Genomic DNA, 143,566 nt, shown 5'->3' with positions numbered 1-143,566 from the left:
GAAAATGTGATTCAATAGAAATCATTTTGGAAAATTTAAAGCAAATGTTCTGGTTTAGTTTTAATCAGGCATCAAATATACCTTCATCACATGGGAACTGAGAGTATTTAGATACTGAAGAAGACACATTTAATACAGATAGGGAGGGGAACTGGATGGCTCAGCCTGGCTGAACGTCCAACTCTTGACTTCAGCTTGGGTCATGATCTCATGGTTCGTGAGATTGCATTCCATGCTGGGCTCTGCACTGACAGTAAGGAGCCTGCTGGGGGTTCTCTTTCTTCCCCCGCCTCTCTGATATCTCAGACTTTCTTTCTCTTTCAAAATAAATAAACAAACATTAAAATAAAATAGAGAGATTAAAAAGTAAGTCATAAATACTTTGTAACATAATGTAATGGGTTTTTCCAATATATTTGGTTGTATTAATAATTGGGTGGCAGAACAATGATTTATATGTATAAATATGATTCAAGTATAAATGAGATTTCTGGTAGCAATTGCAATATAAACTTTTCTGAAATGTCAGCTTGGACCCTAGAATTCAAACATGTATCATGGACAAAAATGGTGACTGGAATTTTTGACTGAAAAATTTTCCATTTATCAGGAGAGTCTTCTATGGTTTCACCTCCCTGTTTTCATGCTTTATGTATTTTATAAGAAAAAAAAAACTTTTAACCTAAGTTTTGTCCACCTAATTCTCTTATATATCTTCTGTAAAAGGAATCCTAGTCTGCTATTGTCACTCTATAAAAATGACATATTCCAATATAAATATTTAATATGCCATTTCAGAATCATCGACTAAAAATTTTCCTTCCACCAGTGCCATTCGGCTGCCTTTCTCTCTGCTCTTGATGGGACACTAAAGAGAGGACAAACCCTTTCCTGAATGTCATGGGTGTCACTTCAGACTATCTGGGGTTTCCATAATGTCCTATCAGTTGACCTCCCCTCACTATACATAGATATTTCTATTAGCCCCTGAATTTGAACCGGGGTGAGGAGCCTAGCATTTAGTCCTGATCTCACATCTTTCCTCTCTCCCTTGAACCAAAGTAATTATTCCCTTTGTCTTCTTTTCATGTAAGAACTTGTCTTTGTTATATTCTTTTCTTCCTCCCATGACTTTCCTTGAAATTACCCTCACTTTCTGGGGGTAATAACCTCATAGCTTAGTGTTAGTAGCAGAAAGTGCATTTATTTGATGTTTTCAGAATTTTATTTCTAGAATATTATAATTATGTCAGGCACTGAGGAAGGCACATTCCCCTGCCTTCAAAGAGCTTCCCGTTTACTGAACAGACAAGACTGACTTGGAACATAAGATAACCCCTGGGGTAAGGGCCAGTGAAAGGGAAAGATTCTTAGGACTATCATTTGAACTAAGACTTGAAGTTCTAAATTGCATTCTAGATAGAGGGAACAACATGTTCAGACACTCAGGAGAGCATTTGGTATGGCTGGAGCTTAAAGCATGAGGGGGAAATGATTAGAAGTGAGTTTGGAGAGTTGGGGCAGGGCGCCTTCAGGGCATTGTTAGTACCTTGAAGAGCCTGTTGTCATTGGAAGCTACTGAAGCATTTGGGGCCGATCAGATTTGCATATTGAGAAGATCACCCTAACAATAGAGTGAAAAATAAATTGAAGGTGAAAGTTGGAGCAGAGTAAGAAGAATTAGATTTTGGGAGGCCGAGAAGGAGGCTACTGAGTAGTCCCGTTGTATGCTATTGACTGTCAAGGATCCAGTAGATGTGAACATTTTTGGAAGTGAAGTCAATAGATTTGGGGGGTTGATTACATATGGAATTTAGTCATGGGTGAGAAATGAGTTTGACTTCTGGGTTTCTGGGTCGGACGACTGAGTAATTGCCTCCCCCCCCACCCCCCGCCCCGCATGATTCAAAATAAGAGAAGAGTTTTGGGGTGGACTTGGTGAGAGAGGGGAAAGAGGTCACATGAGTTTGAATTTGTGGAAGTCAAAGTGCATGTGGTAGGACCCAGTGGATGTGTCTTAAGGAGTCAGTTAAATATATAAAGCTGGAGCTTTATACATTTAAAGTGTTTATGAGTTGTATACATTGGCACACCAAAGAATGAACTGTGATGAACCCATCCTGGGTAAAGGCAATAAAAAGGGCATTGGTTTTAAAATTAAAAATGGAAACAAAACTAAAAGTCAGTCTGCACTGATGATGTAGAAGAAAACCAATGAAAAAATTCTCCCTGAAAACATCTTTTGTTTGTCTATGCTCTAAGCAGTTGTGGTTGTGGTCCCCTTTATAAAATCATGGTGGACATACACCAAGAAAACTACAACATTACATACAGTTTTGTCGTGGAAATCCAAAATTGAACAAACTTTCCAAAATTGGCAATTGAAATAATCAGTGATGTTATTAGGCAGTCCAACAGCATTAGAACATGAATCTGGGTGATAAACGCTGAACTGGGTTATAATGGAAATATATAAAAGACATATCTATAGATAAGGTATATTTAAATTTATTAAATACATTTCAGTACTTCTTAAAGGTCTGCCTGATGGTCTGATACTGGGTCATCCCTCTAAATTCACTGTCCCCACTGGTCACTTCACTCACATTGGTTTTTTTCAGGGTTCGTCATTCCCTGCTGCCTCAGGGTTTCTACAATTGCTCTTCCCTTTGCCGGGAATGCTTTCCCCCTCATGTAGTCATGGCTTATTCCTCATTTTTTCTGCAACTCTTGTATCAAATACCTTCTTCATAGGGAGCTCCTTCTTGCTTACCCCATCTAAAACTGTACCTCCCCCCTCCACCACCCATTTGAAATAGTCTGCCTGGTCTTTTGCTTTTCCTAACCACTTCGCACTATCTGATGTCAATAGATGAGACTTGCTTTTTATTTATTCTTTTGTTATAAAATTCCCCTGGAATGTAGGAGTGACTAAGGATTTTGTTCTTTCATTTGCTGCTGTATTCCAGTTTCTAGAGGCTCGCAGGCATACAGTAGTTACATAAAAAACATTTGTTGAGTGAAGAGACAAAAGATATTACATGACTTGAGAAAGTAGTTTTACAATAAAGAAAATATATATTCATAGAAATAACAGAACTTTTTCTGTAGAAGGACCCATGCCTTAATGACTTTCAGAGTGCCTGCCTCAGTTTCTGCACCAAAAATGCTCAATAAATAGGGTGACCATATGTCCTGGTTTACTCCTGTGGTCTCGACACATTAATTATTAACGATACCTCCTTTAATTTTCACAAGTGTCTCAGGATAATAATATGATATTCCAATCAATAAATGTCTGATGAATGAAATATTGAAGACTACTGTGGACAAGTAGAGCTGTTTGAACTATACCATACTTTACAAACTCCACCCCCACACTCCCCCCCTCACCCCCGCCATGCCCGCTGATTATGCATTTAATTGGGTGAAGTATCCAAAGAAAATAGCTTAACATTATGTCCCCCCCTCCCACCAATTTTATCTCCTGTAGGTGTCTTTTATATTTCCATTGAGTTCTGTAATGGTTCAATTCATTTATTAAGTATTTGCTGAGCACCTATAATGTATTTGGTCCTTTAAGGACCTCCCTGTCTGGTAGGGATATTAATGGAATTTTAGGGCCTATGTCACAAATGTAAGTAGTTAATATTTTTAGAAACCTTCTGAGAAAAGGAAAACATTCTTTTAATGCCAATAAGTAAAATAAAAATAAAATTAACTGAAACTGGATTCTTCTAAAACAACAATGATGCTCTTAAAAGTTTTCTCATTTCTACTGATTATACTCCCCCCAATTCTAACACCCTAAAAATAACACTAGCAGATTTTGGCATTGATTTAGTCTTTTTTTAAATAAATATTTGAAAGTTTTACATTTATGTAAAAATTTTATATCCTAGTTTTACTCATTATATCAAAGGTACTTTCAGAGCACTACAAAGTCACAGTATATCATAAGCACATGTCATAATTATAAGTATGACTATAATTTATGTAAACTGCTTAATCCTCTTCATGGACACTTGATTTTTAAGTACATTGTTTAAGTTACAACAATTTTGTAACAAATGTCCCTGTGCTTCTCGATTACTTTATATTTTGATTTCCTTTAAGTAAAAAGTAGAATTACTCAGTCACAGGGTTTGAGCTAAACTTTTTATAGCTCCTGATATGATCTTCTACAATATGTTTACAAATTTATAGCTTTGATGTCAATTTAAGTGCTATCCTTTTTTTTTCTCCTCTAAGTCTAACCTTCATCTTTACTAACTTAGATATTACTATTATTTTCTTTTCTGTTACTAGAAGGGAGATGGAAAAATTGCTGAGCAGACAGCCAATAGCTGTTGTGATGCACAGACATATTTTTAGTATCTATGGGCCTGCTAATATAATTCAGTGATTAAAAGCCTAGATTTCAGATAAAATTTGAGCCAAATCTCACCTCTATTTAGTAGCTGCTAAAATTGTAGTTTTATACAAATTGTATAATTTCTTTGACCTTCAGTGTCCTAAAATGAATATGATTCTTGCTTCATAGAATTGCCACAGGCCAATTATTATAAAACCTCTAGCAGAATGTCTGTACATGGTAGGTACACACAATATTGGAGTTATTAGTATTAATAAAAAGGAAATTAGGCTAAGAGGGGAAAAGGTACACCTTTGTTGTTTTTACCTGATGGTTTTAATATTTAATTTACATTTTTTCTTTTGTTGATGGACTATTATTATACATTCCTCTGATACTATTCACGACTCTTCATTTGTGTGTGGCAGAAACCATTGCAAAATAGTTTTAGGAAAAATACAATCCATCGGCTCATGTGACCAGTGAATTCATGAGTGGATCTGGATTTGGGTCTCTTGAGTTCAGAGACTCTAACAATACTGTCAGGTCTCTCATGGCCTCTGGCTCTGCCTTTCACTCTCACTGGTCTACCCTGCTCCTCGTAAAGTGGTCTCATTCCCTCCTATGCAGACAGACACCTTCATATAGCTAAGGAACATACTCACCATTGGTTCCAGGCTTCCTCATTGCCACCTGGAAAGAGAGTTTCTGTCTCTCAACATCCATCATTTGCCTTCTGGGATCTCCCCTCTCAGACCCAACCACAATCCAGCCAGCTTTTCTCAGGAGGGGCACTCATGCCCTAAAGCATCCTCTGTATATAATAAATGAACTTGCCTCCTGCTTTCAGAAAGATGCTAATTTTGTCCCTTGGATTACTTTCTGAGTTCTGTGGCTCAGATGAGGAATCTGGGCTGAGAAAGTCTGGTTGCAATTGTTGTGAATGCCCAGGCCAAGGTCAGAGGTGAGCAGAAATAAGGTTTTGGGGGAATCTTTTGTTGGATATCTGAAAAACTATAGCTATCACGTATGCTTAGCCGATGACATTAGAGAGAACACTCTGTGCATAGAAGAACTATGATGTGCTGGTTTTTCCTGGTGAAAATTCCCTGTTTCCCAAGGCATTCCCCCAAGGCGCGGAAGGGAAGCTGTTATTGCCACCTTCTGGGGCCCAGAGAAAGAGGGCTACGCCGAGCACATTCTTCTGGCTGGCTTCCCAGGTTCCTCTTCTTGAGCTCTTTATTGAAATGCCTTAAAAAGTGGGGGGAGAACTTGTTTGAGGTAAAAAAAGTAATAATATTCTTTTGGTTGCTAGAGTAACATTCACGCTCTGCCACAAAGCGTCCCTTGGTGCCACTGTCAGAGCCATAAGAAGGCTCGTTTGTCAGTTCCAATGTGACATTTCTTATGTTTCCATATAATGCTTCTTAGATTACAATCCGTAGACAGTAATCATTGTCAGCGGGATCATCTTGGAAAACAAAGAGAAACATGAGCCTCCAACACCCCAGATCTGAACTGTTGTGTTTGCTCTGAGCAGTGTGCACCTGCTGAGGTGTGAGTAGGTGCCATCAGTGTCATTTCAGTGAGTAACGTGACTGACTTTGCTCCTGCTATGAACAAGGCCCAAATTTCCCTTCCGCTTCTAGGGCTGTTTGCCTGGCCTTCATTTTCTTTTGCATGTGTGCACGTGTGTGTGGTGTTTTTGCTTGGAAAGCTATTACCCCTTTGATTTGGTTTTAAAGGTTACAAGGCGCATTAGGCCAGAAATGTGAGGATTTTGCTGAATCCTTAGTGAAAAGCAATCATTGCTGCTCAGTTGCCTTCATTGATACTTACACACATTTTGACAAATAGTATGTGTTAGCCCCAATTATGTTGTCTGGTTTAGTCCTTCATCTCATTCTAGAAGTCCGATATTTAGGGATATGGTAATCCAAGTAGATGATGAAGTCCTTGATGTCATTTAGCAGGTAGTGAGTTTTAGCTTGTTTTACTTTATTTTTTTTTTTATTTTTTAAATGTTTATTTTTGAGAGAGAGAGAGGGAGAGAGCATACGTGTAGGGGAGGGGCAGAGATAGAAAGGGAGACAGAAAATCCCAAGCAAGCTCTGTGCTATCAGCGAAGAACCCCATGTGGGGCTCAATGCCAGGCTCCATGCCAGGCTGGATGTGGGGCTCACCACAGGGCTCGAAATCATGAGCCATGGAGTTGAAGTCAGTCCCTTAACCCATTGAGCCACCCAGGTGCCCTACTTGTTTTGTTTTTATTTTTTAATTGTTTTTAAATGTTTATTTTTTGAGAGAGAGAGAGAGAGAAAGGGGGGGGAGGGGCAGAGAGCGAGGGAGACACAGAATCTGAAGCAGGCTCCCGGCTCTGAGCTGTCAGCCCAGAGCTGGACACCACACTTGAAGTCACAAACTGTGATATCATGACCTGAGCCCAAGTTAGACCCTCAACTAACTGAGTCGCCTAAGCGCCCCCTGCCACTTGTTTCATTTTTAAACAATATTCCTTACAGAATGTAAATCACCTGTAACCTCTCTATGTAGACTGAGCAAAGCAGAAAAAAGTGAATCCAATAATAGACTTTCTCATATATAATAGAGACTGTTTTTATGTTAAATATCTAGCTAATTTGGACTAAAGCTTTTGTGTCAGTATTTAATTATTCAGATAATTGCCTTAATTTGCCACTGGAAATACATCTACACCTAAATGGAGTTAAAGTTGGGAAAGTAGCCCAGTGCTTTTGACTTTGTTTTATTACTTTACTCAGAATATTGGTATCTTCAATTCTCTATTGTTCTCTATATAGTTTTATTCCAGGCAAATGCATTTTTATAGCCCCAAATGCACTTATGTGTGAAAAAAATTTAAACTATGGATAATTTCAATTCTGTTTCCTCAGACTATATTTATCCCTACATTTCTAGATGCCAACTGGACATTTCCATTTGGCTCACCACAATCTCAGACTCCATGCACCTAAAATTGAGCTGTTAATCTAAAATCACATTTCATTTTTTGACCTGGATCATCCAGACTTCCTTCCCTCTCCATGGTACCAACCTCTACTTTCCTTTCCAGCTGCCTCTTGCATTGCTTATAGCAAAATTCTTCAGAGTTGTTTATACTTATAGATGACAAGTCCTCTCCTCTCTTACTCTCTTGAATACAACCTACTCAGGCTTTTTTTTGCCTCCACCTCTCCATGTCACTGATGACTTCCATGTTGTTCATTAAAGTCACTGCTCGTATCCCAACTCTCTTTTTACTTGAACTACCATCAGCTTTTTCTGGATATATTTTCTTTCTTTGGTTTCCAGTATAATACAATCATCTGACTGTTCTGATATCTTTATGACTAATCATGCCTAGTCACCTATGCTGGTGCCTCATCACCTGCCATTTCTAGGTTGGATTGCTTTCTAGCTCAGCACTTAGACTTTTCTTCCATATTTCTCCTCCTTACACAGATGTTCTCTTTCAGGTTAATGACTTCCAAATGCTATTGATCACTTCAGACTTACATCTTCTGCCTGAAACACCTCTTTTAACCCCAGATATATGTACTTGGATGCTTAATAAACATCTAAAACCTTATGTATGTCCAATACTAAGCTGCTGATCCTTCCTCAATAATTCTATGCTTTCTGCGGTCTTTTCCATCTCACAAAATCCATTCTTCCAAATATTCAGGCCAAACACCTCAGAGTAATCATTGATTTCTTTCTTTCTCATATACTCCCAACTCCAATACATCAGTAAATCCTCTTATCTTTAAACTCATAATCAGGACTATCTACATACTTTGTAGCACCTGGTACAAATGAACATATAGGGCCATTTGTTAAAAACTTATTAAGAATTTCAAGACTATGGCAGTAGAGCATTGAATCAGAGATAGAGTCCTTCATGACAGCCTAGGATACATGCCTATGGAACCTGTTCACAATATAATGATTGTAACTACTCACCTCTTCCACTTATACGAGATCCAAGCCACCAGGATTTTTTCCCCCTGAACTATTTAAATGGGGTCCAATCAGGTGTTCCTGTTCCCCCTCTTGACCCTTCCAATGTATTCTAAACTGAACAGTCAGAGAGATTTACTAAAAGATAAATCATATAATTTCACTCCTTTGCTCAAAGCCCTCTAGTGACTGCCATTTCACTCGCAGTAAAACCTCCATTTCTCTCTGTCCAACCTGAGTCGGTGTGGCATCGGGTCGCACCTAGATAACTGCACTATCATCTGAGCCTTCTTACACCTGTCTCTCCTGATTTTGATCTGCCTGCATACCTTAACAAGACCCGTCTTTATGAAACACTGTTTTTATCACTTCGCTTTACAACATTCAATCCTTATCTTCTACTATCTCAAGTGAAAATTCCTCTTGCTCTTCAAGCCCTCCATGGTCTACCCCAACTCTATAAAATAACCCATCGCCCCTTTTTTTCTCCATTCAGAAATCTCCATTCATTTAGTCCAGCCAGTCTCCAGTATACCGTTGACACTTGAACAACGTGGGTTTGAACTACCTGAGTTACTTATACGTGGGTCTTTTTGATAAATACAGTACATACCATAAATGTATTTTCTCTTCCTTATGATTTTCTTAATAATATTTTCTTTTTCTCTAGCTGACTTTATTAAAAAAACAGCATATAATACATATAACATACAAACTCTGTGTTAATTGACTCTTTATGTTATTGGAAAGACTTCTGGTCAACAGTAGGCAATTCGTAGCATACTGGGTATGAAATATTATATCAAAATATTGGGGGTATCAAATATTGTATGCGGATTTTCAACTCTGCAATGAGTCAGTCCCCCTACCTCCACATCCTTCAAGGGTTAACTGTATTCCATAATCACTCATAATACTGCTAATATTATTTTTCTTAGTAGGAAGCACATTTTTTGCTTTGTGTCTGTCTTGATCATGCGCATCCTCTGAAGCTTACTTTGTCTCTACTTTCTCCCCAGAGCCTTCTCCAACTACCCTGGTTCCCACTGATTTACCCTGCATTCTAATATCTATCCAACTTAGATTTTTGTACTACCTACCACAATGCTAAGATGTACTCTGTGAATAGGTCACTTAATAAGCAAATTTGGGCAGGGTCCATACTTTTTCTATTTGATTATCCACTGCACTGTGAGCTTAGCAAAAGTGCTCAACACACATTTATTTATTAACTCATTGCAGGCATATTAGGCTGTTTAATAGTTACTGATTTTTATATTTTATGTGTTAAAAACAAAGCACTAAATATAAAACAAACCAAAGCAGGGGTACCTGGGTGGCTCAGTCAATTGAGCATCCGACTTTGGCTCAGGTCATGATCTCGTGGTTTGTGAGTTGGACCCCCACCTTGGGCTCTGTGCTGACAGCCCAGAGTCTGGAGTCTGATTTGGATTCTGGGTCTTCCTCTTTCTGCCCTCCCCCACTCATGCGCATGCTGTCTCTCTTTCTCTCTTTCTCTCTCAAAAATAAATAAACATTTAAGAAAAAAACAGCAACAACAAAGCAGACCTTTTTGGAGTATACCAAGACGGCATGCAGAATACACAAAATAATGAGAGTTATCATTTATTGGGAGTCTGGCAAACACAGTACTAATGATTAGCTCATGTAATCTTCAACATAAACCTGTCATTTAGGCATCAGTATTATTCCCATTTTAGCTGCAAGGATCCTGAAGCTGAAAAGGGTTAAGGAACTTTGTAAGGATGCAAAACTAGGAAGTAGGTAGAACAGGTTTCAAATAGGGGCGCCTGGGTGGCGCAGTCGGCTAAGCATCCGACTTCAGCCAGGTCACGATCTCGCGGTCCGTGAGTTCGAGCCCCGCGTCGGGCTCTGGGCTGATGGCTCAGAGCCTGGAGCCTGTTTCTGATTCTGTGTCTCCCTCTCTCTCTGCCCCTCCCCCATTCATGCTCTGTCTCTCTCTCTGTCCCAAAAATAAATAAACGTTGAAAGAACAGGTTTCAAATATAGGTAGTCTGCTTGCTGAGCCCATCCATTGTGCTGAGTCGCCCCTCTTAGTCTACATTTGTTTACTATAAAATTGTAAGACTCTGGACCATTACCATAATTTCTATATGGAGTTGTATTTTCCTTTCTCGTATATCAGAGAACTATGGATTCTTTGGATTTTGTTTCAGTCAGATAACCAGAGAAACACATCCAAACATTCACCCATTTTCTCAGTTACAGGCACTTCATAGATAGCCCTTGTGTACCCAGGGCCCACATGGTTTGTGCATGGGGCCATCTTTCGGTTATTCTACAGTGGGACAAGAATTCCAAGTATTTGCCAGTCTTACAAATTAGTTTCCAGAAAGACTTATTTTCAGTAGTTGAGTTTAAAAACATTCTAAATTACATTTACTACAGTTTGTTTAAAGCCTTTTTTCTGGCCTATCTTTCTGAGTTGCAGCTTAATTTTTCACTGTCTCATTTTAATTTCTCTCTTTCTTTCTAGATTTCATCCTCTCATTCATTATTCTTTGTCTCCTCTCTGTTTCTGGCTTTTCTTCCTGCAGCTGGGCTTTTGTTAGAAGGGGTGGACACAGCTGCCCAACCATTTTCACATTCTTCACTGGGATGATTTTCTTGAGGTAAAACATCATTTAAGTATTACTCTACAATTAAATATTTCTGTCATCCTCAAATTCTATGTCTGACAATCTGCCAGTAAGACCCTTTGCGGTTGTTTACATTGGTTTGGATCCCTCCCTGTTACACATTATTTTCTCTCTTCTGTGCTGGTTTGCCTTTTATGTAATATTGTGTTATAGTCCTCATTTTCTCTTTCTGTTTTATTTCAAGCCCCAACTTGGTTCCACGGTTATCTTTCTTTTTTACAGGGGGAGATATTCATTGGCTACTTTCCCCTACAGATTTTTGAATACTTTTTAAAATAAATGTTTCATCAGTTTGATGGTCTAAGTTTTCAAAGGATTTAGGGGCAATCCTGGAGGTAGGAATTAGACTTTTCCTCTACCTTTGAAGACTCTTAACTTGTCCACAATGCTATTGGATTGAAGCAGGAACAATGTACGTTGATAGCACTGGTTCAGGGCACAGTGTCATACCACAAGAAAATAATTTGTGGTGGAAGTCTTAGACTATCTGCTTTGAGTCTTATTTCTCAATGTAAGTGTCTTTTAATCTTTCAACAGTTATCCTAGACTTTTTCAGAGTAACACATTAGCAGACTTTTCAATGGAACATTAGACATTGAAACATCTGATTCTTACTAATGCGTTGAATAGCACTTATTTATTAAGCCTAGTTTATCTTCAGGTAAATAGGGACGTATTGGGATACCTGAATTGAAGGCTGCCATTTTACACATACAGAAGGGAGAGGGAGGAGGTGGATCAGGGGTAATACTAACATATTTAACAACTGTGAACACAATGAACGAATGGAAGCCAGTTTCAGAGTTGGGTCTTAGAGATTCCTATCATGCTAGTACTTAATACCTTGGTTGCTGAATTATTGGGAGGCTGAGGTCCCAGTGGAGGGCATCAGGGTGTGCACATGAGGGACTTAAGTTAGTATGGAATTATTCTCATACTTTAATAGGTGGATTCATGTTAGTCTTGGGTGAGAGCGTGCTCACAGTTGATTTATTTTTATTCAGGTATTGCCATCCCCTTCCATTTTATACAGTGTGACTCACAGAGGGGAGTATTGGGATGGCATATGATTTCCCATGGTGGTTCCTAGTGAAATGTGTTCACGTCAAGGTTAGATCTTTTTAAATTGAAGTTCTCAACTCTATGGTAATCAAAGCTTACCTTTGTCTGCAGAAGAAAGTTTTATATTTCAAAGGCACTGAACTTGGGATTGAGGTTTTTTGTACCAGTTATTAACTGTAATTTTGGGGAAATCTATTAATAACTGATTTCATCCCCCCTTCCTTTTCAGTAAAAAGAAGGGAATTGAATTGATGAGCTATAGGATCCCTTTAAGATCTAGCATTCTCTACTTTTATGTAAATAACAATATGAAAACTTATTTTGCCTGACCCTTTAATAGAAGATTGAGTAAAATTCAATTCATCTTTTAGGGTGTGTAGGTAAAGAAAAAGTATGACCAACTTCTGGGCATATAAACCATCCTTGATAATTCTGTACTCATTTTTTTTCCACACACACAACCATGTTTAAAGACTATCTGACTAAAATCTTTTTTTTTTGTCCTTTAATTTGAATACAAAATCAAGCAATGATTACATAAAATACATTGTCTTTCTCTGTATATTTAGCATTTAATTGCATGCTGAAATATCACTATAGCCGTTCTGCAATGAGCGTACAGTTATCCTAAATTCTTCTCCCTGCTTATATGGAAGATGTAATTTTCAATGTTTATTTCAATTGAAAGCGGTTGAACTTTATGAAAGTTCATTATTGAGATTGCATTTGTCACCTTCAGAATCATGCAGAAGGAGCTGTTTTTCACATTAATGACACCTGTATAGTAAGTCAGAACTATTAATCGGTGGTATAAACAGTCCATAGCTTGATTAAAAGGAGGAAACAAGAAAAGGTAATTTCTTCATAAACTTTAAAAACCGCTCTGAAATTAATCTGGATCACATATGAGAATTCCCTTAGCCTTTGGCATTTCCACAGGTCTCAGAAGCACAACAGCTAAATTGTTTAGGTCATGTGCTTCCACCTTCGCACTGATAACCTGTTTTACAGACAGCGGCTTTCGTCCCTAGTGATCACATTTTGATAATGCTCTTACTTAGACACTAAATCATGATCCTTCACACAAAACTAAATATATTCCCCTTAAGGTTAAGACCAATATTCTGCCTGTCCTAATTATAGCATCAGTTTCCATGCTTTAGGACTTCTGTGACAAACATGTCATTAATGAGGAAACTGCCCTGAAATAATAAGAGCCTTGTTTATGATTGGGTTTCAATATATTTTTTGTTGACCTGAGGTATAATCTTCGTTGGTTCTAATTTAACTCGAGTGTATATACTTCTTAAAGACATTACAACTAATTAAAGAATGAAGCTAGGAGCCAGAAAGAGGAACTATAATAGGAAATATCCAACCTGATGTTTTGGCCACAAATGTATTCATTTGTTTTTCCATTTGCTTCCCTACCCACCATTAAAGAAATATTTATTCAGGGCCTAATATTTTCCAGACAAAGTATTAATTTTGGTGGCATAAAAATGAAGGAAAACAGACCTCCATCTCAAGGAATTTACCTTTTGGGAATACATCAAATATATATATTATTTTAATATACTTGGGTTTGTAAAATTAGACAAACATATTACAAAGTACAGAGGTGGGGTGCTTGGGTGCCTCAGTGGGTAAGCGTCCAACTCTTAATTTCAGCTCTGGTCATGATCTCACATTTTGTGATCTCAAACCCTGCTTTGGGCTCTGTGCTGATAGTGTGGAGCCTGCTTGAGATTCTCTCTCCCTCTCTCTCTCTCTGCTTCTATTCTATTTATGTGAGTGCACTCACTCTCTTTCTCTCTCAAAATAAATAAATGCACTTAAAAAAACAAAAGAAAAAACCACAAAGTACAATGAGAAAGAACAGTACAAAGTACAGTAATGGTAAGAAAAAATTACAAGGTCCTATCTGTGCCAGACAATCATCTAAGTATTTTATATTTAATCTTTATGATAACAAGTATGAAGTGAGTCCTACAATTATCATTCTCATCTTACAGATTGAAAACTGAAGTACAGGAGGTTATTTGCCCAGTGCCACTCAGTGATTTTGGGTCCACTGAGAGGAATCATGTCTCACAGAGGGATGATTGAGCTCTCTCAGAGCAGGGATAGATGAGCTCCTGAGAACAGTTATAAAGGACCCAGTGCATGGCAACTACTGAGCCAAGTAGGTCTTTCCAAAATCATATCCTATAAAAGGATGTTTCTATCTAGAATATCTAGAATGTTTTATTCTATGTTTCTTGCACTCTGAATAAAGCTGCAATGCCTGCTAGTGTTAGCATTACATTTGTCTTCCCAGACTTATGTATGTCACAATCAGTCCTTGATTTTAAAAGTCTATTTATTGAAAAGGGTTTAACAGCTCACAAACTCCCCCACTTTCCCAATTTAATCAATACTGTATTGGCCAGGTATCCAATAGGATTTCTATCATTGTCCATCTGCAGGGACAGAGATGGATAGATTTATTTAGCATGAGCAATTGACTACATGACTGTGGAGACTGAGAAGTCCCACAGTCTGCCACCTGTAAGCTGCAAGCCAATAGTATAGTTCCAGTCCAAGCCTGAAGGTCTAGTCCAAGGACAGGAGAAGACTGATGTTCCAGCTCAACAGTCAGGCACAAAGAATGAATTCTCCCTTCCTCTTCCTTTTTGTTCTAGTCTGGCTTTTGGTGGATTGGCTGATAACCACCCACACTGGGGAAGACAAGCTGCTTTACTCAGTCTATTGAGTCAAATGCTAGTCTCTTTGGGCCACACCCTCACAAACACACCCAGACATAATGTTTAATTAAATATCTGGGCACCCAGTGACCCAGTCAAACTGACACATGAAATTAACCATCCCAAGTGCCAATGCATGAAGCATCGTTTATCACCAGGTATCAGAGACCCAAAAAGGGAGAGGCCCTTTGCTGCTGGCAGGTGTCCAAGTACTTTAGCTGTGAGGCCACAGACATCTTTCTGGTTGGTTCCCATTGCCTTGTGTTAGTTTTTTTGTGACTCTGTGGAGCTCTGGATAAATTTATTGTTCCAGTTAATCACGAGAAAAAACATTAAGGAAAATAGTAATTCAGCTGGTATATCTGAAATTAAGACTTCTTTTATAAGTTTTAGAATATTATGTGATCTATATTCTGCCTAAAATAGATTATACCCAATTTTGATGAGGAGGGGAAATGAATTCACTTATCATAGTTGTAGGATTGTAAATTGGTACAACCTTTGGGAGGGAAATATGCATATATTTTGACATGATATGATATAATAGATACACACAAAGTTAAGGGAACAGTTGTTAATTAGAGATACTTTATTGTAAAGAAAAAATCAGAAAATTTACCGTGTAATAGGGGGTAAGCCAAGTAAGTTATGTTATATCCAGACAATGTAGCCAGTTAAATATCACACTGTGGAAGATTATTTATCAAAACAGGGAAAAGTCAATACTATATTTAGTATTACATGAAAAAACAGACTGATAACATATTAGTATGTTGTTAGTATGTAGCAAATAATATAGTCAATATGTAATTTTTATAAAGAGAGGCAAATATGTATGTAAGGCAGAAATACATGTATATAAAATCTGTACACATATGAATATGTATATGTGTATATATAGACAATTTCCGGAAGGTTTAAACTAATATTTTACTAGTGATAGAATTGTAAGAATTAAAAAAAAAACCTCTTTTTTCTGCTTGAGCTTTCATTGACATGAATTGTACAATTAGAAAAAAAAATTATTACACATATTAGTACTAGGTAATGAGAAAGAGATCCAGATAAAACAGAATAAAATCAAATTTCTCACTCTGTCTTCATTAAATTACTTTTTATTATTATTTTTAGTAAACCTTGTCCTTCTCATCCAGATTTGAGCTACTTTTTGCCCACACCACTTATTGGTTCTTTGGCTAATTGTCCTTCCTAAGGTCTTTAATAAAGATAATTATAGGGTTCTTTCTTGCTTGAATTAACTAGTCTACATTGTTATTATCACTTTCACATATGAGAAAAGAGTTCATAATTAATAAAGGGCAGTGCTTTGCAAAATGCATTGCATTTCATTTCAGTTTATTCTACATCAGAAGACATTATATGGCAATACTCACGCTGTGGCTGGGCCACAGGTGTGGGGGTTAGTTCCCATTGTATCCTGTAACATTTAAAAACACATAAAAATCCAGATATGGGGATTCTCTTGAAAAACAGATAACTCTCATAATGCAGTTCAAGTTCCCACCAGACAGTGACTGGTTGGAGATGAGTGGCCACTGTCCTTTGGAAATGGACACACTTGCTCCAGTTTGCGACAGTCCACACCACTCCTTCCTTATCTTATACCTAGCTCAAATTCCTTGCCTAAAGTTACAGGCATTTTAGTCTGCTATCCTATTTTGAATCATCTCTATTTTCATCATGTTCAAGGATAAGGATGATAGAATTGAGAAATAAGTATTCTGTTTACTATCTTACATGACATCCTCTAGGTGACAACTGACCTTCTAATTTCAGAGTATGTTTCTTTTTTATTTCCCCAGAAAGGCTGAAGAGAGAAAAAAATGGAGGGAGGGAGGGAAGGAAGGAGGGAGGGAGAGAGAGAGAGAGAGAGAGAGAGAGAGAGAGAGAGAGAGAGAGTCAGAGAGAGGGAGAGAGAAATTACACACGAAAGGCATTTATCGGAGGAACATGTGTCATGTCAAGAACACTGATAATTGGACGATTTTGTTTTTTCTGGTTTACAACCTTATCAATGCCCATGCAAAATCACTTTATTTGTATTTAAACAGCTCAATATTTACTCAGTTTGCACTTTAAACAATTGAGTCTTTTTTCCCATTGCCTCAAGGTATAGAGGCAGAAAAATAATGAAATATTAAAAGGAGACTAGCTTTGCAAATTTATGGAAATCAAGAACAGAAAAGCAGAGTAGCTTAAAGTCCTACAAGGGGACAGTGATGCTCTGGCCCTTTGGGACATTGAGGCATCAACCAATGTGCCATTAAAAAATAAAACCTGTGAGGAGGCAGTGCGGGAGAATAAAAGCCTATTAAAGTGCTCCTAAGAGTTAAGGCTCTTGCCAGCACAGCCATCTGTCAAGAGATTATGGAGAAGGAAATTTCTGCAGGAATTTTCCCTTGGGACCAGATGAAGTGCCAAGAAAAGGTGTGTGGCATCAGGAGTGAAGACAAACTCGGAGAGTCTTCCGCAGCGCTTATCACAGACAGAGAGGGACCCTTCAACCCACTGAGTCTCAGGGAAGAGGAAGAGAAGAGAGGAAGTCTCTGCATTGCCTTCAGCTGGAGAACCGAGGTCAGGGGAAAAAGAGTTTATGAAAACAAATCTCTTTAAGGTAAGTTAAACTTTGTTGCATTGAATTCTGAGAATTTTCCATAATTCAAAGACAATGACGTAATTTACGTGTTTTGGAAAGTTTTTTTGAAAACTTTAATATTTGGAGTTGGTGAAAATACCCAAGATATTTATTTATAGGAAATCTATTAATGCACTGTTTTTACTCATTTCTTCCAAATAAATGCTGGGTAAAAAGTGGTCAAGATGGACTCATGAGTATTTGCCTGTAGAGAATTAAGTTCACGCTATGCTGTGAACTAATTAACAACCACACAACCATGAAAGTTGCAAGAGTTAGTGACAGGGACAAATATTTCATGAAGTTCCTGGAATCATGTCAGGAAAAGATACTTTAATTTTTAAGATTCTAAGTAGATATTAGTTTATTCCTTGACCTATGTTCCTATATAGTACCACTTTGTGTTTATTAACAGTAATTATTCCTCATTTCCTTTGTGACTGGCTTATTTTTTTCCCTTCTTAAGAGAAAAATGTTGATTATAAAGGTAGAATAAAAATATCACAGATTAAAAATGATCACAGATTAATTACCTAGACTACAAGATAAACATTATACATTTTTTCTTTCAGATTTTTAAGTCAGAAAGAGAGTTGTCTCTTTAAATGTCAGGAAAATAAACATGTAAGAAGGTATGTTTCATCCCAAGTTAGCAAATGTTTTTAAACCTATGACAGTGATAAGAAATTGTTGATCAGAAATTGGATTAAACATAGTTTAATTCAATTTTATTTTGTCTTGATCAAAATAAAGACATTTTGTTTAACCCATTGATTGCTTGGAGAATCGGAGATGAGGAGTCATACATATCAATTCTAAACAAGAAATAATTTTATCTGCTGGGAAAGAATAGGAAATCAAATAAAACAGAGCTAGTTCTGAGTGATCACAGTGATCCAGTGTTCATGCTGGCACTGTGCCCATATCAGATGATTGTGTCTGTAATTGGAAAGAAATTATCTTGTGAATTTAAGTCAAGTTATTCTATGAATTCAATTATAATGGACAATTAAGTTCAATAACCCAGGCTTTTGAATCTTCCTTCCTGCCCTGCAACGAAACAAAATGAAACAAAACAAAAAACCAATTTTGTCTGAATTAGCAAGATATTGTTTAAATTCTTTTTATTTCATTATTTCATTAATTTTTCCACTCACTTGTTCATTCAACCAATATTTAGCAAGCACTGTTTAGTTGGAGGGCCTTATTGGGCTAGCCATGAAATAATCAATGTACATGGTCCCTGTTCTCAAAGGGCTTACAGTCCATTACATGGCATCTAACTTATCCCTTCGGCTTCAAAATAATTTGAAAAACAAAACTTAAATATTATTTCACAAATATGAATTTAAGTTTAACAAAGTCAAGTAATAGCGATAGGGAGTATCATGTTAATATTATAATTAAGGACTCTTAGTACATTGATTTTATTTGTGCTTTAGTATCTGAAAATTTTGTTTAATTTAGCAAGGGCTGAAATGAGCATTATTTACTCTACTCCGGTGTTTTCATTAAATAGGTTTGTGGTTCTTTAAAAAACACGGAATAGATTAATTTTAGGTGTAGAAAAGGACAAAGAATTTCTATGCCGTAAAATGTAGACTTAAATTCTATTGGAGATCTACAAATACTGTGTTTTGTTTGTGATCAAAGTCTTATTCCTGAGTATAAGGATATATCTCTAAACAGAGTGTATTTGAAATAAGAAATTAGATTCTTACCTGCTGTATCCATTGTTGTTCCTAAGATTGATTTGGGAGTATGTGTATTTCTAGCACTTTTGGCACTATTACAATGGTTGGTCCCCAACAAAAGTGATATTCAAGTTTTTGAGTTATGGAGATTCTCTCTGGGATCTTTGCCAGAAATAATGAAGTTCTTGCTTGGATGAATGGGTCTGGAAACTGTCACTTCAAATAAAATGTGCTTATTATAGAGCACTATCATCATATCTTTTCAAAATAATAAAATACTAAGTTCAATAGTCAATATTTTGATAAGGTAACATATGCACAAGAGTATGAATATAACATTCTTTTCATAGGGAATGGGTTAGTCAGAGGGAACAAGTTGGAATTAAAGAAACATACAACTATTAGGAATAAAATCTGGGTCATTAAAATAGTAGTTCAGAGGTCTGTGAGGAAAGAGAGCAACTGATTATTCTTGCCTTTTTTTTGTTTTCCTTTCAGATAAAATCTTTATTAGGTTTCTAGTTGGGAGTCCGATGTGTTTAACCTTCATATATTGGTCACAAAACATGTTCTTGTACTACATGGTTTTGAATATTTTTTTCCTTTTTTTTTTTGTCTCTTGAGTATATAGGGATGGAGGACACATGATTTTTGAGGTTCTCTGATTATTAAGAGTGGACACAACCCCCTCCCTGCCTACCTAGAACCTGAGTGCTTTATATCCCAAAAAAGTGATACATCTCTACCCAGAACTTGGTAACTCAACTACTGTTCAGATTCAGTAAATCACGGGCAGCAATGTGGGGTTGTAGTTAAGCATGGGACGCTAATATCAAACCTCCTTGGTTTCAGTCATAACTTTGCCAATTACTGCTTTGTGAGGGCAAGTCTCTTACCCACTTTTCTTAGGGCATAAATGGACATAATAATGGCACTATTATTATTGTGTGAATCAAGTAAGATAATGTATATATGGTACTTATCATATTGCAACCCCTCACAAATGTTAGTGATGGTGATGGCGATGATGACGGTGATGATAAATGTCTGCAGAAATTCAGACTTTTCCAGGGCTTTATCTGGATTCTTGCTTGTCCAGTTTGGGGCATCTTTATTGCATCCCATGCAGGCCACCAGAGGCACCTTTTAGAAAGTGGAAATCTGATCTTGTTACTTTCCCAAAGTGACACTCCATTACCTTTGGCTGAAGACCCACATTTCCTACCAGGGACCACAAGTCTCCTCTCTCACCCTCCTCACAGTTTTTCACACCTCTGAATCTTGGCACAAGTTTGTTCCTCTGCCTAAAACCCTTCCTCTTTTTTCCCACCTGGCTAATTCCAACTTAACCTTCAACACTTAGCTCAAGCTGTCAGGAAGACTTTTCTGATCCCACCTTCACCCCCTCTGCAGACTCAGGACTGTGCATAGGTCTGCCTTGGCTCTAGTTTTCCAGTCTGTCAGCTTGTCATTTCCTTCAAAAGACTGTGAACTATTTGAAAACAGGGGCTATATCTTTTTTTCATTAACTCAGAATTTAGTATAATTTCTGTCACCTAGAAGGCGCATAAAAAATGTTAATAGGTTGAATGAATGTTCTGGGGAGCAGGCAGGGAGCAGTGATTCTTCTCCTTTTGTGAATGTGTTTGTCTTCTGGGTACTGATGCCACGCAGAGGTACTGACATAAACACAAGAACCCAGGAAAGGTAAGGTAAGCATGGCCACTCTTATTTTATCTTTTATGCCGCTGAGCTGCAGTAAGCGAACCAGCTGTGGTGTTTTTAATTTTAAACATCATTTTTAAAAAGCACACATTGGCAGTGAAGAAATGGATTATTTTTGTTGAAGTTTTTTATCATACTAGTTGGCCTGAGGAATTACTGAGGTGGTGATAAGAAACTTCTGGATCTTCGCCATTTGCTCTTCTCTTAGAGGTTATATTGGAACTTGTGCTTAGAAGTCAAGATTATAATGGTCTTTAGAATGATTATATCAGTCCGAATGTGAAGATGCGGTCTTAGGATATCAGATTACTACACAAAATATTTTATTAGACAATTAGTGTTGTTATGAAGGAATTGAAAATGTTTATGGAAATAATTAAGCTGCCTTACAAGACTCTCCTTAAAAGTCTCACATTACTCTGACATTTTGAATATGAATTGGGATGTAATGTGGTTTGCATAATTTTGAATAAGCAAATGCGGAGGACAGTAAGATCCCTTTTGCACCATTGGTGCTTCTAGAAGCTCCAGTTTTGAATTTTCTTTACCTTGGGGGGGGGAAAAAAAAAGAAAACTGTTTGCCGACTACAGCAAGGGCCTCTGTCTCCAGGTTCTTTCCTGCCCTCTCCTCTCTCTGGCACTCGTCAGGGGCTCTGCTCCTGCTCTCACAACTAGAACCGCAGAAGAGGAAAAACAGCTCATTACAGGCCTGCACTCACGGCCGCTTTGCTCATTCTGGGCTAGCTGCTGTTCATCGGCCCCTGCTTTCTCTTGCCAGCCATGTAGATGTGAGGCTGCTCAGAGCCTCACTTTTCAGGTTCTGTATCCTCAGCACGGCACAGCGAACCAAGATTCTGCGCTGTTAGTTTCCTAAGTCTTGTTTTAGCCCTCAACTTGTCAGGCAGCTGTGTTACTGCCAGTGGTTTTCCTTGCTGGTCCTATACTTACTATGAAAAACAGTTGTGTCACAAGCCGGTTGGGGATGAAAATATCACAACCCCGAAGTAAACTGCTATGGCTGTGAGTTATACCAGAATAAGAATAAATTAGAATAAAACTATACCACCTTTTTAAAAAAATTTAATGTTTATTTATTTTTGAGAGAGAGAAAGAGACAGAGCGTGAGTGGGGGAAGGGCAGAGAGAGAGCAAGACACTGAATCCTTAGTAGGTTCCGGGCTCTGAGCTGTCAGCACAGAGCCCTATCCGGGGCTCGAACACGGACCACAAGATCATGACCTGAGCTGAAGTTGGACGCTTAACCAACTGAGTCACCCAGGTGCCCCAAAACTACACAACCTTCCGATAAAAGTATTAGTTTTCCTTCTCTCCTTTATTCTTTATGATCTACTCACATAGGTACTAAGGATTGTTTATTTTTATTTTTAACAAAATTGACTGAAGGTCTACTATATACCAATATTTTGAATTCAAAGTGTACTCTTTGGGGAAATGAAGCTACGTAGTGAATTACTGCTTTACGACTTCAGGAACTGGGATAATCCTTGAGACATAGTAGAGGCTTAATCTTTGTGAATACTTGAATATACTAAACAAATTAGACCACGTGGTATATGTAGGCAACTTGGAGGAGCTTGTATAGATTCTATTTCATTTTTAGGAAGAAAAATGAACTGGCTTCAGAAAATAATGGAGAGACCATCCTCTGGTCATTTGCTTTCTCTGACACATTTCAGTGGGAGGATCCTCACAGGAAAGAGCCTTTAGGCCCCACTGTGGGATCTCCCAAACTGTCACTTTTGAAAGACTGTCTCTAAGTCATATTGAAGTTAACTTATTGGTTTTTTTTTTTCCAGAGAAAAAATTAACTAAAATTGTCATTCAAAGTTATGTTTTCTATTATATGAAAAGTGGTTGTCAATGAGGCACTCAAGGTCAGGGTTGGTAGCTGGCTTTATCTTCCTTTAAAAATGAATTTAATGACTTCATTAAAATCTAGGGATATATAAAAGGCAGCAATACTATCACTAAGTTAACAGAGATTTACTTATCAGACTTTCAAACAAGGAATTCATCAAGCTACAAATTCTTTCCAAGGAACAGAACTGTATTCAAAGAACATGTGGCTCATATCTCCTGTCATGCCCTTGATGACAATTCTGATGTTGTAAATGTATTCTAGTGTACCCCTAAGTGAAGGCTGCTTCTTGTCTCAGCTAGCTCAAGCTACAGAAATCGACCAGGAAAAGACAGACTTAAGGATTTCCTCTTTTTTTAGGGAGCCAGTATGCCCAGAGCATCCTGGCTTGTCTATTCTGAATCAGGTTTCTATATTCCCAAGTTAACCTATCTAGATGTCCTTACGGCTGTTTATCCTTCTAGGTGTCCTTAAGGCTGAGAACTGGCCTTTGAGTAGAGTCAGCTCCCAACGTGGCTCAAGACTCAAGGCGATTCAAGAGGAAAAAAAACAGAGACAAGTATAAGAGACAGTGACTAAGACTTTGACAGATAGCCGCTGAAGGAAAAGCAACACACACACACACACACACACACACACACACACACACCATTTATGAAGAGATTGAGACATACTGTGGCAGTGACTTATTCATCTTTGATAAAGAGCTAAGTTCTTTAAAGAAAAATGGCATAATTAGAGTAAAACTATTTTGACTCCAAGAATCGATGGTTCTGTCAAATTGGCCTTCTTTTTGACATACTTGTCTTTACCTCAAGACCTTTGCACCAACTATTCTGCTACTTGAAATGCTCTCCCTCTATTTTCACATGACTGACTTCTTGTCATCATTTGTAATTTTCAACTTAAATATCAACTTCCTCAGAGAGGCTTTTCCCGACCACAGTAAAGAAGGCAACTCATTACTCACCTGACATGACTCTATTTTAATTCTTTGCATTGCATTGTACTCACCAATAGCTAATATTTTTTATTGTTTACGTTAAAATTTTTTTTTTCTCTTCTCCATTACCTTGGCATAGCATAAGATCCTATGAGTATAGGTTCTTGCTTGTTCTCTTTCTATCCCTCGGTTGCCGCATAATAGATATCCAATGAATGAATATTCACACAGTGGATGATGACTTTTTTTATCGTTAAAAAGTTGCTTGGATTTTAACTTATGTTTAATAAAGACTTGTTTAACTGCATTTGAAGATTAGTAATAGTGGGAGGAATTCCAATAAAACTCTTTAACTCTCACAATTTTCTTTCGCACTTCCCTTCCATTTGCCATTTTGGCGTGAAAAGGCCTTGATTTTTTGTCTTAGCTATTTAAAAAAAATCAAAATTATTCACACAAGTTTTAGTGAGTTTTAGCATTGTATTGAAGTTTGATTTAAAGGCTGACATGATTTCTGCATATTTCACAATTGATTAAGCCACCAACCAGAGATACATGGAAGGGTCAGGTTTCTAAGATTCCTTTTTGATGTGTCTAGGCTTTTAGATGAGGGATATCATGTTCAGATTAAAAATGTCATGGCATTACTTTTATTTTGTCATGTTGTATATTGCTTTTCTCATTAGTGTTGTCACTGGTGGTGTTTACCTTTGTTGAATAACCAATGACAGAGACGTGCTGCTAAAATGTAATACAGAGCTTAGTTATCGTGGTTTTGTGATGATAAACAGGATCAATAATAACCAACCAAGTTATCCTCATATTAAGCTGAATTATAATTGTTAAATATTTTTTAATTTGTTTTGCAAATCTAGCAATCTTCTAAAATAACCTCAGTTGGACAATCTTCTATTCACATCAGGAGTATGTTGTGACACCTGATTCCAAAAAGTATTGAGTAATTTACTTAAATATGCTGACAACAAATCTGCACCAATTGATGAAAACATTTGGTGCAGATGAAAGCCCAGGAAATGAAAGGAGCATATTTGGGTAACTATAACACATTCCACGATCAGACCTGAAATTGAGATTGGCACCTACAAAAATATCGCCATCTCCTTCATCCACCACACCAGTATGTTTGAAAAAATTCTATCGTCAACCACTAGCTCTCAAGAAACATACCTCTAAGTCCACTCCCTTTCTGCCTGTAACACACGGTGTGTCTGTGACTCAGTCCTCGTGCTGTGGTTCTTGCTTGAGCGTGATGGAAAACCATGTGAGGAGCTCTGTTCCCCACTGCACGCTGGACACCACTGTCCTGCTGGATTCTGCTGACATTAAACAAAATCTTTAGGGTTCAGGAAGGTTGGGCAGACACATCAGAGGCAAATGTGTAACACCGTGGAGCATTTCTGCTTGGCCCGTTGAGTTTGACATGCCAAAATAGCCCACAAGGAATAGCAGTGCCTTTTGAAGTAGCTGAGATGCTTCCCTGATGTCACTGCTCTGAGTTTTAGATCAATGCCTGGGAGATGAATCAGAACATGTGAAGAGAGTCACTGAGGGGAAATGTGCTGGAAAGGTTGCAGGAGTGAAGCACCCAAGCCCGGAGAGAAGGTGGGGTGGGGTGAGATGTGCAAGCAGGAAAAAACAAAGGGCTGAGTCATTGGAGGCCTAATTGACAATGGCACAGCTGTGACAACAATTTGCCGGCGGCCTGACCTATTTGATGAAAGGGTCTCTGCTTTCCTTGGAACCTCAGAGTTGCAGTGCATGGTAGGAATGCACCACTCGTGTTTCCAGCTGGCTCAGCCTCATAAATACCTAAACTCACAAGATGACATTTTTAATGCTCTACAATTGCTGTTCTGCGTTTATATTTATTGCAATTCAACATATCCATTAGTGCATCTATCATTGATAAGTTTGTCACTGCTTCAGGAATACAGTCCATCATGCTGCATCAATTTTACTTTACATGCTATTAATGTACTATAATGCAGCTTATAATATCATGTGGATATATTTGATTAGAGAGGTGCCAGAGTCAGTCAGATTGCCCTGAGAATTGCAAGAGGACCCAAAACCTTTATTTGTTTGTGGTAAAGATGAGCAGCCTTGGTGCACAGTGAATGTGTTAATATAACAGGTGTATCTTCTTCACTTTCTCAAACAGGCACGGCAAGGAACCAATTTAAGCAATCTATTTTGACTCACAACAGACTTATAATATTTTGTTGACACTTGACATGTTTATTCTTTTAGCAAAATCATAATCATGTTTTAATATTTCCTGCATGCAATTAGCAGCTTTATTCAAGAGGCAACGATGGCATATGAGTCCAGGAGAGAGGACCAACTATGGCTTTCCAAAACGAGGTAAATCAAAATATTAAAATCTCAGCAAATAAAACACAGCTTTTAAATACACGACTTGAGATATTTCTGGATGCAGTAACAATTTCTGTTAAAAAGAAACAAAACAAAAGGCACCTGTAACAAATATTTGAAATTGTAGAGAAATTAACAATGCTCATGAATATGGACTCTTATCATTTCATTTCTACAGTTAAAATCTGACAAATCACCGTTAGTGTCCGTGAACTGGAGGATGAAGTAGGTCAGGACAGTCTGAACTATTTTAACATTTCTGGCCATAATGAAATGCTTCAGCCGCATTTTAAATCTTCTTGTACCAACTGCAAATTATAAAAGAAAACCTGTTAGGCACTTAAAAAATCTGTTTGTGAAGTATTATCAAACCAACCTGTGAAGATTGTTTTTTAGAGGGTCAAACCCAGTAGTCAGGCAGATAGACGTTTGAACCCTTACTGGGTTACTTTTCCAATGTGTAGCATCAGGCAAGGTAGCTGATTCTTCCAGCCTCGGTTTTCTGTATGTTTATGGAAGATAGTGAGACTCAATGCATCGATTGTTCTTAGAATTAAATGAGATGCCAGGTCTGCTACTTCCACACAATGTAATACACGTAGCTATTGGAAAGATTTAGATGGCCCTGTATGTGATTTTACAAAATGGTTACCCAGAACTCTTCAAATTTAAAACATTTAAGCTCAGAGTATTATACCAATTATGTAAAAACATGATATAAAATATATATGCGCAGAAAACTTTGGGTAGGGTATACAAAGCATGGAAATCTGTAGTAAGGTAAGATACCAGCAAAAGATTTCCTTTTCATATTATGTCCTTTTAGAGTGTTTGAAGTCTTGCTGTCTGTTCATATTATTTTTACGATAAAACCCATAGTTTAATTTTTTTAAGGATATAATTCATTAGAAATATTAACACATTATCTGGCACATAATGATAGCTCAATAGATGCCAGCTGTTTTCATAAAGGCAATAATAAATGCTCCTTTTCCCCACGAAATGTGATAGACATCTCTGTTGCTACTGTATTGAGGAATGTAAAGTTTGACCCCGGGTTTAAATAGGAGGAAGTTGTATGGGAACCGATAGATTTACAAAGTCTGTGCGATAAAATAAAATCTCCAAGTGTGGGTACATCAGAAGGCACCAGCAGTAGGAGGGGTTGCTTAAAAAGGCTGATAGCAATTTGGGGGTGTCTTCATAAACATCGAGTGCACAGGAGGAGTAGGGCCACGGGCCCTGTGTACTCTTAGCTGTGACAGCTCTGGAAACGGGTCATGCTCAGGTTTCCTATCCTGCAAGGAATGCCGCGGATTTGAGTATGTGCACAGGAAGGTGATCAGGATGGCATCGGGAGCAGAGTCCCTATCACTGTTAATGGCTGAAGCTGCTTAGGACCTGGGCAAGTGAAGAAAAGGAGACCCTGCTGATGACAGTTCCAGGGCTGCCACACAAGAGAGGGATTCAACTTAATCTGTGTTAGTTCCTGAGGGCAGAACTGGGACCACTGAGTAGAAGTTAAAAAAAGACATAATTCAGCTTACAGCCGCAGCTAAAACCCAGCGTGTCATGATTTATAGCAGCAAATGCTACCCTAGGCAAGGATAGACTTTTCTGTTAAATTCTGAAGATAAAACATACCAAAGCATCTGGATTCTCACAAGGATAATGTCCCAAACCTAAACTAAATAAATAATCCCTGCAGATACAGCTTTACAAAGGTTAGATACATCTAGCGGATGAACTTTGTGTCTGCTGCAGAGCCTCATGCCATCCGGGCTCTATCTCATTGCTGCCCCCACCTGTGTGCACACGTCATGTGTGATTCTGTCTCTTCAGTGCTTTTACTCCATCCTTTCATTCTGGTATCACAACTTACAGAGTTCAGTACTGGGCATCCCTGCCTACCGATGCTGGGCTTATCTCTCTGCTTTCAAATCCCACGCCCCCAGTTTTTATCCTCTGTGCCCTCCTAATATGTGTTTCTTCTCATTGAAATGTGAACTCCTTGAGCGTCTAAGTGCAATATATATTTGCATCCCCAGAGTAGAGTAAACCTCAGTAGATTGAATCCCATCCCTTTGTGAAGAGTAAAGGGGGCAATTACAGACTTAAATATAGATTTAAATATTTATTAGGAAACCATTCACCATCTCTTTCTGGCCCTTACTTTTTCCAGAGATCATCTATCTCTGAAGGTCGTAAGCAACAAGAAAGTGAAATACACACAACCAGAAGAGGACTTTTACATAACAATGCATGTGTAAACCTGAGTCACTCATGAAGGAAAACGTCTAATAAAAATGTGTATTATTCTTCAATGTTTCTAGGACTGCATTAAGATATTTCAGATTTATCCATGGGTACAATATTTCAAATATTTCACAATCATAGTTGCATATGGACTGCATATTGTCTTTAGTGCTGGAACAGAGTTCAGGGTCCCCTACTATGCTAGACATTAACTCTTTTTTTTTTTAATTTTTTTTTCAACATTTATTTATTTTTGGGACAGAGAGAGACAGAGCATGAATGGGGGAGGGGCAGAGAGAGAGGGAGACACAGAATCGGAAACAGGCTCCAGGCTCCGAGCCATCAGCCCAGAGCCTGACGCGGGGCTTGAACTCACGGACCGCGAGATCGTGACCTGGCTGAAGTCGGACGCTTAACCGACTGCGCCACCCAGGCGCCCCTAGACATTAACTCTTTAACAATGAGCAGAGGCTAACTTCAAGAAAGCCTAGAGATACAGTACTTAGCTTATGTTGGAGGGCCAATTTCCCTATGAGTGAGTCTTGTGCTATGTCACTCACCCGTTCAGGCCAGTAGAATCTTACGGATGTCAGGGCTGGTCAACAGGGATCCTCATTTTTCACTCTCATTTTCACTCTCATTTTCTCCCATACCCTATTCAAAAGTATATTTGAAAGTTTTAAATAGCTAATGCAGGTTTCATAAGCACTCACCTAAAATGAGGGAAGTAGGGTAGGATTTTAGCCTATGCATCAAAAAGGGTGAAACCTCTGAATCAGGTTCAAATGTTAGAGTAAACTACACCAAATGTTTGCTCTCAATTTCCAAAAATATAGCTCAAATCTGAAAATCTAGCACATTAAAAATAGCCTGTATCAGAAATGCTTTTTAAAAACTTTCCATTACTATTTGTTTAGGGAATGAAAAGCAAATATGCTGATGCGAAAGAAAAGATATTACTTCTAAAATTTCACAGATCAAATTGTTCTTACAACCTTACCAGAAATTGTTCTTATACTCATTAGCTCAGTGTAATGAACTATTGTTATTTGCATTTGCTCTGTGCCAGGCATGGTCCTGATCACTCCTGGACATACATAGACTAGAAAAGCCCGTCTAGACAGGGGGACTAAAACCTAGGCAACTGACATCTCTTCCTAACACTTACCTGAATTGTGATTTTCACAATAATTTGTTTAATTTTTAAAATATCTATCATCATGAGCTGTGACTCCATAAAGGCAAGGACTTTTTCTGTCTTGTTTATTAACAAGATAACACCTAGCACAGTGACTGCCACATTATAGCTGTTCAGAAAATGCTTGCTGAATGGTTGAATAAGTAGATGACCAAAATACAGTAAAACCTTGGTTTGCAAGCATAATTCGTTCTGGAAACATGCTTGTCATCCAAAGCACTTGTATATCAAAGCAGATTTCCCTGTAAGAAATAATGGAAATTCAGATGATTCATTCTACAACCCCAAAATATTCATGTAAGAATGATTATAATACTGTAATATAATACAAAATACTAAAGATACTACAGAAAATACAAAATATAAAGAAAAATAAACAACCTGCAGTTACCTTTCAAAACCTTCATGGCTGGTGTGAGGGAGACAAGAGAGAGGAGGGTTATTGTGTAAGACGACTTTGTCTCTCACTAATGGAATCACTGCTCTCTGTTGGCTTAATGGAATCTTTTTCTGCATGGGGGCCATTATATTCACTCGGACGGATGTTGACTACAGTACAATATTAATAAACTCTTGTCAAATACTGTATTTAATGTAACTGGAAGCAGAGGAAAGGGTCTAGATCTGCAGGCAGCCTGACCTAGAATGAAGCAAAGCATTCCTAAGCTTACTCTTCTATGGAAAAGCAACGGACTGCCCAGAGGTGCTTTGAAGTGACAAAAAATATACTAGTGCCAGTTGTGGGCACCTTCCCACGTTCTGAAAGATCACTGACTGCTGCCAAACACCACAGCCTGAGACTGAGCATCCAAGCATGGGAGACAATCACACACAATGGTGCAGTGAGAGAGAGAGAGAGAGAGAGAGAGAGAGAGAGAGAGAAGAACCATTGTCTCAGTTGTGATCATGTGACGGTCAGTGTCACATACTACTTGTATTGCAAGATATCGCTTGTTTATCCAGTTAAAATTTATTAGAAATGTTTGCTCATCTTGCAGAACATTCACAGAACAAGTTCCTCAAATTTGAGGTTTTACTCCATTATATATCAAAGTGGAGTAAGGTAATTATTATGAAAGAAACACCTATAAAGCACAAGGAAGGATTCAAAGATAGGCATCTTATATTTTAGGGTGGGCATTAGTGAATGGGTCATTCAAGATAGCCACTAAAAATCTATATCACATGTACAGAGACTTGATCAGATTGAAATATCCCCTCTTTATCCTGATGCATTCTAAAATTATGGTTTCACGTTTCCATCCCTGAAATATCTCATAGGGTGGAAGAGAGATAAGCAAAAGACAATGTTTAATTACTGCCCCAACTTGCACCTACCTATTGCACCTATGCAGTCATTGTCACCAGCCTTCTTAAAACAGAGAGAGGGAGTGATCTTTGCTTGTGTTTATAGATGACAGAGCTCAAGGTATTTCAAGCCATGTGCATGAGTGCAGACCATAAGATCAATGGAGCCCTGCAGACAGTTCCATAGGCACAGTATGAATGACTTAGTCCTTTTCCTAGCCTAGGAGCTGCTGGCGGGCAATCCTTTTGCTGTTAGCATCCCACTTGTGCATTTACTCTTGGCCAGTGTGACATTATTCCTCTAGTGCGAGCCACCCCATCTGAATGCTACATGCCAGCATGCACTCCTGTTGCTACCCAGAAAATGACAGCTTTTCCACATTACCTCTGGTGGTGACTCACAGCATCCCTCTCACTTGTGATCAATGGCTTTAGCTCCCCTTTCCTCTGTTGCTTTAACATCTGTCTCTGTTGGTTCTCCTCACACTCTCAGCTCAGCAGTCCTTGGTGGCAGTAGGCTTGGCTTTGATGCCAGTTGGCTTGCAGAGTAGGAACTCAGTGCTGGTGACCCCTTCTTGTCATTTGATGTTACACAGCCATTACTGACAAAATAAACACAAGAGATCCTGAACTAAGATCCTGAACTAAGTGACTTGGAAGTGCCATTCTCGGCAGGGCTGGTTCAGTCAAGAAATTTGGGGTGATTCCATTTGTGAGGAGTTAGTAGTTTGCTACCCTGTGTGTCAATACATCTTTTGAAAGGATCTCATTAGCTCTGAATTGTGTATAGGTATTCTGAATATGTGTTTCTCCTCTGCTGCATATGCATGATATATTATCTCCTTTGGATTTATGATGAACAGCCCCATGTAAACTTCACAAATAATCCATAATTGCTGATCTTCTGTTTCCGGGGATTAACTAATATATAGATGGCCATAGAATTTTAGAAAAATCACAACCTAATTCTATGAAAGATCATCTGATAAATTTTCAAGGGGCATTTCCACCTGCTTCATCACATCTTCTACAACAGCCAAGTAATTGCATACTTCACTTTCTAGTGTCATTTCGACATCAAACTTAGGGGTCACACTAAATCTAAGTCAGCAACACGAAACCACTAATAGCCAGAGTGTCTAGTAACATTGGCTATATATATGTGTGTGTGTGTATATATATATATAAATTTCAGCCAATACTATAATACTTATTATTTAGAAAATATCAATATATGTTTAATATAATGTATCAATATATTAGATATTTATATATTATACATAATTTCTTTTCCATTGTATATAATATATATGTTTATATATATTTACACATATATATACTTTCTTTAAATTAAAATCTCATTCTGTAATTCCCAGTGACCACTTACTGATTAAAGCTATTTTCAGTCATAATGAGAAGCAGATAAGGATTATTGCTAGCAAGTGTAGTCTTCAATTTTAAAGGTTAGCACTATACAATTTTCCAGAGAATCTACCTCAACTTTTTTCTACCTCAACTCAATGAAGTGGATGAAGTAAGTAGTTGTTTGGTGCCTGACATGAATTTGTTTTGTCTGTTAAGATATGTTCGCCCCAAATGCCAACTTTTGATTTATTTCAATGAGCCATGCCATGTCTTTAGTATCAAACTATTGACATAAGTAAGATTGTGAAGAAGGCTAAACATGCAGTATTCTCATCTACTTGAAGTTTTTTCTTTCACCTGTTATTAAATGCCTTACTTACATGAGTCAGGACTCTTGGTTTTAAGTCCAGTGGCTACTCATTTAACCAAGTTACCTTCACTTAACTAATTCTCTAGGTTGATAGATGCCTTCTCTTTCCCCTATAAAATGCACCAAAGCCCACAGCCTCTCAAATGCAGATATAACTTATTCTCTATCATTTTTATGCCCCTTTTTTCTACAAGTAAGCTGAATGCTTTTAGGACTAAACTACGTTTGGGGTGCCTGGGTGGTGCAGTCGGTTAAGCATCCGACTTCAGCCAGGTCACGATCTCGAGGTCCGTGAGTTCGAGCCCCGCGTCAGGCTCTGGGCTGATGGCTCAGAGCCTGGAGCCTGTTTCCGATTCTGTGTCTCCCTCTCTCTCTGCCCCTCCCCCGTTCATGCTCTGTCTCTGTCCCAAAAATAAATAAACGTTAAAAAAAAATTAAAAAAAAAGTTTAAAAAAAAATTAAAAAAAGGACTAAACTATGTTTGCTTCCAAACTTGTTTATGTTTATTGTAGTATTATAATTATGCAATTTAATTTATTACCTGTGTTCTGATGAATTAGTGTGGAAAGGAGAGAGTAGTTGTCAGTTGAAATCAAAAGCAATACTTAGGAAAATTTGGTAAGGGCAAATCATTAAAACACTATTGCTCAGACAGGGTAATGTATGGAAGTGTTCAATTACTGAACTAATATAACACTATATGTTAGCAAACTGGAATTAAAGTAAACATTTTTAAAAATATTGTTCAAGAATCAGGTATGAGTAAGACAACTATGAATCCAGAAAAAAATATCTTTAAAATTTGGAAGATTTCTTTACCTGGATTGCTTTATGTTTGGCTTAAAAATCCATTTCACTTTGAAGAAGATTCAATTAGAAATCATGGTTATTATTTTTCAGCTGTGGTTTATACAAGAATAATAGTAGAGACTCCAAGTAAAGGTATAAAATAATTAGGAGAAGGTATATACATTTTTTATATATTTCAAGTTAAATCATCCATCACATTTGTGATTTCTCACTTGAACAGCTTTTTCAATTAACCAACTATTTCTTGGTTTAACTTCTTTTGGAAAACAGATTTCTCCCGTAACAAAAGCTGACTATGCCTAGCAGATATACTAGAATAATACGGGGTATATCATTGAATCCAACGATGAGTTGAATCATGATGCTGGAAAAGAAGGAAGCAGGAAAGCTCAGAAGCAGAAGTTTGGTATGTGATTATTCCCACTTCATCCTTGCTCATGTGAGCACTAGCACATTTAAGTCTGTGTCTCTAGATTTTATTTTATTTTAGTATTTTTGTTAATTACTGAAATGTAGTTGACATACCATGATCTATTAGTTTCAAGTATACACCATGGTGATTTGACAATTCTATACATTACTCAGTGCTCATCATGATAAGAGTAGTCACAATCTGTCTCTAGAGTTTATGTTTCAAGTTTCTGGAAAGGAGAAGCTGAATCAGCTACCCTTGAATCAATCACCTCTCCTGAACCAATAATTTATATTCTAAAGGAAGAGATTGATTTATAACCATGAATCAAGAAACTCTTTTTGGAAAGGGAGAACCATCATGAATCATGCACCTGCCCCCCCCCCCAAAAGAATGTACTACACCCTTAAGATTGATTAGGGATTAAAAAAATAGAAAGAAGTTTCATAGTATATATAATGAGGAGGGGAATTTTATCCACCAGAGTTCTGGGGACATTTTCCCAAAGCTGAAAGAGGTTAGAGTGCAGAATGAGGGTATAATTTCTGAAGACATGAAAAGCAGAGAGGATAGCCTATAGGAAAAGCGGGGTCATAGGAGGGTAGGGTATGAGCAACAAGGGTCTAGAAGGAGGAAGTCAAGGGAGGAGCAATATGGTGCTGAAGGGTAGAAATGAGAGAGAGACAGAGAGATAGAGAGATCTTGGCAATATTTTTAGGGTGAAGCAACACCTACATATGTGCACCCCCTTTGTTATTAAAAAAAACAAAATACATGTCAACATTATTTTTTAAGGATTTTTGATTGTTGTATTGGATGAGCAAAAGCAGGTCACTACACGGCAGCCATAATTGTTTATGCTAAAATATCCATAATGTAATACATATTGACTATAATATTTCAGATTTGGCATTGGTTTTGGAAATCAATTCTGTTCTCTATTCAGAAGAAAAGAGTTAAATGCAAACACACTTATACCATTCAAAGTAAAATAGAGAATTAGAAACTCGGTTTCTAGTCTTTGTTTCTACGATGCATGTCTATAAACTAGTATGTCTAAGACCCATTTTTATTACTCATAAAATGTGGTTGATGAATATGAATATCAAATAAGCTGACATGTACAAAAGTGTGCAGTACAAAAGCAAAATACTATTTCAGCATGAAATTATTAATTGCTTATTGTCCATATAGTCTAAGAATTCATTATGAACGCTAGAATCCTAGAAAGGTAGAGATAGAATAAAACAGATGTTAATAAATATTATAGATAAAGGAAGAGTATCCACTCTGTGCTTTTTACTCTCTTCCCCTTTATTACTTCTTCTGGAAGATCACAAAGATCATTCATCTTTATTTTCCCTAGCTTCCCCAACACATTTAGATCTCTAGCTTCTCCCCCCCATACCTCCAGCTATGATATAGCCTCCCTAGTTCTCTTCTTACATAGTCCTGAAACAAATACCCATAACCCCTTTCTTTTTAGGGTTTTATTGCTAAGAGCTACCTGGAAATAAACACCAAGAACAAAAATAGCACGTTAGAGAAGTTCCTAATTCTCGAGATACATCAGTGTATTTTTGACATATCTGGCCCTGGAGTATACTGAAGAGTATGTGTGTCTAGCCTTTCACAATTTTTCATTGTGTCTAACCCTTCACAATATCTCATTCTCTTTTAACTTTACAAGGTACTGGGAGTGTTTTAATACCCTTGGTATTTTATATCTTTATCTCTGGGTAGGACTTTCTAAGATTTTGGTAAAAGTTTTCCAGTTCTTGAAGAACTCGGTTTGAGTAACTTCCTGTTTCCTCTCCAATCCCTGTCCTCTTACCCTTTTTGTCTGTGGTATGAAACCTTCTCATTTTGGATGATGATCTGAGAATCCTGTTAGGACAAAACTAAGACAACCAGTGTGTTCAGCATCGAGCAGATCCTTTGTCAATTGGGGAAACTTCTTACAAATACCTGCAATTTTAATATCCCTTCATTTCGTACAGAAAAAAAATCACCTTAGGTCATTTTCAACAGATATAATTTGGGTCTCCTGTATATACTGGATGAAAAGGGATATGTGTGAATTAGTTTTAACTATACTCTATATTGCAAAAAGATTATAGCTTTCCATAAACTTAACTCATAAAATGACATTCAATATAAGTTATTTCTTTCCAGAGAGATTCCCATGGAATGCCTCTAGTTTTAAAATAGTACTCATTGTTTATTGAACCAACTTAAAAGAAATCAAAAGTGATTATGCTTATGTTTTCTTAAAGAAGAAAAAAAGTGAGATTTTAATCTATTCATGTTCCCTCTGTGAGAGTATGTTCCAACTGAGAAATGGGACAGAACAGGAAATACTTTATGATTTTTTATGTGAAAGGGGGACTATAATCATCACTTCTGTTTAGTTTATAATTTTTCAAGTGTTGCCAGCCTTTCATCCCCTCCTGATGGGGCACTTCTTAACTTTCATCATATACAGTTATACAAATGGGTATTAACAGAGGAAAAATTACACGAATTATTTAGGAAAGTCACATGCTTTAAGCATTCCTATGAAAAGAAATAATTCAGCATTATCCTTAGCCTCCTTTGTGTATAAAAAGCCACTATTTACCTACTCTGGGAAAAATGAAATATATCCTTATGCCAAGGTTATTGTAAAAAGCTTTTATACATATGTAATATATTCTGTTTGTATATTACATATATATTATATACTGCATATTGTGAATAAGGTGAATATTTTTCTAAAAGTATTGTGTCTCTGAATGTTGTATGTGTGAGTGGTATTTAAACACCATTTATTTAATTCTTCCATGTAGCTCCTTTCATATAATATAAATCATTCCAACCACAGTCATTAAAGTGCTTTTAAACAGTAAAGTTCTATATCAGTAGGCTGTATTATTATTATTATTTCTATGGTTTATTTATACCCCCATACACTGCTTTCTGCATTTTATGTATTCTTTTATTTGTGAAAATCATTGAAAATCATACCACAAGCTATGCTGTTCACAAGCAATCTGAGGGAATCATTTAGAATTTCTGAATAATAAAAAATGAAATCAATCTCTATTTGTGCAAGTTCCTAGTGTGTTATGAATGCAATGTGATCTTGGTATTTGCTTATCAAAGGAATGCACTAAAATATTGCAGAAAAGGCCATGGGACATAGTGAATTCTATTTTATTATTTCACTGTCCTTTGACTATTAACTCCAAATTCCTCTTTCTTCTGTTGGTCTTATTAATGAACTTTAACAATGAGATAAAAGTCTTCAGTCTAGTGTTTAACACAAAGTGGTAGAATTTCAACATGAATGAGACTTCACTTTATAGAAGATTTTGTGGTTAATGAATAGTCTACGTTTTGATGTCTTCAGATTTTATTAAGAGAGCCTAACTCAATGAATAGTTTTCTTATTCAATGATTATTTTCTTATGTACTCTGTTCATTCAATTTAATTCGGTAGATATTGATTGAATTCCTATATACGCTTCTGAGGTGGTCTTTTAAAATGACTTCATCTAGTCTTCCATTCTTGTGTTCTGTTCTTGTATTACTCTGCTCAAGACTGAAAGTCCTGGAAGAGAGAATCCAGTTGGCAAGACTTAAGTGGAGAGCTGCAGTATGGTGGTGAGAGCAAAGTTTTGACAGAAGGAGCCAAAACTCCTTCTACCTCTTAGAGGTAAGATAAGCACCTGATTTTATCACCCTAAGACTGCACTCATTTGGGGAAAATTTCTGCCCAAGAATAATATGGAATGTGGTCAACAGAAGGGGATAGATAATGATATCTATAGTGTAGAAGCCTGCATGGAATAGGTGGATATTTAGCATAGCCTTAAATAAAGTGTGGGTTTCAGATAGATATAAAAGGAGCCAAGAGCATTTCAAGGACAGATCGGTTTGCATTACTAATATCCAATCATTCATTTTCTTATAATTTGCTGAAAGAGCCACACATCAAACAATCAATCACAGAGACAGTAGCATTACAAGCTATGAAGAATGTTTGGGTCCGAGGAGTTAGCCACTTTGTAACATGAGTCTTGATAAAGGTTTCCAGTTTACTTTATCTTTGCTTGAATTTAACTCGGTTATTACTAGAATTATTGTGAAAAACTAACATATGCACAACTTTTCAGATTCCTCATAGGGGAATTAAGACTATCGTGCATTTTATTAATGACTCTGATGCCCTCAGAGGGAGGTTCAAAGTATTGCAAAGAAGAGATGTGAGAAAATGATTTTCCCTAGTTGTTTCTCAATTCAGGTTTCGGTTGTACCTTTTACTTGTTATGTGACCTTGAGAAAATATTTTAGATGCTCTGGTTCTTCAAATCCACATGTGACTATGTCATATTTATACCATTGATTATTTGATATATATATTGGATATAATAGATTACAAATTGTTTATAGAATTAAGTATACTCCCAATTACCTCCCTTACACTAAGAGAAATAAATGTATTCTGGAATTAGAAACCACAACAATTTGAGAATTCTTTGCCATTTTCTAGGGAAAAAAATAACCAAACAGTTCAATATGAAATATGCATGCACACTACAAGAATGAGGTCCCCCATAATAGCTTTCAATAATCTTCTTTTGAAACTAAAATTATATTTGTAGAAACTTGTATAAAAGCCATTTCTACTTTTCCTGGTATTTTTCAAGGTAAAATAAGGTAACTCATTTTCCATCATGAACAATATCAGAGTTCCTAGTTAAAAAATAGAACAAATAAATATAACATTCTTTCTCAATTTCTGCATCAACGAAGCAATGATGTGGATACTTTAAAATAGTAGGTAATGTAAGCAATGCTTATGTCACTAGCCTGGCAAACCTCCTTTTAAGTACATTTTAATTCAGGTATTTCTGATTCAAGGGGAAATTATTCATCCTAACCAGCCTTGCATAATTTAGATCAGTAGCTGGTTTCTTAGTTATGTGATACAACTTCAGGGGACAAATCCAAAAGTATTTGTTTTCGAAGTACCTGAAAATATCACCAAACTTATCAAAAGACCTGGTTAAGGATTCAAATCTTATCTTGGAAGAGCAGAAAATTAATTCACTAATGCCCAGAAACATGTACATTCTCTTCATTCCTGTATCCAGTCCCATCTCCCTCTGCTCCTCTCAAAATGCCTCCTTCATTCCTTCCTAAATATTCCTGTAACTACTTGACTTCCATTCCTTCCTATTCTAGAACTGATACCTCTTTTCTCTCTATTTGTTCTAATTCTATATTAGCCTTTAATAGCTGTATTAAACCTTTACAGCTTAAGCCCTGTCTTCCATAACACCTTCATTAGTAACTCAAGTTGAAAGGCACTGTCCTTTTTCTGAACACATATGAGCTTTGGAGTCTGTATGACTTCGTTTTTAATCATTTGGTTTTGCTGTGTGACATCTAATCTATTGTATGTTTAGTTTCTTTTTTTTAATTGTTCTTTTTACTTTTTTTCTTTATTTCCACCTTCCCCCCTCCATTTTTCTTGTTCAATTTATTCTTCACACGCCATCCAGAAGGATCCTTCTAAATGTCACTCTCCTGTTTAAAATCCATTGCACAGCCAATTAGGTCTAAATTCCTAACCTTGACTTATGAAGCCACAAGGGTTTTTCAAATCACATAATACATTGAGCTTTTTCCTGCCTTAGGGCTATTGCCAATACTATTTTTTCTGCCAAGAATTCTCTCTGCCTATCTTTTTTTATATGGTTAGCTACTTCTCATTCTTTAGAGTTCCATCTATGTGTTATCTTCTTTACAGTCTTGCTCTGACTATCTCATCAAAATATGATTCTTTCTGAGTTCTCTTTTATTTTAAGGCCATATTCTTTTCTTTCATATCCATACTGATATTTCCATTTATCTCTCATAATTTACTTTTCACCATTGTCGACCATTCTCCGCCCTGGAGACTTGCATTGTGAACTGAATCATTGGGCTTCCTGCTCTCTGGGTTTGGGTTGGGTTTGGCCAATGAGAGGTGAGACTCAGATAGTAGGGAGATGTCTCCCCTGTCTGCCTCTCTTCCAGGTCATCCAGTGTTGGCTGTTTCTTGTAAAATGGATACTGTATATTTCCATTTTACAGATGAAGAAACAACTCAGAATGGTTAAGAGATTTGCACAATTACGCAGCTACAAGTGGTTGTGTCAAGATTTAAATCTGAGCAAATCTGAGCATTTTCTCTATATCACTCTGCCTCATTTAACAATTGAAACAATCACTTCATCCAGCTTTTATTTCTCAGGCCAGCTGAAAGCATTAGTCTGAGCTTCATTTTTCCATGTCTTTGCCTCTAAAATTACTGTCTCTTTGACTTATGCTTACAACAGAAGATTGGGGAAAGTCATCATAGTATTTATACTCATCTGTATTGACCTGTAGAATCCCTGCAGAACTTATCAACTTTGTTAAAAATCATCTAGACCTATGACAAATAACAAATAATAAAGAATGACTAAACTTAAAAAAAAGACTATCTTGAAATATATCTTTAAGATAATATATATCTACCAAGATATTATAATAGTAATAACTTACCTTTAAGAATTGTTTGAACTTAATTTTCAGGTTAAGTAAGAAAAGTGCTTAAGATTTTACAATACTGAGTTACATATATATTGCCTACCACAACAATATCAAGCAAACTTTCAATGAGAGAAGATTTTTGAAATCATCATGTAACAAACCTTTTATCGGTAGAATTTCTATATTAGATTTTATTAACTGGAAAAAGTTTGCTACTTGGACTTTACTAATTGAGAGAACAAATGCAAGGGCTAGAATGTAAATTTAGGCAGAATGCAAAATTCCTACAGGTTTTAAATATTTCAAATAGTCTTATGGGAAATAATTATTTAAGCCTTGGAAGTTTGAACTTTTTGCATATTTTGCTAAAGCATTCTATGTCTAATACCTCACTCTTCCCTTAAATGTGAAGAGCTATATGAAAAGGTTTTTATTCTCTTAAGGAAATCCATTAATCTCCATAACCATAGAAAAGGCAAAAAACATGAAGGATGAGAATGAACCTTAATGTAAATACAGATAAATATGGCGACAGCTGTAGCTGAATAGTTACAGAATTGGCTTGAGAAATGAAACCTCTGTAGTAGACACAAACACACACACACACACACACACACACACACACACACACTTTGGATTTATTTATGAAACAGCGTCTTCTAAACACAGAACCTTGCATTGCAGAAAAGGCAATTAAATAGAACAGCATGAGGTTGTCAATCACTTCAACAACTAACAAAAGCATCTACTATCAAAGCAAATAATGTAAATGTGCAAAAAGGTACCTTGCTATCAAAGCAAATAATGTAAACATGCAAAAGCTAAGAATTCTCTATATCAAATGTCACCATTTTAATGTTGACTATTTTTGTGAATATTTTTATATATGCTTGTTACTGTGTCAGTTATTCTGAAATCTTATACAGAATTCGCCATTATAACTTAGAGGATTTGGTCATCATGTGAAGCTTTTGAAAGAGGTTGGGACTTTCTTTCTCCTTCTTTTTTTTTTTTTTTGTTGCTGGTGTTGTACAAATAAATGGACAGTCACAGCTTATCATCACTTAAAGATGCATGTGCATGCTGCAGTTTACTGAAACATGATTGGCTGCTACATAAATCAATCTGATAGAGATCGGTTCCATGAAGAAGAGATAAATCATTAGCCAGAGCTTTTGGAATGTAATTCATTTTAGATAGTGATTATTGATGATTTAATTTTAGCAGTACATGTACATGTCTAGATCATGATTTTATATAAAATGTTAATGCGGAAGAATATATTCATTTTAAAAGTGAATATAAAGAAGCCAATTGGAAGTTTACATGCAAAACATGTTAATGAAATGGCAAGGTTGAGAAGTCCAAAGTTCTATTTCCTGTATAAGCTACGATGGACCATGTTTCTCAGGAAAATTTCTTAAATGTTTTCTTATGACAAAGAAGTGGCTCCAAACTTCATTTGACATATCACACCCAGATTACTGACGCTGAGCATTTTGTATTTATATTTTCTACATTTTGGCCTCCATTTCTACTGTTCTTTGTGCCCTGATACCCACCACTTCCATTCATTTCAATTTAACAGTGTCTAGTGGGAATCCTCATGAAGAAAGATCTCGTGCTCTGAAATGCACTGTCAGTTTTCTGTCATGTGGATAAGCAGGGAGTGAGTCATGTGTTCAGTGGTGCTGACGTCAGTAGCTCCAGGTGGCAGTGCCATGACAATTTATATTGAGAGGTGGACCAGCTAGATGGTACCCAGGGCCCCTATCTCTAAAGGACACTGAGAAATTAACAAGATGGAAGAATTCAATTTATTAGAAAAGTTCCCAGAAAAGTTACGTACTGTTGGGAGAAGTACTTTGAAAGGCGACTTGGAGTGGGGATGAGCTAGTCAAATAGCAATAGGTAGTCACCAGAATATCTTCTCAGAAATGTCTTTGATTTACTGAGTGAAGTATTCAAATTAGGGTCAGAGGTGAAAGCTGCCACCAGTAGGAATCCTCCTTATTAATCTTTCCCTCGTGAGATCCTCCTTTGAATAAATGTGAACAAATATTTTAGGTATATTGGTTTGCAGGGGCACCAAATGATCTCCCTGCCCACACGCCTGATTCAAGTCCCTGGAGAAGAGGGCAGGTGAAAGCACAGTGGCAGACCTCAGAGGAATTTTTATTTCATGTCTCTGGTCTTTGCCCATGGCTAGCCCAGAGTTAGTCATCCTGGGTTTTCTAATCACTCTCTAGCCTAAATTTAACAAGGATGTCCATTTCACTGAGGAGATACAGTACATTCAAAATCCTAGTTTGAGGTTAATTTTACAGTTTTCTTTTCTATCCCTGGCCTCTCAGTACACAATCCCTGTAGTCTTCACTTTCTCCCCAGAACTGTCACCGTCTTTCTAATTCCTAACAGTTCCTCAGTCTATACAGTCTAAGGTCTTGACTGATTAATCTGTCAGCCTACAGAATCCAGTTGTTGCTTATCCCCTTATACTTGTGACTCTTCTTTTGATTCTGGGTGATCTCAAGACACCAGGACTTCTCCTTAAATCACACTGGGTGCTTCATTTTAGTTGCTAACCCCCTGGTGGAACAGGTATAACAGGGTCTCCCGGTGGGTGCCAATATTTGATTGAAAATGAATGCGTAGAATCCAGAAACATCCTGCCTTTTAAACATACAACTCTCTGCCCCCCACTTCTTGACTGAAATAAATAAAATAAGATAAAGCAAAGATTTTATTCTGAGAAAGTATGAGCCATTGGAAAGTATGAGAATGTTCAGAGAGAAGCTGGCATATATGATAATATAAAGGATTATATGCTTTGAAGATCACATCAAGTTTCCTTTTAGGAAAATAAATATTCCTCTCTGTGGCAATCACAGAGGATTTGAGGGTCTCAATTCCAGATGAGAGAGAAGTAAGCTAGCCATAGCAACATGAAGTAAGAAGGGTGTGTGTGTGTGTGTGTGTGTGTGTGTGTGTGTATGTATGTATGTTAAAAAAGAGCCTTTGGTAGGGAATCCCTGTGGAGGTATGCACATTCTGGGGAAAGTCATACAAATCTAGTATCCTATATTTCTTCTTTTTCTTTTTCTTTTTTCCTTGTAATTTCTTTCCTTCTGTTATCCCTAAGCCTTCAGCGAAGTTTTGCTAAATATCTCAGCTTGCTATTGACTGTGCTCTGGGGAAAAACGAGATAAGCCCATGTCTACACTTGGCACAAAATGGCATGAGGGGAGCAGAAATGGCAGAAGTCAGATTCAGGCAGCAAGAGGTTGCAGGCAGAAGGGTGTGGCAGCAGACAGAGACAGATGGCTGGCTGAGGGCGAAAGTGACAACCAGCACACATTCTTGAACATAAAAGCAATCTCTGGGATTCTCAGAGTTACTAGGGCACAAGAAATTGCTAAAAGACCAAAGTCCCTCAGGGTGGGGTCTCAGACTATTGTTGTATAGTCATTAAAGGGAAGGGTGACCCCTGGAGGCCAGAGCAGCCTACAGCGCGAACTTGCTTTATTCACCAGTTCCTTCAAGATGCATTCCTTGGTAAATAATAAAAATTGCCCACCCCGCCCGAAATGCCAGCTAAGCATTTTGAAAACTGCATTATTTTATTAGACCATCTTATTGAATTAATGTACAGTTAGGGCTAAAGGAATAAATGCAGACTTAGCACTGTTTATCCTCCCAGGCACCACCTGCTCCTTGATTATCCTGAGCCAGAGATTCAAGCATCCTTACTCTTCCTGAAGAAACCACAAAACATTCCCAATGGCATGAGTGCCCTCTCACCCCCTTCCAACGCTCATCTACCACCAAAAAGAGGTCTTTTTGCTAGCGCAGTGCATTGTAACTAGCAGTATATTTGCTAGAGTTTAATGTTTCTTCTCACAGTCTAGTGAATAAACTTCTGAATGAGATCTGAATGTATTACGTACTTTGGTTTTACCATCAAGCCTTTTGGTGGGGAGGTCCGTGTGCAGCAGAGATGTGTTCTTTACTGAAACTTCATAGCTAAGAAGTTGTATTTGCAGCTTGATCCTGAGAGCTGTTGGGATCTGGTGGGCTCATGGTGAAGCAAAGGGATCTGCTGTAGCTCTAGTGAATAAAAAACTGTATCCAGGCCTGATGGATTATCTTTGAACCTTGGACAAATATGCTAGTCTCTTTTCAAATAACATTTTCAATTTCCCCAGTTCAGAAATAGCTTTTGTCTCCTTAAGCACAAGTTATGATCCCCAACTGCTTCACAATTTACCTTCGGATCAAAAGTAGATTTGTTCTATAGCTTGTCTACTGAAAAAGTCTTCTTCCTCTCTTTATCCTAATTTATAACTTAAAATAAATAATATAATGTATCATTGATTCCTAATGGAAAATATTTTTCTAAAGAGCAAAACACAAGAATTGTTTGAGTAGTTTTTGATTCAAGGTGGCAAGTGCCTCAAGTGAAATAAATTATACTGAGATTATTTTAAATCCATCATTTTGTTTTTAAAAATTTGGTTAGTGAAGCTACTTAGGCACCAAATAGATAGTGATGATTGCCCCAGAGTTCAAAAATCAGAGCAAGAAGTTGTCATTTATGGTCATCTGACTTTATGGAAGTCTCTATGAATGCTACAAACTTTTTCCAAGTGATGTTTTACAGAATTGCTTTTAAAAACCCCAGAGGGTAAATACTATTCTCAGAATAAACAGAAAAATGCTGACCTTGTCAGATTTAGCTGCTGAAAGCCAAGCTGTTTTAAGACTTAGAGGATCAAGGGTCATGGTTATAAACAACGCAGATTAAAAAAAAAAAAAAAAGGAAGAAAGTAAGAAAGCTAAACGGAAAAAAAAGTATGGTGGACTACACCATGAATATAAATAATAAATGTGTTGACCTTGACAAGAAGGATACGAGATATATTTATGTAAAAATAAGACAAAAAAACAACCTCCCTCCCCCCCACCCCAAAAAAACCCCAAACCCTGAGGCCAAAAACTACTTGAAAAAATGTTTTTTAGAGCATATTTAAAGCCGGAAATGAGTCACTTTAACTTCATCTGTTTTTGGTTTCAGAAGGGGAGAAAGGTCAAAGCTTCTTTGTTTTAAGTAAGCTGGTCACTACTTCTGAAGTGTAACATGATAGGGTTCAGGAGCCTTAATGAAACAGGCATTTCCCAGACACCCAGAGCTGTGGGGCAGTTCTCTGCAGTGGCCAGCAAGAACTGGGCTTCAAGAAGTTGTCTTAAACAAAGGCAAGGCGGAGCATGACCCTTTCTTGACTTTCATATCTGGGTGGGTGTCTGTAGCCACCTCCATGGAGAGTAGGATGCAGAAGTCAGCCACTCCTGTCTGCATTTTCATGCTTTGTGGCACATCATAGCCCCACAACCAAAACGATTCCAGTTCTATTCAGAGTAGGCACTAGACACAGAGCTTTGCGTTTTAGATGCTGCCCTGGTACAAGTGATGCTTTTTTTGTTAAGCCTAGGCAAAGAAACAAGTTAGGAAACAATTGTCATTGCTGAGAACACAAACACTAACTTCTAAAACTTCAATAGTCCTTAGAACTACTAGATTCAGCATCCTTCTAAAGGGAATGTTAAAGTGCAATCTGTCTAAACAGTAGTGAGGCTGAGGCTGATTGAGGAGATAGATTTTGAGAAACCCAGGCCCTGCTTTGAGGCTTGGAGGCCCAAACAAACTGCAGTCTGCAACAGGAAAGATAGTAAGCACCTCTCTCCTTGTCTTCACCAGATTTGTCAAAGTGAGATCTAAATGGGGGGGAGAGGGAGATTTGAAGCTCAGAAACAAAACTTGTAAATGTAGTTAGATGTTGAAGACGTCCTAGCCTGTCCTGTTGGTGGCTGGCCTACCCTTTGCTGCCCTCCGGTACTCCAGCTGGAACATGCTGTGTCCCATGTACCTCTGGACCGTAGGCTGGTTGTTCCTGACTTTGACTCGGCAACCTTTTTCAGGCCTGCTGTATTCCTGACCTCGCTTCCTCTGGGCAATATATTCACTCTGGGTCATCACTACCATGCCTGTCACCATTTTGCTTAATGGTTGGAGTTTGATGTTTTTGACCTTGGATTGAACCCAGTAATGAATAACTTCTCTATACTGGCTCAGCGGCTGAATTATCAGTGCCTTTCCCTTGGCAATATGCATGTTTTCAATGATTAGAAATGCAGCCTCCCAAGTAAGAAAAGGGGGTGCCTATTTACATGGGCTGCACTTAGTTGCAGATTCTGGAGCTGGAGATATTCCAGTATAGCTGCCTGTTCATAGACATGCTCCAAACTGTTTAGTGTAAGGACAGAACCTATCCAAAACCTGGTAAGACCTGCTCCTTTCACTCTATCCACTTAGGAAGGCTGAGAAATGTTTCCCAACCCTGCAACGCTTGACAGTTTCTCGAGATTTTTCATTACATGGTCCTACCAAATTCACCATGACCTTGAAAACTTATTAGAGAAACTATTATCCTCCAAGTTTACACCAGTAGCAGATGGCAGGTCTATGTCCTATTGTCTCCATACCAGCCATCTTTCTACCACTCTCTGCCTCTCTTCTGTTATTGTTATAAAAATAGCAAACCAACAGTTGCAGGGTTCTAGAGGTATAAGAAATCTTAAATACTGTCTACTTTAATGTTATTGTTGTCATCGTCATTACTCTTACAAAAGAGAAAATATGGCTCTGAAGAAAAGAAGTGGCTTACACAGAGTTGTTAGTGAAAACATCGCATCTTTTGACTTTAAATCATTTCATGGTGGTAAAATATAGTAAATTTGAGTAATATTTAGCTTCTGGTATGAAAAACTTCAAAATAATTACTTTGATTTTTCTTAACTATAGAAAATATGAGCAAAGGCTAAGTTTTCAATCATTTTTTTAAAGTTTATTTCCTGTAGTTGCTTTTCTTAAAAAAAATTTTTTTTAATGTTTACTTATTTTTTGAGAGAGAGATTGACAGAGTGTGAGCAGGAGAAGGGCAGAGAGAGAGAGGAAGACACAGAATCTGAAGCAGACTCCAGGCTCCGAGCTGTCAGCACAGAGCCCAACGCGGGGCTCAAACCCACGAATCGTGAGATCATGACCTGAGCTGAAGTCAGATGCTCAACCGACTGAGCCACCCAGGCGCCCTGTTCCTTTTCTTTACTGAATATATCCTGACCTATAAGACATCACTGATGATATAAATATGACCAGAACATAGAATGTATTCTTAGAGAACTCTTGTGTCAGAGGAGATTGTGGCAGTTTTAAACCATGGCTGCAAATTCTTTAACACCCTTCTCTTCAAAATTTGGGATCTGTGACCCCTTCCCAGTAATCTGGGTAGGCTTGTGACTGTTTCAGCCAATAATGGTGATGCCACAAGACTTTTTATCCCTATATGTTCATGCACTTGGTGACCTCGGCTGACATATGAGAAGCCCAACAATTACCATGAGACAAACATGTAAAAGACAACGTGCATACTCCACATGTATTGACATTCCTTTTAACAGTCCTGCTGGGCCCAATCTTCCCATTAGCCCTGCCAAAGCACCAAAATAGGAGCAAAGTCATCTTTGATCCTACATACCAATCCTTACCAGCTAAATACCACAGAGTGACTGTCAACATGCCATGAAGTAGAAGAAACACATGGCCAAACACCATCCAAATATTTGACCCAGAAAAATCACAAGACATCATAAGATTGTTGTTTTAATTCACTTAGCTTTGGCGTTTATTATACAGCAATAAATAACCAGAACAAGGATACAATAAATAAAATTTAAGCAATTCAGAAATAATAGAAGACATTGTCCTGATCTCTATGAGTTTGAAATTCATCTGGGTTAATGGGTAAGAGTCACTCATGAAGCAATTAGATCAATGAAAGCCAGAAAAGTCAAGGAAGACTTAGGAAAAAGTTAGAATTGAATGGATCTTGGAGAGAAGACATAACTTAGTGAGGGAGCAGCTCAGGAGAAGAGACCACTGTGATATTTAGCGAGTGTTAAAATTGGTATTAGAAACTAATACTAACTGGTATTAGTAATAGAAACAATAATCACCATGAACTTAGTGCTTCATATAAGCCAAGAACTCTACAGAGGCTTTTCTATTTTATTTCATTTATCTTTTAATTAACTTTCAGGATATGTATCATTATACCTTTGTACATGGGAAGAAACAGAACAGTTTGCCTGATGTAACACAGATAGTGTGTGGTAAAACCATGGCTCCAATGCTCGTTCTATACTTCTCCTCTAAAATCACTTTTCGCTAAAGTGAAAAATATAACTGTATTATACCTATAGCATATTAACAAAATTCAAAATAATTTCTTTAATTTTCTAGAGCTTTAGTAAGTAAATCAAGCGTGCATGTATTTTAACTCCTCTTGAGTCCACAATATAAATATAGTTATTAAAATTATTTTATCTTTGAAAACAATCATTTTATCAGTATTTTTGAAAAATCATTTAAAATGTGTTTTTTTTAAATAGAACTTAAAAAAATCCCCAATATTTCAGTATCATCCCTTTTTCAGTAGCCTCTTTTTAGCTTAAAAAATCCATGTTTTTCCCAAATGAGACATACCAACATTTCTAAAAGGTACTCTCTGGGGGATTTTCTTCTCAAGAACTCAGAAAATACCCTCTGTTATGTAGCTGAATCCAGGATTAGTTATTTCACTGAAGATATTTTAATCTCTATAAGCTATTTAACAAGCCCGAAATATGATGAAGGAGCTTGAGCTTTAACATACAAAAATAAATGAATAATCAAAATCATATTCTTAGATTTAACTAAAAGAAAACACATGTGAAAAGGTGCAAAGATCTGTAGAAAGACAGGGTTTAAGTGGTCATCTGGTATAGAAAAGGTATGAGTAGATTCGGTGGTGTTGTCTATGATTTAAATTGTCATTAAAAACACTCAATCCTGAAGTGATAAACCCAAGCTTTAAATCACACACTGTGAGTGTCTCAGAAAGCAAAAACCCCATCTCTTAAAAGGAAGAAGTGAAACAACACAATGTGCCCATGAAAGAGAGTAGATCTGTGTGAGCAGCAAACAATGTTCTTATGCATCTTTGTTCCAACATGGCATAAAGTGTATGGCATAGCTGGTAAGAAAAACTCCATGAACAGAGATGACATTTTCCCCAGAAATGAAGAGCTTACAAAATAGCCAGCATAGGAGTGTTTCAAAATCAGAAATCTGTGATACACACACACACACAGAGCCAATGGTCTGTTCCTCATTAAATGATTGAATTAAGATTATTGGAAAATAGAGTAAATGTCTGTCTAAAGAAGTAAAATGGCTATCGATGTGTCATTGTTTGACAACCTGTATGTTATAAACATTTTCTTGTCATTTTTGTTCTATTATACAGAAATACCCAAATTTACTAATTTAATCTTCTTTTAAGTAGATATCAGATTATTTTCTTCTCTTTCACTAGTACAGAGAACTTACATGGATATAAATTTTGTGCAGATTTATAACAATTTTCTTAAGATAAATTCTTACAAATTAACTTATTAGGTCAAAGAGTATACTTGTTTTTCAGGCATTTTTTACGTATGACCAATTTTCCCTACAGCAAAGTTGTGCCACTCTGTGCTCCCAAAGCCTGGGAGAGTGCTTCTCTCTTTTCAGTTAGTATAGCAATGTAAGTTTTTTTTTTTTTTTCTAATGTGAAGAAAGAACCCATTTTCTAAAAGTGTGAATTTGCTAAGTGTCTTTATTCCATTTCCATTTGTTGTCTTTTTACACTATTTTTTGAATGTATTAGTTTTTCTTTTTTCTTTTTTTTTAATGTATTAGTTTTTCAACCATCAATTATATCAATATATTCCTTATAGGTTCATACTTTGTTACTATGATGTCGGCTGATCACCTATAATTTCTCCTAGATTTTTATGGTTTAATTTAAAAAGCACATTTTTAATTCACCTAGAATTCATTTTGATGTTTCCTGTGAGGAAAAATGTCTTTCTACTTTTAAAAAACACATATATTAAAAGCTATACATCCTAATCACATATTCTAATGATACTCTAAACATATTTGTAACTTTTATCTAAAATTATTTTCAATGCCAGTAGACACTTATAAAGCCACATAAACACACTGCTCTGAGATTTATAAGCATACTTTGATTTTGATTAGAAGTGGAACAACTCAGCTTGATCACTTATTTCATACAGCAGACTTGGCTTTGATTGACTTTTTGCTCTCTCTAAAAATAAAATCTGACCTCAATTGGTGAAAATTCACCATCACTAAGGATATTTCAAAGGATTTGTACCAAAGGTACCCAAAAATTCCCAAAAGAGGATTTCCAAAAATATTCTCAGCGGTGGATTAAATGTCCTCCTAAATTGATTAATTTGAAATTGGCAGCACTAATTTTGTATTGTTGGGATTTTAAATTTTGGTTTTATTATTTAATGATTGTGTTTCTTATATTTTCTCTAAGAACCAACTTGCTAAGTGACTAATCTTATATATTAAATGTATCTGGTGTGATTTCAAAATACCCATCTACTTGTGGGGAAAACCATTTATATCAAAGCAAGGAGGTGTGTGTGTGTGTGTGTGTGCGTGTGTGTGTGTGTGTGTGTGTGTGTGTGTCTATGTTTTATCCAGACTAATTCTAGGACATATAGAACATAGTATCTCATGAATAGATATAGGATTGGGAACATTTTTGTTAAACATATATTCTTTTTCTGGTAGCTTTAGTAATGAGAAGCGCAGTAAACTAGGAACACATATCATACATTATGCTAATTAATAGAAATAAATGTTCTAATAACACTGTTTTTTTGGACAGAAAGTTTATTTCTAGAAGTACCAAAGAAAGCATAGAACTATATTTTAGGAAGTCCAGAAAGGGAAATTTTATCTAGAGGTGGCAAACTAGTCGGCCTAAATTCTTCCTATTCACTGAAAAAAAATTTTTTTTTCTGTCTTCAAATTGTCTTTTATTTTTGTCTTCAAAATGTAAATGCCATGGGGTAATTCCCATACCTTGAAGCTACCACAGGCTCATCCCACTCCTGAGCCCTAAGGTATTTGAATTTGCAAACTCCAAACTGGAATTTTTCAAACACATCCAGCACTAATTAAATAAAACCCTACACATTTGAGAATTACGGCTATTTGTTTAAGAAAGGGCTATGATTAGAAAAAAAGTAGAAAAAAAAGGCTATGATTAGAAAAGGGCTATGATTAGAAAAAAAAGTAGAGTAGAGGATTTATTCTTCAGCTCTGATAGGAAGAGTAATGGAATGATTTATTGAATGTTTTACCTTTGGAGTCCACTCACCTTGTGAACTATAACCTCTTAATTCTTAACTGGAAGTTCAAAGAGAACTCATGCTTTGGGGTCAATTCTTTCTTTGGTCAGGGTGGTTCAAGGAGCACCAAGATCCTTGTACAAATGGAAGTCCCCTGGCCATTTCCCTTCTCTTTTCACTTCCAGCTTCATTCTGTACCTGCAGGGGGTCTTGTGCACACCTATGCAGGTGTTATAGCCACACGTTCAAATACCAGTTATGTCCATCTTTCCCCGGAGCTACCTTGTAGTCTCATAGTTGGTGCTGTTAGTTACCAAGAAATGAATACGGAAAGGGCCTCTTCAGGTCTTAGAAGCAAGCTCAGGGTCATTTGAGCAGAGTTTAGCAGGTTGGGCGCCGCCTTTAGATGGGCATGTCTTCTTAGCATTGTGTACTGTTCCATAGGAAGTAGCATGGCTGGAGAAAGGCCCCAGAAGTGTTCTCCAAAGTACAGGAGTCAGAGTGGGGGAACTTTTCTTGTTAGTCCAAGGGTAATAACTATTTCTTGGAACTAGAATCTTGGTGATTCATCTAGTCTTGGTTCCCAAACCAGCAGTTTCATTTGTCCTGTTCTTCCCAAAGACCACAGTTTTGCCTGGCACTCTGATCTTTAAGATAATACCTTCACTTCCTTCTGCTGATGACTTGGATTTCTGCCTGATGTTTGCTCCAAGCTTCTTGAGCATCTTATGAATCCAGAGAGTTGAAATCTCCACTCAGCATCCTTTTAAAAATGTATTATTAAAGTATGGTTGACATACAGTGTTACATTAGTTTTAGGTATACAATATAGCAATTTGACAATTGCTCAGTGCTCACCATGATAAGTGTCACCATCTGTTACCATACAATGTTATTACAATATTATTCACTACATTCCCTGTGCTGTACTTTTAATCCCTGGGCCTTATTTATTTTATAATTGGAAGATTGTTTTGGGTACGATCATGGGGCTGACTGCTGGCCTTAACTCACATCATAGGCTACCTCTGGCTCCTTTTTTCTGATTACCTGTTGTGCTCTAGTAGGCTTACCTTCTAGCCTCATTGTCTTACCTGATTTGGAATCAAGCGAAGCTCCTATAGAAGAAATGCCAACATACACACTTGTCCTGGGCAGGATGGCTGCAGGCTTGTAGAGACGTCAGAAGACAGTTGCTACCAGTCACCCAGGAACAAACATCTTACAGCCATTCTTGTTAAGTGATTAAGAGACCATTTCAAGGTGGGCCTCAGGTCCTTTTTGAATGCATGTACAATTATCTTAAAGGGAGTCAAGCAGATTTACCTTTAGTGTAGGCCCTACCTTGCAGAAGCATCCTAGCCTTTCTTCTTGCAAATGCCTGAAATTGCTTTAATGGGAATACAGTCTCTCATTCCATAATTAGCGACAAAAGGCTTAAAATACACAAGGCTGACTATGGTTAGGCATTTACAGAAACGCATTCACACTCAAGTGTCATCAATCAATCAGTTAACATCTATAAATGGCAGATATTAGATCTCTTCCTTTTTGATGAGTGTATGTGGTGGGAAAGATAGTAGAAAGAAACTTAGAAAACTCAGTGCTTCTGCAATGTGGATGGACTTCCCATTGAGATGGGGAAAGAGGAAATGAGCAGAAGGTTGGGAACCTAGAAGGCAGCATTGAAAATTTCGGGGATTCAATTACCTTCCCATTGCCAGATGGAATGTAGAATTCAGTCTTGATTCAATTCCACTGGAATTGGATTCAAAGAGTATAATCTACAAATGATTAATCAGTGATGTGATTATGTTCGAAGAACAAAGTATTACACTACAGATTCTGCAGAGAAGAGATAATAGCTATCTTCAATTTACATTTTGACACCTGAATGCACAGATACGAAGCAGCTTCTCATGTTGTGTGGAGTCCAGGGTAAATCTCAAATCAAAGCACAGGATTGGGACTGTCGTACAAAGCTATCCTCAAAGATAGTTAGCAATAAATTAATATAGTAAGAAACAGAATATGACTTTCCCATAGGAAAAGCAGAGCCACCCACTTGAAATGCCTACTTTGGAACTTGCAAACAAGTTTGATGTCAATCTGTTTTTCAGGATTTCTTGGCTTAAAGGATTTAGTTCTTCCTAAAGTAAACAAGCTAGAAGGCTCTGATTAGAAGTAGGCTGGAGTGCTTGGGTGGCTCAGTTGGTTGAGCGTCTGACTCGATTTTGGCTCAGGTCATGATCTCACATTTATGAGATGAATCCCTGAGTCAGGCCCTGTGCTGACAGCACTTGAAAGCATGGAGCCTGCCTGGGATTCTCTTTCTCCCTCTGCCCCTCCACGCCATGTGAGCGCACTCTCTCTCAAAAAAGAAAAAAATAAAAAAGGAGGCCAGACACCTGATAGGATGCTGGGGGAAGCAATATTTTTGTCAAAGGATGCCTTGCTCCTTCCTCCTAGAAGCTAACACTAGAGTTATGGTGGCATTAGGGAGTTCTTAAAAATAGATAGCAATTAATTAATTAATTCAGTAACTAATTGCACATTTATTGAGGATCAATGAGAGATGTAGTATAAGATACCATGATTTGTTCTGATGACGAAACAAATATTAGCCATATAAACGCTTATGGGTTTCTGTTGATAGAAACCAGCTAAAGTTAACATTGAATCCAGAGGAGATTTATTATAAGGAGATATGGCATTCTAAGCCACCGAGGATACCAAACCTCAGGGAAAGATGCTTCAGGAGGCCATGGAACGTATTCCTTTATTCCTGGGGCCATGACTGCCATCTCAGTACCTGGCACATGACTAATAGTGCTTGATTAACAATTGTAGAAGATACTTGATTGAAGACCAATTAAAAAAGTAGAAGATACTGTAGCAGGAAACCCAGAAAATGGTCAATTTCCATGTGTTATGTCTTTGCCTTTGCACTTGTGTTCTCTCCGCTCACTTGACAGAGAATGTTGAGGGTCCACCATCCTGGAATGTAGATATTACAATCCAATTACACTTATTAACTGTATGTGATTCTAACTGGATCAAAATAGATGCTTCGTCCCAAGAAGTGGCTTTGTCCTCATGACCAGGACTGAAATAATGTGGTAAAACATGTTCAGGGGGCGCACCTAAAGAGAACAGTTCTGAGTGATTTTTATTGCAGAATTGGTAACTAACGAAGCCAAAACTGGATCCTGCAGTAATAGGGCCCTTCAATATGTATATAAATGTATATTGTTTCTCAGTGTTCTACATTGAGCCATCTCCATTCAGTCTCCCTGGAAACAGGCTACTTACACCTGTGTTTTCAAATAACCTCCTATAAGTTTGATTCCAAAATCTATATTTTTAGCATACAGCTCTTTCCTGAGCTCCAGATCCATATATCTGTCTTCTTACTTAATTTTCCATGGTTGTCTCTCAGACACTTCACTTTGGTATGCTCAAAACTGAAATCGTCTTCCCTCCAAAATCTGTACCTCTTCCAGTATTCTTTAACATGTAAAGGTGGATGTTTTTTTTTTTTTTTCAAATACACAGTAAAGGCTATGGTGAATATTGGCAAATTAGCATCATTAGAGTCAAAAACATGGATACAAAAAGGACATCTTGGAATTTGGAATAGAAAATTAAAATCCGAAAGCTGCCAGCAATATCACACATTAATAAAATGTTTGCCCACACATAGTCTGAAAACAAGATGTAATTTGGGAATTCAAATCAGTTTATTTGGCTATTGGAGGAAGGCTTAGTATTAGGGTGACTCTATATCCCAGTTTTCCTGGAACAGTTACAATTTTTTCCTCTTCACCCAGCATCCTGTCTTGTTTTACATTTGTTTCCATTGTTTTATTTTTTATATTATTATATATTGTAATAATTATATTTGATATTCATATTATTAACAGTTGAATTAAACTAGTCTTACATGAACTTAGTAGAACTCCACTAGCTTCTGTCATGTTCTCATCCAGTAATGTGTGAGTCATATGTAAGGTGAACAGAATTTATATTCTATCACTATTCCTAGTTTTGTCCAGGCACAGTGTGTCTAAGCTCTCATTTCATCCAAAGAAGCTAACTCCACGTGGTACCCATGGGGTAACGGGAGGGGTATTCTCCTCTGATGCCCATGATGGTACTTGGTATACTAACCAGTTGTGCCAGGGTCCATAGAGTGGTCTGTGAGATGCACAGAGTTGTCAATCAGTGAATTCGATGAGAAAATGAGAAATGACAGGTTGTGTATACATGAAACATAAGCAGTTAGTAAAGGTTGAGCATAGCCTGCCATGGGAAACACAAAGAATAATTTAAACAGTCTTGCTAGAATGATTTTGGTATTTATTATATGGTGCAAATCTCTATTCAATAGTTTTATTTTTGGTAATACCTTTATGTTTCCTAATATATTTCCTTTTAAGCAAAAAAATAAACTGAAAAAAGAAAAGTGCATGCTTATTGAACAATTAAATATTGGTTTACCATACCTCAAATATATTTTGACATTGACTATATAACCTGCACAAGAGGTTAGGTGACATTTACTATCCCCTATCCTCAGGGGACATAGCTGTACGTGTAAATAGAAGGTGACAATTTGCTAAGCACCATCAATATATACTACAAAAGAAATGTCTTTTGGAGGCTGAGTCCAAAGTAAACTATTTAACACGCGTATATAGTCAGTGTGTTTATATATCACTCTTTGAGACATGAGTTTTCATTTAGATCAGATGACAGCTCATCTCAGTTAATTTCACTTATTTTGATTCCAAGATTTCTTTTACATACAAAAACTGAGGTTATTGCTTTTATTTTTGACCCATTAGTAGGAAAAAAGAAACTCTATGAAGTGTTAGATGATGTCAATGTTACATCAATGTCATCAGATATTTCAAGTAGAAAATTAATTCCAAAAGTGGTTTAATTTTTTTCCCATCTAATTTACAGAATCCAAGTAAAACTTTTGAAAGTGTATTTTGTCATAGATGAAATGCATGACATTCCTGGAAATGGAATTGTAAATTCTTTACAAAGTTCAACACTGAGGATAAAATTGTTTTTTCTTACATTGATCATAAGAAATTTTGGAGTAGTGTGGAACCATACTAAAAACAATGTTTTTAACAAACTAAGAAAGTTATGAAGCAGATATATATGCAGATTTGGTCGTGGCACACATATAGCTCATACCTATTTCCAAACAAACTGATGTATTCTACGCATCAAAATAGAAGTGTTATTGTTTTAGAAATCATTTATTTCGGAAATTTATTTTTTTTGAGTAGATCTACTACATAGTACCACCAATAAAACAAGAACAGTTAGTTGGCCAAAGCAAAATAATTTTAAAATTCTACAACTTCCATTATTTTCAGCATCCTCTTCAGCTCTTAAATCTATCCTGGTGTGGATGATCAATTATATGATTATCCTACCTTTTAAATAAAAGAGATCCCTGCCTATCCATTGAACAAAGACATAAACCGGGAGGTCATTTGACTCTTCCTTCTCACTCAAACATCCAGTCATTAAATAATCATATTTTAAACTAAGTTCCCACTTCTCTGTCACTATCTGAATTCAGTGCTTTCATGTTTCTCTCCCAAATTTCTTCAAAAGACTTCTGTCTGGTCTTCCCTTCCCCATCTTTCATCATTTCAATCCATCCTCCATACTGCTGTCAAAGTGGTAGTTACTTAAAATCATTTGAAACTTCTCAATTTCCTACAGAATGAAGTTCAAGCTTGTTGTCATAGAAGGTTTATGCCTAGCTTTCCTATTTCACTTCTTGCCTCTTACCTCCATGTACTCTTTATTCCTTCCACATCTGTGCATCAAATATACTGTATTCCTTCAGGACATGAGACAGACAAAATTTGTTGAGCCTCTTACAATCTTTTTCCCTTTTTTCTGCTTGGCTCTTAGCCTAAGGTACATTCCTTTACCACAGCAGCACACATCATCTATTGTAATTGTGGGTTTTCTTTTTTTTTTTAATTTTTTTAACGTTTATTTATTTTTGAGACACAGACAGAGCATGAACGGGGGAGGGGCAGAGAGAGAGGGAGACACAGAATCGGAAACAGGCTCCAGACTCTGAGCCATCAGCCCAGAGCCTGACGCGGGGCTCGAACTCGCTGACCGCAAGATCGTGACCTGAGCTGAAGTCGGACGCTTAACTGACTGAGCCACCCAGGCACCCTTAATTGTGGATTTTCTATCTTCCTTTGTAAACTGAGTTTCATTAAAACAGAGAGACTGTATTTCCTTTAATATTCCCAGTAATGAAAACACTCCCTTACACATAAAAAATGCAGTAAAGGGGAATACAAGGTAGAAAAATGAGTGTTGTAATGAGAGGACAAAGGGATAAGTTATTTCCAGATAGAAAGAGGGGAAAATGCACACAGAATCTGAAGTTTTAATTGATCTTGTGGTACGTATAGGATTTGCACATGCAAAGATGGAGAGAAAACAATTGCAGGCAAAAAGTACGGCTGAAAAATATAAAAAGAATCTTGGACACAGTGAGAATTTAGTGTGGGTAGAGTGAATTAGAACAGGAAGTTGAGTGGTGAGGGATATTTGCAAGGTCTGGATCTAGATTCCCGATGTCAGTCTAAAGTTCAGGATTTATTCTCTTAAGAATGGGAAATACTCTGAGTGTTTGAATAGGAATCATGCATCTATAGCTACACGTCGTCTGAAAACTATATGTGAGAAGACTTCATAGAAGGAAAAGAAAACTAGTTAGGAAATCATTGCATAGGCTAGATGAACCATAAGTAGTGCTATTCTGGAGCCAGCTTGTACCTGCTAGTGAGAGCCAGTTGCTGTTTTCAGGAATTTTGTGAGGCAGTTTTTATATACAATCATTATATTAAAGGTTAAATTATGTAAACTTACAATTAAAATAATTTGTATTAAAAGTAAAGTACTAAATACTCAAAATTATTCAGTTCATACTTAGTTTACTATTATCTATGCATTTGAGGTTTACACATATCTACATTGTGCACATGAGATAAAATTATGTACTATTGCATATCTCTTCCCAACTCAATTTTAGTGACATTACGGTAGTAGCTTGAAATTAGTCATGACAGAGCATTTACACTACAGTGATTGGCAAATGCTGCAATCATGACTTGAGTGTTTGGCGTGTTTATTGTCTAGATTTAAGAAAGTAATGAAGACGATTATAATAATGCAGATTAAACTTAAAATTATGTCTATAGTAGTTCCATTGTGAATACCACAAAAATTCATAGAACATTTTTTTCTTTTTTTTAAAGATTTATTTATTTTGAGAGAGAGAAAGCACAAGTGGGTGAGGGGCAGAGAGAGAGGGAGAGAGAGAGAATCCCAAGTAGGCTCCGCACTGTCAGTGCAGAACCCAATGGAGGGCCTCATTCCATGAACCATGAGATCATGACCTGAGCCAAAATCAAGAGTCAGACACCTAAACAACCCAGGCACCCCCGTGGAATATTTTTTCCAATAAAATAGAATTATCCAAAGGTGCCCATGTGATTACTGAATGAGTAAAGTTTCAACTTGCGCCTTTATTTTTTTTAGGATCTTTACATCAGAACTTCATGTGTTCGTCAATTGCAACCATGGGTTGATTGACTGTCGGTATGAGAGTTTGGTGAAGATCAACAAATGCATCGTGTGAGAATGAATTGGATCTGTGAAATTTACAGCAAATAATATAGATTTTACTATAATTTTTAAATTGTGTGCTACATACCTTTTATATTAATAACATTTATATTAAATTTATGTATTTTGTCTTGCATCTATCTAACTATATCTGTATCTATATTTATATCTATCTATAGATACACACATTTTTCGGAGGGGGTGAATGACATATTGTACACTGCTGGCAATATGACCTTAGCGGTAAAAATGAGGAGAAAAGAATGCTTTCAAAAAGTATTTGGAGGATACGTTACACAATGTGAAAACTATAGGGAAGGGAATGAGCAGTGGTAAAGAGATGTATGATGTTTTGAGGCTTGTTGAAATATATACTTTGGAAAAATATGAAGCACAAGTAGAAAAGATTTATGAGGAAGAACAGTTGAGATTTTGACTGTTGTATAGATTTGAGAGTCATCTGCATTGAGGTGTCCCCAAAGTCACTGTAAAAACTATAAAAGGGAGAAAATAGCCTAGAGAGATCTATGAGAGGAAACCTAATCTTAGAGAAAAGGGAAAAAAAAGGAAATGCAGAGAAAGAATCAAGAGTAATCAAAGAAGTGGGAAGAGATCAGGAGACTACGGATGGGGTGATAGGAACCTGGGAAAGAGAAAATGTCAAATAGGACATTGTCAATAGAGATGGAGAATTTGCAATCAAAATCTGTATTGTGTTTGAAACAAGTAACCTAAAGGGGAAAAATTAGTATTTAGATTAGAACAAATCGCCACAGAACACAGTAAAAGATAGAGCATATGACGTACATGTTCTCAGAAGAATCGGGAACACACAAGTAATTTATCTTCCAGAATATCTGTAGGTTTGTTTAGAACCCCAATTAAACTCTAGGGGATTGCATTTAGACTGTCTTGACAAAAACCACAAATATAGGCTGTAGATTCTGAGTCCTTGAAAGAATTTTCCCAATACCTCAAAATCAAGTCCAGGAATGGTGATTGTAGTTGGCAAGTTCTGGTATTAGGAGTTCTCAATTACTCACATGAGAGCAAAATCCAAGAGTTAATCCGAGTGATTACAAAGTGAAAGACATGTGGGCGACATACCTAACACAGACACATACTCATAACTGAAGTGTGAGCTTTATTTGATAAGGGTTGTGACAGAAAATGGATTTGGAAGGAAACTGGACGGCAGGCTTCGTCAGCTTTGTCATCATTCAGGGGGTTATGCCATGCTGAGCAGCTAGAATCCACACTGCAGCAGCGGCATTAATAGGACAACTCTGGCCTTTCTGTTTCCCACTAGGTGCAATGAAAAATTGACAAGACAAAGTTATATCGAGAAGGTTGCTATGTCCCTTAATTACACATGAAAAACCAGAATTTTCTAGAAACTGGAGAATTGGGCCAGGTGATTCTCCTGAGATTTGGGAACTTGTGTTTTACATATTCTGGATATATTACCTTGATAATCTACTTTGAAGAGATTTCCCCTACAAAATTGGGAGATCCCTAGAAGTGACTTGCATTTTATTAGTATTGTTGTCAATATTACAGTTTTATGATTTCTCTCTTACATATAGCAAGGTCACTTGACATTTAATATACTTCTTTGGCCAAAGTTAAAGTGGAATTACTATCAGAGTATGAACACACTGCATAGTAGTATTTTTTTTTTAATTCATAAAAATATTTCTCTGCGTGAGCTTAAAGGCAAGAAGAATGTTATGTAAGGGGGTAGGGAAAAACCAGGTATATATATGCCCCCTTTCCAAAGAAGGTCACATTCTGAGGCTCTGAATGGATATGAATTTGGGGGGTGGGTACTAGTCAACCCACAGCAGCTCATAATTGAGTTAAAAATTTTAGAGAATATTAAAATAACTATAAAATTACAGATTGAAGTTTTCTAAGTAATGAAGATTTTATTTGGATTTATTTTGTATCATATTCTCACTCATTTTTCATTTAGTTTAATTTCTCCTTCTCTAGTTGCTCCTGTCTCAGAAGGCTATGTCTTAACCAATGAGAAAGGATAAATTCGCCCCTGTGGTTGATATTTATGGGAATGCAAGGTGACAGGTAAGCTGATGCACTCTTTCTAAATATCTGACCCACAAATGTAGCCAGACGCTTAAAAATAAAATCTGTGTTTCCTAGCTGTGTGGTTATATTAATATCAGACTAAGTGACTTCAAGAGAAGGAGTATTGCCAGAAATAAAGAGGGCATTTCATAATGATAAAAGGGTCAGTTTATCAAGAAGACATCTTAAATGTGTATTCGTCTAATAAAAGAGTCTCAAAATCTGTGAAGCAAAGAAGATGCACTTAAATCCACAATCACAGCTAGACATTTTTAATACTCCACTCTCAGTAACTGATAGAACATATAGACAAAATATATCAGTAAAGATATAGAAAATTTGGACAGTTCTGTCAAAACTCTTGGCCCAAACAGTATTTTATAGAACATTCCACCCAACACGGCAGAATACACATTCTTTTCAAGTACATATGGGAAGTTGACCAAGAGAGACAATAGCACAGGTGAAAAAAATAAATGATTTATTTTTACAAAAAGGGAAATTGCACAGAGTATATTCTCTAACCACAACAGATTTATATTAGAAGTCAATAATATAGAGAAAAATCTCCAAATATTTGGAAATTTAAAAAAGGGTATGCTTTATGAATATGATCTCAACCCTTAAAAAGAGTGCCGGGAAAACAACTTATCCAACTCTTTGAATTCCAGGTAGGTACAGAAAAGTATCCACTAAATTGATCAAGAAAATGACCACTCAGAAGCAAATAATCCTTTTAAAATGTGTAGGTAATAGGGCTCCGTAAGGTTGTCTTTGCCATTAACCCTAGGCTGGCTGCATCAAGAAAGATGTATTCAGCATTATGAACGAGCCTTTTAGCTATCTTAAGATTATTGAGATAGATGCTGTAACTTTCCATGGTTCCATCTTCTTTTAAAACCTCTAGAATCTCAAAGACTTCCTGGAGCTGCAGAGGGTGTTGCCAATCATCGTGGAAATTTAAAGTAAATGCTTTTTCTACAGATGTTAATGTCATTGTTTATTGACTGTTTACTCAGCTCAGATGTAATTGGGGTCATTAGGGATCCAGTCAATACCTGACCTTTTCCGATAAAGGGTGCACGCTGTGTTACTGGGCCTCACACCAGCCAGCCCTTACGTGGCGCGCAGCTGTTCCCACAGCGCAAAGCAGAAGCAGAGGCGCCATCCATCGCTGAAACTTTTTTGGGAAAAAAAAATCTTCTGCAGTAGACATGGTGTTTCAAAAATCAGACAAAATATATTTCATGGAAAATCTATTTTGAGATCGACATTCATTTGAAAAGCTAAAACTAGCATCCGGATAAAAAAAGGAAGGGATGAAACATCAAACTGAAAATATCTTTCTATATTGTGACATTTTCGCAAATGTAAATGAGACCACCTTTAAGGCTGTCACAAGCAAAGAAATTCAACTGGGGTCTTGATGACTGAAGGGATGTTAAAGAATCTCTCATCAACGGACCACAAAGAATAAAGCGAAAACTATCCGTAATGTGCAGATGTTATCAGGATGTGACTTCAGCACAACCCCACATCCTGATAAGGAGACAAAACTGCAGATGTTTAATATATTACAGGAACTAACCACAAATTCTGTTTTGCTTCTCCAACTTTATAATGTTTAATTTTTTTACGACGTGAATTGCACTTTGGAAGATCTTCCTCTCAACTTAATTACTTTGTAAGTCTAAATGCCCACTGCTAGGATGAGGCGAGTTCTGGGTGGAGTGGTCCAGAGATTCCCCCTCCCTGGGTGCGGGGCAGTGTGAAGGATGCCTGGAGGGATTTGTGTAAGTCCTCATATGCAGGCATGAGGAGAGAGTTCTCATTGTTGTGTGATAGTGGAACCCTAGGTGTGAGATAGAGACCTCGCATTGATTTCACAACAAACCTGCTTTAAATCTGCTGGAGTCCTGGCAAACCAAAAGAATTCATAGAAACTCACATTTGTTAAACAGAGCAGAAAATATTTGGAGATGCGTAGCAAATAGTTCTGCCCAGATGACTTCTTCTTCTGAAGTTAAAAATGATAAATGATTTAATAGATTATTTTACACTATTTCGAAAGAAATTATTTGCCTCGGTGTGAATTCTGTTTGGGGGAATGCTGGGTATTCTTTTTTTATATTCTCAAAACCAGCCAAATGTCAAGTCATGAAAAAGTTGTACCAAGACCTATATTTCTTTCATTTTGATTAGTTTAGATATAGTCATTTTCCAGGAAAGTTAAAAAAAAAAAAAACAGTCCATTTATTCTGTTCAGATGCTGTTTTTGACCCCATCTCTAAGTGAGTGTGGGCGGTTGGGGTGGAGTAGGGCAGGTTGGTACCCTGTTCTGCCACCCACTGGCAGTTTTTCTTCTCTTCCTCAGGGAGCCAACCTTGCCCTTCAGGGCCTTTATGCCAAACAAGCCTACATTGTCTGGATCAAAAGGACGGAAGATTACAGAATAAAAACACAGAAAAAGGAGAAAAAGGTAATTTTTTGAAAAAATAGGATGACATCTTTGAGATTAAAAACATAAACCGTGCTTATTAGTTTTTTGGGGATGGGCTTGCACTTTAAAAAAAAAAAGATAACTTATAATCAAAAGAGTAAATGTAAGACGCACACCCAAGATTTTATTTTTACTTTTAGTGGGAGCGATTAAGTCTGGTGTTTATAAAGATGAAAAATCAGGGACAGCTATCACCCAGAATCAGAACTGGCTTAAGAAATATTCTTGAAAAGAATTTTCTTTGAGATTCAGGAAGGAATAAAGGGGGTTAACATATATACCGTACTTGATTCCAGAGGGTAGTGATAGAGGAGGAAAATAAAAGGTAGAGCCCTGCTTCATCTTAGAAGTTTCAAGTAAGCAAAATAATGGCATTCTGGTGATTAGAAACAAACCAAACCAAAGACAAAGCCATTCCTGGTTTTAAACCAAAGACAAAGCCACCCCTGGGTTTACAGCACATTTACATATTTATGTCCACATGGAATGGATGCAGCAGAAAGTGAACACGGTTCATCTGTAAAGGTTGGCTTATTGTCGGTCTGTGTTCTCTGTATGTTTCTAGTCCCAGTGCTCGGCCCAGTGTTGGGCACATTAACACTGGCCAATGATGTGAGTTGAATTAAATCATTGAACAAGAGAAAAGAACCCCATTCTGGATATCAGACAAAGTAAAGGATTCAAATACGTGAAGACTTCCACACTCTCTGTCTAAAGGACCATCTCAACTTGTAAGAAAATTTCATGGAATTTTTATGCCAGGGTAGGCGACTACAGAGGGAATGAAAGAAATTCTTCAGTGTGAGGTGGTTCCACCTTCTGCTAAGATGTGACCGCCAAAAAAACTCAAAAATATTTTGAGGAGATGCTATCTGCCAAAGGGATTACCACAATACATGTAGGATCAAAGAAAATTCCACATTTTACCCTGGTGATTAGCTGTAATTAAATAAAGTAAGTCTTTTTAAACTTCATTAGCAGCAAGACGTTTGCTACAGCAGAGTGGGCACAAATCATCCATTCTTAATTAAAAGATAATCCACAGGATGGCCATAATCTTCTTCTAAAAATACACCATTTCCCCCTGAAAGACTTTCTCATCAAATAAGGATAAATAACAGTTTCTATGAGTTTAAGCCATGAAGGAATGGATGCTCCTCCCGTTTGCTTGAGTGAGTGCTGAATGTGGCTGATAACATCACTTTGGCATGCTATTATCTAAAATGGTAGAATACCTCACTTCAGCAAAGTCTGACATAAATCTTTGAAAACAAAGACATTGCATATGTATGAGCTGAAATAGATATGACAGTGTTGGCACATTAATATTCCTGTCACTAGGGGGTTTCAAACTTTTAAGGAGAGAATGGGAATGAATTCAGTCTGTAGCTGGTAAAATAAGGCAGCATACAGTAGGACAATTAGGCATCACTAACCATAGTAAAATATGTCCAGAAAAAGGGTTCCCCTGCTCCCTGACTTTGGTAAAAAATGACCGTGGGATTATCTCTTGGGAATGCCAAGAATAATTAATTTGGGTTAGAGATTTGCATGGTTGTTCTAAGCATACTAATAAGAATGTTCCGTGAAGACCAGTCCCAATCAATAGAAAAGAGAACTGTTTTTCTCTTGTGTAGCCACTGTGGTGGTTCATGGTAACAGATGTTTCCACTTATTCCACAACAACCCTCATTAAAAGTAACCGTGAGGCCTAATTGAATAGTTCTCCTCCTAGTTGGATTTGTGCAGAAAATAGTCCTATTATTGTATATTCCACAATTATTTCGTTTCCTGTTTTTGCTTGCTGATATGAAAAGCTTTACCATAGCGTTTTTTTTTTTTTTTTTTTTTTTGCTGAACTCCCCAGGATGAAGTAAATGGGTGAAAAAGAAACTTCTTTTTACTCCATCTGACTCTGTATGGACTTACTATGTGTTGGGAAGTATCTACTTACAAATGCGAAGTATTTTTAGAAAAGCCTTATAAATCATCAAATTCTCGAAAATCACCACTTACCAGGGAAGATGACATAACAGTTGCATTCGATTGCGATCCTTCGGTAGGGGGGTGAGCAAGTTATTATTCAACACTAGGTCTTAATGAAAATTCGACACTACGTTACACTTACGGTGTTTGAAGCCGATGTGGAAATGTTAGAAGTTTTCTTTTGGTAAAACATATGCATTGGCCTGGTGAGTGGAAATGAGGGGCTGCTTAAAAGATTTTTTTACCCAAAGCTTTTTGGACACATTGCTGTAACCCTGGGAGGCTTGGTCTGAGCCCTGAACAGCAGTTGCCCAGATGCAGAAAAAAGGCTTCAAAACCTCTCCTTTGACAAAGAGACATGAAATAATATCTGACAAAGGCATCGCAAGCAAACATGATGGCAAATCAGCAATTATACAGGCGACAAAGGAGAGCACATCTCACTTCCAAATGTCTTTTTTCTTCTTCTTCACATTTTACTAATAACATCTCAGAGAGGTGCTTAGGTCAGTATTTTTAAAAACAATTTAATATATGACCGTGCTTTGGGTTTGGTTTAACTCCTTTATTACACTAATGCTATTTGTCATTTCATGCATGTGTCAGCATTGTTTTTGAATGGCAAAAAAAGGTTGGGAATAAACCAAGCACAAAGAAAGACACTTGCAGCTCACTATAGGTAACTTTGTTTTAGAAAGGAATAAATACTCCACCAAGATAGGCTAAACAGCACTTGCTGTCTCTTAAATGGAGTCGTATGTGGAAGGAAGAGGACCTACAATGAATCAAATAATATTGGTGAAGAAAAAATGGCAGCAAAATTGACCAGATCCAAACTGCATAGCTTCACTCTTTAATCTCAAACTCTCTTGCTCTTGAATTTGGAAAATAGGTAAGAGAAAGGCTTTTAAAAAGGAGTTATAAAGTTAAATTTAAGTATGAAAATATTTACCTTTTTTATCAAATAACATACCATGAAAAATTTACATTTGCGAAATTAATTTTGAGCCCATCGTATAATAAATCATCATTAAAACCATATGTGCCCAACGAATTCAAGCCCAGGCTTCAACCGGGATGGATATGAAGGAAAACAATAATGATAATAAAAGTAATAATGATATCAATAATAATAAATGAGATGGAACATGTACTTCACAAATAACTGCAATACACAGTTCCTCAAAATCTCTGCCTTTTTATTGCATAATGATCAATCTGCTACTGATCAAAGGTATGCTGTACCTCAAATAAGCAAAATGCTCATGGTGTGAAATTAATGACATGAACTGTAAATGAAAACAAAGCTACTTAGGCCTTTAAAATTATTTTCTTTCATGTGGATTCACTGCAGAAAAATAATGAATTGCAGCCTCTTCTTTCCTGACATATTTGGGATAGTTCACATGACTTCGAAATGGCTTAAATATTTTACCACCCACTATAGAATGTTCTGAAGAGGGGAAGGAAAACGTGTATTTGTTTTGCCGGTGGTCATTTCTTACTGTCTCATTCAGTATGTAGGAGTACAAAAGGTATACTGTTAAAAGGAAATGAAGAGCAAACTTAGTCAAATGTATTTGAATGCAAGAATATAAGGGATATATTAGAAGATGCTTGATAACTAGAAATCAATCCATTTACCACATGGTCTGTTAGTATAAAGATTCTGCAAGACCTCAGAGAATCTCGTGTGCTAATCAAGTTAATTAGCTGTAGATAAGGATACTCTTAAAATTAGGTCTGTAAACACCAGACTTTTATTTTATTTTTTTATTATTTATTTATTTTAAAAATTTTTATTACATTTATTTATTTTTGAGAGACAGAGAGAGAGACAGCACAAGTGGGGGAGGGACAGAGAGAGAAGGAGACACAGAATCCGAAGCAGGCTCCAGGCTCCGAGCTGACAGCACAGAGCCCTTCTCGGGGCTCGAACTCACAAACCATGAGATCATGACCTGAGCTGAAGTTGGACGCTCAACCAACTGAGCCACTCAGGCACCCCAGTAAACACCAGGCTTTTAAAAAGCACTAACAAGGTGTAGTTTTTTCCCAATCCCGTTCACATAAAGAAATTTTTTTTTTCAATTTACACCCTCACAATTTGTTTAGGATAATCTCTTTTGTTCTATCAGATCACATAGATTGAATATTTTGTGGTATTATGTTTTCTGATAACAATGCGAGTCAGAATTTCAGCATACCATGGATAAAGCTATCATATTCTTTTATTCATTACATATAACATACCTATTATGATTTAGACCTTTGAAAAGCCAGCGTTTTATTAAAACATTTCAGACATATAAAGATATTTGATTTTAAAGATATAATATACCATGTCTTGCTTATTTGAATTAAACATTTGTCTCACATATTAGTACACCACACACTTTTCCTTGTTTGGATCGAACCAGAATGACCATGTGCTTGATTCTAAATGCAGTTGAAACATTTCATACGATGATCATTTAACACGAAATGTAGTAAAGAAATATCTACACACAAGTATGCATTTGGTATTACCAATGAAGAATACACCTGAAGTCAATGGTACCGTTTAATCTTCCATGCTATGGCATTTCATTTTCTAGCAAAACAAGTCTTCTGTCTTCTGCTACCATTTTATATAAAATAAATAAAACACCAACTTCTTTCCTTATCCTTGCATTGCTTACTCCTCCAAAAAAGATACGTTTTATAAAAGAAGTCGTTATATTAAGATGTATGTCTGCTTTCCTTCAGAAGACAGATTAGAGCATTTCAGCTGCCACTAAAGTTGTCGCTCTTTGTAACAAAATGTAATGCTGCATATATAAAAATGCAAAGTGTAATGTAGAGTCAAATGTCTCTCAGCACAAGAGTTGTTCGTTTTAGCACCCATTTTGTTGGTATTTATCAACTTACTAATTATAGGCAAATTGCTTCCAACACGAAAACTGTGATGATTAGCAGTTTTTTCTGCTAACTCTAGTCTACTGTAGTTCCGGTAAAGAATGTCAATAATCCAGATTCCTTTCTTTTTCCTGGCTTAGAAAATGTAAAAATAAATTCATCAGGCTAGCATTTCTCAACTTTCGGGAAATGTGGTTTGGAAGGATGAGGGAGGAAAAAGGAAAAAGAGATGGATTAAATATATCGAATCAGGAAGGTCTACTTGCTACCTCCCATCATTTGGACAATCGTGAAGGCTCACTGAAGATTGGTCTATGACAAAATGGAATTAGGCAATCCCAATGTAATTAACGGAGTAGCTGCATTTGAGCATTTGCACAGGAAATGCATCAATCGCTAGAACCCAGCATGCAATCTCTATATTAAAGGGAGGAAGAAGTTTCTTAAGCACTACCTCATATGCTATCATTGATACCTAGCAAAAGGCTGGCATATATTGTTTTAAACCTCTCATCTAACTCTTCAGCAGAGATCTATGATATTACTCGGTTAGACATAAAACAGTTTGTAACCTTCAGACCTCCATTACAGTCCTTTAAAGTGTGCTCAAATGAAAATGGGAGTAACATGCCAATCTAGAAAATGTTTTCATAACACGCAATACTATAAAAGGTTGAATTTTTCTATCACCATTGCTAATTTCAACCATTTGTTTCTCATTACAATAAGTAAACAAGATTAAATGGAAAACCTTACAGTTCACAGAGTACATTACACAGCAGAAATGTCTGTAGCGAATACGGACTTAGTGTCTTAACCAACTTATGTGCCTCTAAGTGACTATTTCTCCTTGCTATGAAGTTTTTACAATTTTAAAGTTATATTGGCAGGTTCCAGTCAACAATGATGTCTGCGATGGCCTTCTTTCTCTAATACATTGCTTTTAGTCTAATTGCTTATTTGCAGTCTCAGCAAGCAGAGAGAAGAATTTTATCCTCTTTGCCTTGTCTCTGAATACTAACTAGCTGGCCCAGCCGAGGCTCTCTAAAGAGAGAAACTGCATGAGGGACACACTGCATTTGACACAGTCAAGAGGTAAAAGAAAGAGCAAAACAAAAGTCTATTCAGGACTGAATCCTCTGATATTCTCCCCCATCCCCCAACTCCTTTAAAAATAAAGCAAAAGGGGGCAAAACCCATAAATCCATGCCTGAATGCCTGAGGTTGTCAGAATAAAGGACAATGAATGACAGGTGACTGTCAGTATAATTCTCAGTCTCCAAGTTATCACTTTTTGGCATTGTTGAACAAAAAAAAGTGTATACATAACAAGGAAATATGTCATGTGTTCTCTGTGAACGCGCACAGTTCAGTATAGGAGAAGCAGCTAAGTATTTCCACATGGGCACATGGGTTTCTCTTCAGTTCCGTGTATTTTTTGCTGGAAAATGTTCTGAAATTATGAGATGTTTTTCTAGTGACAATAGTGCTAAGTAACTTTGGGGAAACTGCTGAAGGGTTATGAACCTGGCTTTCGCTTAAAAAATTTTTTTTTATTTAAAGCATGGGAGATCTGACTTGATAAATAAAACCCTTTGCACATGTTGCTAAAATTCTAAAAAAGGAGCAGGAGCCCACTGATGAGAGTTTTTCTGTTTGATTTTTAAAAGGCTTCTCACAAGCGATTTTCCCCCAAGATCTCTTTACACTTTCATCTTCAGAGACTGCCTTAATCCTCCGGTCTTTGTTGTTCCAATGTCTGATCAGTTTGTTTTAAAGTCGCATCTACCCCACGTTTGCTAGAACTGAAACTTGACTTCAGGCACTTGCAGTTATAAATCCCTACAAACGTGCAGGCTTTCCAGAGAAAGGTGGAAAGTGCCGAAACAGAGAAGGTTTTGATGATTATTTAAATCATGTGTATTAAGTTGTCTGCTGCATGAACTACAGGTACAGAGAGATAACAAACGTGAAGTGACGGGGTAATTTGTAATTAAAATAAGCTTGGCCTCCTTCTCAGATTACTGGCACACTCCAGTCGGTTGACCATCTGTGGTGGAAGGACAAAGATTCTATTCTCAGTTCCGCTGGGCTACGGAAGGGACACCACTGCCCAGAGCTCCAAGTTTCGAGGTCTTGCCATGGTGGGCATGAAGACAGTTCATTGTGGCCAACCTTCTGAAGCCAGGTGTAACCATGCGATGAGCGGAAGGAGTATGGAGACAGTGATCTGTGTCCCTCTAAGCACTCACAGGGCATTATTCAGGCAAAGCTCAACTGCTGTTACCGCCCCAGCAGGTGTTACTACACATTTCCAATCTTTAGAGAGAGATGAAGAGAGAAGGAAGAGAGTGCGAGTGAAATAAAACAAGAAAAACAGGAGAAAGTTAATTTCCTTGTTACATCTTTTGTCTTTTGCCTGCTATGAAGGAAAAAAAAAATCTTAAAAGGTTGAACATGAAAGAATGCTGTATATTTCACAATGAAATATGAACCACCTTTTGTTTTACTTTTAAGTTCAGAAATGCAGAGTACTTGACAGGAAACACTCGTCTTATGTAGACTTCAAGTCAGTCTTCAAGCAACCTATGTGTAGGCTATTTAACAAACTGATCATATGAGACTTTTCCTCAGTTGCATATGAAATCTATGTTTGCACAAGTAAGTGAACAAGATTGTTGAATTCTGTTTTCATTTTTTACTTATAGCAGGTATACCTTAAACTGCAGTATTTGCATATTTATTTTAGAAGGTTGAGCAGAAATGATTATATCCAACACCTGAAGAGTATTTTTGTATGGTCTTTCTTTATAGTGATTATATTTCTACTGCCTTTGATAATGGTCTTCATGAAAAATCTCCTAAGGTAAACAATACATTTAAAAATCTTCCTGTCATAATTGATACCGATACACTTATAGCCATGAAACTTGAAAGTCACAGATAAAATTGTTTTAGAATACAAGATTAATCTAATATTGCTTTTGGTTATTAGGGCATGGAAGTTATGTGGGACACTGATATGAGCCAAAGATTGAATGTGAGAGGAAACAAGAGGCCAACTTTTAACTTTTAACACATGAAATTAAATATGTGCATGTTAAAAGAACAGAACTCTATCTTATTTGTTTATTATTTATTTATTTATTTAGTTAGTTAGTTAGTTTTTTCTCGGGGAGAACTCAAATGACCCAAAATTAAAGATTACTCTTCAGTAACTGTGTGAAAAGTTTTTCTTAATGATAGTCAGAAAGTAGAAAGAATTATGTAGTGAATAGTAACTACTTCATACTAGAGCCTTTTCAAAATGAAGATATTTAATTCTTCATTTCATTTATATTTAATAAGGTACCCACTATACAGTTGAGGAATTCCAATTATTTTGAAAAATAGTGACCCATAGGTCAGCCCTATCTTGACAATTTCTGGTTAAGAGTTCAAGGAAAAAACTCAGGGTCTTAAAAATATAAAAATCTATGTAGATTGTCATCATCATGAAAGAATGGTTCACTTATTTTATGAATATGATGATTATTTTCTGTGCTATTTATTCTTATGAAAACTGTTAGTTTCTTTGATGATGAAGAGAAAGGTGTTCAAGTGATAAAATACCCAGCTGACAGTCATTCTTAAAATATTAGGTGATAAATGCTTTCCTTCTGAAATCTATTCAGCCTAAATGCATTACTCACTGTATTTTAGCCAATATTCATCCTGTAGCTTATAATGATATAGTGTCAGGGCTGAGAATTTGAGCAAATAATTACTGAGAGCCAGGTGCCAGGGAAGTGGCATGGCAGACAAGGGGACTTGTACTCTGGATTGAAGGAAAGGAGGTTTAGAATAGGTCTGGGAAAGGAGAAAGGGCCTTTTCTGGAAGAGGAATGAAATGAGCAGACACAGATGTGAGGATGAGTATAGGTGGGAAATATCCAAACTCTGAATTTCCCTTTGCGTAAATAGAAAAATGACGATGATGATAGATAAATAGACAGATAGATAGATAGATAGTTTAATAGGTAGGTGTTGAATGGAGAAACTCACACTGGGAAGCGAAACTCTGTGGTGATATTTTAGTGAAGCTTATTAAATAGAAAAATGAAATAAAATATAAATAGAAAATTTATATCATTTAAAACTTATGAAGGAGATGTTTATCTTAATATAACAAATATTGAGAAATAGGGAAAGAGGGATTTGAAAACCTAGCAATTTGAACTTTATCACTTTTCTGTCTGAGGATGGAAACTCAGGTTAGATATTCATGCAACAACTGAAATGACGCAACCGTGTTCTTCCTCCACCTGCGCTCCAGGACTGCAGTTCGGAAGACAATGGAGCAGTGACTCGCACAGCGCTGGTTGAGTATAAATCGGTATAATTTCTCTGAAGGAAAAAAATTAAATGCCCTATAAGTCAAAAACCTTGAAAATGTATAGATACGAACGATTCTACTGCTTGGAATTTATCCAAAATAAATGGTCAGATAATCCAGGTCATTAAAATAGAATCAACCTAAATGCGAACTGTACAGGATTGACTCAATAAATTATATTATATCCAGATGGCCATCACTGTGTAATTCCAGCCATGAAAAAACATCACTCTTGACAATTGTTTCAAGTTCGGGTGAAGTGGAGAAGTTTTCTTCATCAGCAACCCTTGGAATTATGCACAGGTAGCCTATGGTGGGTATTCCTACTTCGTACTAGATGAGATGATTAATCACGTGTATCTCCTCAACTATGCCCTATAGGGAAGCTGTTCCACTACGGTACATATGGCTGTTTGCCACCCGTGTTCCTCCAGCGGGAAGGTTCGGTTTGATTACCAAGTAGGAAGTTGCTCTTTACATTTAACGAAATTGTAAATACTGATTATTAGAGCAAAATATAGAAAGAAGGTATAAACTGTGTTCACAGTAGGATGGTCCATAGAAATCCCTTTTGCTTTACCTGGGTCCTGAAGGGAAAAAAATAATAAAAACTGGCTAATATCTGTCAGAAAGAAGCAGACGTATGAGTAAGGATTTTTCAGAAAACTATATAAAGCTATCACAATGGTAAAATTAAATTTTTCTTCACATATAGGTTATATATCTTTTTTATGAATGCTTTTACACTTACTTCAAGTGTTAAAGTGAAAACCAATTGAAGCTAGAAATTCTCACAATTTTCATGGAGTGCTACCCTTGAAGGTTGCAAACGTCTGCTCATTACAGTTTTAAATGCATTTATTTAAACCTAGCATTTATTTCCCTTTTCCACCTGTAAATAATGCTTTGGTGACATCAAAGATTTACTTTGGAGAAGACACTACTTCCTCAGAGAACAGCTTTGGGACAGCAGTCAAGAATCTTTTATTAGCCCACTCCAAGAGTGTCCCTCTCTACTTGAAGGGAGACTGGACTTTGTGCTCCTCAGGGGCAGGTACCTGACGTTAACACTGGGTTCCAGCAGCACCCACACTAGAAAATACTAAAGAAATGTTTGTGGCAGGAAGAATACTCTGAGATAATCCCCATTTCATCGAAGTTATCTATTGATTGTGCCTTAGGCACATTTTGCCCCTTCCCCCTGCCCACTGGTTATCATCCACCTGACCACACCTGCTGAAACCTTGTGTCACTATCTCTACTATCCGTTCCCGATTAGCTGATGCCACTGCCACTTTCCTGTCTTAAAACACATTGGGATTTTTGTCTATGCCATTCCCGAATATCACGTCTATTATCTTACTTTATAAACTGTCTTTCATGACTACGTGCATTATATGTCAGTAATGGTTCTTCCTTGTAAGTAACAGACACCAACTCTGGTTAACAAAAGTGAAAGGGAACTAATTGGAAGAGTATGAAGGTGAGGCTGGAGGCTCACACAATTAACAGGACACTTGTAGACCAGGCTTCAGCCCATGATTCAAGAGAACTCAGGAAGGACAGGATTACCACAGTAACTTTCTAACAGCTGAGATAAAGTGGTCACAATGTCATCACGGGGACAGTTGTTCTTGAGTCATGCAAGTTCCTCCCAATGTCTTAGCAGTGAAGATCTAATTGACAGAATTAAGGTGTTAGATAGAACCTCCTGGTCTACTGGTGTTCCAGGAAAAAGAATGATTGGACTCCCCTCACTTTTGTAGAAGGGAGGGAGTGGCATGGAATGCACACACAAAGGAAGGGAGGGGATTTCCAAAAAGGAAACTGAGGGGTCACTAGGGAGCAGCCATCTCTTTACTAACCTCTGATTCAATGATTAGTTTTGGAAGCACAGGGGATTGCCTTTATACTGCATCATCTGTTAAAAGGACCACTAAAGCCTTGGCCAGTAGATGGCCAGGTATTTGCTTATAGGAAGGAAGAGACAGATGGAGGAAGAGATAATTTCATATTTATTAAAATTGTATGCCTGGGTTACATGTACGCATGAATGCAGTCATTATTCTGTAGCTGAAACAAGTCAGAGCCAGGTAAGCAGACCCATCCAGAAGGCTACCTTGTAAGACCTGTGTTCCATGTGCACTGAGGTTATGCAAAAGTGGGAAAACCCACAGGTTAACAGAAAATTGATATAAGAATGTTATCAGTGTAGGATCTATTAAAGGTATTTAGTTAGTTGTTATTGGTATTATTTTTAGTAGTGGTTTATTATCAGAGTTAAGGCTTCTCCGCTAGTGCAAGAGTTCCTACATTTACCTTTTTAAAATTACCCTTTACTGATTACCCAGCTTGTCCAAAAATTCCACAGAGGAAAGACAAAGCCCTATATTTATTTATTTATTTATTTATTTATTTATTTATTATTATTTTTTTAATGTTTATTTATTTTTTAAGGAGAGAGAGAGAGACAGAGTGTGAGTGGGGGAGGGGCAGAGAGAGAGGGAGACACAGAATCGGAAACAGGCTGTCAGCACAGAACCCGATGGGGGGCTCGAACCCACGAACCGTGAGATCATGACCTGAGCCGAAGTCAGATGCTCAACCAACTGAGCCACCCAGGCACCCCACAAAGCCCTATATTTAAATCTCTTTCCATTGGTATGGTGAGCCTCTGTGGTGATTTTTGGATGATCTAGCAGTCAAGTTTTGTATTAGTATTAGTAACCATTCTTTTGAAGAATTATACAATGAATAATCTTTCCCAGTGATAAGCTAATACAGTAAGTTATAAAAGAAACTAATAAGATGAGTTAACTGCAAAAAACCCCTGTCCTCCCCAATCTAGAAAATGTGATGGGAAGTAAGTGCATTCACCAGACTCATCTTGCGAAAGGGATATTTGCAGTGTGCTGGCTTTACTTAGTTACCTTCTCATTTCAGAGTTCAGCCACACAAGGGACGATGAAAATGAGAATGCCAGGAAACTTGCATCCATCCCCCTTTCCTATGACTATGCCGGCTGCCAAAGTGCTGACCAAAGTTGAAAGGTCAGCAGTCATCTGTGGCAGATGTGCTTCATCCTGATAAACACTTGGTTGCTGGAAACAGTTCTGTTCACAGATAGCTTATAATTCAGGTGAGGAATGGAAGTGTGAGGGAGCTTTACTGCTGGGAATCTTATTTCATATCTGAGAGCAATTAACCAGCTGATAAACAGGCTTTTGTTTTCCATCTGAATGGCCAATGTCCATTCATTTGGGACAGTATCTTGTCAAATGGGCAACAATAACAATAAAGTTTATGTATCTTGGCTCCTTTCTCCTCTAAAACCTGTAGTAACCTGCTGCGTTGGAATTAAGAACCTGAACTGAGCATGCAAAATAATTATCTTCCAGAATCCACCTGATGGTATGGAAGGTTACCTTCTTGTTTTGAACTGGAAATAGGGATGAAAAGTATCCTTTCATTTCAGTGGCTCTTTATTTTTGTATAATCAGAACGTGCCTCACAAGCTATAGCATTCTATATTCCACATGTTTATATAGCTTAAACACAAAGTAAGATATACGCTACCACATTTCAGAAGATGTTCTAAATTTTAAGAAGCATATGACAGTGTCTTACTCTCTGAACTACCTTATGGCCATTTTCTAACCACTTACTGTTGCTAATGCTGAGCATTTTTGTAATGACTTAATATTTTACCACAAACTATAAATTTTGCATGTTCCCTTTTTTTTTTTAATTTTGACCCACACATTTTCTAGTGTGTCACAGTCATCTCTTCTTTTTCTAAGTAATAAGGTCATTTGTTCCAGTTGGGCTTGATGTAATATTTTCATAAATGAAGGTGACTCATGATTGCATTGTTTTATCTTTTCCACAGCAATGATTGAAAAGAAAAGCCACCTATATCCTCTTGCTAAATTTCCCTTGAGAAGAATGAGTAAAGTGAGCTGTGTAGCCTTGGAACCATGGAAGAGATTTCCTGTGTAATGTTCACAGTTTTGGCAAGGTAATTATTATGACCCCACAACTTCTGATAAAATTTCTGGAAAAATGGAAATTATAATGCTAGCTCTGATGTGCTGACTCAGATACAGCCGGATCAGTTTAAGAAGGCAAAACAATATAGATTTTCATTTATTCCCCAACTGATATTTCTTGAGCACTACTATGTGCTCTTTGCTCAAGGATGGAGATATGATTAATATGTGGCCTCAGTGCCCAAAGACTTAATAATCGAGCATCTTTGGTTGTGCTGGTTATAGTAGTGATAGGTAGTGGGTGATGATTGGTGATAATTTTGGTTTGTGCTGGGGAAGAATTATTGGGAAGAAAATGTATCACCTGGGACCTGTACCTATATCACCTGGAAAATCTACACTAGTTCAATTTCTCACTCCATTTATTACCACAGATTTGCTTAAATGTGATATTGATAATTATTGATTCCTATCACTCTTAAATCTCATGTGTATTTTAATAAGCAGCAAAGTTCTCAAAAGATTTCAAAGGCCAGATGTAGAACGGTGGAATCAAATTTCAATCAAATGTAGACTTTTCTCAGCTCCTACTCTTTCTGGGAAAGTGCTTCATGCTGTATAAGCAATGTGCTCATTAGCATAAAGCATATAATTTTCTTGGGATGGCACATGCATATATATATATATGTATATATATATATACGTATATATATGTGTATACGTATATATACATATATATACATATATATATACATATATATACACACATATATATATACATATGCATGTATCTAAATAATATGCAAAATACATACATACCCACAATGCTCTTGCATATTCCTAGACATATCGGTGTGAATCAATGTGGTATAGACCATACATAAAAAGTGATACTTCAATTCTAAAAGGTCACTGTGGAGTAGGGTTAGTCATAGAGAAAGGTCAGTATTAAATTGAACATAAAAGGAAGTATTGTACCTGTTGTAGTAAAAAAGGAAGAAGAAGATGTGCATGCTCTCAATAATGAAAATAGAGAAAGGGAAGAGAAATAATAGAGGACTTCATTTGGTGAATAATTTTAGGAAATGTAATATCAGCCCAGCCCTTTCATTTCAGCCAGAGAATTGGTGTATGGCACTATTTTCTTTAGGCTGAAATCTCTATGATGAAGAATGACTGCTCTGACTATGAATTTATTTTCCAGTAACAATTACCTTTATAGTATCAGTGACTCTTGACTTCTCGTTTAGCAGTTCTACAGTTTTCCTGTTAACTGTATTTGTTGTATTTGGTAAATAGCTGTTATGTACCAAGAAGTATTTGTGGACTTTTATGTGACTAGCCCTGGGCCAGGCTTTACAGAGCAGAGCAGAAATATAAGACATGACTGTTTCCGGGAAGGCTATTCTAATGTTATCGGGTAGCCTACTCTCTGGCAATATGTTTGAAAATACAATGATTAGTAAGATAAAAAAGGGATATGCTATAGGAAGACCCAGCTTGTATCTAAGGGCTTTTTTAAAAACTGGAGGAAAATATAGTACCAGCAAGTATGAGCCCCTGCTTTTCTAACCTGTGTCTTTGGTTGCTCTGCACTTTAAAATGCCTTTTACCAAATTTTAAAGATCATCTCTAGAGGGGCGCCTGGGTGGCTCAGTTGGTCAAGCAGCCAACTTTGGCTCAGGTCATGATCTCACGGTTCATGAATTTGAGTTCCCCATTGGGTTCATTGTCAGTGCAGTGCCACTTTGGATCCTCTATCCGCCCCCCTCTCTGTCCCTCCCCTGCTCGAAATCTCTCTCTCTCTCCGTCTTAAAAATAAATAAACATTAAAAAAAAAAGGTGGAATAGAGGCTAGGACCTACAGGATCCAGGAGTGTCATTCAGGCCAGGTACCCTGAGTTCAGATCACAGTATTTCTTTCATGGGATCACATGAGATTGAACAACAGAACAGTGCTGACCTATAGATTTGGGGTGAATCTTACTCACTTTGGACACAGGATGAGTTCAGGGCTCTAGGCTCCTGATAGTCCAGCTGTGACCCTTAGATTTGAGCTGTATATGTGAGCCACAGAGTCAGTTCTCACCGGTCCATGTTTAGAACAGGTGTCTCCTCTGATCTGCAGCACCAGATGGTGTCTGGGTGGCAGCAAGCACCCTTTACTTTGTTGTAGTCTAGGAAAGTTACCCTACTCTTTTTGCCTCAGGCTCTGTACTGGGTGTCAGGCACATCTCGGGGACTGGCTGTGCCTGTCTCCTTGGAGAGTTTCCCAGAACATTGTTTCTCACTGCCAAACAGCCCTTCTGATCAAAGTTCACTCTTGCCTGTGATTGATGCGGTGACATACTTTCCTGGGTTAGCTGTAAGCCTTGTTGGAACGGGGTGGACACTTCTTAGATGAATAGGACCATTCTTGCTCAGCTCATGGGACTCTTACCAATTCTCCCCACTGGTGGCAGCATGTGGAGGGCAACACTGGAAGGTATTACATTCTACAAATGCAATGATTTTGGTTAGAGATTTTGAAGGAAGACATATTTAGAAGATGTGTTATCCTATGTTTAAAGTATAAAATTCTGTCTGGTAAGATTAAAATGATAGATGAATGATAACTCATGCTTTGCTGCATACGAGGGATAAGACTTGCATTTATGTGTGGTCATCGTTAATGAAGTGCAGCTAAAACCTTTGATAGCACAGTGAAGCCATTAGGTGATGCAGTGTCATGAGTGATGATATAACCAAATAAATGCAGCGAGGGAACTTCAGTAGCAGAAAGATCTATCTTGTTTCGATACAAGTACATTCTGAAGAGCTATGACTTTATGTATAATAATAGCATTACTACTTTTTTCATGTAGTGTGAGGCATGAAATTATTTAAAAAATGACCTATTAGATGATAAATAACATGAAGAGATCGTTCCTTAACGTGCATAGGAAGAAATGATACCTGGAAACTAAGATGAATCTTCATATCTATTGATTGGACAACAAATGTGTAACTACTTCTTCTTTATACATTATTCTAAGTCTTTATTTCTACCTCATACAGACCCATACATTTGGTAACACTTTTTAAATCTAATTGTTTATATAGACAGAGACCCTACAAAAGTATTTGTCCAGAGCACCTCACAACTAGGAATGGACTTGGATAAACATATCAAAGGAAAACATAGACTTTGTCAAAAATAGTGTTTTTTTCTTAAGTTTTTGATTTATTTTGAGAGAGAGAGAGAGAGAGAGGGAGGGAGAGAGCAAGTGAGGTAGGGGCAGAGAGAGGGAGAGAGAGAGAGTCTGAAGCAGGACAGCACTGACAGTGCAGAGCCCTATGCAGAGCTCAAACTCACAAACTGTGAGATCAGGACCTGAGCCTAAATCAAGAGTCAGATGTCTAACTGCGCCCAGGTGCCCCAAGAATAGTTTTGAAGAAGTTCTCAACTTCGTCGTTCTTAGTTTCCTCAGAAGAGAGTCACTGTTTTCCTAACACTGCACTTTTGTTTCTTATACTAACTGACTCTTGGCTTAGAATGGCATTTTCTGCCAGATGAACACCCATACTAATAGTCTTCTTTTAAAAAACAACAAACACGCAAAAGTCAGTGTTTTACCATACCATTTACAATGAATACAAAGTCAGCCCTGTTAAACAACTCAAATTTATGGGGAAGTTAGTGAGGCCTGTTCTGGTTCAGTCTCCATTGTTTATTTCATATTTAGGATCCCATAAAATCCACATCCTGCAAAGAAAAATTTGGGTGAACTAAAGCATTCCAGTAAGCATATTTGGTATAATTTTTCCCAGTTTATGAGTAAAAAAAGAAATAGGAAAATAGATGCCATATACCTCAAATTCTCAGCATGATTTTAATTCAGTAGTATATATTGCACAACTACATCTGTAGCATAGTCAGTGATAAATGTTGTTAACGGTGCTCTGGACTGTTGGGCCACGAAACATCAAGGAATAATGATATTGTTTATATTATATGTTTAATATAAGAGAGCATATGAATAGAGTTTTAAAAAATTTAGAAAGAGACTTAAACTTCAAGGGAGTCATTTCAAACCTTGAATACCTATACTATTGTTCTTTGGCTAATCAAAGTTGTCCTTAGGGGAGGAGCTACTGTTGCCAACATAGGGTAACCTGCAAACATATCCATATAACCACAAGGTAGAAGACATATTTCAGAAATTCAGAATAGTCGTTGGTCACTCACTGGGTGCTCCCTGCTATATATTTAGATATATTTTTAAATTGTTCACATTTGTGGAGTATACACATCGATCTTGTTCCTGTGACAGAATTTACCGTAGAAAGTGCAACTTTTCTTTGACTATCACATTTATTGCTTTAATTAATGCTTTATTTCTTACAAACGTTAGGTTTTAATTTTTTATTATGGAAATATAATTGACATACAATGTTATATTAGTTTTAGGTGCACAACAGACTGATTTGACAGTGAATACATTACTTAGTGCTCACCATTGTAAGAGTAGTCGCAGTCTGCTATCAAACAGTATGTTAGAATGTTTTTGACTATATTCTCTATGTTGTACTTTTTGTCTCCCTGACTTACTTGATTTATAACTGGAAGTTTGTACCTCTTAATCCCCTTTCATCTATTCTGTCCACCCCTCTCCACCTCCTCTCTGGCAACCACCAGTTTCTTCTCTGTATTTAAGAGTATGTTTTTTGATTGTTTTTTAAGATTTCACATATAAGTGAAATCATACGATATTGGTCTTTCTCTGTCTTACTTACTTCACTTAGCACAATACCCTCTAGGTCCATGATGTTGTTGCAAATGGCAAGATTTCATTCTTTTTGTGGCTGAGTAATATTTCATGGTGTGTATATGCATATATACATACGTATATGTATACACATGTACATATATATATGTATCTTCTTTATTCATTCATCTATGGATGGACATTTAGGTTACTTTCTTATCTTCGCTATTATAAATAATGCTGCAATAAATATAGGAGTGCATATATCTTCTCAAATTACTGTTTTTATATTCTTCGGGTAAATAACCAGGAATGGAATTACTGGATCATACGGTATTTCTGTTTTTAGTTTCTTGAGGAACTTCCATAGTGTTTTCCACTGTGATTGCTCCAATTTACATTCTCACCAACAGTAAGCAAGAGTTTCCTTTTCTCCATCTCCTCATCAACACTCATTATTTCTTGCCTGTTTGATATTAGCCATTCTGACTGGTGTGAGGTGGTATCTTACTGTGGTTTTGATTTACATTTGCCTGATGATGAGTGATGCTGAGCATCTTTTCATGTTTCTGTTGGCTATCTGTATGTTTTCTTTGGAAAAATGTCTATTCATGTCTTCTGCCCATTTTTCAATCAGATTGTTTATTTTTTGGTGTTGAGTTGTGTAAGTTCTTTATATATTTTGGATATTAATCCCTTATCAGATATATCATTCACAAATATCCTCTTCCACTCACTAGGTTGCCTTTTTGTTTTGTTGATGGATCCCCTTGTTGTGTATAAGCTTTTATTTTGTTACAGTCTCAGTAGTTCATTTTTATTTTTATTTCCCTTGCTTGAAGAGACATATCTATAAATATGTTGCTAAGGCTAATGTCCAAGAGGTTCCTATTTTCTCTTTTAGGAGTTTTACAGTTTCAGGTCTCATATTGAGGTCTTTAATCCATTTTGCGTTTGTTTATGTGTATGGTGTAAGAAAGTGGTCCAGTTTCATTCTTTTGCCTATAGCTGTCCAATTTTCCCAGCACCATTTATTGAAAAGACTGTCTTTTCCTTATTGTATATTTTTGCCTCTTTTTCATGGATTAATTGACCATGTAGGCATGGGTTGATTTCTTGGCTCTCCATCTTGTTTCATTTATCTACATGTGTCTTTTTTGGTCCAGTACCATACCGTTGTTGTGTTTGTTTGTTTGTTTGCTATAGCTTTCTAGTATATTTTGAAATTTGGGATTGTGATGCTTCCAGCTTTGCTATTTTTTCTCAAGATTGCTTTGACTATTTGGGGTCTGGTGGTTCCATACAAATTTTAGTATTATGTGTTCCAATTGTGTGAAAAATGCTATTGGTATTTTGATAGGGATTGCATTGAATCTGTAGACTGCATTGAATCTGTAGGGGGTAGGGACTCCAGCCCTACCCAGACAAGGTTGGGGACAGACGAGACCCAGGAATGCCAACTGATTGTTCTGCAGGCTGTCCTCTGCCCTGGGAACCACCGGGACGAGGCTACTTCGGGGTGCTGCTGCCCTTCTTGGTGGTGGTGGGCTTCTTGCTCTGCCAGAGGTGGCCCTGGATGGTGAAGGCATCTACACTCATGGACATGGTTTTGGCAGGGATCTGGGTAAAGCGCTTGCGGTCCGAGTTGTACTTGTAGATGCCCTTGACCACGGCAGGCGTGACTGTGCGGGGCCATAGCTGGCCAGCCTCGTCAGCTCCTCTGTCTCCCCGGACAGTGTGTAGAGGGCCCGGAACTGGCAGCTCGAATCGCGGAAGAGGATCAGGAAGTGATTGGCCTTGCTCTTCTCAGGAGCAAGGGGCTACAGATTTGGGGAGTATGGGCATTTTAATAATATTATTTCTTCCAATGACATGACCTAAGTATATCTTTCCAGGGTTTGCTGTGTCATCTTCATTTCTTTCATCAGTGTGTTATACTTTTAGAGTATAGGTTTTTCACCTCCTTGGTTAAATTTATTCCTAGGTATTTTATTCTTTTTGGTACAACTGTCAATGGGATTTTCTTAATTTTTCTTTCTGCTATTTCAGTAAGTACACGAAATACAACAAATTTCTGAATATTAATTTTGTATTCTGCAACTTAACTGAATTTATTTATTAGTTCTAGTAGTTTTTGGTGGAGTCTTTTGGGTTTTCTGTATATAGTGTCAGGTCATCTGCAAATAGTGACAGTTTTCCTACTTCCTTACTAATTTTGATGACTTTGTTTCTTTTTCTTGATGATTACTGCAGCTAGGACTTTTAATACTGTAGTGAAAAAAAAAATCCTTATCATTTTTCCTGACCTTAGAGGAAAAGCTTTTAGTCTTTCACCATTGTGTATGATATTAACTGTGGTATTTCATATATAACCCTTATTATGTTGAGGTATGTTCCCACTTACTTTGTTGAGAGTTTTTATCATGAATGGATGTTATGTTTTGTCAAATACTTTTTGTGCATATGTTGAGATGATCATATGATTTTTATTCTTTCTCTTGTTAATGTGATGCATCAGATCGATTGATTTGCCAGAGGCAACTAGCCTTGCATCCTTGCAATCAATCCCTGTTGATTGTAGTAAGTGATCCTTTTAATGCTTTTAATGTATTGTTGAATGTGGTTTACTAGTATTTTGTTGATGATTTTTGCTGATTTTTGCATCTATCTTCATCAAGGATTATTGGCCTGTAGTTTTGTTTTTCTTTTCTTTTCTTTTCTTTTCTTTTCTTTTCTTTTCTTTTCTTTTCTTTTCTTTTCTTTCTTTCTTTCTTTCTTTCTTTTCTTTCTTTCTGGTGTATGTGTGTGTGTGTGTGTGTGTGTGTGTGTGTGTGTCTTTGTAAGTTTGGTTTCATGATGATGAATTCTTTTAACTTTTGTCTGTCAGGGAAATTTTATATTTGCTTCAATTCTGAATAATAACTTTGTCAGGTAAAGTATTCTTTGTTGTAAGTTTTTTCTATTTAATGTTTTGAACATGTCATGCCACTCCCTTCTGGCCTGCGAAGTTTCTGCTGAAAAATCCACTGATAGCCTCAGGGGTTTCCCTTGTATGTAACTATTTTATTTTCCCTTGCTGCTTTTAAAATTCTCTTTTTATCGGGGCCTCTGGGTGGCTCAGTTGGTTAAGTATCTGACTTCGGCTCAGGTCATGATCTCGTGGTTTGTGAGTTCAAGCCCTGTGTCGGGCTCTGTGCTGACAGCCTAGAGCCTGGAACTTACTTTGGATTCTGTGTTTCCCTCTCTATCTGTTCTTCCCCTGCTCACAATCTGTCTCTCTCTCTCTCAAAAATAAATAAAGATTTAAAAAATTAAAATTCTCTTTTTATCATTGCATTTTACCATTTTCGTTATTATGTTTATTGATATGGACCTCCTTGGATTCTTGTTAGAGGCTGTTTGTACTTCCTGGACCTGGATGTGTGTTCCTTTCCAAAGATTAGGGAAGTTTGCAGCTACTATTTCTTCAAATACACTTTCTGTCCCTTGTCTCTCTTTTCTATGTCCAGGATCCCTAAAATGTGAATGTTATTATGGTTGATAATGTCACAGAGTTCCCTTAACCTATTCCTGTTTTTGTTTTTTGGTTTTTTTTTTTAATTCTTTTTTCTTTGCGCTGCTCAGCTTTTGCTTTTTATTTTTCTGTCTTCTAGCTCACTGATCTGTTCTGCCCCCTCAAATATGTTGTTTATTCCCTTTGGTATATTTTTCATTTCAGATGACTTCTCAAGCTCTGATTTTTTATTTAAGTAGGCTCCATGCCCAGTGCAGAGCCCAAAGTGGGGCCTGAACTCACAACACTGAGATCGTGATCTGAACTGAGATCAAAAGTCAGATGCTAAACTGACTAAGCCACCCAGGCACCCCTGACTTGTTCTTTTTTATATTTCTGTCTCTTTTTTGAAGTTCTTACTGAGTTCATCCATTCTTTTCTAAAATCAAGTGAATATCTTTATGACCATTACTTTGAATCTTTTTATCAAGCATATTATTTATGTTTGCTTCATTTAACTCTTTCAATTCTTTCATTTTTAACTCTTGGCTTCCACAAGTGTCTGGCTATCTAGGCTGGGGGAAGATAAGAGAAATGGTGCCCCACCAGCACTTTCATTCCTGGAGGAATCTCCTGTATATCCTTGCCCCTTTGGCACATTTTCTAAGATTAGTTAATAAATCTTCGGGTATACCCCAGGTGCTTTCCACACTGTTGCTTCTGTGCTATGTCTCAGGCCATTATTTAGTATTCTGGCTCTTTAAGGGCAGGGATTTGGTATCCTATCACCCTCTGACTCTCTGAGTTTAGCTTCCTGCTTCTTAAATGACTTTCTTCTTTTTTAAAAAAAGTATTTATTTTTGAGAGAGAGAGTACAAGTGGGGAGAGGTAGAGAGAGAGAGAAGGAAACACAGAATCTGAAGCAGGCTCCAGGCTCTCAGCTATCAGTACCGAGTTCGATGCGGGGCTCAAATCCATGAAGTGTGAGATCGTGACCTAAGCCGAAGTCAGAGGTTTAATTGACTGAGCCACCCAGGTGCCCCTAAATGATTTTCAATGCCAAATGTTATGGGAACTTGTTTTCCCAAGGTGGGTCCCTAGTGCCAGTGTTGCCCTGTCAGGTCTGATCCTCTCACTTCTTCATGCTTGTGATGTCCCTCCCATTTGTAGTTAATCATGCTGGGGTTTGGTTCCCAATGGTGTTTCTGCACATCCTTTCCTTTTCGGTGTGGTCTTCTCTCTATTATTGGCTGTGAAGGATCTGTTCTGCCAGTCTTCAGGTTGTTTTCAGAGTTAGTTATATACATGTAATTGTTTCTCTGTGTCCAGGGGGCAAGGTGAGCTCAGGATATTCCCACTGCATCATCTTCCTGCTTTGCCCAGGTTTTAAATTTTATGTCCTAAATATTTAAAAGAGTCTTTTCCCCCAAATTATTTAGACACAATTAAAACTCTGCCATGAGGAGCAATCATAATCTAGGATATTACTGACTTACACATTTAAAACTGTATGTTTTCTCCATGTTTTATGATCATGGCTTAATAGTCAACAAATGAACCCCATAATAGTGGGAAGAAACCAAAAACTTCCTAGTAATAACTCTAAATTTAAGATTAATTTCTTATGATAATTATTTTTTCAATTTGCTCAGGAAAGCTTATAAAGCTTCCTTTATAAATCTTATAAAGCTTCCTTGCTTTCCTTTACTTCCTATTTGTAACTTTTCTTATTTGAAAAATAAAACTATAAATTATTTGTGATGATTTCAGTTGAGTACATTTCACATGTCTTAATGGTAATTTAAATAATTTAAAATAAAACCGTGGATAAAATAAATGTTTCAGTCTAATGTATCTTCCATCATAACGTAAAGAATTTTATAGGCACCCAACTGTCCCACTGATTATTTATAATTTTTAAAGGATCACTTTATACATTTTAATTTTTGTGTCTTAAGCTACATAAAGATGGGTAGACTATTGTAATATGAACAAGAAAAATTCTCCAATTATACTTGATTCTTACAGTCATCAAAAAGTGTTTGCTTTCAAAAGAATTCTACTTCCAGCTTGCTTGCCTTGGGGAATGTCAATTAAATCCAAATTATTTTATGATAGAGATTTTGCCATTTTTAGAGACAGGGTAAGTGAACTAGAAATGACAAAAATCAAATGAGAAATGAAAAAATACAGTTTGATATTTACCTGTAAATTGCTTATCTTACAATTAAGCATTGGTTTACCCTTGCCAAATGTCCCCATTTGCGGGTGCCTATTAAAAAATAAGCTATTTTCATTTCCTGCTAGTACACAATTTAGTTTCTTTTAAATGCATGCTTATGCTCCGTGCTTTCAGAAGAGCTTTCTGTTATCTCTGGTATCTCATATTTAAAAAGAATCACTTTCAGTGTGTGTGGCCTGATTCCTAACAGTCTATCGATTCATTGAATTTCCTGAATTTCAGAAAGTCACCAATTGATTCTTTATGCTGCCTGGCAGAGCAATTCTTAATTTTTGTCTGTTTCTTTCCAACATCAGTCTTAAGAAGAAAAGGTTTTCCTTATATCGCCTTGAAGGGTTTACTGAATCATATATCACCAAGAACATTTTAAAGCTTTATTTTGTCTGTTATTTAAAGTGGAAAATGCTGTCCCTTAAGACACTGGCACTCTGCCATTTGCCTCCAGAATATTTCATGGTTCACTGTCAGGACTGTTGCTTTTTCTAGAAGAACATATGGGCCATTTTGGAGAAGTTTTCTGTAACATTCAGATGCTGAACATATATCTATTTACGTTTCGTCTCCAACAAATAATTTTTCTGGAATTTTTATACCTTATGGATTCTTTGGAACTCACTGAAAAGTGTATCAGAGGCTGATGACGCCAAAGAAGGCTTGTGAGTTGGAAGTAGAAGGGACTAAATTTAATTGAAGCAAAGTTTAGCATCATTGGAATGATTCCTGTAATTTCATTATTTTTCACTGGAATATTTCACCTTCCTCCTCTTCCTCCCCCTCTTTCTCTTCCTTTTTCTCCTCCTCTTCTTCTTTTTTAGTGATTTCAAATAGTCAATATTAAATATTTAAAGTGAGGGAAATGTATCCTCCTGTGCTCTGTGATGTTGATAAATAAGTCACTGGAATGTAGTAAGAGTTAGCACACACTTGAGGATGATTGTGTCATTAAAATTGCATCCAGTCAATCTGGAAATACCTCACCTGAATTGTTCTGTAAACACTCTTCTCACTAAAACACCTGTTTAGTCTGATTGTGTATGTTTTGAGTCAAAGGAATCCAACAAATTACATTTAAAACAAGCAATTAAAACTAAAGTATGACTACAATCTGAATGGAGGCTCTAATTGCAATTCTAAGGAAGAATAGTCTCCTCTTTTGTACAATATATTGTATTGATGACTAAAACCAGGTGGATTTTAGTGGAAAGAGACTAATTCTTCATAGTACTGTCCTACCAGAGTGTCTCTTTGTTGGTGATTTGGCGAACAACTTATTGATTTGCTAAGTTATGGAGCTAGTTGGCTATAGCCAATCTGCAAATGGTACTCTGGCAATGAAGGAAGAATGAAGAAGTCAAAGAAAATAAAACAAAAGAATAATAATCATGTTCTAAATCTGGAAACCATTAATGGCTCCATAGTCAGGGACCTCAGCATAGAAAGTCTTTCACCTAAGCAAACATGGGGTCTTTCCAGACTGCAAGAATTGAGGAATTGAGGAACTGAAAAGAACAGGGGTGGTGGTGGTCAGAGCAAGATAAAAAGGGAAAATAAAAGCACATGAAAGAACCTCTGTGTCACCACAGAAGGCGTGAAATCAGAGATAGGCCTCAGAGACTGTACCCTTCGAGGAAACTCAAAGTAGGTGTGGCTGTGTGTCTTACCACTTCAATTATTTGAATCTCCCTCATGTTGCAAATATATGCATTGCATCTGGTTGTCAACTGGTTCTTATTCCATGTGTCTCATTTTGCCACTTGGCCACAACAACCAGCTTAAGAGGAAGAAGGCACAATCATCTCGGGACTCATTGTGTGGTTAATGGCATCCGCTTGCTCCCTGAAGATTCCTTTAAAGGACAGGGAAAAGGGAAGCCTGGGAAGGATACCTTTAGGTAAGCATCTAGAGAATTAGCAGAGTCTTTAATCACCCAGGCCACACAAGATGAGGAAGACAACCAAAGAGATTCATTTACTCTGTTGCAGCATAGCCAACAAAGGGAGAAAAACAAAGGAAGAAATGACTTGCTTACCCTCACCTTCAGGAAGCAAAGTCAAGAGAAAAAAAGCAAAATTTGTTGACAGAGTTTCAAAGTAGTTGTTTCATTGTCTGATTAGTATATTCCATTTTTCCATTGACCACAATGTAATTATTTATGTATGACTCACATTATATTGAAATGGTATTTATCTTTCAGATCAGTGTGTACTTAATAATATTGGTAAATGAAAGCATAAATGTGTTTTTATGAAATCTCCAAATAGATATATCCTAAAAAGGAACTTTGAACTAGAGAAATATACTATAACCTTTTTAATACACCTACCGTTATTGACCTCCCTAAGCATCACCTTCCCGGTCCTGCTTTCTCTGAGATATTTGATGCTTTAATTTTTATTTAAGCTCAGACATTACACTTTGGAGTTAGAACTTAGAGTAAAACAAATGATAGTGTCTCACTAGGGTGCTTACCAGATACAAATATTTCTATTCTGGATAACACATATCTAAATACAGAATTATACTTTGAATTCTGTATTTGGATGTGTATTATAAGCAACATGTTCAACATTTATCCAAGAATTCCCAAATCCTGAAATGTATTAAATAGGGGAACTGAACTGATTTTAAATCCTACTACCCCAGGAAGCTCAAGATATTCATATCTATGCCTATAATGTACACACATATCTGCACCCCCACACCCAGAGGCAGGATGATGCTCAACATGTGTCGAGAGAGAGAGAGAGAGAGAGAGAGAGAGAGAGAGAGAGAATTAGAGGGTGGGGATAACAGATTCTGTGGCATTCAACTCAGTAAAGCATGTTATATCTTAGATTTTCTGAAAGGGAGTTTAGTTTCCAAAAATACTGTGAAGACCTTAATGTAGTGAAGTCTCACCTATGACATGATCCTTTGGTATTTCCTACGTTTTTACCTTTCTGATTTGAAAGTCGTGCTCCTGATGGTGTCAGGTGTTCGTCAGATCTCTGTCCATCAATAGGCCTCATGCCTGGCTTGTTTACACAAGTCCTGACTTTCAGGGAACATTGGCAGCCAAAGAACACAGGGGGAAGGCCATGATAACTGTAGAGAGAGAATGTCACTGTGCCTTCTATCACACCCAGGATGTATGCCCTATGTCCTCACAGGGAGAGGCATCACATGAGGATAATTACATTCCTAAAATCTTTTATAGGCATGAAGTAAAAATTTTTTTTTAAAAATTAAAACTTCATCAGCGTGTCTTTATTCTTAAAAGAGTACAAACGATGGTTCTTGTTTTTATCTCTAGGGGGTATGGGCATTTGACCCTAGATAGTCCTCAAAGTTCCTTTTTATGCAGTTTATTTTGAAGTCTATTTTTTCACCTTCATTTCATGCGAGAAAGGCACAACTAGTGACCCTCCATTCACCTAGGATTTGTAGAAGAAAAGTCGAATCTCATCTTGACCCCGGGCCCGAGACTTTTTCTTTCTGTGACATGCACAATCTCTAGGGTACTGGGTCATAGAAGAGCATGCCATATAGTACTTTATTGCCAACAAGCTTGCTTTCTTGTGACTTGTGAAAATATCATGAGCTCCAGACCATTGGCAGAGAATAAACAAAGACCAACCATATAGATTATTTGTTAATGTACTTTGATATATGGAATAATTCTTCTATCTTCATATAACAGTTTTGTCAGTTTTTTGCATTAGTTAGCAATTTAATAGGGCCCATGTACTTTGGTATGGATGCTGACCATGTTAGAGCCAAGCTTTATGTTAATGCAACAGCTTCCCACAGGAACCTCCAATCTAATGGTTCTGTAATAAATCTTGGTTGGATTGAAGTAAATGGTCCAAGTGCCATGGTATATACCTGCCACCTTCTTCTTTTATCCACTTAATCCTGTCATACTATTTCTTTTTTGCTACTAAAAGAGAAATGTTTGGTTTTGTCTAATTGGTGGTAATTAAAAACATTAGTTCTGTCTTTAGTACCCCATAAGGCATATAATTTCTATACATCCACTCAAATATTTCATCATCTACTTGAATATTTCAAATGTTTAAATAAGTTTCCTCTTTGACACACTTAGAAGAGACCCTAGATTTGACTTTTTATGCTTTCAAATGCACTATGAATCATTCTGCCAAACTCCTGCCCTTCATGTGAATGATATATTTTATTTACACTCTTAGAAAAAAATCTATGCATGGCCATTATTAATCACTCACACCTTTAAGAATGATCTTACCTTTTAGCTATTCATCAAAATCGGTATCCTTCCTGTTAGAAAGAGACACATCATAACTGATGTACAATCAAAGTGTAGATGGGACCAAGTACACAGCTATTAGCAGAATAGATGTCTCTTCATTTTAGGATTATATACACATGCATGAGCACGCATGCACACACACACACACACACACACACACATTCACATCTCTGTATGCTATATCTATTCTGGCAACTCTCTTTATAATGCCGAACTGCTAAAACCATGTTGCTTTTATATAATACATCACTGTAATTGAGGAGCAGCATACAATTTTCAAAAGCCACTCCCACCCTGAGCAAGGCCAGTAAGACATTGGATGACTGGAATTAGCCAAGGTTCAAAGACCATAGTCTGTGATTTTTTATCAAAAGCAAGAGAGGGGAAAATTGATAAATGAATCAATTCCCCATCATTATATACTAATCTCAAGAGAAGAATACTTTATAATTAGATCATATCTTCATTTAAAAAAGAAAATAGGAGAGCCTGAGTGGCTCAGTCAGCTAAGTGTCTGGTTTCGGCTCAGGCCATGATCTCACAGTTTGTGAGTTTGAGCCCCAAATGAAGCTCTGTGCTCTCAGCACAGAGCCTACTTGGGATTCTCTCTCCGCTCCCTCCCTCTGTTCCTCCCTTTCTCACTCTGCCTCTCTCAAAATAAATAAGTAGACTTAAAAAAACGAAGAAAAAATTTTTTTATGGCTTTGACCATAGCTAATGCATGCTTTCATTGGTGAAGAAATATTAAATGGTTCACACAATGTGTTTGAAATATCTCATTTTTTGATGGACATTCCCCTGCACCTCTAAAATGTTGGCTGGAAATTGGAAAGATGATGTTTATCTTAGCCTCAGGGAAAAAAATAAACAGGCATTGACATATTTTCAATTTTCCCTTTTTCTTTGGTTACTACTATGATATCATATTGAGATGAGAATTATAAAAGGCCAAAAGTTTGCATAGCTTCTCGAAAGTATTAGATCATGCAACAAAATGAGGTGGAAAGTGATTGAGAGTAAGATTCTGATTACACAACATCTACACAAATATATTTAACCTTAGAAATACTGTAAAATAAATATGTCACGAAAGACACATTTAACTATACAGGCGGCACTTTAAAAACTTCAAGATCAAAAAAAAAAAAAGTGCGGGAAGGCTTTGAATCTTAGGAGATGCTAAGAACTCTCTTTTCAACAGAATTTTAACTCCCTGGGCATTAAGGAATTACTTAATAGAAAAGAAAATAACCCACGGGGAAAATGTAGCCAGCAGAAAAGCTGCTTACAATTTTTGATAGGCCCTAGTATAGGATAGTAGAAACGCAAATGATTCTATGCTCACTCCAGAACTCTATATCTTAAAAGTTCCTCATTCGTTAATTTTTCTTTGCTGGCATTAAAAGCTGCCAAAGAGAAAGGCTGCGTTATTGAGCTTGTTATGGATATCCTTCGTATTGATTTTTTCATTTTGTGGAAAGCAGGTCTGCAAGACACGTGATCTAATCCCAATGTAGAATTTTATAAACCCTAATGCAAAAAATAAGAATAATAATAATAAGGCAGTCCCATGGAAGAGGTTACTGAAGGTAACAAGGCTGGTTTGCTCACCATGAAGTGTCTTAAACACAGGGAAGTAGTCAACCTTTCTTATGGTGGGTTTAGTGAATGCTCACAATGTGCCTGGAGTTGAGTGGGAGGCTGATAGGCATATAAATATGGCAAGTAAATATTTCTTTTTTCAAGGAGATCACAGTCTAGCATATCAGACGCAGGCGAAAAGAACAATTTTATAATGTGACATGGGCCCCAGAACAGGTGGACTAGAATTCCATAGAAACACATACTCTTCAGAATTACACCTGATGCGGGCTTTAAATGCATTGCAGAAAAGCTATCCTACAGTTTTTAAAAATGTTTGTGATTTTACGTATTACGTTGCTTTAAAAAGAGCACCCCACTTTTTCTCATGTCGAACCAGCAGCCTTATTCAACGAGGATGTTACCGTAAGGCGTGATGAATTCAGGGTAGCCCCCTTCATTATTTCCATGTTTCAGGAAGGCGAACGCAAAGACAAAGAGATCTGGATCACTTTAGCGTGTTACGTCTCAACCATCAAACCTGCACAAGATGCATCCAGATTAGTCAACAAGCAGATGATTAGAGATAAAACCTCTCATCTTGGGATAAATTTAATCCAGGCAGCATGTGCTCTTTGGTCATTTGATAAATATAGCATTTTAGAACAGCATTCTCAGAGATCCAGCAGTGCATATCCAGCATTGTAGCTAAAATATTCAAATAGAAATAAAAATAACTCCCCAGAAAGTTGCTGGCATTCATGTTTCCGTTGGAGAATAATTACAGAAGTCAGTTTAAAAGCTAACATAAGAGATGTTGAAAACCACCTCTCACCCCCACAGAAATGCTAATGACTAGTTGTATTATAGTCTTAAAGCAAAGGTTCCAGAACCTTCTCTGTCTCAGATTTATGGTGTCACGATTACTGGCCATGACTAGACACTCTGGAAGGAAGCAGAGATTCCCTGGGCGGTGAAGAGATCCAACCAGCGATCTCCCGGGGAAGTAGAATTTAGCCCTGAAGGTCTCATTTCTAATCCTGTTATTTTCTAATCCTATTACTATAATGTTGAGGTGAATTGAATATATTTCCTTCTTTATCTCTGTGCAATCTCACAGATTTCCTTCAATAATGATTTTTGGCTGCCCCTTCCAAACAGTTTTGCTTCTTTAATTCTTAACAAGAGTGGAGAGACAGTCGAAGTGAAATCTGTTTGTGGTAACATGCAGTGCCCTGTCTTCTTCCGATGCCTCACGGGAACACTGGTGATACGCTGGCTACGCATCCAGTCCGTGATTTCTTGCCTTTTGTTAAACCAACTCATTATTACATCAAAAATCATGGTTTCCATCGACGACAGATTCAGCACACCCATATTCACACTAATGTGTGTGTTTATGTGTGTGCGAAATAGCTACACAATGAGTTATTGAGTTGTATGTAGAAAAAAATGCTAGGCAACCGCAAATTACAAGGATATAAGGCCATCAGGGGGTTTAATGGTGACATCATAAATCACAAGGGCAAGGTATAAATGGACTGTGCTTCCCCACAACTCGAAGGTGCCACTGGAACTGTGATTTTAAAGGTTGTCTCCTCTCCCCAACCACCCTTCCCTTACATGTGGATAATTTGTGTTGTAATTTCCATCTTCCCCAGTTCTCTCTACTTTTCCTCATCCACTTCAAATCTTTTTTCTAACCCCAGAGAGAATCTGTTTTCCGCCCTGTGCTATTAGAGCATCTATATTTAAATGTTAACCCTGGCTTGGCCCAATTTGAAATATAACAATTCTAAAAACCTTGCCGTTCTGGGCTAGGTGTCACACTCATGCAGTATGACAGACAGGTGACAACAGACCCAAGAACGAAGAGACTTTTCTCTTGTTGGATGACTGTGCTCCACGCACCTATTCTCATTTCCTCTGAGAGGAGGGAAGCTAATTACATATAGTGCCCCTGTTATGACTGCAAACATAGAAGTGATTTTATAGTTTTGCTTTTTTTCACTTCTGAAGTCCTGCGAATCCAAGTAATATTCTAATTTATTTTTATGTCCTAAATGATTCCCTTTCCTCTCTGATTCTGTCTTACGGAGGAATATATTAACATAAAATAATAACCGGCCCAAAGTTTGGTTCAAATTTAAATATGTCCTAGCAAAGCCAGCCCCATTCTAATTGCTTTTATGTGTCACTTTACAGTAGGAGAACCAACCTCCTGGCAGCTTTGCTTTGGGTCTTAATTAGCCACTTAACTGCAAATTGGTTGGCACCCTAGTCCTTTCATCAGTTATTACCCAAATAGCATCACCAACTTAGGATAAAGAAAAGAAAGATCCCACATGTAGCAGGTCTTTCCATCATTATTGCCCTTTAATACAAAGAGGGGGGTTCCCAACTACTAATTAAGGCAACGTTTTTAATAGGCAATTGGCATCTTATTTAATTCACTCTCAGTGCGATGTCTTAAAGGAAAAACAATCGCGGTAATGTGTGTACAGTGCTAAAGAATTTACAAAATATTTTCATCTACTCTATTACTCTCACATAGTATCTGCTTTAGCCACGTATTCATCAATATGTTTTTTATCGGTTGCTATGCTTTAAGATGTGGATTTTATCTCAGTCCTTGGCGCATTTGCCTGTGTATCCACTAAGCTATCTAATAAAATTAACCAAGCCAATCTCCAATATATACAAGGGGGTTGGCATTTTTATTTCTTGTTGCATTTCTAGGAAACAGGCACACTGTTAAACATACTACGTAGATAGGTACTTCCTTACAAAGCAAACGTAAGTGGTTAGTGGGCAGAAAACTCAGCACCTCTAAAGGGTACTTGAGTTAGTGATGAGAGGAAGGAAAGCATTCAGAAAGAGCAGGGGAGCCTTGGTTCTGAGAATACAGAAATAAGTAAGAGAAAAAGAGACTGCTGATATAGATCAGATCCAAAAACGTGCCAAAGAGGATGAGAATTCAGAAACAAATGTGACAGTTTGTTTAGTGTTTTAGCAGAAGATCCTCAATCGATGCTTTGCATGCAATATGATATCACAGCCTTTGTTCATGCTAGAGAAGAAAACAAGTAATCATGGTGACTTTAATAATGAACACACTCCCCCCCCCCCTTAAACTTTCCTGCCATCTGGTCCTCTTATTTCATGTTATAACACTTTTTATACCTTTTAAATGCAGGTACCCTCTTCTGTTCTGTTACGTCCCTAGGAATTGGATTTGGGTATGTAAGTACAAACTCGCTCTGTCTTTCTGAAAGACGGATCAGTTGACATTTCGCACATCCCAAATGTCTTCTGCCCAGTGCAACTACTAGGAATTCAGAGTCCAATCCACAGGCTGACCTCGAGCAAGATTGTCCCAGGCTGTGTGTTTTGGAAAACTCGGAATTAGTGAATTATGTTTATGAGCTTCATTTCTAAACTGTACCAGAGCTTATAAAATATTAGTATTTACAATATCCTGGAACAACAAACACAGCATGGAAGCAGCTGCCTCATCAGAGACTGAGCCACAGTGATCTCAGACATTTGTCTGTTTATCATGGGCTGGATTTCCTTGGCAAACAATTCAGTAAGGAAGATGAGCACCCCAGTCTCACACTATGCTCGACACTGTGAGGAAATTTTCTCCTCACCATCACCCCAAACGCTAGTGCTTGTACTTTGTAAGCCCAGTGCCTTTAAGTTGGAGTGTGAAGAATAGCTGTGTGGGACTGAGATCAAATGAAGGCAGGCCTTTGATTAAATGTGAAATGAGAGGTGTTTTGAAGAGAGCACAGATCTTTTTCTTTTTGGCCGGCGTAGGCCGTATCTACAATTAAATCTCAAAAGCAGCAGATGTATGCTTACAGGAAAGATTTGAAAGAAAAATCATTAGGAATTATTGTACTTTAGCCACCTAAAAACAAACTTGTTCCTGTGAAATCTATGAGTTATTAACCCTGGCAACACTCGAGTGTTTTTCCTGTCATTTGTGATTATGGAGTCCCCCGTTTTTAAGTATATTATGCATTTGAATTTATCCAACAAATTCTCTTCCCTAAATAAAAATTCAGTAATCTCCTGGAAGAAGCTTGATGATAATGCAATCGCTGTGAATTACTCAGCTAGCAAAGGATTTCACGTTCCAATATTAAACAAACAAATGAAGCACTTTACCTAGTATCTTTCAAATAGTAGGTATTGAATAAAATGTCCCAATAAACAATATCGATGAGAAGAAAGAACTAGGTCTAATAAGAGTATATTTCTATCCAATGCTACATGGCTCCATCTTTGATATCTAAAGAACTTACTTTAATCACTTCAAAAGAAGAAAAAATCTTATTCTTGTTCAATTACCAGAATAATTCCATAGTGCAGCTGCTGGCCCACAAAGAACATTGAATGAAGGAGTGTCCACCAGCATTAGTGTGCAGCCAAAAATGGAGGAAAAAAAATATATCTGAGTGTTCATTAGGACTTCCATGTGATAGACATTACCCTGGAAAATAAAATGGACAGTGTCTTTCCCTCCCTCTAGAATGAGTTTATTCTGGCCACGAAACGCATTCCAGATTTTTTCTAATTTCCTCATTGGTGGGTTCATTTGTGAGCAGCCACAACAGTTGGCCGAGGTCAGCAAGTCAGGACTACAATGCCTCAAGTCTCTTGAGAGTTGTAATTTTTCTATCAAAATGGAGGTTATTTAGGGTGGTTTGTCTCCGCAGCTGTTTTTAAGCAAGCAGTGCACTGACCACCCAGTGGAAGAGACCAGGGTGGAAGTGGAAGAGACTATCTGATGTGACTCAAAAGAAAAAAATGCAAGATTCCTGGGGAAAATTCTACCATGGCAGGAGGCCATGAAATATGTTTCTTAAACAACTTATCTTATTTTGTGCTCTAGATGATAAACCTAGCTCCTATGAGCAGTCCTCAAAAATCAAGACAAAATGGGAGACGGCACTGCAAGTTCTTTAAGAAAGGGAAGGCTTGTAGTAAGGTTGTGTCAAGTTCATAGAATAAAGACAATGGAGGAATCTAAAATCTTAGACATTTTTTATTTGTTTTGTATTCATCCTGTTTTTAGCAGTATTGAAAATTCAATGAATAATTTAACATTAATTTAATAAACCTTATGTAAGCTATTCTATCTTCATAACTTTATAAAACTGGATTTATAGAACTGACTTGTATAAATGAACTATCAAGCAGAATTGCTATCTCTAAATATAGGAAGTAATAAGAGAATGAAAGAATATTGCAATTTTATGGTTTTCTTTTGTTCATGGATGAATCAGTAGCTTTTCCGATTAAATGGTTAATTTAAACCTTGATTTATCCTTGTCTAATACAATAAACAGAATTTGGTTTATCATGTTGCCATTAGGAGTAGAGACATACCCATTTTTATTATGTTACATAGAATGTAAGCTTCATGATATTAGGATAACAGACTTATTCACTACTATATTCCTAGCATCTGGAACAATCCCTGACAAATATTTAACCTTAGATAAATTATTTGCTGAACAAATTTACCTAAATTAGTGATTTCCCTGACCAAAAAGAGACAGATAAATTACAAAGCCAAGGCAAACCAAGGCACTCATGTTAAAATAAGAAACTTAGGTAGACCCCAGAAATTCGAAACCTATTCGGTTTTAATAGGTTGCCCAATGATTTTGATGGTCACCTAATTTTGGTTACCACCACCTGTCTACAGCTTGGTACCATGTATCAGAAACCACAGATGAACCCACAGACACAGAGGTCAATTAAGAACAAAATTGGGGCATCTGGTTAAGTTGGGGCACTCATCTGGTTAAAATTGGGGCACTCATCTGGTTAAGTGTCTGACTCTTGGTTTCAGCTTAGGTCATGATCTCACAGTTCATGAGTTCATGAGTTCAAGCCCCACATTGGGCTCTGTACTGGCAGCATGGAGCCTGCTTGGGATTCTCTCTCTCTCTCCTCTCTCTCTCTCTGTGCCCCTCCCCTGCTTATGCTCTCTCTCTCAAAATAAACTTACAAAAACAAAAATAAAAATGTCTTTAAAAGAGGCACACTCAATCTGGTTAACTCAGATTTGTATGTCATTCTCTACTCTTGTATACTAATTCCATTTTACTAATGTCCTTTACCTGTCTGGCAACTGAAGACATCAGATTTCCAATCCCTCAATTATGGATGCTTATAACTCAATTTTGGCAGATTCTCAATATATATGAAAGCTTCAATTTGGTATTTTTCTTTATTTTACTTTTACATTTCTTATAAGAAAAGGAGTGCATTTTTGATATTAAAAATAGGAAAACCAAGAAGAAACTTGAACTAGATGTCTTTTAAAATACCTCCTTACTTTGAAATTCATAGAGTGGCTTCATGAAGGCCACTTATGATAAAAGTCTCACGTATTTAGTATATTCTTCAGGTCTCTAATATTGCCTGTATGTAGAGAGCTAGGCAGAAAATACCAGCAAAAGAGCCTTGTGGGCTGAAAACAGATCAGCCTTCAAATGCAGGAATCTCATTAGGTATCTTAAAATGTAATGTTATTTTAAGAAAAAGGCACACTGAAAACTAAGATTTACCTCTTTCAGGTTACCAATGAGACAATAAACTCAAAAATTCCTTTGTAGTGTGGAAGTGTTTAAGACTTCTTCGTGTGGCCTTGTTTTGCTTCAGTCTCATCTATTGCCACCCTTCTGGTAAATATTCACCTAAATATTTTCAATTACTGGAACAGACCTTAAAGCTTTCTCTCTTATTGGTACAACCACCTGGAATATTTCTCGCACCTTCTTCTCTTGGCTAATTCCCCTCTTAGATTCTGGTAAGAAATCATTGTTTATCCCTAAAGGGAAAAGAGGTCTGATGTAATGCACCTGCCACCAAGGGGCTAGTTGCTTCAAGAAATGGTGCTTTATCACAGACTTAGGTTCAGTCTTAGCTACTGGTAAACATTAAGATGTGGCGGTCATTAGACTAGCCTTGGTGAAAAGGAGCCCACACACAGCTTCCGCTCATCCTGGCCACTCTTTTCATAGTCCCATTGCACAAGGACACTCAGGCACTGTGGCAGCAGAGGAAGTAAACTGGCTGATTGTCTACAAGACAAGTCATCCTATCCATATTCTTATTTAACTCCTCCTCTATGCTGAGCACTCTTTGGCCCATAACTGAGCAGCCAAGGCATTTCCCACTATTCACAAGTTCATATATAACCACACTTCAGATCACTTCTCCTTCCACATTAGGTGAATGACCCAGTATACTGCTCTTATCTCTTCCTGCTAGTGAGATTTCCTTTAATTCTGTCCTTTAGGTAAATTTAAGTGGGGATATAAGGGGATGAATGTTAATCTTGTTTTAACTACCACCAACAGAGAGGTCCAAGTTTCTTTTTTCATTATGTATTTGTAAAAAATCCTCCCCTCCCAAAGGCCATAGTTAGTTGAAGGAGATGTGATGTCTGAGATGAAATAAAATTCGGTTAGGCATGGAGTTGATCAGAGTCTATTCAGAGCTAATCATGTAGTAGGCACTAGGACAAGAGACAGGAGAGGCAGAGAGGACGTGAGGTGTGCATTTGAGGTACGTGATACATATCCTCCATGTGTCCACAGTGGCTAACTCCTAGCAGGCACTAACAGTATTTGTGGTTTTTATCATCAGAAGCATGATCCTATCTGTCAACAGCAATGCAGAAGGTAACTATTCTGAGAAGTTAAGGGAAGTGAATCTTAGAAACTTTTTAAATGGAGGAAGATGAAATTAAAATGGCGGTAGTAGACTGGAAGAGAATGATTAAGAGGCAAATGCAGATTCAAGAGATGTAATAAAAGTCATCAAGTATGCCTGAGAAAATAAGGCGGGATAATGAGGTAAAGAATGAGGCAGAGAATTCTGAAAAGTTATGAAGCACAGTGTAAACATCTACATGGCTTGGGATCCACTGGAAGACCTGAGCAGTTGTGATACTTAATTTTATATCAATTTGACTCGGCTAAGGGATGACCAGATAGCTAATAAAACACTATTTCTGGGTGTGTCCATGAGAGTGTGCATTTGAATCAGCAGACTGAGTAAAGAAGGTCCCCTCACCAATGTTGATAGGCATCATCCAATTGATTATAGGACCAAAAGGAATAAAAAGGCAGAGGGAGGGTAAATAGTCTCTCTCCTCGAGACTGGAATGTCCATCTTCTGCCCTTGGACATTGGAACTTTTGGGTCTTGGGTTTTCTGACTCTGGGACTTACAGCAGTGCACCCTCTTCAGAGTGGGAGTTACATCATCAGCTGGCCTGATTCTTGGTCCTTGTGACTCAAACTGAAATATTCCACTGGCTTTCCTGGTTCTTCAGTTTACAGACAGCAGATCATGGGACGTCTCAGCTTCTATAATCATGTGAGCTAATTCATATAATAAATCACCTGGTACTTCTATCTGTATATATCCTAGTGATTCTGTTTCTCTGGAGAACCCTGATTAATCCAGTAGTGTAGAGAGTACTAACATTTTTAAGACTGCTAATTTGCATGGGGCACCTGGATGGCTCAGTCAGTTAAATGTTCAACTTCGGCTCAGGTCATGATCTCACAGTTTGTGAGTTTGAGCCTCACATTGGGCTCTGTGCTGACAGCTCAGAGCCTGGAGCCTGCCTTTGGATTCTGTGTCTTCCTCTCTCTCTGCCCCTCCCCTGCTCACACTCTCTCGCTCTCTCTCTGTCTCTCTGTCTCTCAAAAATAAATAAATAAATGTTTTAAAAAATTTAAAATAAAAAAAGACTGCTAATTTGCTGAGGACTAACTTACAGCAGTTCTTATGGGTTGTAAATGCAAGCTGTTGCAGCAAGAGCTGTGAACTTGAAATCTACTCATTGGTGTTTTAATCCTGTCTTTGCCACCTAGAGTGTTTTCCTTAGCTGCAAATGTGAGAGATGGAATAGAAGGTCTTGAGCCTCTTTGAGGCCTGATCCTTATACAAGTATGATTGCAAATTAGAACCTTAGGATGCTGTGAATATCCCAGTGGGGCTTCCTCAAAGTTTGACAAAAGGTAGATTCACAAGGTGTGCAGGTGTGGGAAGTGCTATATAAAATACAAAGTAAATGATTAGGTGTGCAAATGCTTAGATAGCTAAATGATCAGCTCACAGAAATGTGAGAGAATATGATCTTATAGGGCATAGGGAAGAACTATAAGAAATTGCCTTTTTAATTTTTTTTTCTTTTTTTAGTCTTTATTTTTGAGAGAAAGAGAGAGAGAGCACAAGCAGGAGAGGAACAGAGAGGAAAGGAGACACAGAATCCAAAGCAGGCTCTAGGCTCTGAGCTGTTAGCACAAAGCCTGACACGAGGCTTGAACTCACGAACTGTGAGATCATGACCTGAACCAAAGTTGGACGCTTAAATGACTGAGCCACCCAGGTGCCTGAGAAGTTGCCTGAATGAGAGAGATAGTGAGGAACGGCAGGTAGATTTTTTTTGATATCTGCATGTACATGTGTATGGTAGATAAATTCATGTGAGCAGATAAAGCTGTTTAAAATCTTAATTTAAGCATCTTACATTGGAATCACATGAAGCTTTACAAACGAGTTGTATGATGTGAAGTTAAAGGAAATTCTGGAAGAGTGGCTTAGTAATAAAAGGTAAACAACCACAACCAAAAGCCTGGGCCCCCAGCCTTTGAGTGAATGAGCGAATTATAGTAGGTAATTGAAGAAAGAATGTAATAGTTTCGTCTGACTAAGGCTGAAGTGACATGACAAAACCATTGTTTCGTGTAGCGATTTACATTAGTGACATATGACAGAGGGGAGCACTTAGCTTTTAATTCAACATTTCAATATGCAAATTAAAAATAACACAACTAAGACGTTGCTTTAACTGCTTCCAAAACTGCTATTAGCTTGATTCAGGAGAAATTCTAACTTCTGTATCATGGAGAGGACCGAATTACAACCAGACTGGTATTTACCTTGTGTGTTATAGAATAACTAGCTGGCTGTTTTCTGACACTATCTAGCTTTTTCATATTTTTCCTTTTTCATATTTTTGATGCAATACTATGTGAAAAATGTGGTATTTGTGTTTGACTTCAGGTTAGACAGGATTAAATCACATTAAATCAGAAGATAAGTGTCCAAGATGGGATGGCTGATGCCTTCAGTATGCAAATATTTTGGTTTTCATGGAGATAGGATATATTCCAGCACAAACTATTTCTACCTGCAGAATTTTCCTAGTGAAAATACAGTCATGTTGTCTTTGGTCCACTTTCTTTATAAAGACGCTCAATTTTCTTCATGTAACTGTAATGGCCCTAAGAAGCATTCTCCATGACTAAGGTTAAGGTGGAAGATACAGACATAATGCCATACTATAAAACTGTAGGTTTATCCATCTGGATCAACTTTCATGTTACTATTATCCATATGGGAAATTGTAAAGAGAGCAGAAATACGACTTTCATTAGATTTGTAAAATAGACTGAAATAAAACAGAATAGGTTGTCTATCAATTTATTTGTCATTCTGGACAAAGGAATGTGCCAATCATCCAGCTACATATATTTCCATATATGACTGATTAGTCCTAGATATTTACATCTGTGTATGTTGTCCTATGAAATAATCATTAGAAGTGGTGTATTGTTTTTATCTGGCTCTTTCTTCCTACAACTATGGCATGTTGTAAATTGTCTCAAAGAGTCTAGTTACAATGTTTAGTTCTTTAATCTCATGTCAAACTGAAGGTTAGTTTGACCCATATTAAATAAGGGTAGAAAAATAGAAAAGAAGACATTGGTGATAAACAGTGTTTAATTCCATTTTGGAGAAAACAATCAACTCTCTTTCTGTAGGATAAAGCTGAAAATGGCAAAAGCTCACACAAATATACAGTGCTGTATCGTTCTCAGGTTAATAAAAACAATTTATATGCAGGGTAGTGAACAAGAGGAAAGTTATGGAAAACATTTCTCACCCAAGGACAGTGTACCAGATGTGTTAAGACTTATGGGAGCAATCAGAGGTGATCAAGTCTCAGTGGCGGGCCTTATTAAGTTAGACGGTGACCCAGCACCTTCAACTTATTAAGCTGTCGAGAACTTCAGTGATTAAAACCAAAGAAAGGTCAGATACAAACCTTCAGAATGTCCCTGCGCTGATATTTTCTTATAGGAACTGGACCCTCATGGAAATACTTCTCTTGACTTTAAAAAATTAGATATCTGAGCTGGATTCATCCGCAGCTTGAGAGAAATTTTAGTAGATGACGCTTCCTCAAGATTTCTCATACTAGTTTTGTAACTTTAATCAGTATCTAAAGATGTATCCTTAAAAAGTGGTATTGCACTTCATCAGAACTGAGACCAGAGGAACAGCTTCATGGGGTTGTTAACATCTTCAGATAGGTCCTAGATGATGAGTGAGAGTTGTAGCTACAGATAGAGATACTAGGAATAAACTTTCAAAACCTTATACTTAATACATGCAAAAGTTAAAATTGAGGATTTAATTCCATCCCAAGTTGTGTCCTAGGCTTTAAATACTGTAGGCGTTTAGTTAGACACCTTTTCTCTGTCCTTTTCATCTGTCGCGCTCTCCAAATGTATCTGTTTTGATACAATACCAAACTCTGAATATGTTCATACGTAAATGTAGAGGTACGGGAGTATCATGTACATATAAATAAATACTATTCATGTATCTAGGATAATGTTAAATGTTATGCTTTCTGTTGTCTGGGAATCTAAGCAGAAGTCTCAATTCCATATGCACCAAAACCTTTCATAACCCATCAAAAGTTGCTATGCTATATCTGTAGCACATGCCAAAAGATTATGAAACTGGTTCTGCAAGCTTTAGCCCATCGCACATCTCTAGGACATGAAAGAGAAAAAATAAAAAGGACTATTTGCTCCTACAATCCACCCCCCACCGACCCCACTGCTTTATGGTATTTTCTCTTACCTCCTTTCAAGTGAAGTTTGCCTTCCAGAGAAGTGTTTGAAGACTTTTACAGTTGCCTGGAATCTGAGGGCCATAGGGCCTGGCCACTGCCCTCCTTAGGGAGCACTCTGCAAACAGCACAGCAATAGAGAGGGGTCCAGCAGACAGTCAGCTGCAGCTGCATGTGGTGCAAAGGGTCAGTGGGAGCCTTGAGGAAGGAAGCCTTCCCTGAGTCTTCTCACAAGGGATTCCGCCATTTAACAGAACCACTTATGGGGCACAGGGTTACTGCAGAGGCTGAACTACCACTAACAGAGGTGCTGAAGGGAGGGTTGTAGGGCAGCTAACTGGAAGAGGCTTCTAGAAAGCCACAACACTCCCCATGAAAGGGAGAGCCAGAAACCTTTCAGTTCACTCTTCCTTCTCTTCCCGGGATTTTAGTGGATTGGGGAAAAACTTAAATTTGCCTGGAAATTTAGAGTTAGGTGATATTTCATTAACTGGACTTTTATTCTGTTAAGTGTCACAGGAAAATTTGTGGGACCTGCCTTTTCACTGAGGCATTTTCATACAGTGCTGATAGGAGTTCAAATCCAAAAAATATTTCTGGGAAAAAGCATGGCAACATAGATTAATAAATCTCTCAGAATGAATTTTCTTTGGCTTTTTATCTTTCTATGAGTTGATCTCTAGAAAATAATCAAAATTCAGACAGTAGTGTGCATTATAATATTAGTTCTAATAATAAAAACAGAAAAAATTTGTATCTAATAAGAGAATGCTTCAGAACATTATGAATATCAGTATAATGGAGAGAGATTATGTAGCCCTTTAAATTTTTATTTTCAGAGATGAATATATGAGCAAATTCTTAGCATGTAATATAATATCTAACATATAATGATAAGTGAAAAAGAAAGATGCAAAATTATACATGGATTTTAATACCAACTTAAATATTATGATGATGTAAAATATGTATGCCTAAATAAAAAGATTGAAATGAAATATTAGCAAGTTTTAATTGGTTAGAGTATGGATTAATGACTATATTGCTTTATTTATACCTTCTAAAATGTCCAAATTCTATTAAACTAACATTGTATTGCTATTACAATTGACAGGCACAAAATAGAAAGTGATTTATTTTATTGATACGATACAATGATTTTTCCTGATTACTACTTATAGTATTAATAAAGGTGACATAACAGAGCACATCAATAATTCCAATTTCAATATATTTTATTTTATAAAATTCAAATCTCACTTTAAAATTATATTTTGACATGAACAATATAATTTTAGGTAAAAGGATTCATAGAAATTTATGGATTCTCTATAGTTTCTTTAAAAAGTATTTTTGAACACTTTTATATTTTTTTATTCAAAAATGAAAATATTATTGTTTACTGATATAATTTATTTATTTTTTAGATATGGGATTTAATTAAGTTATTAACTATTACTCAATTAAGATATTTGATTTATATTCTATTTCCTATCAATATTAAATTCCTTTATTTCTAATACAGTTAACACAAAGAATAATTCAGTTTTGGAATGCAAATACTTAAACATGAAATCTTATAGTTTGTGCATGTCAGAAAATTAGAGACGACACTGTCTTTGGAGGCACAAATCTCAGATCACTTTTCAGATTGCTACATGTTCCTTCTTTTTCCTTATTAATGAGTTTTTCCTGTGTTGTTTTCTCCTCCACTTTCTGACTTAGATGAAAATCCTCACTACATGGCTTCCCGTGTGGTCACCGGAAGGCTATAAGATGCAACCTGGAATCTGAGGAGTTGGCTATTTGTGATGTGACCTTTGACCGAAAGGAAAGGGAGACTGGAAGGTGTTGAGCACATAAATTCCTTTCCCTGTCTTTGTCTTCTCCAGTGACTCCTCAAAGGCTTGCTTTCTTCTTGCAAATCTTGCAAACAAGTTCTGAGTGCCAAATAACACAAAGTTCAGTCAATCTGCCATCTCTGTGGCTCATCGTTTAGCAGAAACCAGTGTGGGAACACATCGTGTGCCCTGATTCCACCTTGTTTTGCTTTGCTCTGCTTCACTTTTCCTGTTACCTTCACCACCAGGGCTAGCACCTCCCAAAACATGTTAGCATCTTAATCCTTGCCTTATGTTTCACCCTCTAGAAGAACCAGTTTGGGACCCTGTACACTTGGGATGACTTCCACCATCAGTAGGCTTTGTATAACTTGGGCCACCAGCATTCTAGAGAAAAGTTTCACTGATGAATCTGCCTTTGTTATTATTTTGATGAAATGAAAAGAAAAAATATATATAAATCCATGGAATAGGAGTTTATTTCTTCAGACACCAGGCACTGTGACTGAAAAGATGACTCTGTTGAAGTCAATTTTAAGGTTGTTGTGGTGATCCTAGGATTCTGGCAGGAAGAGAAAGTGAGTTATCTCAAAATGGTCCAGAGAAAAATTGCTGCCTTCAAATTCCTTGTGTTTAAATTTGTATAGCACAGTTCAAATTATCTCAGAATTGTGGTTTCCAACCAGTGGATGATCTTACATATGTTATCTGAGACTTGGTGAACAACATAAGCCCTGTGTGATTAGAAGTGGGTTTAACCTGGGTTCTACTAGATGGGGTTGTTTTATGTTTAAAAATCTTGGTTTATCCCAGCAGCTGCCACAGACGGATTGGAGAAGACCATCGTGATCCAAGCATGGCTATGTAGAGTGAAGTGAATGTGGCAAGAACTGTGCCTTTTATACTGAATTCAGATGAGAATCGGCATTGACATTGACATTTGGAAGGAAGTCTATAATTTGGTGGTTAAACTGCCTGTGAGGTATTAAAACAGGATAAGTAAATTTTCTATTGATGTGCGACTTATCTAATTGAATCCACATTTAAAACAATATCTAGGTTGGTCTAGTAAGAGTGATAAAAAAACTGTCTATGGCATAAGAAATAAATTCTTCTGAGCTTTTTTTGTGTTCTAAGTGCTCAAGGATGATGCTTTTGTTATCATCAAGAACCTGAGAGTGGATATATTTTACATCAAGAAAGATAGTATCTGGATTCTGTGCTGAGGAAATGTAACATCTCTAATGTGACTAATCAAGCATTCAGTTACCATCCATGTTCATGGATCATAGTTTACTGTTTCCTTCAAAAGCAAGAATTTGGGCCCACAGTAAGAAAGCATACTAATAAAATACTTGCATTTTAACCTATGATAAAATTAAATTGGCTACCATAATGTTCCAAAAAAAGGAAAAGAAAGAAAACAATATAAAAAAATTATGTGGTTCAACCTAAAAGGTAGGTAGAAATATGAGCATTTTCTCTAATGAAACAATTATACTACACTTATCAGACAACATTCCATTTTATACGTCCTCTGTAGTCTTAATAGCTAAAGTTCTGGGTTGTATTTTTAAATAAGCCAGTTGGCAATTAAAAAATAACTTGACTTTTAAAATTAATGTCATTTTTACTGTAGACCTTAAGAACTATAAAGAAAAGCATATGAAGGGAAACAAAATTTAAAGCACCCTTAAAAGTCATTGCTAATTTGTGTGTGCCCCCCCCCCCCAATTTTTTATATATATATTTTTACACAGGTACATACTTCCAAATTAAGATAATACTATATAGACAGTATTGCATTCTGTTTGGGGGATTTTTCTGTCATCAATTTTATGTGTATTTTCCAAAGCTTTTCATATTCTTTGAAAACATTGTTTAAATGCTTCATATTTTTACTTGACATGGCCATAGCATGACTTATTTACCCATTAGCCCGTTTGTGGTTATGTAAGTGGTTTTTCCATTTTAGCATCAGAAAGAATTCTGTATTGGAGATCCTTATACATACTCTTCTTTTGGTAAATCTCCTATTCTTTCCTAAGAAGTAGAATTAGTGGCTCAAAGGAAATACAAAATTAAAATTCATTTGATATGTGTTACCAAATTATTCATAAAAACTGGAGGTCAAAATGCTATTCCATGCATTTTCAATTTATACTTTGACTATTTACTGAAGTTTAACTGTTTTCACTTCTTAGCAATTTTATTTATTATTTATATCTTAATGCTTTTAATTATTTTTCTGCACAAGAGTTCATCCTATGTATTGGGTTAATAAAAACTCTTTACATATTAAAGATTCTTATGAGTGTGCCAGACATGAGTACACATGAGAGACAAATTATTTGCTTTCACAAGCTTATTTTAGTATCCAATACATAAAAGAAGCAAACAAAGAAACAAGACAGTTTATTGTTTCAGACAAAGATTTTTTCTTGCATTTGATCTTTTAGATAGAAATAGGGGTAGTAGTATAGAGAAGGATGATGCCTTAGCTAATGTGCTCAGAGGATGATAAGGTTCTTTGGTTCTCAAATCTTTATTTAAAAAAATATATATATTTAATATATATACTTAATATATAAATATATATTTAATGCATATAAGTATATATTTCAAACATATAATGAAAATGTATATATTGCAAATATATATACAAATACATATATATTTAATGCATATATCTTATATATATATATATATCATATATATATGCCATTTTACAGTTTTTCTTATTTAGGTCTTGCCCACTTCTTGTCAAATTTCTTCCTTTGTGTTTTATATTTTTGTTATTATGGATGGGATTTCTCTTTGCATTATGTTTCTTTACTGGCTGTGGCAGGTCGCTGACTATTTTAATTATGATAACTATAATTTGAGTTATGGTCCCAAAGTTAGTTTAAGGGTGAGCCAATTACCACAGGGTGTGACTCAAAATTTCCTGTGATTGAGCACCCAGGATTCTATCTCCCTAAGTTCCCAAGCTCACGCTTAGTGTAGAAGTGTCAGAGTTTGAGACCTGATGATGACCAAAAAGCTGAGCCTCACTGAAAGTACTTATGTCTTCTGGTAGTTTATGTCTTGAAGTTGTATTTTGAAACCTGCTATTTTAACAAACACTTGGAGTTTTGCATCTTGCCGAGTGTAAGAAAATTTTAAAGGGTATTTATACATTCTAAAAATCCACTTAGTTCTACTCAAGTAGTATTACAGTTTTTGAACTTCTTTTCTTACAGATTTTCATTTGAAGAAGAGAACTGATTCAGCATGATTGGACAATATATTGAATGAGACCAGGAAGCCATCTCTGCTTCCTCACTTCTCACTTGACCAGGGAGGATATAAATGGCTGTATGAAGGGGTTTGAGTGACTTGTTCCCGTGAGAACAGTTCTCAGGAATGAGCTATCTTCCTATCTTGCTGAAACACTTGTGTATTTCTATGGCACTAATTAGTACATAGGGCCCTGACAGATCACATTAGTTCAGGGAGAACATAAGAACCAAGGAAAACATTCTCATATCATTGTCCCAAAGGTCTGCCTATGGTGTGCCGGTAAAGTTTTACAATTTTTTTCCCCTAGACATTCAAAATATTAACTACAATGTTGCATTAATATAATGAACTAATATTCCTTGGTATAATTAATTTTTCCTACTAAATTTGAAGACTTTGAAAGCTCTGTATCTTGGGATCAAGCCTATATGCTTGTTATTATATATTTTTTTTCCTCAGGCTTGACTGAAAAACGTTTAAGTGTAAGAATGAAAGAATATTGAAGTCATGAGTTTCTAATTTCTCTATGAACAGATATCCCAATTAAGGGTAGGGACGAATGTTTGCTTTCTAGCAGCCAACCCCAAAGCATCACCATACACCCCTCATATACAAATCACTTCTTTCTGTATGTTCCCGTATCATTGCGTCCTTGACTATCACTGTGCTCACTACTGTGATTTTAAAATTATTTATCTATCTAACATTTTTTTACTGGATTCTAACTCCAAAAAGGTAGGAAACTGGTCTTATTTTGTGTGTGTGTCTTCTTCAAACCTTGGTACAGGGTAAGGCATATGGTAATTGCTTATTGAATGAATCAATACTCCATTGAATAGTCATTTTATTTTGTTCTCACATTACTTCTGAACTTGATCAACATTAGAGTCTGCCAAACGCTTTTTTTAGAAGCTATTTTAATCCTATATCAAGTTACGAAAACTTAAACAATTTTCTGTTAAAAAATAAAATGTTTGTTTTCATTGTGCTTCCTTTCAACTTACGGAGTAAATTCATGTTTGGTTTGATGAGTAAGTGTATTTAGACATTTATCTGGCACACTTGAATGAGCTCTTCTGAGACGATGGATCAGTGTACTGTTGTTAAAGTACTAATATGGCGTGTGCAATTTACTCTGACAGCTTCTAGCAGCAATAGTAGCTAACACTTTTACGTATAGCATTTACTATGTGCCAACCTAAGAGCGAACTCAAAACTATTTGCCAGACATGATTTAAGGACTTTAGCTGTATTAATGTGTTTAATCTTATTCATAGTCCTGTGAAGTTGGTGTTAGTATTCCCATTTCATATATGAGCAAACTAGAGCAGGAAGAAGTTAAATGGTATGTCCAAGGTTATATGGCTGGTAAGTGGTAGAGTATTAGACAGCCATCTGGCTTCCCAGCCCATGTCCCAACCACCGTGCCAGAGACTCTGCTATTTTTGATCACATTTTGAACATGATACTGAAGAAGAAAAAAATAGGAAGTGATAAAGGTAGAATTGCACAAGTGTCACTTACCTGGGTTTCCAAAACATCGATATTAGTCTCAGAGAATTTTACTGATGGTAAAAAGCTCCTAGATTCTGAATCCTATGCTCCCATTCCGAACAAAAATGCTGAGATGAAAAAGTGGCAAACATAGTGCCCACTGCAGCGTAATGGCCAAATCGAATCCCAGATCTTTAAACAAACAACACTGCATGATTTGCAGTGTTCTTTTATGTCAAAGTGGGAATTTTCCAGCCAAGACTAATTAATTAGTGCTAGTTAAGAAAGACTGTCCACCTGGGTTTTCACTCCTCTTCACACCCCCAAATCTCCCTGAATCTTGGCTAAGGGAAAGGGGTACCTGAGGCTGCCAGCCCATCCTTTGTGCCTCTCAGTTTGTCCCCTGCCATCTGTCTGACAGCATTGCCACCTCTCACCCAAAACCCACCCCTCCGGCTTTCAGGCAACCTGACTGCCATAGCCGTTCTTTCAAAGTTGCTTCCACTCCTGATTTCGCGAGGTTAGAAAAATGACATTTTGAATCTTTTTCATAAGCAGATTTGAAAACAACAAGCTATCAGTTTTGTCCTGGGCATGATAAAGATGGAGGCAAAATAGGAGTTTTTCAAAAGGCTGGTAGGGGGGTGCCTGGGTGGCTTAGTTGGTAAAGCGTCAACTGCGGCTCATGTCATGATCTCATGGTTTGTGAGTTCGAGCCTCAAGTTGGACCCTGTGCTGACAGCTCAGAGCCTGGAGCCTGCTTCAGATTCTGTGTCTCCCTCTCTCTCAGCCCCACCCCTGCTCATGCTCACTCACTCTCTCTCTCTCTCTCAAAAATAAATAAACATTAAAAAAAATTTAGAAGTGTGGTAGGAAGAACCTTCTTACCTGACAACTGGGTTCACTAGAAACACACCTTCACTCAGGTATTGTCTGAAAGACCATATTGTTGCTTCAGAAAGGGCACCATAAATTAGTACCAGACATTATATGACATGAATATATCAGCTTGAGGGTTTATGTGGTAGGTGCCTTACACATTTTACTGCATTTGATCCTCGGTAATAGGTGAGGTTAGTGTTACTTACCTACCTCAGGTAGGTGTCATCATCCTTTTTCACAGATTGCAAAATAAAACCAAATGAACAAACACCCAAACAGCAATATTACATATTATTTCTCCAAAGTCTCAGAGTCAGTAGTTTGCAAAGGTGGAATTTTATATTAGTGCGTTTTGGCTCAAAATCTCAAACTCGTTCTATGATACCATGATGCAAAAAGGAAAAAGAAAAAGAAAAGAACTTTTAACTTAATTAAAAAAGGACTAGAGAAGCAGCCAGGGACAGTGCATGGAGAGGGCAGTCCTGGTGCTGAGATTCTGGGAAGCCAGGAGGTAACATAAAATCTAAGAGAGTCTCTGAATGTTGATGAAAAGGTAAAGAACAAAAAGGTCCTGGGAATCTCAAGAATGTTCTCTACTTTGCAATACTTCCCAAAGTTTGCTGTTTATGGTGGCTGGAGTCAGAAACTGGAAGGGAATTCCAAGTAGATGTTGGAGTGAGGAAACCCCCGTTTTGAAAATTGGCCCACCCTACGTCCATTCATAGGATTCCAAACTTACAAATTTGCATTCCAACTTTTAAAGGTATTCTTTAAAAACTATTGTCTGCTACCAGATGAAAGATAGTGAGAAGAGTGGCTGAGAGAAACAGAGGTGATTGTCTGAGATTTCAGGGAGGTGGAATTTCATACCTACTCCAAAGTGAGGAAGAGGGGCTATGCATCCAAGAGGCCCAGAGTGTTGACCTTGGTGAGGCAAGAAGGGTGCGTAGTCTGTGTGTGTTGTTTGTACGATGTCTTGGTGGAGATGATCAGAGGGGAGTTTTGAAGTGACAGAAAGCTTGTGAGGGAGGTAATGGTGAACATATAGATTTGCTTAGAAATGATAGCAAAAGCCAGGGAAAGAACATAGACTCGGTCAAGGGACCAAGGACGGAAACTTTGGAAACAACTTCTGTTTAGGGAGCAGAATACAAAATAACAAGCCCAAAAGCAGTCCCCTAAGGAAGGAGCAATCTGAGAACAGCATCATGGAAGGCACTGGAGGAGGGCAATGATGCAAAAGATTCCACAGAGCAGTTAAGGGTGAGGAAGGAAGAGAAATTTCTTCGATTTGGCAGATTATTATTACACGTCTGAGAGAGCAGTTCAGTGGATCAGTGGAGCAAATGGCAAAAGGAAAAGTGAGGAAATGGAGGCTCCTCTTCCAAGAAAGAGCTTGTGAGAAACCTAGCAGTCAACGAGCACACGGGCAGGGTGGTAGTGTGATGGGAGCATACATGTTAGCACGTCTGCAGTCTTACAGTCTGAGGACCTAGGGCAGGGGGAGAGAGAGGGAGAGCGAGAGTGAGAGAGCAAGGGAGAGAAGAGAAAAGGTATGCGCTCTGGGGACAAGCTCTCAGAGGATGTGGAAGGGGTTGAAGGAGGTTAGAACTGCAGGAGTCCTGAAGTTATTGCTTTACTTGCATTGGGAGGGAGAGAGGAGAAGATGGAGGGAGAAGCTGAGGTTTGTGACGAGAAACGAGAGGAACTGAGGAAGCTCGTCGCCACTAGTTTTTCATCTCGCTTAGGTAGAAGGTGAAATTATTTGCAGAAAATAACTGGGGGTGGGGGCCTCTGCTCTTTAGGGAATGAAACACCCTTGTGCAAATTCAGTCAATTTAGAGACAAATTAGAGCATTGAACAGTGGCAGTGAGTGGCTGGTTTCTGCTGAGCGTGTGACAGAACCGGCTGTTTTGTTACAGAGCTCTCTCTGGCATGACTTGAGAATCCAAGAGCAGAAAAACTGGCCTTTGAGGTTTACCTGGGTTAGGTAATTAGCATCCTCCTTGCTTCCTATTGCTGCTTACAGACTTCTTTTCAGCGCCTTCAAAGACCCAGCAAACTGTTGTTTGTTTGTTTTTGATCTTTATTGCTCTTCTCTACCAACTCCAGTGACCCTTATCTGCTTCGGTGACTTCAATACATGGGTCATAATCTTTTTCTCCTCACATTTGACGTCATCCTCCCACTCTTTCATGATCCACGTTAATAACATCATTGTGTCAAAGTCCCTTCTTGACTTCCTCAGCTCTGTTTCACTGCATCTCCTTCCACCTTAGCACCCCAAGAGCACCCCTATATTTCTCATGGCTTAGTCATTTTTCCCAGCTGCTTCTCTAACCATAGTCTTGAGCTGTGGCTTCGGATTTAAGCATCTCAACTAGAGAGTAAAAGTACGGTTTAATTTGAAGGTAAATTGACACCTATTTTAAGATAAAAAAAAATTACTCTCTAAGACTGATCCTCCTACATCCAGAATTCTAATACATTCTTTTTCTCTGAAGGACAATATGTGAGTACGCTGATTAATAAATATAAGTGAATGCATCTACTTTTTAAAATGGCCCCTTGAGTTTTAATGTGAAGATTACCCAATCCAGAAAATGATGGCCACCACTTAACGAATATCTACACTGACACAGGTATTCAGTGCACTTTCTGTCAACTCACAGCAGTATTTCAGGAATATGAAAGCCATCGAGCTAATTAGTACCATAATTATTATCTGACTCCAAGGCCGTGATTTTATTCCATAGTTGTTACATATGTAACATTCCACATATTACTTTGAAAGTGTGTTTAAAAGAGTGTCCACATTTCTAGAATTGAAGTGATATTTGGGAAGTTAAAGGTGATATATATCAAATGCTGTAGAATGACTTTTTATCAAAACATAGGATCCGTAGTTATTCAGTTAGAACTCCACCGCTTCCCCTTACAAACTATAGGATCCTGACAATTTAAGTCAAAGTTTTCTTAAGTCTCAGTTTCTTCATTTGTAAAATAGGGGAAAAAAAAATCACACATATAAACTCAGGTTGTTGGTAAAACAATTAAATGAAGTCATACATACATGGAACATAGCAACTACTCAATATGTAACAGGTAATACTAATATTACTATTATAATTGCTACTGTATTCCACTAATATTTTTAAAAACTATTCCTAAGCACTAGTTAATTTCACCGGCCTTCAGCATGCTCCTGTGAGCTGACACATGAGGACATCTGCCTAAATATGTTTAATAAGATCTGATATATTTTATTGGTGGCTCAATTATCACTAGAGGAAGCTAATTATTTGATAGTATAGATTCTATATTCCTGCAATTAAAAAAAAATTACACATTTTTCTTCTGTCTAGATGATAAAAAGGAGACAGATTCTGATGTTCCAATATTGACGTCACACAGTTCTAATTCCCATCCTGGATATTTCGTCAGTGAACAGGTTTGCAGAGCCACGGTTGGGAGGCTGGCCGTCTCAGTTCTCACACATGCGGCCCACCCTAAGTGCTTTCCTCCTCCTCTCCCACCACCTCATAACGAGTCCCCAGGGGTGCTCCGTTAAGGGCCGGGCTGTCATCCTCAAGTTGGCACTTGCTGCTTTCGGTAACATTGCTTCTGATGATGTGTTTGTTAGGGAGGCCACTTGCCAATATCTGATGAAATATCACCAACATTAAGCTTCCTGAAAATGAGCTTGCTTTGCTAGTCTAAGGGCTGTGGGGCCTCTGGGATTAGGGTGCATAGTAATGACTAAGTTTGGTTCCAGACCACCTGTTTGTGACAAAGGGCTGGGGAGTTGAGACATCCTGAGACACACTCTGGGCAGGAAGAGAAGAAGCAAAGAAAGACACCTCTCCAGCGCAGATTTCTTTCTGATTTCAGTGACAGTTTACCCCAAGGGGCTCAGCGCCTGGAAGTTTTTGCATTGAGCGTTTTGCTTGTCTCACATTATCTCCAGATCCAAGTTAACACTTTAACTAAGGGGTAGAGTTTATCAAGAAGGTTAAAACCAGTGTAAATTGAAAAACTGGAGAAAATTGCCTACTATGTTCTGAAGTTTATAACTCTAAAAAGCTAAAGATCAGTGCTTCTCAAAATACAACACAACAATAGAGAGAGATTCATCAGAGTTACTTGGGGAGGTTGTTAATAACTTCTAGGTCTTATCCCTAGAGATTCTGATTCAGTAGGCCTGATGTAGTGTCTACAGCTCTGATGTAGCATGTAATCCAGTCAATTCTGATGCAAGTGGTCTTCTTTTTCATGTTTATTTATTTATTTTGAGAGAGAAAGAGAGCGTGAGCGGGGGAGGGACAGAGAGAGAGGATGAGAGAGAATCCCAAGCAGGCTCCGCGCTGTCGGTCTGGAGCCTGAGGCCGGACTTGAACTCATGAACCATGAGATCATGACCTGAGAGGAAATCAAGAGTCAGATGCTTAACTGACTGAGTCACCCAGGTGCCCCATCTGGTGCAGGTGGTCTCGAGAAAACACTTCATGAGGAACTGACACAGACTTTCCAGAGACTTGGAATTTAATCTTTAGCTGCCATTGTAGCCCTGGTGCAGTCAGACAGTAAAATCCACATGCAAACTCCCTGTAGGTTTCTCTTCTCTGTCCACGTATGGATTCATGTTTCCGCTTGTCGATTCAATCACTCATTCTCTTCCCATGGACTGAACTGCTGGGGGCTCTGCTTTCACTCTCCAGGTCCGCTGTCCACCTGTCCAACCCTCCTTGTGTCCTGGAGGCCAGCCTCGAAAGAGTGTGTCTACCAGTGTTCCTTGCCTTCCTAAGGCCAGGGGAGAGTGAAGCCAGCATTTATGTTTCTGTGCTCCCTTTCAAGAGAAGTTTGTCGGTGGCTGGATTCTTCTACTACAGTATTTACTAGGAGGCCTCGTAGTTGTAGCTCATGCTGGCTTCTGGCAACTGCTCACTTCTCGTGCCCCTTCAGGCCTAGAAGACGAATAGCTTCTTAAGATTGTCTAATGGTGCTTCCCTAGCCCTTGTTGGTTTTATGTAACTCTATTCATACCTCGTAAGAGTCCTGTGGTTAAACCTTTTTCAATTACTCCTTTTGTGTGTGACACGCATTTCCCAAGGGGACCCTGACCAACATATTAAGTCGCTTTATACCGGTTTGTGAGAAGGTCATGGAAAATAGAGCATGGTCAGAAGTGATTATTCTGAGCTGAGGTAGGTACTGTATAGAGACATAGAGAGAGTAAGTGAGCCTAGTGGAAAACAAAAAGGATTCTGTCTTCGCAATTGGGGAAAAAAAAAAAACTTACAAATGAAATTACGCTGCTATAGGGTCTGAATATTATTTAGGAAGTCCATAGGTGGAAACATGGAAGGGGAGAGCAGCCTGTGTATTGATATTACCTGAAATTATCTCTCACAAGGGTTAATGCCATGGTTTTCTTTTATTCTTTCTTAGTCCCCTTCAATTAATTCCCCCAAACAGCAGAGGAATGATCTTTATAAAACATAATGAGAATAATACTAATACATACATGTTAATAAATGAAAGAAAAATATTTCTAAGTTCTTTGTAGATAAAACTTCAAAGGCATAGGAGGTAGAGAGGCGATTGTGGGAAATAATGATGCACATACTCTAAGGCCTTAAATACTGCACAGTCATGGAAGGCTTTAGAATAGAGGAGTGACATGATCAAATCTTTACTTCTGAAAGTCTGGAAACAATATGAAAAATGAACTAAAGGAAGAAGAGACTAGAGGAAGGAAAAATGCATTAGGAGCCTCTTCTCACATGATAGGACACTCACTGATCTTGTAGAAGTGATTCTGTTATCCATTGGAAATAGTCTTTGAAACTGATCATTTTCCACAACATTATCTTCCGGTAAAGAGTATGAAAATCCCTAGTGACATTTCATACCTCAGATTTCACAATTGCCTAGGCCTATTGTCCCAAGATAATGTAAAATTCTAAATTGCTTTAATGCTCTATTATAGAAAAAAATTGTCATACAAGAATATTCAAACCTCAAAATTTTCTCAACAATCTTATAATTATACCTCATCTACTTTTGAAAAATATTTTCTTTTTCTTCAAATATACATTACTAAATTACATTTTATATTTTTCCAATAAATTCTGGCATAGATATTGAATATATATTGTGATCATGGAAATTTAGGTCATTATATTCTGATGGAAAGGCCTGAATGTAAAATATTGAGCATGACTTATTTTTGAGCACATTTGATTATTTCCTTAAAAACTTAATACGGAGAAGAATGGTCCTATAAATTTACTTTCAATATAGTGGAAAAATAAAATCACATACAATTAACACCTCAAGTGCAAATTATAGGAAGAGGTGAAGGGTAAAACAAATTAAAAAAATTTTTTTTAAATGTTTATTTTATTTTTGAGACAGAAACAGAGTGTAAGCAGGGGAGGGGCACAGAGAAAAGGAGACACAGAATCTGAAGCTGGTTCCAGGCTCTGAGTAGTCAGTACAGAGCTCGAAGTGGAACTTGAACTCATGAACCATGAGATCATGACCTGAGCTGAAGTAGGATGCTTAATCAACTGAGCCACCCAGGCACCCCAGGGTGAAACAAATTTAACTGTTCCTACTCTGTGCTAGAAAATCTTCTCATGTGAAACTGTTTCTTTCATTCTTTTTATGTGTATGTGGTTTTTAGAAGCAGCTTTATTAATATATAACTGACATACAATAAGCTGAATATATTTAGGTAAACAACTTGGAGTTACCACACGTGTATATACTCATGAAACTACCATCATAATCAAGATGGTGAGCATATCCATCAGTGCTACAAGTTGTCTCCTGGCTCTTGGTAATCTCTTCTTCCCAACCCATCTTAACCTCCACACTGAACCCAGAAAACCAAATCTGTGTTTGGTCACTATAGATTAGTTTGTATTTCCCAGAATTTAGCATAACTAGCATCATGCAGCATTTTTGTCTAACTTCTCTCATTAACACAATTATTTTGAAATTCATCCATCTTGTTGAGGAAAGGAATACTTCATCCTCTTTTATGGATGAGTAGTATTCCATATTGATATACTAAGGTTTCTTTATCCTTTCATATATTGATGAAAATTTGCATTATTTCCATTTTGGAGTTATTATAAATAAAACTTCTATAAATGATTGTGTACAAGTCTTTGCATGGACATATACTTTCACTTTCTCAGATGAACTCAGGAATGGAATGGTTGGATCATATGGAAGGTATTTTTTAACTTTTTATCACATTATAAAATTGTCTTCCAATGTGATTGTACTATTAAAATTAAAAAAAAATGTTTACTTGTTTTTCTTTGAGAGAGAGAGAGAGACAGAGACAGAGAGACAGAGCACAAGCAGGGCAGAGGCAGAGAGAGAGGAAGACACAGAATTCAAAGCAGGCTCCAGGCTCTGAACTGTCAGCATAGAGCCCGACACGGGGCTTGAGCTCATGGACCATGAGATCATGACCTGAGCCAAAGTCAGACGCTCAACCGACTGAGCCACCCAGTTGCCCCATGATTGTACCATTTAAATTCCCTCCAATAGTGCATGAGAATTCCAGTTCCTACAAATGATTGCTAACACTTAATGTTCATTTTTAAACCTTTTTTCATCTCTGTAAGTTTGAGTCAGGTATTTTGATATCTTTATATCCCTACCTAGCTTTTTAAACATATGTTATGATAAACTGTGTTAATTTTAGCATCTGTATCCGCTCAGGGTTGATTTCAATTGTTTATTTTTCCTCTTTATGGGTCTTATTTTCTTCCTTGTTTGCATGACTGGTATTTTTCATTAGATGCCAGACATAATTTAACTTTGCTCTGTGCTGGATATTTTTGAATTCCTATAAATATTCTTGTGTCTGGTTCCGTAATGCAGCTACGTTACTTAGAAACAGTTTGGTCCTTTGATGTTTTTCATTTAAGACTTATTAGCCCAGATAATCCTCAGTAAAAGGAACCCTACTACTGAGGTAAGATCCTTCTAGCTATTCTACTCAGTTCCCTGTGAATCTTGTTTTTTCTAGCCTGGCCCTGTGGTCATGCTGGGCACTGTTACCTCTACTCCTCTCAGATGCCTCTTTCCTCAGCCTTGTGTGGTTTCCTCAGAGCATGAATTGCTCAGCACCCAAGAGAATACTTTATGCAGACCCTCTGCAGATCTCCAGGCTCTCTCTCTGTTCAGTTCCCTTTGAAAGAGAACTGGTTCTGTGATATTCTGTCTTGTGAACTTTAGCTGCCCTCATCTCCCTGGTGTCTCCCCTCCATCTTCTTAACTCAGGGAATTTGCTGACTTCCTCTGGGCTCCCCATATCTGCACCAAAGGCCAGAAACTCTCTCACAGCCATGACTGGGGCAAAAGTTTTGTCTCATTTGTTTCCTGTCACAGAGATCACTTGAAAACAACTGTCCGTTTCTTTGTTTATCTCATATAGAAGGATAATTCTGGCCCTGTAACTTAATCTTACCCAGAAGATGAAGTTATCTATTATTATAGATGATTTTTTTAAAATGTAAGTATATTGAAAGCTTTGGTTTTCTAGAAAGATTGCTTCATGTGTCAGGAAAAGAAATTTCATTGTGAAGCATATCTACAACTCTAAGCTTAATTTCACAAAATGTTAGAGATGATATTGAAGTTAAGATATTGAAGAAAACTTCAGATATATTCTCTGAAATGTTCTTTTTATTTCTTCTTTCCAAAAACTCTGTCACTAATATGAGTAACATATACTTAAATAAGAGCTGTCTATACTGTAATCATCTGCATGACCATGTTGAATTTAAATATAAAACATTTATTATTGAAATACATACCTGTCCTTGGTACTGTTATATTTTAGAATATGATACAACAGAATCACCATTTCTCGCTCTGAAAGAGTCATCTGTGTCTCTTGACATGTAAATAGAACCGTGCCCACAAAGAAAGGTTCTTAGGGACATCAAATAGTCCAAGCAGGCATAATGCACTAGTTAGTCTATGTGAAGCACTTTATCTCTCTGAGATCACTTTGAGTAAAGTTTATAAATGGCATCTTGTTAAGGTCCTCATTACTCTGGTCTGGTTAATATACTCCTGTGAATCACTTACTAGCCATCGTTATTAACTGCCAACGTTCAAATCCCAGTTCTGCTCTTTACCAGTTGTGTGATTCTGGACAGGTAACGTATCCTCTCTGTGACTTATATATCCATCTATAAAATAGAGTTTGTAATAGTAGTATTTAGAACAAAGAATAAGTGCCATATAAACTTTTGTTAAAATACATAATTAATTAATGCAGTTGATACTGAAGGAGGCTTGTTGGAAGAGGGGCATTGGATGATAATAACACTTGGAGGGTTTGCCAGTCTTCGATAGCAGAGGAAACTCACAGTTTTCTCCTAAAAAAGAACCCTGGGGTGGCAAAAAGCCTGATGTAGAGGTCCTCTAAAGTAGTGCAGTACAGCAACGAGACATTACTTCTTAAGAAAGAAGGTTCAAGACAATGAGATGGCTCTCAAGCCTCCTGTAGCCCTGGGGAGCACAAGAAGACATCTTATAATTGTGTTGTTTCTGAGAGGTCCAGAGAAATGGCTAAAAGTTGGATTGGGACCAAAGGGACACAAAGGATGGTACTATGTGGCCACAGAAGAGCTTCATAAGTAAGCAGTCAATGCCGTGTAGACCAAGGCTAATGTCTAAATCCCAGGCTGGCTAAGTCATAACTCCCTGATGCCCATGTGAGCAGGTACCAATGACCCTGGGCCAAATGTCTGCACTTTATGTCAGGAGGGCACATGGGCCACCAGGCCAAGGAAGAAAAGTAAAAGAAGGAGAGGCCCAGAGTAGAAAGAGAGTCAGTCAAAGGTGTTTACTCATAAAATGTTTTCTGAGTAATCAGGGATTTACCTATATTTCCCTGTGTGACTATGTTGTTTCTATTCTCAGGCAGAAATAAGGTTTTAAGGAAGAAATTAAGTCCAATTAGGAGAAAAAGAAAGAGTTTTGAGCCCTGAAACTTCTTGACTATGAAATGTGTACTCTAAACTACAATTATAGGTCTACATAATAATATGTGAATCTATAAGTTTGGAGCTCTGGAGGTGGAGAAGAATACATAAAGTCTAGTCATGATTGTGTTGCTTAGAATTGTAATGATGTGAGCAATCCTTTAACCTAAGGACTTGTTTTGTTTTTTTCATGGTAAATGCATAACACCTGTCCAGCGTTCCTCAGGTTTCCCATGAGCATCAAATGGGATCATTTATGTAAAAGTGCTCCGAGAAACTATAAAGCATAATGTGATCACAGGAAATTATTATGAATTAGAACGTGAGCAATGATGAGTTTTGGAGGCATCATAGAATGCAGATTTATGTCAAAATGAGTTCCCTAAAATGAGGTTATAGAAGTCAATACATAGGGAAGAAAGCCAATCTGTTGGAGATATGAGGGAATATATTACAGTCTTCAGAGTCAGAATGACCTGATAAAGAATTCAAGAATTCGTAGCTCAGGTATTTATTATCTTTATGGAATAAGTAAAGTTAGTTTACCCTTTTGTCTCAACTTTGTCATTTGCAAAAATGAGTTTGTGGTGAGGAATGGAAATCATCTGTGTTAGGGGCTTTGGTCATAGCAGGCCTTCACCAATAAAAGATAATTACTTGTTCTCCAAGGGTGTCACCAGTTTACATTAACAAGACAGGGCGAGGAGGTGGGTTTAGATGAGAATGTGGAAGAAATCACGAGCATAACCAGAGGTACGTCCTACATAAGACTGTAATTTTCATTGATTAAACACTGTGTATAATGTATGAGATTGCCTTTGGAAGACAGGGAAGTCTCAAGAATCATTTTGGAGGAGGAGAGTGAATTAGCTCCCCTCCATGTACCCTGAGAAAGCATGTGGGAAGTTGAGAGTGATCTTTAAATTCACTGTAAATACAGAGACTGCGTATATCCCATGATGATAAAGCTGGGATTGGTTCATTGTGGCATTTGCAGTACTAAGCTCACTGCCTGAACAGGACACACTCTTCTTCTTTTATGCTTACAATCTAGTGGGACAGGCCAGAAACATATTTAAAATACCTTAGTGATTCTGAACGTGATCAGAAAAAAGTAATAATTGTTTTCATTACTATGAAATAAAAGGGTTCAGATTGAAGGGAAGCTAAAAATGTGGTTTGGGACAGAGTAGAGATCATAATTTTGTTTTATTTTGTTTTTTGTTTTGTTTTGTTTTGTTTTGTTTTAAAGCCATGAACAGAGTGTTGACTCAAAGGGAAAAATACAGGATCTCCCTCTTCAGTTAGGTTGTTGTGAAGGATGCCATGTTAATTATGTGGAGATGAACCCCATGGAGAGTCAGGTTTGGAGAAAAGACCAGGGAGGATGACCTTGACTTAGGAATCACCTAATTAAAGATGGTTTTGGCACATGATGGAAAATCTGTTTCCGGGAAACTTGGAGCCGGGGAAAAGGTAAAAGAGAGCTAGAAAGCCATAATTGGCCCAAAGGTTAGCAAGAGGAATTTTGTTCATTTTAGGCACATTAACTTTTAGTGGCAAACTGATAATAGTAGGGTCAGTCTGTCTGTCTATCTATCTATCTATCTATCTATCTATCATGTTCATAATTTTCCAATTAACTCTCATATGAATTAGATCATGTAATCTGAGAATAATCCTGAGAAATAGACAAAGCATATGTCAGCCTTAATTTGCCTATTAGAAATAAAAAGTTCAAAGAGAGAGAGTGACTAGCTCAAGGTTATACCACAAATATTGGAGTCAGGACTAGAACCCATGTCTTCTGATGCGTCTTTCTACAACATCACTGTGGTATATTGCATCTTTACTGAGATACAAATCTTCATTTTAAATGAGATAATCGCCCCAAACCTGTAGATAAAACTACAAACATCATGCCAAATCCAGATACTATGACTAGATCTCGTGTTTGGATGTTGGAGTATATCCCAGCTTCAGATCTGTTGCTGGTATTTTAATCTACAGGTCTGATAGGATGGAGATTTCCCCTGCGTTGTTCTCACATTCCCTATCCTGGGATTTCCTGAAATCCTAAGAAATATTTTTGTGAACAATTTCAGTTCTCACCATCTCTCCCCCTTTTAACGAGAAAATGGAGCTGTTTGCGTTGGCATTTCAAATCAAGAGGTACTTAATTAAGCAGAAAGGCTTCTACTTTGGTAAAGCATATTCTTGGCATAGGTCTATGGGGGCAAACACAGCATATCAGTAGGTCAACACTACCTCTCATCTCTGCAACGTTAGGCTGATTCATTTGGGACATTAGAGAAATTTCCTCTTTGCAAATTTCATTTATGAGACAAACTTAAAATAAGCTGCATTATGAAATTGAGAGATCATGGCCTTTTGTTAAGGTCATTTTGTCCTGAGGCAACCTACACAGGCAAAGGAAACAAAACTGTTTTATAAACGGATACTCTTGATGTAGACATTTTGCCATTCTAATTAAAGGCCCCCAACCAGTTCATTTTTGTGTTACAGGCTGTAGATTTTTAAAAATGTTCTTTCTTTCCTTTTTACTTTTTTGTTCCCGAACGATCAGATTAATGATCTTAAGCTTATGGAGACAGCCAGAGGGTATGAGAAAGATAGAGGGTTTCTAGATCCACATAGGCTGAGTCAGTAGTTATTACTGTTTCCAAAAATTAAAAGGAGGGGATATTATTCTAGTTTAGAGGTAACTGAATCACTGCTAGATAACTGATCACTGCTAGAGCCATAAGATCCTATGAAATTCTGGCCAAAGTGTTTATCCTGGTTTTGTGCAATTTTGACCGGGCCTGTCTACCTCTGGCTAGATTGTGGCTGATGCCATTTCTTCAGGAGGGAGGGTCATTCCCTGCTTTTATTTATGTTCCATTTTATTTAGTATGCAAAGTGGGCATGATGCCACTCTGACTTTTAACCCTAATGGAGAGAGCACACAAGTTGACTGGGAACCTCTAGGGAAAATCAAGCTGTAATGACAATTTGAGTGTGAAATCTGGTCTCTGGAAGAAAGGTCACCACATCTGCATAGCCCCTGGAGTCAGGCTTAGAGCCCTGTCTGCCTTCAAATAAAGAAGCATTTTCCTGTGTCTTAAGGCTGCTTTAGTGTGAGGTACAAGGAGCACATGACAGAATCAAGGGAACTGAGTGATGTTTGTGCATGTTTGACTGCACTCTGCATCCTAAGAGAAGACTTTGGAGATACCCAATCAATACTACAAGCATGTCCTGGACAGCAGCAATGCTGTTTTCATTCTGTTACAATAATGAATTGAAGTCTCCCAACAGCAGCTATAATAAGCACTACTCAACCCTTGATATTCAATCACCTTTAACTGGTTATATCTATCTAAAATTCACTGTTAACTGTGGTTTTACAATACCCCACTGGCAACCTTTTACGGCTCTCCCTGCACAAAAATGCAAAAACATCAAAAATGCCTCTCAGTGCCATATACTCAGGGCTTCCCTATATTTGCTAAAATGTTTTCCATTTTTTATTTAAAGTCCAGGGGAAGGCATTCAGACATTGTGCACAAAACGAAGTGGTTTTGCCTTCAGTTTGAAATTATTTTTCCCATTACTGTTAGCCTAGAGTTCATATCTTCGTCGTTTCTGGTTGTGAAGTGATTCTGTGTTATTTAGATCCCCTAAAGCCAGCTAATCTTTTACTAATAAAAATGACAAGAACCCAATTTTTTTCCATAAGACCCACTTGCATTTTGTTGTTGTTGTTGTTGTTGTTGTTTTGTTTTGTTTTGTTTTTGTTTTTTTGGTATATAATTACTTCTTATTTATTTAAAGCTTTTTTTTTTTTTTGCTATAAAATGAGAAGCAGGAAAATAACCAATGTGGCTTTTGCTTAGTAGAAGTGAACAAGTGCTTCTACCTTATTAACACAGATGCGACAAGAAATTAAGGGCTTGTGAAAAATCCTGGTAAAACTCACATCCTGGAGAGAATTCAGGTTTAGAATGCACAGTATGAATATAAGTAACTGTATCTCGACATAGTTTACTCAAGTTTCATTTGGTTCTCAGTTAAATTTTAAATTAAAAATACTGTTTTAGGGTTAATTCAACATTTGTACAAAAATAACTAGTCAATTTGAACTATGTTACAAGGTCATTGTTAGATTTTAAGATTTAATTTTGGTCAGTTCAGACTTCTTCATGTAAATGTGATAAATTTGACCTAATATTTTGATCTAAATATTAGGGAAAAAATCACAATATTTAAGAAAGATAATAATGGAAGCCATTCTTGTGATGAAATTTACAAATTTCTTAAATCTTAATGTTAAAAATGCTAATATCAAAATAGTTTAATAATATAACAATGTAGTTTACATATATATATATGTGTGTGTGTATAAATATATAATATATTTATATGCTTACCAATATGTATATTAGATTTTGTGGATAAGATTTAAAATAATAGGTTTTACATGTCTTTAAGTCTTATATACAGAATAGGCAAACTTCTACTTTCCAAAAAATAAAAAGCTAAAAGATTTCATCAAAGCAAGGGTGGTAAAACTAAACTTAGCTTTTATAATAAAAATAGTGTCAAATTCAATTTCCCTCTCTACTACCAAGTAATTCTGAAATGTTTTGAAGTAGCACCAGCCTACAGAGTAATGCAATCTGCAAAATATCACCAATATTTTCAAACATGTGGTAATGATTTTCCTCACACTTAAAAGTGGCCCCAATTCTAACAATAAGCACAGTTGCTTTAGAAAAAATGCCCACTTTGACAGGTTTGCTGGCCATTTTTTTGATTACATTTAATGAAAGATCACTAACGTCTTCTAATACTTCAAAAGATCACCACGTTTTTGAGAGGAAAGGTGCAGTAATCACCATAAATCCTTATTGCCTAAGCAAACCATGCATACGCTAGACCAATACACTGATGAATTAGGTTACCTGTATTTAAGATTATAATTTCAACAATTACTAACTCAAAAATTGTGAAACTATATAATCTACTTTATAAGGCATATTATTAAAAAAATATCCTGTTTTCACCCTGTCTACAAGATGAAATACAGACTTTCACCTTACAAAAAATTGCTCCAAATTAAGAACCTGTACAGTACTGGTAACATGAATTATTCTCTTAAATTCTAGAGAAATCTAAATTCGATCTGAATTTGGAAATGCAGTACAGTTGATATCAAAGTATTATAAAACAGACCAGTTTGCATGATGCCGTTTGCAGTGGTGAAATAAGAGGAGTGGGGAGAACAATAACTCAGGTCCGGTGTCATGACCAAATTCTTTACTTTGTTTTCGCAGAGATCTAAAATAATATGTATTTTATATAATTAATGACCGGAGCATAAAACAAGTTGTGAAAAACCTTAATTTTGAAGTGACAAATATTTGTCTTTTTGATATACTTTCATCTGAGAGGTGAAATTAAATTTACTGAATCCAGCCACTATAGAAAAATGTTTCATAGCTAGAACACAGAAATGATTTAATAAGTTCTACGAAAAGTCAATTTGCATGAGATCAGCACCTAGCCTATAACGGGTGGTAATGGATTGTTGGCTTGATTTTATACCACTTGACATCAGATTACAATACACTGAATAAATGTTAACCTATAATCCCTTTAGTAAAAGCGAGCATTGTTTGTCTTTCCTTGTAGAGACCACATTGATTTTCTTTTATTGGATGCTCAACCACTGCACCTTAGATTGATTACTTTGAATTAAATGTGCAGAGAACATTTTTATTATTCTAAAACAGCAGTCTTAACGTGAGGGAGATGCACTTCGTCCTATCCCTTCCCTACTACAGAATGTATACTCAGCCATATCATTTAGATTTCTTTAGTTTTCCCATTTTGTTTCAGGGCTGCTGTGATGCTGACCCCTACTCTGCCCCTGTGACCCTTGACCCAGACACATCTGACCAGTCAAGGCTCTGGAGGTGGCAAATTAATAGAAGCCCTGCTTGTTAATTGCATAAAAGAAAAGCCAAAGAATTCATCACCTCAGTCATGGCCATTGCTTCCCTTTGACCTCCTTCTCCCACAAGGCTTTTGCTGGTGGTCACATCTGTGGTTTTCCTATAGCCTACATATTTGCCATATAATTATTCAGCATCAAACCTTATTAATCAAATCGATGCTGTGTTTTAAATGGAAATTGCAGGATTAATACAAGCATTCATTTCATCCTGAAAATCTTGATGGCTTTAGCACATGAAATCCAATTGGAATATAAAAGAAGGGATGTAGAGACCTGATTGAATTAGGGGAGGCATGGTGCACATTAAATTACATATGCCAGCAGGGTTCCATGCTTTTATAGTAAAATACTGCTTTGGAGTCCATACGTCATATACCTCTTGTGATTTTCTGTTATTCACTAGCACTCTGAAGATAAGCAAATACATAAAAGGTTTCTGTATTTTTAGAGATGATTTTCAAATATCCAATGTTTCCCTTAGAAAACGTAATTTTCTACATCTATATCATTGAGTGTGAGAGATTATCATAAGAAAATAGAGCTGAAACTAAGTATATTGGTGTTAGACATCTCTTCATGTGATAGGGAAGGATAGGTAAATCTATAAAATCAACTCTTAATAAAACCATTTTTTTTTTACTCCAAATGTCTTTACATAGTAGGTGGTCAATAAAAATTTAATTAACTTTCAAAAAGTACTTTATACAGGGCCTGGTAACTACCCATGTTTATTTTACTGTATTTATTACAAAAACAATATTGGAGATTGAGACTGGGAAACCAGAATCACAGCCACACTATTATTGACAAGGACCACAAAGATATTACAAAGCTCAATAGCTTATTCTTTGGGGTTAACCCTGACCTAGTGCAAGATTAGCACTAATACATCAATAACGTAAGCAAGTAGGCAAAGCGTGTTCTTCAATGCTTCATTTTGAAAATTTTGGCAAATTCTAGAAATTCTCTTCTCCCACAGAGGTTTTCTTAGTTCAGTTTTATTTTTAACCTTTGTGACAATGAGAGAAGAAGTAAGTGACTTTGTATCAGAAGCCCAAGTATGGATGCGGATACGCTATTAACTCATTTATACATGAACATTTGGAAAGAATTTAAATATAACAGAAATACTATTATCATAAAAAGGCAAAGAGTTGCAAAATAGTGAAATCGTTTTGGTTAAGAGGCCTTGGTAAGGGGAAATGGCATTGGCTCATCATTATCCGTTAGGCAGTTAGGGAAGACATTCCTTCCAAAATTTCCTAGTTCTATGTAATTTAGAGGTGAGGCCTTCCCCTTACTTCAAATAAGTTTAAACTCACTTTTGAGATTGGCTATAACTCCTGTTTATTTTTATTTTTTTAAACTAATGAAACAATGAGCCTTCCACAAAGGCCTCTGATAATCCATATGTACCATATGTCAAAGTAGAAAAAGTCACCCCCTCTAGACAAATACGGACTTCTGCATGTCCAGTTTGGTGAAATTTTGTCTTTGTCTAAAATACAGAAACATCTTGCTAGGGCACATGGAGTGGGAGCTAGGTTTCATGCCTTCTGACAGTTATTGTTAGATGTTCTTGTACAGTAAACAACCTGTTCTACTCTATGTGGCGGACCTACTTTCTATGAATATCCAAAGCAATATAGCAGTCCTCGCTTGCTTTCCATCAGGTGCTAATAGGCCAGATTTAGTGTTTAGTATTTCGTTTTGAAGAATAAATTTGAATACAAATAAAATTAAGGTAGAAACACAATAGGGAGAAAATCCGATGAAGGAGAATTTTTCTAGGGAGTACATTTAAATGCAATTATCTGCCTGATTCAACTTTGTTTCTCTTAGAGAATGGAAGTAAGTTTTCTGTACTTGATTTACTTGAGTAACTATACAAGAGGAATGCCTTTGAATGACCTCTGCTTGTGGCAGTCCCCTTTAATCTGCACTGTCATTTTAGAGTAATAAATCAAAGAATAAGGGTCTTTCCCCTTCCTAAACACTTTTTAAAATTTTTGATGATGCTTTTCTCTATAAATTTCATCTTAACATAAGAAAAAAGTTCATCAGAAGATGTTTATGGCAGTGTATTTATGAAATTGCGTTTGACACTCGTGAAACCAAGCTGCTGTAGTATATTTTATGACACAAATGCTTTCATTTTAATTTGTCCCTTGTCAAATTAGATGATTTTACTTACCAAACTTTATATATACTTCATGATTCCTTGTAAAGACAATTAGTTGTAAGATAAGTCAGCTCAGCATCCAGACAGAGGGCTTTAATAACAAGTTGATGGGTGCTATTAGTTAGAAATAAATAGTACCTCAGATCCTTCACTGTAATTACCATCATCCACTATTTATACATGACCTGGAGTTTGGCTCATCGTGGAATAGACTGAGAGTTTAGAATTTTTCATCAGGCTTCCAAAGGAACTTAAATTAAAATGAAAATCTTTAGGATGAATGGAACTTTTAATCCAGCACAGCCATATTGTTTGCTCTTGGCATAACTGTGTGTTTCAATAAACACGGGCATTGTCCAAGTATGTGCAAATAGGTGTGTATACAAGCATGAGCTTCCCTGTTCCAGAGGAGTGGCTGTGGGTGAGGTAGATTGCCCAAGTAGTTCTGTCAGTTTTTCTCATTAAGTTTCAGAAAGCAAAATTCTTTAGTATCAACCCTTAAGTAAACGAAAGCAATAAATCAAATTGATGTTGCTCTTCATTAATAAAAGTGCAAACATTTTCCTTGTTTTACTAAGAAAGCATTATTTGCCCACGAATGAATAATGTTATTTTTGTTCATAGGGAAAAGGAAATCTGCTAAGTATATATTTGATGTGTGAGAAATGTTTTAAAGATAGGTCAATGCAGAAAACTGAAAATTGTACACTCAGATGTCTAAGGTCACTTTTTTGAGGCCAATCATGTGAGTGATTCTCTCTGCATGCCAGGAGATCCAAGCATTGCCTGTCTGACTGAGGATGTACACTCTGTTTTCTGAAGCAAGCTAATATTTGTGATGTCTGTTCCTAGGCTAACCATAATTATTTGGTGTATCTAAATGAGGAGTAGAAGAGATCAGGGAAAACCTAGTTCTTTTCCCTATAGCACCCAGTTAGGGTCTGCAGAAAATTACTGACTGCCTCATTCTATCATGTATAGAGTGGAAGAAAGTGAACACTATTAAGTACTCAGTGAGAGAAAGAAAGAAGCCTTGTCATTTTTTTTGGGGGGGAGACAGATATGCAGAAAGGAGGATAAGTTTTGGTGGCAATGAGTGTGCTGTCCTCCGTAAGAGTATTTTCCATACAGAACAGTGAAAGACACCATGAAACCACATAACAATATTTTGAACACTTCTTACAATTATACAGTAGTTTAAAAATTCATATTAATATTCTTTTAGGTTTGACAAGAAACCCATAAAGCTGAGGTATATGTCACAACAAATTGAACTATATTGCCCTTATTTCATTGAGCTCACCCGTGATTAGCTTTATTCTTATAATTATTTGTACCATTTGAGTCACAGAAAAAGAAATCCTTCTTTACAACAGGGGCCAATCTTATTTGAAGCAAGAAGTGAATGTTGTTTAAACTCACTCATATTGTAAATCTAGCTTGCTTAAGAAAAGGGAAATATCTTTTCATACTGTATCAAGTTATATAATTTCCACATAAGTATTTTTTTAAACTTGTGCATATTTGAGAAAATAACTTCTTAGCATTCATATAAAATAGATAATAAGTGTCTAGGGAGATAGTTTCAGGAATCTGTACTTAAATCTATACATAATATGTTTTTTCCCCCTGCGTTTTCAGTGTAAAATCAAAAGATTAAATTATCCAAGTCATCACATGATTGATTTTATTTGATGTTGTTCTAATCAGTTTCTTGTCCTGGAACTATGTAGCAATGATGTAATTTTGATCCACTTTGAATGCAGGTGAAAAACTGCCTTTTCTGTTAAAATCTGGACAAGTATGTGTATATTTTGACTGAACTATCTCCATACTATGAAAAGTGCTCTTTTGCAATAAGCAATGCACATTTTAATATGATGTCCTTCTCCATGACTAAAGAAAAGGCATCTCTTTTGGCCAGCTGCCTTAGATAAAAGGGAATCCCTTTACCTTGTTAATGTATTGGCCTGATAATTAAGGAAATGGTTTACTTATTATTCTTATTTTATATATATATATATATATATATATATATACACACACATATATATATGTGTGTGTGTGTGTGTGTGTGTGTGTGTGTACTATAACAATACCATTAAATAAATAATAAAGAATAATCTTTCTTTCTTATATAGTTTAAAATGGTTTACTTATTCTTATTATATACATATTATATGATATATACATATTTGTACTATAACACAATACCATTAAATAAATAATAAAGAATAATCTTTTCTTTCTTAACAGTAGAGTACAATGATAATGAAAAACATGTTTTAAGAACAGTCACACAGATAACAAGCTATAAAACATAGAATAATTCAGTGAAATCATTCGGAAACAAAAAACTGATAAAAGCTAGACATTTTTCAAAGAATACATTTCTAGATGATGCTTTCTGCTTAACAAAAGCCTTTTAAAAGTGCAACTGATAGAGTTGCTCAACTGTACACATTGTTCAAGTCTCAATTAAGTGTGCCCTTTGAGTGTGCACTCAATTAAGTGTGCAAATGGGAACAATGCGAATCAGTGGACTTTTATGCTTTACTTTAAGAGTATTGAATGACCATAGGAATTGACGGGTACAGAGGACAAGGTCTTTATTTTAATGTGGGATTTTAAAATCAGGCCTGACAAATTTTAAGAAACAGAATTAAAGATAAATCCACCCATTCAATAACCTCTTTCTGAAGTATGCATTTAACGAAGAGCTAGGCGTTCCTTAATGAAAGCCCATCACGGTAATAATGCACTCTGTGCTTTTACTGACCAAATCATGCCATAAACTAAAGATTCAGTGCAGGATGATATCCAACCTTGCACCAGCTCCTCAGATAGTCCAGGACATCTCAACAAACACTTGAAATGCTACCAAACCCAAGCCGCCACTTCACATGATTTATGATGTCATTAATGTCAAGCTATCAGTGGACAAGAGTAAAAGAGACAACAGCAAAGCTGACTAAAAACAAATAGTTTTGATTAAACTCAAGGACGTTCAGTACAGCTTTCAGCAAAAAGGCATTCATCATTTCCGAAGCTGACCTTGTGTGTGTGTGTGTTTTTTTTCCCTTCGTTTTTTAAAATCCTAAATGCAAACGTAATGCACATTGGTATTCCTGCAGACTCGGAACCCTATTTTAGCTGTGTCCAGTCTTTAAGGCAAAATGAATGAAGTAAAAGCCACAGCACCATTTTCGATGGGGCTGATGGAGTAGTTAATTGACCCTTTTCCTTAAACTCTCCCTTCCCTTCTCCTTTTATTTCCCAGAAGATTTCTGTCACTCACCTTCTAAATCATTTCCAAAGAGGAGGCTCCTCTCTCCTCTTCTGTTTTATATGCCATTTTTGTATTCAAAGGAAAGAAAGGCTAAAAATTGGATCCAACATGAAAGGCAAAAACGTAGGTGAGGTAAATAAGAGAAGCAAATTATTTTCATATAAACATTTCTTACTTGGCTACAAACCTTGCTTTCTAGAATCACAGTCAGATTATTCCTCAGAGTATTAGTGTGCTTACGTCTCTTGTAATAAGCGGGCATAATGCTCCTTTATCTGACGTGGGCTCTATTTAGAAGATACCAATTCTCTTTTGAACAAGAATTAAAATATAAAAATGTAAAGGAGAAACAAATGATATATCAAAGGCCGTGTTCTTCATCAACATCCAATTGGATTGTTACCTTAGGAAATCTTATTTCATGCCCTTGTAAAAGCTGCCATAACTCATTCAAACAACAGGAGGAAACTAACAGTTCAGGCTTTACAAATGTATTTTAAAAAGCTGTCAGTATCCCTCTTTTTGTCTTTTCTTTAAGGTAATAAGGTTTTCTCCGTAAGCACAAATTTTAAACACTGATGTTGTCCCCATACATCTCTGATATCTTTTTGAATATCTAGGCTTCGAATTACTTAATTCCAATAATTATTTTATTTTTGTTAACACTGTACACTTCAAAACCATGAAGTTTTATCAGCAGGTATGGCTTTCAAAGACAATAATAGAAATATCTCAATATCAGAATAAAATTGTTCAATTATGAGATTTCAATTTTAGCTATACATAAACTTAATTAAATTTTTAAAAATCTGTATCTCATCAGACTTAAGAGAGAAGCTGTAACTTTTTTTTTTTTTAATGATGGGAATCGTTTTTGAAATGTTGCCCTATTTTAGCTGGAATTATTTCCTCCTATACGCTTAAGACACTCCTCTCCAAATTAGGTATATTTCCTCTGATTAACGAAAACTTTCTGGCAAGATTTTTTTTTTTATGAGAAATAAGACAGACTGTTTTATAAGTATTAACTGTGCATGGGAACATTTGTAATATCGCCCTTGGAGAATAATAAACAGATACTAGAGATTGAAATTCTGACATAGTTTACAGAACAATAATCCAAACATCTGTTATAATGACAAGGGATTCGAACAGAATAGAGAGTACATGGGAAAGCTATGCTACTTTTAGTACAGTTGTAACGTTAAATCAAAGCAGTGCAGCTCAAGGCTGCTTGCTGCTAATATAAACAATTTTCTACATATTCCTGGGCCACAAGCCAGATCTCCGGATTCAGTTACAAGCACAAGGTCAAGAGGGAATCAACAGTATAAAATTACTGCCTATGAATCAAAAGAATAAATGGATAATTAAATATGAAACAAATTAGAAGGTATGCTCTCATTTAACTCATCTAATGAATATGTCGGGCGACTTTATGTATGGAATTTGTTGCAGGATCAGTAGATGCTTTAATGTATTTATTGATTAAACCTGAGTTATTAGCATTTCCCTGAGTCAGGCACACCATATCATTTATTCTTCTATGTATATATTGAGTTCCCTAAGAAAATCCAACATCTAGTCATAATCATGAGGATAAATATATAGTCATAATTTTATTCATAGAAGAAATGATGCTGAAAAATTTTACACTAATGATATAAGTAAACTTCCTCAAACTTGAACTTCTAAGAGACACAATGTTGTGTGGAGAGACTTGTATCACTGGTGTTAAAGGATCCGAAATCTGGTTTCACTTTTGTTAATATCTAGATGATCTTGGCCACATTATGTAGCCATTCTAAAATGTAGTTTCTGTAAAATTCAGATTAGATTGGATAGACTAAGATACTTTCTGGAATCAAAAAAATACACACAAAAATAAAAACTGATATATGAACTTGAGATATATAAAAAAAGAATGATGATGCATTAAATCCTTGGAATTAAAGTTTCTAATGGATTTCTCAGTCTAACAATATGTTTATTTCTTGATATGACTAAAAGCAGTCATCAGGTGCTGACCGTAATGACTTCTTTATTTTTGTTTAGTGCCCATCTGAATTCTTTTTTATCCAGAGAAACATCTCTAAAACTTCAAATTTAACACAAAAGAAAATAATTGAAAACGAATAATGGTAGAAGTTGAGAGGAAAAAGAAATTAAGTGGTTTGCTTGTTATTCTTTAAAAGTAAAAAAAAAAAAAAAAGAGTAGAATTATTTTGGGATTAGAACCTGTGAAGTTTCCTCTTCCTAGCGTTCATTTTTGAAGGCTCCAAAATGTATTTGGGAAATAAGCTTGTATGAAAGAAGGCAGTCTTGGGGGTTGAGGAACTGAGGAGACAATCTTTCATAGAAAGTATTCCACATTATTTAATCAGATTGGTGTGGAGTTTCAGGTATGTCATCAGGTTAAATTTCATCCTTCTAAATTGTTCCATTCCAAATGAAGTCAATCTAACTGCCCCCAATAAACTTCATAAAATGTAAAAAAGAAATTACTGAAGTTTAATGATGACTTAACACTGTCCTGAAATGTATTAACTAAAGAAAAGATGGTTCCAGTTCAGTACAGATGGAGTAAACACGTGCAAAACTTTCCCTTTCACTGAATGCAGTTATCAAAACTCCACACACGGCATGAGTAGCATTTGAGAGTACTGAAAAATAAAATAGCAGCAGGCCTAAAAGGGAGGAACACCTGGATTATTTGAGGTACCACCAAACAGAACTTACTATGTTTTCCCTCTAGTATCTATTGGCCTGAACACAATGCAAACCAAAACCTGGAAATGAGCATTATGGTTCAGATTATAGATGTCAAGGAGAAACCCTTTAGTTCTGGTTTGAGAAACAGAAAAGTTAACCCCTAAAGCTCCAGAGAGAGTAAGGGAAATCTCTTGATTTTTTTTCCTCTCCTCTTTCCCTCTTCTATTGCATTCCATATCCAGTTGATCTTGCATCCAAAACTGAGGCAAGGGAAACTTCTTTTCCCTTTGGTGGAACTGCATCTCCAAGAGGGTGGTATCAAAGTGTTGATGTTTCCCCCTCTCCTTCTGTCCTTCTGCCACGTGGCCCTGGAGGCAGTGCAATCACAAAAGAAGGTAATTTCTTAGCAGAAGACCAAAATGCAAAACCCAGTACCACTGGAAAGTACCAGTGATATACAGACGAAATATCTAGGGAAATCAATAATTTTGTTTATTAATTCTTGGGAGAACCCCCTCACTAATGTAAACATGAATCTGATCATAATTAGCATGCCATAAACTTTGACAACGGTGTTAAGGAGAAGATTACTCATCAAGTCCCAGACTGACCACGCGGCCATGCAAAGGCAAGATTGAAAAGGCAGCACTGCAGATGCTTTGAAAATGGAACTAACCTTGGGAACACAGCCTACAGAAGGCTAAAAGAAAATGATAAACATTCTCATAGAATATGAACAAGACCCAAAGTTTCGTAGTGTAATATTTAGAACAAACACAATACAACAAAAATCACTTGGCGTATGAAGAACAGAAATCTGAGCTCACGTGGGAAAAGTAAATCAAGAAATACACAGGAAAAGATGACTTAAGTGTTGGAATTACCTGGCAATGGCTTTAAAGTCTCTGCTGTCATACATTGCTGTCATGGTTTCCACTTATCCATAGCCTATGATTACCCAATGCATTGTTACTATAATTACCTTGAACAAGCAGGTGTTTTTTAAGAACAATTAAGAATAAGAAAAATAAGATTCCATTTTATTTTCATTTATTATTTCTCCAGTACTCTTCTTCTTTTTAAATGGAGATTTTATTTTCATTTATTATTTTATTTTCATTTTATTTCATTTTATTTTCATTTTATTTTCATTTTTTATTTTTCATTTTATTTTCATTTATTTTCATTTTATTTTCATTTATTATTTCTCCAGTACTCTTCTTCTTTTTAAATGTAGATTCAAGTTTAAACCTACATAAATTTCCTTCAGCATGAAGAACTAACTTCTCATCTTTTTTATAAGATTGGTCTTCTGGTGAGACAGTCTCTCAGTTTTGTTTGTCTGTGAAAGCCTTTATTTTTGTATTTTGACGGATGATTTTGCTGGATATAAAATGGTAGATTGGTTAGTTGGATTTTTCCATTTTAAATATTTGACTCTCTTTTCTTGTTCTTTACATAGTTTGTGCTGTGAAGTCACTTAATTCTTACCCTTGTTCTTCTCCAGACAAGGAATTCTACCTCTAACTGAAGCTTCCTTCAAGGTTTTCTTTGTTTTGGTTTTTCTGAAGACTGGTTATAATATGCTGAGGTTTGCATTTGGGGGGCATGGAGTTTTTGTTCTGCTTGCTTCTCTGAGATTTCTGGATCTGTGGAGTTTGTATCTACATGAATTTTGAAAAGTTCTCAGCCATTATTACTTCAAATATTTCTTCTCTATTTTCTCTTTCTACTGCTTCTGGCATTCCAGCTATAATTATGTTAAACTTATGATATTGTACCACACTTATTGGATGTTCTTTTTATTAGTATTATTCTTGTTTTTTCTCTTGCATTTCAGTTTGGGAAGTCTCTACTGACATACCTTCAAGTTCACAGATATTTTTTTTTTTTTCCTCAGCTGTCCTGTGCCTATTAAAAGCATTTCTCATTTTGGTTATTGTGGGTTTTTTTCCTAGCATTTCTTTTTGTTTCTTCCTTAGAGTATCCATCTCTCGTTATATTACCTTTCACTTCTTGCATGCTGTCTGCTTTTTTTCTGTTAGAGCCTTTAACATATTAAGCATAGGTATTTGAAATTCCTTGTCTGATAATTCCAGTATCTATATCAGACTTGTTTGTGATGATTGCTTTCTCTGTTGAAACCATGGGTTTTTTTTCCCTGCTTTTTAGCATGCCTTGTAATGTTTCTTGAGAGCTGGAATGTTGGGTTAGGTAGTAGCTACTGAGGTAAGTAAGCCTTTAGTGTGAGGATTTATGGTAATCTGTCTAGGAGTTCTGTTTAATGCATGCTGTAGTTATAAGTGTCAAAGACTTCAAATTCCTATAGTATCCTTGTATTTGTTTCTCCTCTTTGCTTTGGGGCTTTCCTTTGTTCTCTTCCTCAGGTATAGTCTGTATCTTGTGGATCTTTTAGCTGTAATCTATTATGATTTTACTAGAGCTGTGTTGGTGTGGTCCTAAAGTATGGGAGAGGGAATCATTTATTTTCTTCACATTAAATTACAGTGTTTTAATGGGTGTGTGTTTGGGGGATGCATCCTTCACAGATGTTTCTCCAGTGGCATAACTATCCCTCCCATGTCCTCTATTCTCTTCGCTCGCTGCAGTGCCCACCATCTATTTCCTTGAAGCCCTGACCCCTGTGACTAATTTTGTTTCCTTCCTGAGGTTAGATACAAAGGCTAGAGAAGGTGGGATGGGGATGAATTCCCTTCCTACTGCTGGAATAAGGCTTTGGAGTTGAGCTCTGGCAATGTCTTCTTTTCTGGATAGCAGTCCTTTGTTATGGAGAAGGTGCTAGATATATTTCACAATGGTTATTGTTCTTCCTCTGCCAGAGCCTCTAAGGAATCTTAGTTTAACACTCAGACTCTATCCATTTGTCAAAATTATTATTTAAGTGCTTTTACTAGTTTGAGACTTCATTGACTTCTGCTTTACATTAGTACCTCTCATCTGCTATATCTCTCTGGAAACATCTTTCAAAACAGATTTCAAGGTGACAATTTGCCTTATGATCTCAGGTCTCTGACAGGTCAAAAAAGTCATTAATATTCAGTTTGTCCAGCTTCTTCTTGTTCTGAAGATGGAATGACAACTTCTAATCTCTTTACCTCATTTCATTTAGAGATGGAACCAGATGTCCCTTCTCTGCTTTTTCTCCCTGATATATATCAGAATCTAACAAGATGTGTATTTTATTTGTTTATTGATTAATTAGTTAATGGTCTTTCTCTCCAAATTGTCATGTAAGTTGCAGTCAGGCAGGATTCTTATCTTTCTGTCTCTATAACATTTCTATTTATTGGCAACAATCCAAAGTGAATGCCCAAACATTAAAAGAAAAACACTTGGTTTTTAGGCAATTGTTTTTGGGATAATTGATTTCAGGGATGAGAAATAATTTTCATCTCATGCACCAATTTAATAGATGAGTAGTAAGTTGCTTAGAAAACATAAAATAGTAGGAAAAAGTTCCATGATCAATGAGATTTTTTTTTTCTACTAAATAGGAAGAACAATTGTATTACCCTTGTTCTTATATGCCATCTCTGGCCATTGGCACACAGACATCAAATAATTATTTTTAAATAGTGGATAATGTGATTTCCCTAAATTGCTTTTAGCTTTCTAATTTCACTTAGAATTTTCTGTTTACACTTTCTAATTTAGTCAAATTCTTAAAAATATGTGTGTGTAGGGGCTCCTGGGTGGCCCAGTCTGTTAAATGTCTGACTTCAGCTCAGGTCATGATTTCACGGGTTGTGAGTTTGAACCCTGCATCAGGCTCTGTGCTGACAGCTCAGAACCTGGAGCCTGCTTCAGATTCTGTGTCTCCCCTTCTCTCTGCGCCTCCCATGATCATGCTCTGTCTCTCTGTGTCTCTCAATTATAAATAAACATTAAAAATTTTTAAAAATGTGTGTATAATTTATTTATTAACAATATATAATTATTTACACAAATAATTTCATCTTAATTTTAGTCCTTTCTAGAGAAAAAAAAACTTTTTAAATTTCTAGTAACTAATGTTCTTTCTACTAATATGAGTAATCTTAGTTCAACCTACTTATATTTAACTTGTATTCTCTAGTAGCTTATACATGTCAGGTTTTCCATTTTAATTATATTTCCATTAGTCTTACAAAATCAGATTCACTAGGGTCAAATACAATAAATTTGAGAGTTATTTGGATAGATTTCCTTTCTGGGAATCCAGTTTCATATTAAGTGATTGGAATTTAACATCTTTATTTTAGATGGTAAGAGCTTTCAACAATTGGCACTCTAGAGTTATCAGGAACATTACCACTTAAATCCTTGAAAAGTCTATCAGATAGTGTATCAACTCAAAATAACAAGGTGGGTTTTTTTCTCCTGTATCAGGTGAATATTATATAGAAATATTTTAAACACCTTTTTTTTCATGTTGGTACACTATCATTAAAATCATTTGGACAAAGAGCTTCTAAGTTTAATTTCCAGGTCTAGAAAATATTGAGGAAATTTCCTCCATTTTAACTGCAGAATGAAAAATGGAGTATTTTTTTCTCTGTGTGAAAACCTTGAAACAACACAACATATCTTCTTGTCTCTGAGACATTTCTTATTATTTTTTGATGATTTTTTTTGAATGAAATGAAATTAATTCAAATTACTGGTAGCATTTCAAAAACTGAGAACCCTAAAATAACCTCTAGGAAACAAACATTTAATATCAGAATACAATGTAGGTTTGATTTGCTGAAAGAGATAAAACACAGTGAAGTACAACAGGATGTACAGACATTGATGTATTTGGATCGGATCCAGGTCTGCTCTGGAAACTCCATTATTTTTATCCCATAGAGTAGTTCTGTATAATTGTTTGATATACTGCCCTTACTGCCCTCCAAGACCATGCCCTTTTTGGTTCCTTGAGCTGGCATTTAAGGTTTGAGAGTAAAGCATGAAGTAAAATTAGATCTGGTTATCTGTTCTAAAATGCTTTAATGCAATTGCATACATTAAGGCTTAGATGAAGAAAGTTAGAAATTTTTTTCAATTTGAAAAGTCACTAGACTAGAGCTAATCTCTAGCTTGTCTAGGGACAAGCAAGATGTTCCTTTTCCCCTCCCTTGATTTACTTTGCCTTGGTGCCATCGAGGTGCTAATTTTATTCCATCCAGTTTTTAAATATTAATTGTACATGTCAAAACAAAAATTTCTTCCTGGAACAGGATGTCATATAAAAAATGTCATCTTGAAAGAAACTGAAGCATGAACTCTAAAAGCTTTAGCTAGCTAAATGAATATTGACTGGCTAATGCCACCTATAATGAAAAAAAGCTTTCATAAGGTCTCAAGTAATAATATGAAGACTGCATCTCAGTTACCAATGTTTAATCACATCTTAAAAACGTAAAGTTTAACTCCATTAAGAATGGTCAGGTTTATCTAAGAGTACCTCTGACCTCCTGTTTAGTTTACCAGATAGGCAGTGACTAGAGTGGAGTGAAATATGCAGTTCTTTTCATCGTGTGGAGCTTTCAGTGATGACTGAAGTGCTGAAGTTTAGCAATTCTCAGCTACTTCCTATGCTATATAATGAAGAGTCAAAGGAAACTGCATCATTAAATAAATCCAATAGTGATATCATTGGCAAGATCATTCATACAACATTGATTTAACAGTAGTTTGTGAGATATGGTGTATGTTAAGGGACAGCTCCAAGAAAGATGAAGCAACAATTACTGTATTTCAAGGATTTTACTGAGCACTTTGCATGGACTATAGCGTATAATCTTCTAAAGAATCCCTTGAGACAGCCTATGTTTATCATCCTCTTTCCAGGTGTAAACAGTGAGGCTCAGGGATTTAAGTGACTTGCCTCTTAGGGACACATTGATTAGTAAATTAATAGACAAGATTTAGTTCAATCCACACATGATTTACCCTCCTTTCTGCTCTCAACTACCATATAGAACATTGCTAGAAAAATGACCAGAGGCAGAGGTAGTTAAGGAAGTACAGTTCCTCTACCACAGGTATTTAAATCTCTTTGCCCTGATTTATTTCCTTTGTTGTTGCTGTGTAGATGTAGACTATGGTAGGAAGGATAATGGCTCCCCAAAGATGTCCTTATCCTGATTACCAGAACTTGTGAATATATTATCTTGTGGTAAAAAGGGACTTTGTAGATGTGATTAAGTTAAGGATCTTGGGCAGATTATCCTGGATTATCCTCATGAGGCCAATGTAACCATAAGGGTCCTTATAAGTAAAAAAGGGAGGCAGGAGACTAGAGTGATTGGATATGAAAACTC

The 143,566-nt window shown here is 36.8% G+C and overlaps 2 long non-coding RNA genes across 6 annotated transcripts; both read left to right on the top strand.

Annotated features, from left to right (window-relative positions):
* Positions 1–22,108: 22,108 nt before the first annotated feature.
* Positions 22,109–67,818, top strand: LOC109502285. Its single transcript, XR_006583107.1, has 8 exons — positions 22,109–26,103; positions 33,693–33,828; positions 37,417–37,531; positions 59,311–59,406; positions 61,393–61,482; positions 62,393–63,964; positions 64,551–64,716; positions 65,853–67,818. It is a non-coding gene; the product is annotated as an uncharacterized LOC109502285 (long non-coding RNA).
* A 65-nt stretch (positions 67,819–67,883) lies between these two features.
* Positions 67,884–111,637, top strand: LOC123379105. 5 transcript variants are annotated; one of them, XR_006583106.1, is made up of 8 exons: positions 67,884–71,735; positions 73,185–73,244; positions 73,434–73,557; positions 76,188–76,383; positions 77,134–77,262; positions 107,257–107,379; positions 108,186–108,354; positions 110,615–111,637. It is a non-coding gene; the product is annotated as an uncharacterized LOC123379105 (long non-coding RNA). The 5 variants fall into 5 exon arrangements; XR_006583104.1 differs by having other exon boundaries at positions 73,185–73,557; XR_006583103.1 differs by having other exon boundaries at positions 67,884–73,244.
* Positions 111,638–143,566: the final 31,929 nt, after the last annotated feature.

This window comes from Felis catus, chromosome A1 (assembly GCF_018350175.1).
Source record: "Felis catus isolate Fca126 chromosome A1, F.catus_Fca126_mat1.0, whole genome shotgun sequence".
NCBI lineage: Eukaryota > Metazoa > Chordata > Mammalia > Carnivora > Felidae > Felis > Felis catus.
Note: the sequence above shows the minus strand (reverse complement) of the source record. Positions and strands in the feature narration are given on the sequence as shown.